Below are 144,179 nucleotides of genomic sequence, written 5' to 3'. Positions count from 1 at the left end.
GATTCCTGACTTAGTCTTTGCCTCTTCAAATCTTCTTGAGGGGCCTTGCTGCTCTCATGCCCAGAGAGTAGATTTCTTATTCCTAAATGGGTTAGTAAAGACTGAAATTTGAATTTGCATAATCATTTGCAAATGTATGTTGCCTCTGAATCCTATGTCCCTTCACCTTTCCACTCGTTTTTGCATAGTCGTTGATATGATTTTGTCATTTTCTCTTCTGATATTGTTTTCCTTTTGACGATCCGTGATTCATGCTGTATGTTGATAGTGAAGACCATTTATTTCACATTATTTAGAAAAACATTACAAATTTACAAATGAGTCTGTCTTTATTAAGAGTGATTCATTCCAGAGTATTGATTTCCCAAATGTAATCAACTGTATAAAGATTGTATCTCCAATTTTGGTATATTAGAGATGAGAGTACACTATTGGGGATTGGTAATTTTGGTATAGATTTTTAGAATTACACTAACCCAGCGTGAAGGCACTTGTTGGGTAATGAAAATTGGGTCTTGTCTTTAGAAAGATTTTCAGTCCTGAAACGCTGGATCAAATGCCAGGAGGCACCCGAATAGCAGTGCTATTGGAGTTCAACAGTATCCCAAGAAGGGGGGTGACTTTATACTTATTGAATAATAACCCGGGCCAGAGGGTATACCTCCTCAGCAAGCAAAGATTTCATAATTCAAAGTAAACAGTGTATTATACTATTAAATCTGGAGTTCTCCCTGTACCACAAATATCAAAGTTTACAGCATTTAACTTGTTTATTTTATGCCATGCATGTTTATTTGGTGTTTTCTTTATTGCAAGCCTGAGATTTTAGGAAGCTTGTGTAATGAAGCAGCAACACATGACAAGTTCTTCCAGTTACATTGCGCGATGTTCACTGCCATGAGCACTCAACAGAGATGGGTTGATGTACAAAATAATCCAGAATTACATTTATTGCCAAACACGACAATATGTTTTAGGTTAAGTCATTCACTGGCCATCCCACCTTCTAAAAGGCACACACTTGTAGGATCTCATTCTCCACCAAGACAGTAAAGCCCTTGAACTTGATTGCTGTACAAACACAAACACACGCATTGCAGAGAAAAAAGGCCTGACTTTTGAGGAAAAAAGGTCCACTGGCACTGTTGTATGTGTTTTGTGTGGACTGGTAAGTGGGTAAATGTGAGAATAAGGGAATGAGTGTATGAATGACCCAAACTTGCCACCAGACACCCAGACTTACCACCACTCACTGACAGACCCTCAAAAAGCTAGACACAAGATTAGGCACACAGTCAATCCAAAACACACGCTCACATTGACATTATCCCCACATGACCAGTAAGACTCCCAGACCTCCAGGTAAACTCAAATGGCTCCTCTGCTCTGTGACATCTGTGGTCTGTGCAGGTAACAGCCGTAGGGCAGGGTAAGGGGGGAATTCAAGGGACAATGTTGAGGGATAATTAATTATTTACTTTATTTTCCCTCTGCATCGTCCCTGGACATCCCCCCTTACCTGGCCCACCACCCCACGGCTGTACCTGCATGGACCGCGGCTGCTCTGTAAGCAGGGTTAGACTGTCCTGTAGGGCAATCAAACAGTGCCGGATGAACGAGCTGACTGGTCAGTGTGTGGGCTGAGTTGATTGTGTTTGTGGTGCTTGGTTTATGGTCTGCTGGGTTGGTGCTACAGTTGACTTCCCTGATATTAAAACAGACATTGCCTGTAGCAAGCCCAAATCAACGCAGCGTTCCATACTGCGTAAAACACAACATTATAAACTGCCACATTTTGCAAATTTTAGCCACTTTTTTAGCTATCTAATTCACTATTGAGGGCCACTTTTGTTTTGGTGCCTGGGCGTATTTTATGTCCCACTCCTACCCTGTCTGTGAGGCTGGTTAGGAAGCAGAGCATTGTCAGCCTTTGGTAAGGTTAGAAAGCATGTCCACCCCCCTTGTAACGACATTTGCCATTTTGTTCCAGAAAAACAGCTTGAGGATGGAGCAGGGAGTGAAGGTTTTGGCATGGGGCACTGCACAGCCCAGCCACAAATGTGCTCTACGACAACTCATCAACTGTGTGGTAATGCTCTATCAAAGCTGCATAAAGGGGTAGATAACAAAGTCTTCTATGTTACTAGCAAATCGTGTGTTTCTTTAGCTAGGCAGTCCAGTCTACCAAATTTACAGAGGTTTGAAAAAGATATACAGTGGAGTAAATCACACTCGAAGAGTTACAATTATGGAAAAAAGAACCTGATTCATCCTGAGAGATCATTTTAATGCACTGTGTTTAATGCACATCTCAGATTTTGAACTTTGTCACCATTGTCAGTATACTGTTGTTAAAATTAGTTTGTCCATCTTGTTTCCAGATATTTTTATTGCTTGTACTATTTGATGAGGTTAATGTACATGAGTATTGGAATGAGTTAAAAAAGGATGAATAACTGAATATCATACATTGTTAATGACTGAAATTTGAATATAATTGTATTTCATTCTGAGCCAAGTTCCTTCCTTTGGCATATGGGTAAGGTTGACTGACAGCAGGGATGTAACACTAATCCTTCCAGCCTCTGTGGTACAGGGGGGCAATCCTGCAGGCAGCCTCCATTAGCCCAAGGCTAATAAATATTTGTGAAATAAGGGAGACTCTGCGCCCCACATCACATTTTCCAGAGGTCCCCAGAACTTGGTGTTATGCCACTGCCTGTCAGTTGAATATGCCACAGACATATGACACTTGCATCCAAAGTATCCTACAACACAACAAATGCTGAAGCTTGTCATGCTAATGGTATTGAATACAAACACATAGGGAGTATGCAGTATTGAAAGCGGTTCATTGCCAGTTGGGTGACACTGTACATATGTTTCCTTATGACTTAAGGCCAAACAGGGTCACTGATGATGGTGAGCTATGTGATAAAGCATACATTACATATTTTATTGGGATAGAGGTGCTACTAACATTTGACATTATGATTATGTTCTGCCTACTTTTCTCTAGTACAGAAGTGGTCACATCCTATCTGTCTGGCACAGGTCATAGGAACAGTCACCCTGTCAATTCAGTACGTCACATCACCTGTACATCATCAAGACTCAGTCCTGGAACTGTACAAGTCTCAGCCAATACAGCACCAGCAGGATCTCTTGCCTACAGAATGCAACTTTACACCGTAAATGTGCAGATCCTGACAACTGACTTAAGAATCTCAGTTGATCTTAATATTCTCTTAAAAGTACTGTGACTACCAAAAATTCGAGAGTAGCAAATATATATATATATATATATATAAACGAGCAATGCGCCAGGCGCTTCAGGAGGGCTACCCATAGCGTATCCAACCATCCAGTCTTTCTTTGCCCCATCAGCTACACAGCTTTCCTCCAGAGTGATAACAAGGAAGTCCGACGCGTTTCGGGGCAGACACGCCCCTTCCTCATGGACTGCTGCAATAAGCACATTCCACCCACCATGATGATTTAAATGCATTTTATTTAAATCGGGCCGCCCTGAGTGGGCGTTGCTCTTCATGACGCTACACAGCATGCTGGTAGCTGTAGTTCGTATGGCGAGTGTAATAGTGTTCCTTCAGTAGGCTGTGCATTATTGTTTTTATAAGTCATCTTGATTCATTACCCTTAGTTTTCAAGGTTGGAGGTAGCTTGTGAGGCTGATGTTCATTAAAATCGATGCGCTGTGCTGAATGAGCAAGGAAGGGTTTCCTCGCTCCAGTCCCCGACTTCAGAGGCTTGAGCGTCTGTCGAGGTGGAGCCCCTCCCACGGTCATGGCAGACCGGAGAAAAATAAACGAGCAATGCGCCAGGCGCTTCAGGAGGGCTACCCATAGCGTATCCAACCATCCAGTCTTTCTTTGCCCCATCAGCTACACAGCTTTCCTCCAGAGTGATAACAAGGAAGTCCGACGCGTTTCGGGGCAGACACGCCCCTTCCTCATGGACTGCTGCAATAAGCACATTCCACCCACCATGATGATTTAAATGCATTTTATTTAAATCGGGCCGCCCTGAGTGGGCGTTGCTCTTCATGACGCTACACAGCATGCTGGTAGCTGTAGTTCGTATGGCGAGTGTAATAGTGTTCCTTCAGTAGGCTGTGCATTATTGTTTTTATAAGTCATCTTGATTCATTACCCTTAGTTTTCAAGGTTGGAGGTAGCTTGTGAGGCTGATGTTCATTAAAATCGATGCGCTGTGCTGAATGAGCAAGGAAGGGTTTCCTCGCTCCAGTCCCCGACTTCAGAGGCTTGAGCGTCTGTCGAGGTGGAGCCCCTCCCACGGTCATAGCAGACCGTAGAAAAATAAACGAGCAATGCGCCAGGCGCTTCAGGAGGGCTACCCATAGCGTATCCAACCATCCAGTCTTTCTTTGCCCCATCAGCTACACAGCTTTCCTCAGAGTGATAACAAGGAAGTCCGACGCGTTTCGGGGCAGACACGCCCCTTCCTCATGGACTGCTGCAATAAGCACATTCCACCCACCATGATGATTTAAATGCATTTTATTTAAATCGGGCCGCCCTGAGTGGGCGTTGCTCTTCATGACGCTACACAGCATGCTGGTAGCTGTAGTTCGTATGGCGAGTGTAATAGTGTTCCTTCAGTAGGCTGTGCATTATTGTTTTTATAAGTCATCTTGATTCATTACCCTTAGTTTTCAAGGTTGGAGGTAGCTTGTGAGGCTGATGTTCATTAAAATCGATGCGCTGTGCTGAATGAGCAAGGAAGGGTTTCCTCGCTCCAGTCCCCGACTTCAGAGGCTTGAGCGTCTGTCGAGGTGGAGCCCCTCCCACGGTCATGGCAGACCGGAGAAAAATAAACGAGCAATGCGCCAGGCGCTTCAGGAGGGCTACCCATAGCGTATCCAACCATCCAGTCTTTCTTTGCCCCATCAGCTACACAGCTTTCCTCCAGAGTGATAACAAGGAAGTCCGACGCGTTTCGGGGCAGACACGCCCCTTCCTCATGGACTGCTGCAATAAGCACATTCCACCCACCATGATGATTTAAATGCATTTTATTTAAATCGGGCCGCCCTGAGTGGGCGTTGCTCTTCATGACGCTACACAGCATGCTGGTAGCTGTAGTTCGTATGGCGAGTGTAATAGTGTTCCTTCAGTAGGCTGTGCATTATTGTTTTTATAAGTCATCTTGATTCATTACCCTTAGTTTTCAAGGTTGGAGGTAGCTTGTGAGGCTGATGTTCATTAAAATCGATGCGCTGTGCTGAATGAGCAAGGAAGGGTTTCCTCGCTCCAGTCCCCGACTTCAGAGGCTTGAACGTCTGTCGAGGTGGAGCCCCTCCCACGGTCATGGCAGACCGGAGAAAAATAAACGAGCAATGCGCCAGGCGCTTCAGGAGGGCTACCCATAGCGTATCCAACCATCCAGTCTTTCTTTGCCCCATCAGCTACACAGCTTTCCTCCAGAGTGATAACAAGGAAGTCCGACGCATTGCTTGTTTATTTTTCTCCGGTCTGCCATGACCGTGGGAGGGGCTCCACCTCGACAGACGCTCAAGCCTCTGAAGTCGGGGACTGGAGCGAGGAAACCCTTCCTTGCTCATTCAGCACAGCGCATCGATTTTAATGAACATCAGCCTCACAAGCTACCTCCAACCTTGAAAACTAAGGGTAATGAATCAAGATGACTTATAAAAACAATAATGCACAGCCTACTGAAGGAACACTATTACACTCGCCATATGAACTACAGCTACCAGCATGCTGTGTAGCGTCATGAAGAGCAACGCCCACTCAGGGCGGCCCGATTTAAATAAAATGCATTTAAATCATCATGGTGGGTGGAATGTGCTTATTGCAGCAGTCCATGAGGAAGGGGCGTGTCTGCCCCGAAACGCGTCGGACTTCCTTGTTATCACTCTGGAGGAAAGCTGTGTAGCTGATGGGGCAAAGAAAGACTGGATGGTTGGATACGCTATGGGTAGCCCTCCTGAAGCGCCTGGCGCATTGCTCGTTTATTTTTCTCCGGTCTGCCATGACCGTGGGAGGGGCTCCACCTCGACAGACGCTCAAGCCTCTGAAGTCGGGGACTGGAGCGAGGAAACCCTTCCTTGCTCATTCAGCACAGCGCATCGATTTTAATGAACATCAGCCTCACAAGCTACCTCCAACCTTGAAAACTAAGGGTAATGAATCAAGATGACTTATAAAAACAATAATGCACAGCCTACTGAAGGAACACTATTACACTCGCCATACGAACTACAGCTACCAGCATGCTGTGTAGCGTCATGAAGAGCAACGCCCACTCAGGGCGGCCCGATTTAAATAAAATGCATTTAAATCATCATGGTGGGTGGAATGTGCTTATTGCAGCAGTCCATGAGGAAGGGGCGTGTCTGCCCCGAAACGCGTCGGACTTCCTTGTTATCACTCTGGAGGAAAGCTGTGTAGCTGATGGGGCAAAGAAAGACTGGATGGTTGGATACGCTATGGGTAGCCCTCCTGAAGCGCCTGGCGCATTGCTCGTTTATTTTTCTCCGGTCTGCCATGACCGTGGGAGGGGCTCTACCTCGACAGACGCTCAAGCCTCTGAAGTCGGGGACTGGAGCGAGGAAACCCTTCCTTGCTCATTCAGCACAGCGCATCGATTTTAATGAACATCAGCCTCACAAGCTACCTCCAACCTTGAAAACTAAGGGTAATGAATCAAGATGACTTATAAAAACAATAATGCACAGCCTACTGAAGGAACACTATTACACTCGCCATACGAACTACAGCTACCAGCATGCTGTGTAGCGTCATGAAGAGCAACGCCCACTCAGGGCGGCCCGATTTAAATAAAATGCATTTAAATCATCATGGTGGGTGGAATGTGCTTATTGCAGCAGTCCATGAGGAAGGGGCGTGTCTGCCCCGAAACGCGTCGGACTTCCTTGTTATCACTCTGGAGGAAAGCTGTGTAGCTGATGGGGCAAAGAAAGACTGGATGGTTGGATACGCTATGGGTAGCCCTCCTGAAGCGCCTGGCGCATTGCTCGTTTATTTTTCTCCGGTCTGCCATGACCGTGGGAGGGGCTCCACCTCGACAGACGCTCAAGCCTCTGAAGTCGGGGACTGGAGCGAGGAAACCCTTCCTTGCTCATTCAGCACAGCGCATCGATTTTAATGAACATCAGCCTCACAAGCTACCTCCAACCTTGAAAACTAAGGGTAATGAATCAAGATGACTTATAAAAACAATAATGCACAGCCTACTGAAGGAACACTATTACACTCGCCATACGAACTACAGCTACCAGCATGCTGTGTAGCGTCATGAAGAGCAACGCCCACTCAGGGCGGCCCGATTTAAATAAAATGCATTTAAATCATCATGGTGGGTGGAATGTGCTTATTGCAGCAGTCCATGAGGAAGGGGCGTGTCTGCCCCGAAACGCGTCGGACTTCCTTGTTATCACTCTGGAGGAAAGCTGTGTAGCTGATGGGGCAAAGAAAGACTGGATGGTTGGATACGCTATGGGTAGCCCTCCTGAAGCGCCTGGCGCATTGCTCGTTTATATATATATATATATATATATATATATATATATATATATATATATATATATATACATATATGAACAGTGCCCCGGGGGTCTCCGCCGGCTAATACCACTATCCCGTGTTTTCGCCGACAGCTGCCCAGGGCGTGATTTGCCAATTACGGTGCCTTCTTACAGGGAGGGTGTCCACGTAGCCGGAGGATGTAAATCCGGAAATTATGATTTCTTGCTCGAACACACAATCCTTTTCAGAAAAGATGAGCGTGGACCCAGGTATTGCACAGAAATGTTATCTTTATTTAGTCAGCTGTGCCACTATGTGTTTCGGGCGCTCCCGCCCTTGATCACAAGGTCGCCAGTAGGTAGTTATTGTTAGGACCTATTTTCCATAGGAAATCCACAACATTCTATTTGGAATAACTTTGGCACCGGTTGATGAATCTTCGTAAACTTTTCCAAACTAATTATCAGCTCTGGTCCGCTCCTATCCTGGGATGATTCGTGAAGCGAGGGTCGAGAAAAAAGGGGGTCCCAAAACGTGTTTTCCCCCGGCAATTTTTCATAGGACCTTTTGACGTAGCTACAGCACCAACTGCTGAACGGATTTACTTCAAATTTGGCAAAGAGGTAGTCCTTAGTTCAGACTCGTGCCTTTTGCTTAAATGGTGTCAATATGTTTGGTAGTTCCTGAGAAAATGACAGTTAAAACCATTTATATATCTATCGCCGAGGAGGTTCCGCGCACACTGAGCGCAGCATGAGCGCACCATGAGCTCACCATAAGTGCACCCTTCCGATCACGCGCTGAATGCTAATTGGCTGTCAAGTGATTGTCAACATTTGAAACCAGGAACTTTTGGCAGCCATTTTGTGCCTCGGTAGAAGCGAGGCTGAAGAAGTCAGTGGAACAAGTGTGCAAAACGTATAAAGGGGACGGGTAGTAATATCCTGATCCTCTAGACCTGTTTAGGGGACCCATAGGGCTTAAAATTCAAAAAACTATCTTTTTAACCCGGCAGGTGCACGCAGGCTGCACGGATACTGCTGTAAAAACAAAATATGTATATAACGGGGCTTCTTTTATAATTAGCCCCCGGGGGACAAATCCCGGGGGCAAATTCAAAAAATGTATGGGGGGCCCAGAGGGGCCCCTTAGCCCTGGGGTCGGCCACCCCCGGGGCTTTACAATAAATGGTTGGGGAGCTACAAGGCCCCCCTGCAAAATTAGTGGTGGGAGACCTCAATGACCCCCCAAGCCCTGGGGACCACCACCCCCCAGGGATTTCTTTATTGTGGGAGGGGGGGCTGCGTGGCCCCCCTCCTGGAGCCCTCGAGGGCCTTGGAGACCGGCACCCCCTCAGGGCCGGCTCCTGCAGTGTTCCGGGGTACCTCCCATAGCAAACTTGATTTGGATTTTGAAAGAGAGAGCAGGGAAATCTGTTCTCTCTTTCAAAATCCAAACCACATTGCTTTTCCACATGGGGAGCTGCATGGTAGCAGCTCTCCATGTGGAAAAGCAATGCCGGCTCCCAAACGCGTAGAAGTTGTGCACCAAACGCACTGGAGTCGTGCATCCAACGCATGCACACCAGGGAGCTGCACTGAGCGCCGCGCTGGGTGCGCGACTTCTAAATTTACTGTAAAATAATAGCGCCTATCAGTAATTTTTAATATCCTCAGGGACCCCATTCCCAGGGGCTCATAAAAAACGTTGGGGACCGTGGGAAGAGCCCCAATGCCCCAACAGTCCCGCCGGCTCCTCGCGTCTTTAGGGATCCGGCATTGCTTTTCCACATGGGGAGCTGCTAACATACATGTGGAAAAGCAATCTGGTTTGAATTTTGAAAGAGAGAACAGATTTCCCTGCTCTCTCTTTCAAAATCCAAACCAAGTTTGCAATGGGAGGGCGGGAGCCCCGAGACTCCCGCCCTCTCATAGCAAACAGCAGTGTCCCGGGGGTGGGCACCCCGGGAAACTGCAGGAGCCGGCCCTGGGGGGTGGCAGTCCCCAGGGCCCTCGAGGGCTCCAGGAGGGGGGCCACGCAGCCCCCCTCCCACAATACAGAAAGCCCCAGGGGATGGTGGTCCCTGGTGCTTGGGGGGGTCGTTGAGGCCCCGACCTTTAATTTTGCAGGGGGGCCTTGGAGCCCCCCGCAACCATTTATTTTATAGCCCCGGGGGTGGCTTTCACTCTTGCACAGCAAACAGCAATGTTGAAAAAATCTTCCGGTAAGATAACAAAGGATTTTGAAGTCCATTTTCGCCGTTTTTGTTGTAGTTTGCTGCGGGTAAAGCTGCGACAATTTTAACGCCGTCTTTGTAAATGTGCCCCTAAGTTTTGTAATGTCGACAATCCTGTCTCCCATTTAAATAGGCACAAAGTATTTATTGAAGTGCATTGTGAATCGTGAAGCAACACTGTTTAATTGTGATCGATAAAGAATTGAAAAAGTTGTGTACTTCTTTTGCTCATAATGTGCATAGGGGCAGATTTACAAGTTCATTGTGTTACTATTGCATCACTTTTAAGATGGGAAAAGTGATGCGAAAGTGGCGCAAGAGGGGCTTGTAAATCTGCTACACAGTGTACTGTTTTACTTTGCTTTCCTCTCTGTCATATAGAGGATCCTGGATAAATATAACAGTTTCTGTACAGTCAGTACCTTTCAACCCTACCCCCAAACTGCTTACTGCCTGTTACCATAGTAACAGTTCATGGAACACTTAAGTGAGCACAGAGGTTAGAAGTTCACCACACAATGTTGCTAATCAAAACAATTACTGTGCTGGAGTTTTAAAAGTTTTCCATAGGAACCGTTAGTTGTAGCTATAGACTCTGGAAAAGAGATGGTAAAGAGTTAGCCTCAGTATTATACTTCTAGTTATAAATATCATTTCTAGTTTTAAATGTTTTCTAAGTATATGATTATCACACTAAATAATAGTGAAATGTTGTCAGAAAAAGAAGACGTATATACTTTAAAAAAAAACTTTTATTAAAACAACAATAAATAACTAGAAACGTAACTTTAAGATAACATTATAATAAATAACTGGAAACATAACTTTAACAAACCAATATAATAAACAAATGTGATATGGACTCCAATGGAAGTATTGTAGGTAATCTGCAAAACAAAAATGAAAATAAGTGTTTAAAATTAGATCGATGTGACTGAAGGAGGTCAAAGATTAAAAGTTAAGGTTATACTAGGCAATATTTGTTAATTTACACGTCTGCAGTGTGCCTGATACATTCCACCTCTCTTATAGGCCCGGGTTCAAGAGGTGTCTGAACGGGAGTGCCTACTTCCTCAGATTTACAGTATGGACCAACAGGTCTTTAAAATGATTCAGAAATTAGATAGAATTAGGTGAGAGATCAAGTCATTATGCAGGACAATATTCTTTGGGGCTTATTTACAAGCCCCTTGCGCCACTTTTGTGTTACTTTTCCCAAGTTAAAAGTGACGCAAAAGTGGAGCAAGGGGCTTTTAAATGAGCCCCTTTATTTCTAACACTTTTAATCGGAGGTATTGTGTATCTAGGAAGCTCTGCTTACCTTCTGTAAACACTCTGGCGAACAGGGTTCACAACTTGAACTCAGCTTTGGTTGTACACTGCAGAATGTATTACATTCAGCCTTGATTTTTTTATCAGCAGAGTGGACAGCAGCGTCCGTAACTCTAAAAGAGGAAGAGAAACGATGTGAGAGAAAGAAAGAGAGAAAAAAAGACATTAAAACTGTGAGAGAGAGAAAGTTATAGATGGAGAAGTTAATACTGGAGAAAATCTTCATAGCTCACCATTTTGGCTCCGTTGTGTGTTCAAGCACGTGCCAGTTTATAGTGCACCCTCTAGTTTAGTCATCTGAAAGGTAGTATAGAGTTAGTAATAGCAGAGTATATACAACTGCACAAGTATATATTTACTTTATGTCTTTGTAAAGACAGGATACTGTATTTCATCAACTTCCACTATAAGGACGTGTCTGTGCGCTGTTTTTCTTCCAAAGTACTATATCCCATGCACTCCTACTGCATAGATGTGAGTTCTCAATACTGCGTACCCAGACTGTTGCACTCCATTGACTCCTAGAGTCCGGAGGTGAGTGCTTTTTCTTGCGCACTCAGGGGCAGATTTAAAAGCTCCTTGCACCACTTTTCCCATGTTAAAAGAGACACAAAAGTGGTGCAAGGGGCTTGTAAATCTGCCCTTCAGACTTTTGTAACCTATCTATTCTCACTGCTCGGAGGTAATTGTACATTCCTACGCAGTGACGCTGCTGCACACTACCCACTCTCTCCGTCCACAGATGACTTGTCGTTGTTTTGGAAACAAGCTTCTTTGCTCACCTTGTGCCATTGGCGTGATTCAAAGAGGGTGCACCATGTGTCGAAGCAGCCTTCTCAGACGTTGTTATGATGGCTACGCATCATCGCAGAATGCACGAACGTTGAGCTTTGGAGGTGTTTGCGGGGGGACGCCAATTTGTGAAACATAACCAGTAAGATACAAAGGAAGTTAACATTGTGTGTCATTTCTTTATCAAAGGAGAGAGGAAGTGAGAGAGAGACAGAAAAGAATATTCGCAGCTCACCTTTCTGTCACCGGTGTGTTTTTCACCACGTGCCGGAACATAATGCACCCTGAAGCTCTACATCTAAAAGATAGTAAAAGAAAGATGTTATGATTGGTAATTGATACTATCTTAATGTGGAGTAGAATTACATTGCCCTTTCACACACCTTCCCTCCCGCATTTAAAAACAACTATTTCTACAGTTCCAACTTGTTTAATAGGCTTCGATTTTTGAAAAATTACTGTAGTAGTAATGTTTTTATCCGGTTGTGAAAGCAAGTGGTGCGAAGTGATACACGTGGTTTCGATCATCACGAGCGTCAGACATTTGACTGATTATAAAAACGTTCCTGCTATTGGAAAAAAATATAAAAATGCAATAGTCAGTCAGTCAATTCCTTTTTTCGGTTTTCATGATCATACAAAAACCATGAAAGTACAGTTTTAAAAACATTACTTAAAAAATGTTAGATTTCATTGTCTATATACAATAAATAGTTTAAAAGATTTCAAGTTCAGTCAATGAAGTATATTACAACAAAAAAGTTGCCAAAGTTGAGAGACCGTGTTTGAAGATGACTAATACATGATTAAAACATGAATGGAGAACATCTTATTCATGCACAGAGTGTACAGCACCAATCTCTATTATAGGTTTTTTTCTATGCCTAACGTAGAGTTTCAGAAATTTGGCAATTTTTTTTGTGATACACTCCGCGTCCAGGAATTACAGAGCGAGGTATGCTTGGGGACATTGTCTCATGCCCCAGATTTTTTGAATAGGATAGGTATTATCCATCTTTTCCTCAACTCTTTAGAAATTTTTTAAAACAAAACCATGTGCATTTATGTTTGAGATGATGCATGGTCGCAGGGGCAGATTGGCAAAGTTTTGGCCCAGTCGTTCATTTTGGGAAAGGTTATCAAATTATGGAATATATTCAGCCTAAACCGTGTCAGGACAAACCTATCATATCCACTCAAATTGAACGTTAGATATGGTTGTATTGTTAAAGTAGTTTGAATCTTTAGGTTATTTTGTACTGAACATTTATTTGCATCAATAGCTAATCTAACCCCCTCCAAATGACTCATGCACTGTTTTTTAAACATTTTCCTTGGAATCTGAGCTATCAATAAAGGATTGAAGTAATAATTTGACAAGCCCGGATCAGATAAAAAAATCACGTACATGAGCCACCCAATCTAGTGTGCATTTTCAAGGCCAAGACAGTCCTTCAGAAGCTCTTTGTTAAATAATGTTTTAGGGGATGACCAGATACGATGCCATAGTGAAACGGGTTGAGCTTTTACTATGTCAGTAATATACAGTATTCCTAATTCTGAGTGGCAGTTAAATGTCGGGGTACCTTGTGGAACTACCAACAAATACCTTAAAAAGGCATTCTCAACTTTCTGGAGTGCATCAACTCCTCCATAACCCCAAACTACAGCCCCGTATATCGCTGTGCTGATACATTTGGCTTGATATATTTGGAGCATCTCCACCGGTGGCCTCTTACCTAACCTCTGCGCAAAGTTAACCAGTGCCGTGGTAGTCCTCATGAAAAGGAATTTCCTGGCTTTTATTGCTTTTCTCCACGAGCCCTTGTCGTCAATTAAAATACCTAAAGAAGGATATGTTGTAGTAGGCTCTAACTTTACATTTTCAATAAAAATGTCCTTCTGTTTCTTTCTCCCTATCCTACATATCATTACAAAGGTTTTTTTGATATTTATTTTTAGATCTAAGTTGGCCATAAAATTGTAGTACCTATTAAGGGCACGTTGCAATCCTAGTGATGTTCGGGCCATAATTCATGCATCGTCTGCATAGAGTAGGGTGGGTATTGGACGCTCTGTAGCAGAGGAAGGTCCTGGCACCCATCCAACATGGCCTGTTCAAGGTGATTTGTATAGAGTGTAAAAAGGAAAGGTGTCAGGACACAATCCTGCTTAACCCCCCTCTCCACTTTGAATAGTACCGTAAGCTCCCCGTCTGCGCCATACCACACCCTGGCCATAGCATTCGCATATAGTTCTCTTAAAGAATTAACTATGGAGATCTCTACACCCATCACGTCTAATGTTCTACAAAATGTAGCGTGACTTACGCAATCGAATGCAGCGGTTAGATGTACATAGGCCATCTATAGCTTCCCCCCTTTGCATTCACATACTTTCCCATTAAAAGAGTCAAGTTAAGGCCTTGCTCCATGGTACCCAGACCTTCGCTGAACCCGAATTGGAAATCAGACAGTACTTTATTATTGTCTACCCATTGCTGTAACCGGTTAAGGACGATACAACCTGCCACTTTGCCCAATGAATCCAGTAAAGAAATAGGGCGGTAGCAGGCCGGGTTTTGTCGATCTCCTTTCTTGAATATTGGGACCAGAATTGATTCTGACCCTGAGTCGATGAGCCCAACTATACAGGTGGCTTCTAGCACTCTTGTCAGTATTGGGGTCCATAGCTCTATATTGTGCTTAAAGAAATCAACTGGGACCCCATCTGGGCCTAGAGCCTTTCCCTCTTTACTGGCCTTTTGGGCCTGCTCGACAACTGTTAAGGTGAATATAAGAGCTATGGGAAAGCTTACAGAGTTAATGTGAGGACTAATGTTAATATTATCTTCTATCACGTGGTTCTCCTCGATGTTAAGACCAAAGATCTGAGAGAAATGTTCCACCCAGTGTTTTTCATCTATGGCAATTTCAATTGTCGGCTTATCCTTGACTGCTATAAGAAGGGGGATTTAACAACTCGCCAAAAGGCAGTGCTGCCCTTAACTTTTATGTAGTTCTACCCAGGTTTCTTTTTTTAGTTCAGCTTTTCTTGATTTTATAGGCAGGTTATATACTTTTCTAAGCTGCCTGATTTCATTTCTATCCCTTTCTTTTTTGTGTAGGGCAAGTTTTAACTCAGCATATGCTTTAGTGCAGTTCTTGTTAAACCATCCATTACTCTTGCCTTTCCTTTGTTATTGTTGGACTCTCAAAGTTTCCTTTATTTCCTTTGTTATTTCCATAAAGCTACTTAGAACCTCGTGGTGTGGGGTTAAGCGATTTAGACATTTCATTATGGAATTTAAGGAATTCTTTACCACCGCTTTTGTAATCTCCAGTGGACCAACTTTATCCTATTTAAGAGAGTACCCAATTATTCTGTCTATTGTCAAGTTTTTTTGCCCGTACCTTCTCTCCGACTTACTTCTGTCGGATTTATGGGGACATGATATTAAAACACTGATTGGAAAATGGTCACTAGTGGCATTATCATGTGTACTAAAATTCAACAGGTAAGACGCATACCTGTTTGATATAAAAATAAAATCCATATTAGTGCTTGATCCTCTGCCATTAAAAACCTGAGTGAATGGGATTGGTGGTGACACTAGATCATTGGCGAAGCCCAATTCCAAAACAAATAACATCTCATTTAGAAAATCGTTGTATGTTGAATGAGGGAAATGAGTTAAATTACTTCTATTCTCGTCAATTAAACCACATGTTAAATTGCTATTTTGTCCACATGGCATTAAATTGAAGTCACCCACCCCCATATAACAAAAACATTTGTGTTGCTCTTATTCAGAATTTCCAGCAGTGCAATACAAATTTCTTTTAAAGTTATGATCATCTGGTCCTTGTGTATGTTGTTATAAAAATTAACCGAAACATACTTGTCTTGTTTATTCATATTCAGTGTTATAATTTGGAAATTGGGTTCTGATTTAGTAAAAATGATTTCCTTAATCCCCAACAGGTTGAAGATATAGACTATCAGTCCCCCCTTGGCCCTCCCAAAAATAGAAGGAATCGCAGGCGTAAAGTAAGTCTTATAGCCCTCAATGTGTGTTGCCATGATGGCCCAAGTCTCTTGTAGACAGAGCACATTAAATTTACCAACAAAATCAATCCATATGTCATTGGTAGTTTTTGATCGTAAGCCCGCTATATTCCAGAATAGGATATTTAAAATAATTTCATTAGAGGTTCCTGCCTGTAGGATCTCAGATACAGTGGACCCAATTTGGAGTTCAACATTCTTCATATTCCTCGATGTTCCCCGTTCTTTCTCCATAATTAAGTATGGCACTAACCCACAGCTAACGGACTCACTTTCTACATGGGGGATCTGGCATTCAGATTGATGGTTCATTTCTATATTTAAAACCAGTAGACTAAAGTTGAGGGTGGTGTCTGAACAGGGTGGAACAGGCGTGGTATGTTCTACCTGGTTCCTGGGATAAGTAGGATGTGACTAAACCAGTGAGTCTATCTCTTCCAGGCCTGAGAGCATAGTGAACCGATTGAAAGTCAGCAGGTTATAACAATAATTTTGCATTGCCTCAACATTTCTGAATTTATCCTCTCTCACAGCCCTTAGAGATGGTGGATAGAAGAAACCCAGGGGTAGTATGTTAATCCCTTCTGTTGATATAGGGTTGTTACCTGCCGTCCACAAGATTTTTTCCACAAGTAAAGGTGCTTTAAACGTTAGGACTACACAATCCCCCGGTAACATTTTCCCATGATTACCAACCCACTGGACCCTCCTCGCCATCTTAAACTCGGTGAAGAGTTGTTCGATTGACCCTACCCTCCTACATAACCAGTGCAATGTTTTGTTTCTTAGCATTTCCCAAGTTTCATTTTCAGATGACCCCAATTTTGGTACATTTGCTAAGATAACTATGTATGGCGTTGCTTCTGGTGGTAAGTCTAAGTGTTGATCTCTTTTAAATTTATCACGGTTGGAGTCTAAGGAAGGTACCCCAGATTGTTGAATCAACTGTTGCATTTGGATGGGATAATTAAACCTAGTGTCTGGGACTTTCTCCATATTACCACCCTTCCTATCCCCATTCTCTATACTATTGACCGGTTGACCAGTCATGTTCTGATGTTGAAGATCTTTTCTAGAAGGTTTAATACATTCTAGGGGATTACTAATACTGGGCACTACGACCTCATTTCTTTGGGTGGAGTGAGAATTTGATATTATCATGCCAGAATTCCTGCTTTGAACATTGTTGCCACTATTCTCCTTCCTGGGGTCAATAGATGTAGATTTTTCGCTACTTCCCTTGTGGGTGTGGTTGGTCAGGTCGGCTTCAATAAGGGATAGTCTTTCATCCATTGGATCTAATGATATTCGTAGGTAAAGATCGAATCTTTCTGCCAAAGCCGTTAGACTCTTTAGGTCATTACCATATGAATCGGTTATTCTATGGGCTTCGTCATTACTCTTCCAGGACCCTTTTCTTGACCCTACTCTTTTCTTCCCTTGCTTACCCTGTATTGTAGCGGTGAGATCTAAGGTCTTAGATGTTTTTTTGTAGGCACCCCCCCTTTCAGACTCGGCAATCAGCAGCAGAAGAAACAACCAGGTAAAGGCGTCCCAGCGCCGCGGGAGCCCCTGCAGAGTTTTAAGGGCCGGGTGAGCGACGCTGCTCCTCCCGCAAGATCGCAATGCTCCCTGGGAAGTGTAGTCCCATGAAGTCCGCGCTCTGTGCTCAGGGGGAGCAAATGGTGGTATAGAGTGTCCAGTGATGGTAGGAGACTCAACCCAGGTCCCAGGCGATATGGCAGCAGGCAGCAGAAGAAACAACCAGGTAAGGGCGTCCCGTGCCATGGGAGCCCCTGCAGAGTTTTAGAGGTCGGTTGAGTGACGCTGCTCCTCTTGCGAGAGCACAATGCCCCCTGGGAAGTGTAGTCCCTGGCAGTCCGCGCTCCGCGCTCGGGGGGAACATCACCGGACACATAAAGTGTCCGGTGATGTTCGGAGACTCAACCCAGGACACAGGCGATATGGCAGCAGGCAGCAGAAGAAACAACCAGGTAAGGGCGTCCTGCAATGCAATAAGATACGGTATATAGGACTGCCTAGGCCTAAATCGCTGCATCGCCTTTTTGTATCCAGTCTGCTGCACCCCATCGACTCCCTCCAATGCGCACCCAGTCCTCATTGCTCACCTTTTCGTGGACAGGACACCTTCTACATCATGCAGTCCCGCTCTGCCACCAAGAAGTCTCACATATGGTGCTGAGTGTTGATATCGCTATGGCTGCAGCAGATTGGATACAAAAAGGCAGCGCAGCGATTTAGGCGTACGCAGTCGTATATACCTTATCTTATTGCATTTGTATTTTTTTTGCAATAGCAGGAAAGTTTTTATGATCAGTCAAATGTCCATCACTTGTGATGCTTGAAAGCAAGTGTATCACTGCGCACCACTTGCTTTCACAACCGGATAAAACACATTACTACTATAGTAATTTTACAAAAAATGAAGCCTATTAAACAAGTTAGAACAGTACAAATATTTGTTTTTTAAATGCGTGAGGGAAGGTGTGCGAAAGGGCAATGTAATTCTACTCCACATTAAGATAGTAACAATCACCAATCATAACATCTTTATTTTACTATCTTTTAGATGTAAAGCTTCAGGGTGAATTATGTCCCGGCACGTGGTGAAAGACACACCAGTGACAGAAAGGTGAGCTGCGAATATTCTTTTCAGTCACTCTTTCACTTCCTCACTCGTTTGATAAAGAAATGACACACAATATTATTAGACCTGGCATCTTTGGTGTGGTTTCCCCTGTCTTTTTGCCTCTACCTCCTGTATTTTTGATGCTGTGCTGTATTTCGTTTTTGCTGGTATAGATGCTTTGGGCACTTTGCCACTGCTGATCAGTGTCAAAGTGAAAGTGCTCCATGAGTAAATTGTTATAGTGGTTGGTTATCCATGATTGGCATATTTGTGTCACCAAGAAGTCCCTAGTAAAGTGCACTGAGTGTGCCAGGGCTGGTGATAACAAATGCTACTAGTGGGCCTGCAGCACTGATTGTGCCACCCACATGAGTAGCCCTAAAATGGTGTCTCAGGCCCACCACCGCAGTGCCTGGGTGCAGTCTGTGAACTGCCAAGTCCTCCTGGTCAGTGTCCCCACTGACCAGGCCTAACCCTTCCCTTTCTGTACACATTGGTCACCCCTATGGAAGGCCCAAGGTACCCCGTTGGGCAGGGTGCAGTGTATGTGAAAGGTAGAGCATGTACTAGTGCAGGTGACATGCTCTGGTAGTGAATTACAGCAATTTTTGTGTTTCACTATTGTAAGGCTATCTTGCCCCATAGGCTATCATGGGGAATGCTGGCTACAGTGGCTACCAGCATATCTTCCCATAGGAGCAAGATAGGACATAAAAGTCTGGTATCCCTGAACTCAGAATTTAATAACACATCTTTTATGAAAGGTTGTTTTTAAATCCTGTGTTTGAGAACAGCACTTTTAGAAAGTTGCTGTTCTCTTATCTGACCTTTCTCTGTGCCTTGGCCTGTTTGTGAATTGACTGTCTGATTTGTGAGTGACAGGGGCTGGGTGGCTTCCAGAGGCTGAGTGGGCCATCCCTGGGCTGAATAGCTCCATCTGCATTTAGAGTGGTGGGAGGGGGTAGCACCTGGGCCTGAATAGGGCTGTGCCTGCCTTCCACAATGCTGGCTCCACCTCCTCCTGGGTGGCTGACGACCCTGCCCCTCTCTCTGAAAGGAAAGGAGAGACCAGGAAAACAAAGTGCTCAAGGAACTCAAGGAACTGGTTCAGACCGGGCTCAGAGCCCTCCTGCACAAAGGGAACAAAGACTTTTAGGGGTATAAGTACAGGACCTCAGATTACAGAAAACTAGATCATCCTGGAATCAAGAAGGAACCTCTGCCAAGGAGAAAGCTGAAACTGAAGAAGGAAGACTGTCCTGCTGTTGCTCTGCTGGACTGATCTGCTGTTGCTTTGCTGCCAAGGAGAGGGGAAGGATTTTGCTTTGTGCTGTGTCTCCTTGCTTGAAGGAATCTCCAAGGGCCTGAGAAGAGCTGGCTCCCTGTTAAGAAGTCCCAGGAACGAAAGAACTTCGCCCCCAGCTTCCCTGAACTCTGCTGAGAGAGTTATGTCCTTCCTGGGGTGCTTGGTCCATGTGTGGTGCCTCTGGAAGTTGTACCTGTGTTGGGGAGCTGAAAACCAAGCTTTAAATGAACTTTCTGCAAAGTTATCACATTGCTCGCTTGCGGAGCGTATCCCCGTCAGTGCGAGGAAATTCCCGCCGCTACGAAGGCCGAGATCATCGCAGCGCCTGTTGCCGCTGCCAGAGTTGTCGCATCCTTCCTTTGTGGGACGCACCAGACCGGTGCAGGAAGAGTATCATCGCTGCGAGTATCGTCGCAGAGCCTGTCGTCAATGGGTGAGATCGTCGCACCGCTTGCTTGCGGACCGCATCACGTCACTGCGAGAGTCATCGCAGAGCCATCGCATCGAGGGGCCGTGAGAGTAGAAGATCGCCGCTGAGCCGTGCATCGTCTCTGCACCGGAGATTGTCACCACCCCAAAGATCTTCACATCGTCCCTTTTGCAAGCCGCTTCCATGAAAACCTGTGCACCGGAATCCACGCAAGATATTGCATCCCTCCCCGTACAGACCGGAGTCACCGCAACACGTCCGCTACATCAAGCGGGGTTGTCGCATCACCTCCCCAGGGTCTCAGGAGTGACGCATCACTTGCTTTTCACCGCTACAGATTTTCGCTTGGAACTTTTTTGCACCTAAAGGTACTGTTGGCAGAAACGTGACGCAACTGTGGATTATTTTAACGCAACCTTAGGAACTCTTTTAAAACCATATTCTTGAACTGTGTATGGTGGATATTTGTGGTTTTGGTCTTGTGTAGTTTAGATTAAAAATACCTTTATTTTTCTAAACTGTTGTGGAGTCAGTATGTGGTGTTTTCACTGTGTTACTCGAAGTGTTGGTACAAATACTTTACACATTGCCTTCGATAAACCTTGCCTGCTCGTGCCAAGCTACTCAGGGGGTGAGCAGAGGTTATCTAAGATTGTTTCCTCCTTATCCTGACTAGAAGCAAGGGTCCCTATTTGGACAGTGGTACCTACCTCTGCCAGCTAGAGACCCCCAGTTCTAACATTGTTGGTCAGAGGTGGGATTTGAATTTGTAATTGTACTAGATCCACAGTGATTGGTGTACATCAATAGTGAGTGCAGACCACTACGCCACCGCATACTACGTTTTTTTTGGTTGTTTCTATTTTTTAGTAACCCTTAAAAAGCATCATGTCTCTGAATGGAAAAGCACCCAGTGTGGGAGTAGCAGAATTGGAGTTTGTTAAAGAATATTTGTATTCCTACAAAGTTATCGAGCTTCAGCAATTCTGTCACAAGTTTAGTGCCCCATTAAAAGCAGGTTCAGAAAGGTTGAGCTGCAGAGAATCTTGAAGGCCTGGTGGGAGGCCCAAGAAGGAAATAATGCAAGTGGAAGGGAGGGGTTTCAGCCCCATTAATTGCCAGTAGGCAGACCAAATTCAAGGGCTGGCAGCAACCCTTCTAGCCGGGGTCCTACCCCAGAAGAGTTAGAAGAAAATCATAAAGTGAGAGACCATGAAATTGAAATCATGAGAATAAAAAATGAAGCAATTGGAGGTAGAAAAAGACAGGGCAGAGGAGGAGAGCAAAAATGCCCGTGCCCTGGAGGAGAAGAAATTGCTTTTGGCTCATGAAGTGAGCATGAGAGAACTGGATATCTAGGCCAAGCAGGTGGATTCCAGTTCAAATGGTGGCAGTGCACAGCCAGTGCCAGGGGGTAAAGTATATATTCCCAAGGATTTAGTTCAGAACTGCAGTAGGAGTGAGGATATTTATGCATGGCTTACTTCCTATGAGATTGAATTAAGAATGAATGGTGTGCCTGAACAGCATTGGGGAGCGGGCCTGTTGAAACATTTTGAGGCTTCTGGGAGGAGTGCTCTAGAGCCCTTAGAGTTAGCAGGTACCATGACCTACCCCAATATGAAGGAGGCCTTATGTCTCAGGTATGGACTTACTCCAGAGCAGTACAGACTGCAGTTTAGGAACTCTAAGAAGAGAGAGTCTGAGACTTGGAAGGTGTGTGTGAATTTGTACTCGCGTGCACTGGAAGGTTGTATGAAGGGCAGCAAAGTACCTGATTATAAGGAGTTGTTGCATTGAATTAGTTGGGAGCACTTGAGTAGTCTTTGTGTTCCAGAGCTGCACCAGCATCTTTTAAACAGCAAAGTGACAGACCCCATTGAGCTTGATAAGGAGGCGGACCGCTGGGCCAGTACCTGGGTCCACAGAGGAATTGTGGGTACCACAGCCAAAGGTGGGCAAGGTCCCCAGCAGAAGAGTGGGGGGGACAAAGGTAACCAGAAGGAATTCTCACAAGGGCCCCAAAATAGGTCCCAGGGAAAGGAGTCCCAACCCCCAAACCCAAACAGCCATGGCCCCCTAGGGTCAGAAAGGATAACAGAGGTCCCCCTACCTTCTATCACTGCAATGAGGTGGGACATGTTATCAATAGGTGCACTAATAAATCTCCAGCACCCACTGGTGCTCCAGCCCCAGGATTAGCAAGTGTAGCTTTGAGAGTGGATTTGATTTCTAATGGGGAGGAGGGACCAGAAGTTATTACCCTTGTCTCTTTAGGAGACCAAGAGATGGTCCAGGAAACCTTCCTGCCCCAGAACACTAAGAAATACGGGCAGAGGGTGAACATCAATGGGAGGGATAGAGGCTCTGAGAGACACAGGAGCCAGCGTGACATCCATGAGGTGTCAGTGGGTGTCTGAAGAGCAGGTATTTCCGAGTGTACTCCTATTCTACACCCAGTAGTGGCAGCTGACAGCTCAGTGCACCTCTGCAAAGTGGCGCGTGTTCCCTTTGAGTGGAGTCGAGTCTCTGGTCTCTTGGAAGTTGTTGTCAGTGAAGCCTTGCCTGTAGACTGTCTGATAGGTACCAACCTGGAGAGTTCTCAGTGGAAGGATGTGGAGCACTAAGCTCATATGTAGATGTTGGGTTTGCCTGCGTGGATCTGCTTGACCACGCGGGCTATAGCAGCCAGTAAGGGTGATTCAGCAGAACTGGAGCCTGAAACAGTGGCCCAGAGACCTGTCAGGAGAGGAAGAGGCAGGGGGCACGGGAAACCCACCCTGGCTGTTCCCACGGCCCAGGAAGGAGCAGAAACTGAGGGGGTGCCCTGGAGCCTACCGGGGAACAGGTGGCCGAACTGGGGAAGCTTCCTGAGCTGACCCATTGGCAGCAAGAAGGTGGGCACTCCAGGGAGGAATTCTGCAAGGCGCAGAAAGAGTGCCCTTCCCTCATTGGTGTGCGGCAGCAGGCTGCAGACCAGCCAGCTGGTGGAGCATTCAAGGACCATCTCATTTACTGGGAAGGTGAATTGCTTTATAGTGAGCCTAAGTTCGCTGAGCCCGGTGCAGCCCGTGTGCTGGTGGTACCCAAGCGCATCAGGAACTTCCTAATGGGTCTGGCTCATGACGTGCCTCTTGCAGGACATCTGGGGCAAGGCAAGACCTTCCAAAGACTTGTCACCCGCTTCTATTGGCCCCAGATGAAGAAGCACGTCGGTACCTTTTGTAGATTTTGCCAATCATGTCACGCCAGTGGCAAGAGCAGAGGGAAGCGCAAGGCACCCCTCCAGCCCTTTCCTGTGGTGAGGACCCCTTTGGAGTGGGGGGGCATAGACATAGTAGGGCCCCTGGACCCCAAGACAGCCTTAGGCAACAGGTTCATCCTGGTCTTGGTGGACCATGCCACCCAGTACCCAGAAGCAGTCCCTCTCAGGACAATCACAGAACCCGTGGTGGGCCGTGCCTTGATGGGGATGTTTTCCTGGGTCGGGTTCCCCAGAGAGGTGGTCTTCGATCGGGGTACCAACTTCATCTCTAGGTACATGAAGTCTCTGTGGGAGGAGTGTGGGGTAACTTATAAGTTCACCACTCCTTACCACCCTCAAGGAAATGGGTTGGTTGAAAGGTTCAACCGCACCCTGAAAGGTATGATTATGGGCCTAGCGGAGCCCATGAGACGGAAGTGGGATGTCTTTTACCATGCCTGTTGTTTGCCTACAGGGAGGTGCCCTAGAAGTCCTTAGGGTTCAGTCCTTTTGAACTCCTGTATGACCACCCTGTTAGAGGACCTCTCACATTGATGAAGGAGGGGTGGGAGAAATCCAGTGGGAAAACACCCCAGGATATGTTCAGCTACGTGCTGGCCTTCTGCAACCAGACACAACGCTTCAGGAAGCTCGCACAGGAGAACCTTGAAGCTAGCCAGGAAGAAATGAAAAGATGGTACGACCAGAATACCACTCTGGTTGAATTTCAACCTGGGCAGAAAGTGTGGGTGATGGCGCCAGTGGAGCCTTGTGCGCTCCAAGACAAGTGGACTAGCCATATGAGGTGGTGGAGCGCAAGAGCAAAGTAACCTACCTGGTTAACTTGAAGACTCCCAGGCAGCCCCTGAGAGTCTTGCACGTGAATCGCCTCAAGCCCCGCTTTGAGAGGTCTGAAGTGACAATGCTCCTGGCTACATTTGCTGGAATGGAGGAGGAAAGTGACCCTCTTCCTGACCTCCTGGCAGCCAAGGAGCATGACGGGTCAGTGGATGGTGTGGTCCTCTCGCCCACCCTGACCCCAAGGCAGCAGAGTGACTGTCGCCAAGTGTTGGGTCAGTTTGCCTCCCTGTTCTCCCTGACCCCAGGAGTCACCAATTGGTGCGATGATGTGGACACTGGAGATAGTTTACCTATGAAACAGAAATTTTGCAGGGTAGCTGACAAGGTCATGGCCAGAATCAAGGAAGAGGTTTCCAAGATGTTGGCGCTAGGGGTGATTGAGCCCTCCAGCAGCCCCTGGGCTAGCCCAGTGGTCTTAGTGCCAAAAGCCGCTGCGCCCAGTGCCACCGCAGAACTCCGGTTTTATGTGGACTACTGTGGGCTCAATGCCGTCACGAAGACTGACGCACACCTCATCCCCAGAGCTGATAAGCTTGTGGATCAGTTGGGAGCTGCCCAGTACCTCAGTATGTTTGATTTAACATCTGGGTACTGGCAGATTGCCTTAACTGAGGGAGCCAAAGAGAGGTCTGCATTTTCAACGCCAGAGGTGCACTTCCAGTTTCAATTTATGCCCTTTAGGTTGAAGAATGCCCCTGTCACCTTCCAGAGACTGGTTAACCAGGTACTGACCGGGCTGGAGGAATTAAGTGCCGCATACCTGGATGACATTGCTGTGTTCAGCTCCTCGTGGGAGGAACACTTGCGACACCTCTGTGAAGTGTTGAAGGCTCTGCAAAAGGCAGGCCTCACTATCAAGGCCAGCGAGTGCCAGATAGGGAAGATCTGTGGTGTATTTGGGACACCAGGTGGGGAGCGGCCAAGGGGGCGCCCCTACAGGCGAACATTGATACCATTCTGGCTTGGGAGCCCCCCAAGACGCACAGAGTGGTGAGAGCCTTTTTAGGTCTCACCGGGTATTACAGAGGATTTGTCAAGGGGTATGGCACCATCGTTGCCCCCTTGACAGAGCTGACTTCGAAGAAGCAGCCCAAGAGAGTGGATTGGACCGAAGCCTGTCAAACTGCTTTTGATGCCCTGAAAACTGCCATGTGTACAGCACTGGTGCTCAAGGCACCTGACTTCTCCAGTGAGTTTATAGTGCAGACAGATGCTTCAGAGTATGGTGTGGGAGCAGTACTCTCACAGATCAACGACGAGGGCTGGGACCAACCTGTAGCTTTCATTAGTAGGAGGCTACTCCCCAGGGAACAGAGTTGGAGTGCAATTGAAAGGGAAGCTTTTGCTGTGGTCTGGGCTCTGAAAAAGCTGCGGTCATACTTGTTTGGAACTCACTTCCGGGTTCAGACAGACCACAGGCCCCTCAGATGGTTGATGCAGATGAGGGTTGAGAACCCAAAACTGTTGAGGTGGTCCATCTCCCTACAGGGAATGGACTTTACGGTGGAAGACCGCCCTGGTACCTAACATGCCAATGCTGATGGTCTGTCCAGATTCTTCCTCCTTAGTGAAGAGAACTCCCAAGAGGGTGGGCAGTTCTCCCCACTTTCAGCTGGAGAGGACCGTGGGCTGATTGGGGACACCCCACGGTCCCCAACAGGGAGGGCCAGCCCCAGGGAATGGGGTCCTTCTGGGCCCTCATCCCGGGCCCAGAAGTGGCCTGAGAGGGGGGCCACGCAGCCCCCCTCCCCGAAAAAACATTTTAAAAAATGAGGCAGAGCCCCTGGGATGGGGTCCCGGGGGATAAAAGAAGCCTCAGGAGGGGGGGCCACACAGCCCCCTCCCCATTTTTAAAAATAAAAAAATAAAAAGTCAGAGGAAAAGCCATGGTGGCTGGGGTGCCTAGGGCAAAAAAATACCGGCATCGCGCTGGAGGCCATGCCCCCTTCATGCAGCACTTTGGAAATGCGCCCCCTGGCACGTTTGCAGAGGGGGAACTAATTCCTCTTGAATACTGGGGGTCCCTTAGGGCCAACTAGCCCACCAGGAACCTCCAGTATGCGCCAGGGGGCTGCGTTGCAGAGTGGTGTTCCGAGGCCATGCCCCTTTTAAAGCTCTCTGCAACACAGCTCTGTGGCACTTAATAGAGGTAGCTGGTGGGCTAGTTGCACCCCAGGCACCCTCAGGATTCAAGGGGAGTTAATCCCCCAACTTAAAACGTGCCACGGGCGCGTTTGCACAGTGGTGAAGGTAGGGGGTGGGGCCTGAGTTCACCTGTGTGCAAACACACCCTGTGGCCCGGTTTAAGTTGGGGAATTAATTCATTGTCAATCCTGAGGGGTCCCTGCGGGCCAACTAGCCCACCAGGTACCTTCAGTAAGTGCCATGGAGCTGTGTTGCAGAGTGTTGTAAAAAGGGGCATGGCCTCGGAACACCTCTCTGCTACGCTGCTCCCTGGCATATACTGGAGGTATCTTGTGGACTAGTTGGCCCCCAGGAACACACAGGATTGAGGAGGAATTAATTCTCCAACTTAAAACACGCCACAGGACGTGTTTGCAGACATGACACCTCAGGCCACGCCCCTTCCTTCATCAGTGTGCAAACGCGCCCGTGATGCGTTTTAAGTTGGAGAATTAATTCTCTTTCAATACTGAGAGTCCCGGAGGGCCAAATAGCACAACAGGTATCTCCAGTATGCGCCAGGAAGCTGCGTTCCAGACAGGTGTTTAGAGGCCACGCCCCTTTTTACACCTCTCTGCAACGCAGCTCTGTGGTGCTTACTGGAGGTACCTAGTGGGCTAGTTTGATCCTAGGGATCCTTAGGATTGAAGGGGACGTAATCTCTCAACGTGGAATGGTGACAGGGCGAGTTTACACAGTGGTGGAGGGAGGGGACGGACCTGACGTGAAGTGTGCAAACACGCCCTGTGGTGCGTTTTTAAGTTGGGGAAAAAATCCAACTTCAAACCTGAGGGACCATGTGGGCCAAGTAGTCCACTGGGTGCCTCCAGGAAGCACCGCTGCGCTGCGTTGCAGAGAGGTGGTGCATGCCATGCCCCTTTTTACATCTCTCTGCTTCGCAGCTCTGTGGCGCTTATTGGATGTACTACGAATTCCGATTTACTCACCTGTTATCAGGAGAGACCTCAGTGTTGCATCTTTGAGCCCAGTACTGATCCTCAAAAGTAATTCTAACCATACTTACCAGTAACTTGAATTTCCTTCCATAGGCTAACATTGACTGGTTTCACTAAAAAAATTCTTCTAAGTGTGGAGTTTTAGAACTTTAAAATATTCACCTAAAATCATCCGAACACCAAATTCCAAATTACACACTTGTTATCTGGAGAGAACCCAGTGCTGCATCTTTTAGCCCAGCACTGACCCTGAAAAGTAATTCTAACCAGACTTACCAGTAATGCCTGTATGACTTAAACGCAGTTTTTCAACCGTTTACAGGAGATGCACCAGTGCTGGATCCAGGATCCATCACTGAGTAAGTAAAAGTAATTATAACACTACTTACTTGCTAAGTGAATTTCCTTCTATAGGGTAACATTGAGTGGTTTTACTTGGAAATTATTCGAAGTGTGGAGTTTTGGAACTCTAAAATATTCTTATAAAATCAGAAGAATTTACTCACCTGTTATCAGGAGAGACCTCAGTGCTGCATATTTGAGCCCAGTACTGATCCTCAAAAGTAATTCTAACCATACTTACCAGTAACTTGAATTTCCTCCCATAGGCTAACATTGACTGGCTTCACTTGGAAATTCTTCTAAGTGTGGAGTTTTGGAACTTTTAAATATTCACCTAAAATCATCCGAACAATGCATTCCGATTTACTCACCTGTTATCAGGAGAGAATCCAGTGCTGCATCTTTTAGCCCAGCACTGAACCTGAAAAGTAATTCTAACCGTACTTACCAGTAACTTGTATTTCCTTCCATAAGACTCCATTGTCTGGTTTTCACCAGAAAAGTTTCTAAGTGTCTATTTTCACAAACTAAAAATATTCCTTAAAAATCGCCTGTATGACTTAAACGCATTCTTTCAACTGTTTACAGGAGATGCACCAGTGCTGGATCCAGGATTCACTACTGAGTAAGAAAATGTAATGATAACACTACTTACCTGCTAAGTGAATTTCCTTCCATAGGGTAACATTGAGTGGTTTTACTTGGAAATTCTTCTAAGTGTGGAGTTTTGGAACTTTTAAATATTCACCTAAAATCATCCGAACAATGAATTCCAAATTACTCACTTGTTATCTGGAGAGAACACAGTGCTGCATATTTTACCCGATTCATAAAGGGGGTGGTGATGGACAGAGCATCTGAATTAAGCAGAACACTCCTACCCAGTCAAAAGATCAGGGCTTGATCCATCACCGTTTTTTAGCTCACTGCACCATCCCAGTTCAGAACCTGGCTACATGCAAATTAGTCTGTCCCTGGCCCAGTGCATCATGGGAACAGGGCAGACCAAACTACCAAGCCAATTCTTTACTGGAAAGAAAACAAGCTTCCGGGGACCGGTTTCTGGCATTACAGCCGTCTTCGGCCCGGCTTGCTTGAATCCTGATGGTGCAGTGAGCAAGGGACTCATGTCTGAGCATACCCTTCCACTCCTATAGTGGCCAAAACGATTCATAAAGGGGGTGGTGATGGACAAGCCCTGATCTTTTGACTGGGTAGGGGTGTTCTGTTAAATTCAGACACTCTGTCCATCACCACCCCCTTTATGAATCGTTTTGGCCACCACAAGTGTGGAAGGGTATGCTCAGATGTGAGTCCCTTGCTCACTGCACCATCAGGATTCAAGCAAGCCGGGCCGAAGACGGCTGTAATGCCAGAAACCGGTCCCCGGAATCTTGTTTTCTTTTCAGTAAAGAATTGGCTTGGTAGTTTGGTCTGCCCTGTTCCCATGATGCACTGGGCCAGGGTCAGACTAATTTGCATGTAGCCAGGTTCTGAGCTGGGATGGTGCCGTGAGCTAAAAAACGGTGATGGATCAAGCCCTGATCTTTTGACTGGGTAGGAGTGTTCTGCTTAATTCAGATACTCTGTCCATCACCACCCCCATTATGAATAGCATCTTTTACCCCAGCACTGACCCTGAAAAGTAATTCTAACCGTACTTACCAGTAACTCCTGTATGACTTAAACGCATTCTTTCAACTGTTTATAGGAGATGCACCAGTGCTGGATCCAGGATTCACTGCTGAGTAAGAAAAAGTAATGATAACACTACTTACCTGCTAAGTGAATTTCTTTCTGTAGGGTAACATTGAGTGGTTTTACTTGGAAATTCTTCTACGTGTGGCGTTTTGGAACTTTAAAATATTCTTATAAAATCAGCAGAACTACGAATTCCGATTTACTCACCTAGTTATCAGGAGAGACCTCAGTGCTGCATCTTTGAGCCCAGTACTGATCCTCAAATGTTATTCAGTAACTTGAATTTCCTTCCATAGGCTAACATTGACTCGTTTCACTTGGAAATTCTTCTAAGTGTGGAGTTTTGGAACTTTTAAATATTCACCTAAAATCATCCGAACAACAAATTCCGATTTACTCACCTGTTATCAGGAGAGAACCCAGTGCTGCATCTTTTAGCCCAGCACTGACCCTGAAAAGTAATTCTAACCGTACTTACCAGTAACTTGTATTTCCTTCCATAAGAATCCATTGCCTGGTTTTCACCAGAAAAGTTTCTAAGTGTCATTTTTCACAAACTAAATATATTCCTTAAACATCGCCTGTATGACTTAAACGCATTCTTTCAACAGTTTACAGGAGATGCACCAGTGCTGGATCCAGGATCCACCACTGAGTAAGAAAAAGTGACGATAGCACTACTTACCTGCTAAAGGAATGTCCTGCTATAGGATAACATTGGTGATTCTATGTGAAAACATTTCTGTGTCAACTTTTAAAATACAATAATATTCCTTAAAAATCACTACTGTAACTAAAACACTTTTACTCAACCGTTTACAGGAGATGTCCAAGGAATTAATGTAGGATCCAGTCCTGTGGTTAGAAAAGTAATCCATAAAGTAACTAATTGCATTTAACTAGAAATTCACATTGAGGTCAATGTTGCATTGTGTTTGAAATTGTGTTGCCCATTGCAACAACTGAAACTACTGTACTTAAAAGTCTATTGCCTATTTGCAAAGTATTTAAACTAAAGTAATTCATTCTGAGAAAGTATATTTTGTAATGTAATGTATAATGTAACTATAATGTAATGTATTAAATAAAATATGTAAAAAGTTTAAAAAATGTAGTAAATCAGTATAAAAAAATATAACAATTAATACATTTAAAAATTGTCATTTACAAAACATTCAAAATTCACTGAAAAAAACCATAGGTTTCAGGCCTGATATAGTTAGGAATTAGCATTTAAAAAAACCTTTGAAATTCACTGAAAAAACCATAGGTTTCAGGCCTGATATAGTTAGGAATTAGCATTTAAAAAACTTAGAAATTCACTGAAAAACCATAGGTTTTAGGGGTGTTATAGTTAGCTGGACATTTCACTTGTACAAAACCATTGAAATTCCTCTGATATAGTTAGTTGTACTAACTATATCTCGCGCGCCCGCAATCCACTGCTGATGATGTCACATATTACATCATTCATGACATGGTCATTGACATCACTGATGAGATATATATATATATATATATATATATATATATATATATATATATATGTAGAAACGCTCCAAAGAGTGCCACAAACTGCAGCACCCTCGCAGAGAAAAACGGACACAAACTCAGGTAGCAAGTGCAGTGTCTTCTATTTTATTGTAATTCTTTCATGTGCAGCGGGAGTGCCCTGGACCGGACGCGTTTCGGCGACCCTGTCGCCTTGTTCACCGGAATACAAAGTGTTTGCCATTGCACACTAAACTTTTTTTTTAAAACGGCAAACCACCAATCACAGCACTTTGTTCTGTACCATGTGACCATTTTGTGAAAATCAATGGAAATGACTAACAGACTATCATACAGCTTGTTGATTTTTCACATATGACAAAGTATTTGTAATATATATTATCTGTGCAAATACAGTTTTGTAATTACAAACGGATATTCATCATCAAAAAACTCGCATGTTCTGACTATTGTATATGCGAATAACATTGTGCGAACACAAATTATAACTGTATAAATACATTAGATTGCATCAAACTATTCAGTGTACTATGAAAACTAAGAGATATTTGTGCACTAAAATTTGTCAAAATGTAGTGCCATAGCCAACAACATCTAAGCCTGTTTCTGCGCATGATGCAATTGTAAGTCGCAATAAAAACAATGGTCACCGAAAGCATACCTATAGTAAAGAGCAATAGTCCCTGTCAACTGTATTTAAAATAAGCATATATTATTGGTCACTGGTTAAAAACAGAACAAAAGTGCTGCAGTGCCTGTAAAGTGCAAAGTGTAAAGTGTGAAACTTCTATGTGCAAAATTCAATCATTGAATATTAAGTTCCCCAGCCGGGGAATCTGGTACGGGAAAGGACAAGCAGATCTTAAGGACCAAAATACATTACAGAGATTGTGCAAACATCATAAACCTGTACAAACGGATAAAGTGACTAATGCATACTGATTACCTGATGTCAGAAAATGTCTTTAAATACATGTATATAGAAAATATAGAAACATTATAGGTCATGTCATAATAAATAACGGGCGTTTAGTAAAATCAGATAAAACCATAAATTCATAATAAATTTATGCTAAAATCCACATTCACAAAACACCAACATTAAACGACCTTAATATCAATAACCATTTCTAACGTATTATAAAAGATTTCATGTATATACATATATCCAATCATCGCAAAGCATATAAAGTCACTTAAACCAATGTCTGAAATATTGTAGTCATAGATAGTAATGCAGGTCTTCACAGATGTTAAGACCTTTAGGACTCTTGGTATCTAATTCTAAAATGTACTTTGTCTCCAACCGCCTGAGGGACTTGTCTCTATCGCCGCCCCTTTTATTAGCTGGCACACTGTCAATTACAAAATAAGTCAAGACATTGAGATTGCCTCCATGCTCTGTCTTGACATGTCTTGCCACTGGATATGATTGGTCTGAATTGACAGTGGCTCTCAGGTGTTGGAGAATGCGAGCCTGAACTGGCAGTTTGGTGCTCCCTACATAACGGAGTCCGCATATGCAAGTTAAAACATAAACTGCAAACTCCGTTCTACAGTTGAAATTGCCTTTGATTCTGATCTCATTTTCATTAAAGGCACTGCGGTATGTTTTAGTATTGGCACCGAATGTACAGGCTCTGCAACTACTACATTTGAAAAAGCCATATTTAGAGGATACCCAGAAGTCTTTATTGATTACCTCTGGGCTATTGATGACTAAATCAGACCTCATAGAGTAAGCTTTGCGGTAGGTGATATCTGGTTTGACGGGCAAGACTTCTTTCAGCACACCGTCAGTCAGAGCTATGGGCCACTGGGAATTCAAGATTTTTCTAATTGCTTGTGACTGTTTGCTATATGTAGTGATGAATCTACATGAGGCTTCCACTGCAAGATTTTCTGCTGAGGTAGATGTACAAGACATCATGGCTCCCCCTTCACTAACAGCTGGGGGGTCTGATTGAAGCAGACTATTTCTATCTATGGAATTAACTTTTAGCAATGCTACATCCAAGATGTGCTTTCTATAGCCTCTAGCTAACAGTCTCTTTTTTGCAATTTCTTGTGACTATGTCCAAGCTTGTTCTGTACTGCACGCGCGCCTTATTCTTAAAAATTCACCGTAAGGTAAGCTGTCGATGGTATGGCGTGGGTGAAAGCTAGTCGCGTGCAGGAGCGTGTTGCCAGCTGTTGGTTTTTGGTATAGACTAGTAGTATTGACCCCTTCCTGTAGTGTGACTTTGATGTCTAAGAAGTTCACCGTGTGTGCACTGATGTCGCTAGTAAAGGCTAAATTAAGCTCATTGTCGTTAATACTGCGGACAAAATCCAAAGCTTGTTCTCTATTGCCTTTCCACACAATGAAAACATCATCAATATATCGCCACATGTGGGCTACATGGACATCATACAGGGCCTTGTGTTGACTTCTGCGGACATGCTCCTCCCACCAGCCTACATGTAAACATGCATAGCTGGGAGAGAAGCATGCCCCCATTGCCACACCACGTTTTTGTCTATAGATCTTGGTGTCAAATAAAAACACATTATTATTGAGACATCGTCTAATCATTTCAACCAACATTTTGTTGTGCTGGTACATGCCAATATTTCTTTGGTCTAGATAGTATTGCACTGCACGTATACCGTCCTCATGTTCTATACAAGTATAAAGTGCAGTGATGTCCAGAGTCATAAACATCATATCCTGTGTCCATTCGATGGTATTGAGTTTTAGTAAAAAGTCTCTTGAATCCTGTAAGTAGGTAGGCAAACTTGTAACAAATTCCTGCAGATAATGGTCGACGTACTTGGACGTATTTTCAAAACAACTATTGATGGCAGAGATGATAGGTCTGCCATGTAGAGGGTCTAGGCCTTTATGTACTTTTGGAATGAGGTAGAATAGGGGCAACACAGGATGTTCTTTGTGTAAAAATGTGAATTCGTCTTTTGTAATTAACCCCTCTCGTTGCCATTGTGATAACATGATTTTATAATCACTACTAATTCTACGCACAGAAGTTCCATCACTGCGCTCATAACAGATGTTATCTTCCAATTGTCTAAAAGCCTCTGCACGATACTTTTCTTTGTCCCAAAGAACAATATTGCCCCCTTTATCCGCATTGTTGATGACAACATTTTTGTTGTCTTTCAGTTTTTTCATTAGTTGAAAATACTCCCTTGTCATTCCACTTGCTTTGGTTTTGGATCTGCAAGAATTTCTGTACAAGTATTTCAATTCGTCATTCACCCTCTCATGAAAAATATCGAGAGCGTCTCGTGGCATAATAGGGACAAATGTCGATGGTGCTTTGAAAGGACTTTTCCCTGGTAGTGAAATATTGATTCCTTCTTCCTGCGCCACATTTTGGGAGCACATAGTGCTACCTAGATCGTCTCTTAATGCTAGAAGTGTTGCCAGGGATGGCATTGTTCCTGCTGCCAAACTTGTACTAGCCTGTGGCACTGGTTGTACATTGGTGGTAGGAATACGACCGTGATTTTTGATGAGAAAGAACTTACGTAATTTAAGTTTTCTAATAAACTTGTATACATTAACACGTGTCTGGACATAATCAAAATTGCTTTCTGGACAGAAACTGAGACCTAATGATAGAAGCTGGGTCTCTGCGGCGTTTAATTCAATGTCTGTTAAATTGATGATAGTCAGGGCGTTGGTTGGCTCATTTAATTGCGCCAGTTCTTCTTTTTCTGATGCCCCCTGCCTCCGCCGCTTTGCGCATTTGCGCCTTTGTTTCCGCCGTCTGTTTTTGGTTTGCCTGGTAATTGACTGGCTCTCGGTCGAAGGGTCTGTAGCCGTTGTTCCCTTATAAAATCCAGTTCCTCTGCGTAGCTGACTGGCCCCAGCAGGGTGAAAGAGGATGTTGATCCCCCCGAACTACCATCTGAGTCACAGTCTTGGCGATGACAAGTTATGCCTGTGTCCGAGTTGATAATTGGACCTCCCTCTGCACCTGTAGGTGTAGATGTATTTTCCTGAACTGCTACTATCTGTCCATTTTATCGTGCAAGGGCTTTTTGTTTTTTAACATTGTCATATTTACGAGAAAAGGTGAAAACTTGACCTCTCTCGTAGTCGTTTTTGTCTCTGGCAAACTTCCAGATTTTCCGTGTTTTTATTGTCTCTTCCTGCTTGTTTTTACGGTCGTACATTTCTTTCATCAATTTATCCACCATGTCCTTGTTGTCATTAGTGGTGAGTTTTTCCAAATCCTCCGTTAGTTTCTGTATCTCTTGTAAGTCTACCTCACGATCCACTTTGGCAAACTTAATTAATAGGCAGACTGACCGCATCGATGCATCTAAGTTATTTTCTGCCCATTGTTTCAACAGCTCGGGGTTTGGATTGTCAAAATTAGGCGCCAGCATTATGCGTAAGCCTCTTGGCAATCGCCCTGCTTCGCGGTACTTGTCAAGTGATTTTATTTCCCACCATTTCATCATTTCACTCCTGTGGTGTTTTTCCAATCGTTTAATTACGTTTCTTACGTCCCCTTGTATGATTGTTGTTACCTCAGCCCAAGTCGGGCGTTCATCCACTGACGGCAAATTTAAAAATAAGTCCTCTGCAGTCCTTTCCCTAATGGCAAATATTTCCTCCATGTCGAGGCACTCCCGCTTGTTGTGTACACAATAAATCAAGCTTTGTGAACCACTTGCTATAAGCGGGTCCCTGTTGACACTGCACGCTACCATATATATATATATTCACTGAAAAAACCATAGGTTTCAGCCACGTTATAGTTAGGAATTAGCATTTAAAAAACCTTAGAAATTCACTGAAAAACCATAGGTTTCACCGATGTTATAGTTAGCTGGACATTTCTCTTATACAAAACCATTGAAATTCCCCCGTTATAGTTAGTTCAGCTAACTATAACTCGCTCACCTGCAATGCACTGCTGATGACGTCACATATTACATCACTCATCGCATGGTCAGTGACATCACTGATGACATCACTGATGACATCACTGATGACATCATCCACTGAATGTGTGTCTTTCTGAAAAATAAATATTTTTATATATGTATATCTAAAGGTCGATGGAAGAATAAATGGGTAAATAAGTGTCTAAATGGATGTTTTTTTTGTAAATTTCATTGTATAACTGACTTATTAAGTGTATCTTAGTGAATACATGTATTAGCGAGTAATGTTTAAATATGTAAATATCTTTATCAGTGTCTCACTTTGTGTATAAGTGGCTGCATGGGTTGGTGAGTAGCTACACGAGTGTCTATATGGGTTATTAGTTGGTTTTTTGAGTATCAGAATGAGTGTCTGTATGGTTTGGTGGCGAGTATTACTTAGGGCACAGATGCATAAATGACTGACTCACTGTCTATATGTGTTTTGAAGACAGCATGTGTGCAGGACTGTACGGGTGGATGAATGTGTGCATCAGTGTGCTAGTGAGTGAATGACTGCCTCAATAGTGTCTTTATGAGTAAGTACATATGTTTTAAACTAGTATATGTGAGTATTGATGTAAATAAGTAAGGATATATGACAGTGACAGATTGAAAAAGTTCCTGTATAAATAAGTATGTGTTTCTATGACTGATTGTTTAAGAGAGTAAGTATGTGTACGTTTCTGTAAAAGTAAGTGTAGTGGTGTGTGTATAGCTGTATATGCAAACAAATGGATGTTTGATAGTTTATTTCCATGTGTGACTATGTGTGTGAGTAACTGTATGGATGAGTATCGGGGTGTAACAGGATTTATAGGTGTATGAGTACATATGATGAGTGAGTACATGTTTAAGTGACTATATAGAACTGTTGGTGGATGAGTGGATGTGTATGTAGATGTTGGAATTACTGAATAGATTGTTGTAACTGGTATTGGTATCTCCATTTTTTTGAAATTTTAGTATCTATTTTTGAATGTTTGAATCAAAGGTTATATTAGGGTGAGAGGAGGACACCCACTCTTTCACAAGAATGATGTCATCAGTGATGTCATCAGTGATGTGATTTGAGATGTCATCAGTGATGTCATCAGTGACGTCATTTGAGATGTCATCAGTGATGTCACTGAATAGAATAGAATAGGGACCCCCTCTCAAATGACTTCAGGTCAGGGAGTAGAGGGGAAGAAATAAACCATAGCAAAAAAGAAACTCCCTCATGACCTATATGTACTTTTACCACAGGAAATGCCTCTAACACATTCAATGGATAATGTCATCAGTGATGTCATCAGTGATGTCATTTGAGATGTCATCAGTGATGTCATGAGTGATGTCACTGACCATGTGATGAGTAATGTAATATGTGACGTCATCAGCGCGCGAGTTATAGTTAGCTGACCTAACTATAACGGGGGAATTTTAATGGTTTTATATGGGAGAAATGTCCAGCTAACTATAACATGGGTGAAACCTATGTTTTTTCAGTGAATTTCTAAGGTGTTTTAAATGCTAATTCCTAACTATAACGTGTCTGAAACCTATGTTTTTTTCAGTGAATATATAAATGCACTGGAAAACTAAACACCCACTTCCTTTACAAGGAAATAGAAAGTTTGCATCTCTGCAACCTCTCTAATTTTTCACCTTAGTCATCTTCCACTCAATCAACACAACAACCACAAATACACAAACCTACTTGCTACCATTCTTGCCTGAGCTTATCAATTATTCTTCTTTAATTCAAATTCAAAGTGCAGGCCCTTTATTCAGCCTTCTTGGTAACTACTACCCGTGAATAGCAGTGGGTAATTTGCACACTTCCGTCCTTTCTTGCGTCTTTTCTATCACACACTGCGACAGGTTTACAAGCCCCTTGCGCCACTTTTGCATCATTTTTCCCACGACCTTGTAAATCTGCCCAACTGTGTGTACTTTATGCACTAGCTTTCTTCCTCAATGTGGTACTAGTTTCTCTTGCTCCCACTGCAGAATCCAACACCCTATCTGTGTAATGACCTGGAAAGCCAAAGATCCACTTCACTGACAATGCAGTGGGTAGTTTGCGTCTCTCCAACCTTTCTTATTTTTCACGTTTTTCATTTTCCACTCAATCTACACATCATCCACACATACACACATCTAATTGCTGCATTCCTTAGCTGTGATTATCAAATATTCTTGTATTTTATATTCATATTCAAAGTGCAAGCCCTTTATGGAGCCTTTTTGTTGTAACTACTGTTCCAAGAATTCTGCTCATACACAGAACTGTGCATAAAGACTTAGGATCTCAGTGGATTACGGTGTGCTAAAACCCACCTTACTATACAAACCCCCTTCCAGACTACGCACTAGAGCAAAAACACCAATGACTAGTCAACCCAGAACATGCGACTTAGATAACATGAATTAAAGTGGATAACAAAAACACTCTTTCAATATAGTCTTACACCAGTCCAAAACAAGATGTAAATAAAGACCAATGCAACTTTGAAATGTTTATTTCTAACGCCATAATCTCATGTACAGTACCTTAGAAAATACAACCAAACATATTATCAGAAACAAGGTTGTCAGCATTGTTACTATTCTATGAAATACAAACGGAAAAAGCATCCTATAATGCTAAAGGTAAACAAATTTAAAATATACCTACATTTCACCCTCCGTACCTAGCAGATTAGTTTATAACTACAGAAAGTCTCACAGGAGTACATGGGCAGACCCATACCTCTGGTACTCAGCAGTAGTGGATCACATTCAGTGCTCCACAAACTATCAAGATACGAATGTTCTCCAACTGTGTGTAACTTTGCCTCCACAATGCATTATGAAACGCGCAAGTATCAGAGGTGGCCACAGCTGCATATGTATTATGGCTTGAATGTGCGAGGATTATTCTGAATAACAGACACAGTATTCAAGATAACATTGATGTTCCATGCTCTCACTGTACACACAAAACTAGCGAGGCAGTTTACAAATCTAGCATACCAAATTATTCTCATATAAAGCAAAATACTCAGCCTTCTCTAAACAATATCACAAGTACGTGTCATGTGCAAAGCAGAGCAGGAAAGCAAAAATAGTGTGTAAGCTTCTATTAAACCCATGCTAACTTAACAGGGTGTGGGTGCAAGGCTCAGCCCCACGGCACCCTTTCTTGATCAAAGCACGTGATATAAACGTGGTCGAATTAGGAACACAGAGTCCAAGCCTAAAAATCAGAGTCAAGTTCACATTTCCAAAAAAAAGTTATTTGCTCTTTGATAGAAAGCAGTAGCTAAATAATAAAGAATACGTAGAAAAATCAAAGAGTCTTAATCCAACAGCGTGTAAGCACAGTATGTAGCAACAGCCTCAAACAGGAAGTCATAGTTCTCATCTGAAAACATTTCAGCCATCCAATTCAATAGTGGGAATGAACATACATGTTCTCAATGACCGGAGACTCTATCACCATCGGAGGAAAACTCGGGTCATCTTCAATGTAACTGCGTGCCAAGAACTCAAGAGCCGCTGCAAAAACATTCCAACGTCCCATTATTCCATGTGTCGCTGCTAAGGCCATAATCCCGCTGCCAGAGCAGAGCACGTCATGAACCACTAAGGGGCTCATCAGCTGGTCATAATCCGCGTTGGGAGACACCGTACTGCAGAGACTCAAATCCAGGGCCCAGTCGAAATCTTAGCTCAGGCAATGGAACACAGGTTGAACACATGTGAAAAAGGAAAATCGAAACGATAATCCTTAAGCTGCACTCAATGTAGCCAAAGACAGCGCTCCGTAATAACTAATCATTCGGTTGCGAAGCAGCAACTACCGGGACATATTGTCGTCTACTGCAGGATGTGCATCCATATTTATGTAAACAAATTAATAAAAGCACACCGGCAACTAATGCGAGTATTAAGCGCAATCCACTAAAGATGCTGGAAAAAATCAAATGAAAAAATCCCAAAAAGACACCAAATATACTTTCTACAGAAGTCACAAGGCCACTGCTTCTAACTTTAAAAAAGTAAGGCAACCCCGTAGTCAAGGACACATTAAAGATACTCTAAATTAACTCCCCAAAATTCAAGAGCACATTTGTATTTAATAAATCATGCACTTCTGTGCGGGTGTTTGCTACATGAAGGACAAATGTTTCTGTACCAGATATAAGAGCGACCTCTTTTTGAGACAATAGCGCTCTTATACGACTCATTTGGTTGACTCTGCTTTCAAGGTCGAAATCGACAGCCAGAAGGAAACATCCAGCTTCCCATGCAGAGGAGTTAACACAACTTTTTTTTAATCAAACCACACTCTCAGTTACCGTAATCATGTAAGCGATGCCTGCTAACATTGCACAACAATCTCTATTATTTCAAAGTAAATAACTCCAGTTTCCAGTAAACTGAACGTTGTTATGATAGCAGGTGTCGGACTACCTTTCAAAACTCAGTCCAAATTAGGTGCATCTTGTATACAAGAGCCATGCAATTGTATGTGTCTACAAATTAAGGAGTGATCTGGTACTATTGTGCAATCCTCGCCACTCACATAGACTTCTTTTCCCTCCCTCAGACACCTAAATGTAAATGGTAATAACCAAGCTTCATGCAGATAAGTGCTCCCTAAACATCCATATCTGCCTATAGCATAGTATTTCATGCAAACCTCAAACTTAACCACGTTAAAAAACAACGTTATGATACTGTGGATAAGCCACACACCTGAATTGGATCTCCAATGAGGGACCACTTCTAACCATTCTCATAGTGCGCCCTGTGCTCTGATTTGACAGTGAGAGAGTGATCGCACCATAGTTTGTACTGCTAATCATTCTCAGCATACGCTACGAATACCCTTTGATGTTACACGTCGCATCAAAGCTTCCGTGTGACGTCATGTACGGCGCACCGTACAAAAATTACGTGAATGTTTTTAATTGTTTAAAAACATATATTCATGTATTTAATGAACATACTAACAGAAGACTTAATCTAGGATAATTATGGAATATTTTTTTTTAAGTTTTAAAAATCATATATTACTTCTATATTGTATGAGTGGAGCTGCGTGCCCCTCCGCCTGGTACCCTAGACTCCACCACGCCAAGACCCGGTTCATAAGCACGCGTGATCGTCACCCTAAAACCATTAGCAGGCATATCGCTTTTCCACACATGCTTTTACAACTAGTATGCATTTACCACAAATGATAAACGCATAATCTTAATAATGTTTTTTTGTTGACCAACACGTGTTGTAATGCCTCTGCCTTACGTCCTTCAAATTAGTTTCTAGGTATACGTGTGACCAAGTCTGATAGGATCGGAGGCCAAGGACAAACACCGTGGTGTCTGTGGCAGGAAATCGCACTGATCATAGAGAAAATATGCGCACGGTAAAATGAAAGTATCAGGTATACTAAAAATAACGGAGGAAAACTACTAAAATGGCAGTTGGACGGAGTATGTAATCAACGTTTGGCGCCTCGACACTACATTTCAAATAAATATACATACAATATGTTTATTAATATATTACAAAAGTATACCACCGGATGACACACATGACCCGGGAAAAGAAAGCGGTAAATTTAATACCTAAAATCATGAGAGGTTTGCTTGGCGAACTTGAAAAAAAAGTGCACTTGCAAAGAAGGCTGCGCATGCGTAGAGAGTACAACTGATGCAGAAAAAAAAACGGAAAGTTTTACATACTGTCCTAGAAATATAGCTCTAAAAATTGCCCCGGAATTTGCCCCCCGAGACCTAATGAATAAAACGGACTTCTAGTTTCTTTTCCATTTTCCACCGCGTACAAGTACCATACGCGTACGCCGTCATTTTTTATTTTGAAAAAAAATAAAAATTGACCCTAAAAATCCATGTACGACCCCCTGAGCAAGCCTAGAGAGTCAGGATATTTCTACCCTGCCCCCTTTCCTTATTTCTCAACTTTGTTTGACACTTTTCTTGTGACTCGCTTCTAGCAATGAACAAAATGGCTGCCAACACTTCCTGGTTTGCAGTGTTCACAGACAGTTGACATCCAATTAGCATGCAGCTCGTGCTCGTAACATACAATATGTTTATTAATATATTACAAAATTATAGCACCGGATGAAACACACCACCCGGGAAAAGAAAGCGGCAAATTTAATACTTAAAATCAGGAGAGGTTTGCTTGGCGAACTTGAAGAAAAAGAAAAAAGAGCACTTGCAAACAAGGCTGCACATGCGTAGAGAGTACAACTGATGAAACAACCTGAAAGTTTTACATACTGTCATAGAAATATAGCTCTAAAAATTGCCCCCCTGGGACCTAATGAACAAAACGGACTTCTAGTTTTTTCCACCTTTTCCACTGCGTATACAAGTACTGCACGAGTACCCCGACACTTTTTATTTTCTTTAAATAAAAATTGAGCCTAAAGATCCATGTACCACCCCCTGACCAAGACTATAGGGTCGGAATGTTTCTACCCTGCCACCTTTCCTTATTTCTCAACTTTGTTATACTGTTTTCTTGTTACTCGGCTCTCGCGACAAACAAGATGGCTGCCAACATTTCCTGGTTTGGAGTATTGACAACCAATCAGCATGCAGCTCCTGCTCGTAATTGTACGTATTTCCGTACGCGTACGCCGAGATTTTATTTATTTTTTTAAATAAAAAAAGAGCCTAAACATCCATGTATGACCCCCCAAGCAAGCGTAAAGGATCAGAATGTTTCTAGCCTGCCCCCTTCCCTTATTTCTCAACTTTGTTTTACTGTTTTCTTGTGACTCGGTTCTACCGGGGCACAAGATGGCCGCCAACACTTCCTGGTTTCGAGTGTTGACAGAGAGTTCACAGCCAATCAGCATGCAGCTCGCGCTCGTAATTGAACGGATCTCCGTCCGCGTGTAGAACTCTGTCTCTAGATATTGCTATGATTTTACTTGTAATTTTCTCAGAAACTACTGAACGGATTTACACCATTTAACAAAAAGCACAATCTTCGAACCGAACTCTACCTCTCTGCCAAATTTGGTGTAATTCCGTTCAGCCGTTCGGGCTGTAGCCCTGGCTAAAGGTCCCTATGGAAAATTGCATGGGGAAAACACGTTTTGGGACCCCCTATTTTCTCAGCCTCCACTTGACGAATCAACCCCAAACTTTCAGGGAAGGAGCGGAACCAAGCAGGCCATTTTCTTGGAGAAATTCACAAAGATTCGGCCACCAAAGCCAAAATTATTCCAAATAGAATGTTGTGGATTTCATATGGAAAGTAGGTCCTAACTATAACTACCTACTGGCGACCGCCAGTAGGTAATATATGTGTATGTATATGTATATATATATATATATATATATATATATATATATATATATTTTCTCCAACGCCAAGTTTGCGCAGAAACCACAGCCACTCACAGTGGCAGGCCCAGACGGGATCGCGACTCCCAAAATCCAAAACAATCATCACACAGGTCAAAGAAACGATGTCCAGGCCACTTTCTCCTTGTCAGCGTGTGTTTATTTCATAAACGCCCAGTCACTCGACGCGTTTCAGAGGGAAACCTCCTTGCTCACGAGTACGAGTGTACGTATTTCCACAGTGTTTATGCAAATCATGTGACACACCCCTTCATCGTGAAGATAGAAAATAGACTCCTGGTTATTGCGATCATTTGCAGAGCTAGAAAGCAGACTGAATACATCTGCATTTCTTCTCAATTGGTATAGAGAGCATGATCACGTTATTCTAGCAACAATAGCTAAACATAAATCAACAATTCGTCATGAATGTGGCAATGTATATTAAAAAATAAATAATATATGGAAACCACCATGTGCTGGTGCGACCTGCATCCAAGCATGCTTTCAGTGGCAAATCATTTGCATACATGATATTATGCATAAAGGTTACAGTATATATTTTGTCTTCTGATAGAAACCAAGATAGCTCAAGCCCCAGTGGGCCTTCCGGTAACACTACTAAGTCCAATGCCCAGTGGGCAAACCAGTCCAACCCCAGTGGGTAAAGTCCACATTCAAACTTATGTGATTGATAAGGAAAAGTATGTTTTTTGAACCCTAACGGGCTTTTTCCGTTTTAAACCCGTTTTGTATCAATATTTTAAAATGTATAGTTTTATCATTCTTCCTAGATCTGTATTTTTATACTGTGATTTATTTATTCTATAGACTTTGATGTTTGCTTTTATGATTATATATATATGATCGAATAAAGCTTGATTTGATTGATTGATAAACTCACTCGTATCTCCACCACGGAGGATTATACTGAAAGGTCTGCCTTAAACTCTTCTTAATGGGCTCACCAAGGACCTGCAGAATAAAGTGAATAAAAAGGAAGAGGTGAGAGACCATTCCAATAATTTGTGACTATTTACATACACTATATCATTATTTAAAAAACAAAGGAGTCGCACTTTCATGCATTAAAATTATTATACTACATTCAGACCGGGACAGCGATCTTGCAGAATAGTCATAGATACATACAGATGTGTGAAATTCATTAACCAATGTGTATTGCTAACGCCTCATCGCAATTGTGCTGCATTGTGCGATATTTGATAATCAATCTAGATTCTAAACGTCTCAACTCTTGGACCCTGTCACCCCCTAGCGCTCTTACGGGAACATTGTCCAGGACACAAAATTAAATGAGACTGTTGTTGCTCTTATTGTGAGTGGCGAAGTGTCTTGCTACCGGATATTGCCTATCCTGGTTCTTGATTGCCCTCAGATGCTCTAGCACCCATTTTTTTGCTTGATGTGTCGTGCTGCCTATATAATACTTATTGCAAGGGCATTTGAGTGCATATACTGCATAGTCCGTGTTGCATGAGTAGTATTTGAGACTTGTGAATGGCTTACATTGTAAGGAAAGATTAACTTCTTTAACATTGCTACTGTATTTACATGCTTTGCACCTGCCACATGTGTAAAACCCCTGTACAGGACTCTTTTTGGTTTCTGAGGGAATCAGAGTATTACATACCATATCTTTTAATAATTTAGGTTTACGATAGGTTATTTGAGGATAGTCTTAAATTCCTTGTGCTAAGTGTTTATCTGTTTTTAGCACATCCCAAAATGTACTCAGGACTTTTCTGACCTCCCAAGATTGCTGCTTGAAGGTTGTTATGAATCGTGCTGTTCCTGTCATTTTAGATTCATCTCGTTAACTTCATCAAGGGCTTTTTACCATTTTTAGTGTATCCTCTTTGTCACACATTGTTATACTTTCGGTTTCAAAGTCCTCTGTTGTGTTTCAATTCTGTTTGGCATGGAGGAGCTCGCCCAAAGGGATGCTGCTAATGAGGCTGCTGGGGTGGCAACTATGTGCATGCAATAAGCTGCTTCCAGCTGCCTCTTTCCTAAAGAGCGCTATAGTCAATGTGTTCTCCCTGACCATCATTTTTAAGTCAAGAAATTCAATTGACTCTTTCTCAATGTGACTGGTGAACAAGAGGTTGAACTAATTGGTATTCAATATGTTGACGAATTCCTTAGATTCTTCTTCACTGCCCTCCCATATACAAAAAATGTAATCTATGTACCGTACCCACGTTTTGACCTTCATTTTATATTGGACAAGGGGTCGGACTACTTGCTCCTCCCACCAGCCCAGGTAAAGACCAGCGAAGCTGGGGGCGAAGGAAGTACCCATTGCGGTTCCAACGGTTTGGTGGTAGATTGGCCCATCAAACAGGAAGAAGTTCTGTGTTAAACAGGTCCTAATCATATCAAGTATCATTTCCATGTGAAACAAAAAAGATACTGATCTGTTTCCCAAAAATTATCTGCATGCTTTGATCCACATTTCATGTGGGACGCTAGTGTGAGGGCTATTGACATCTAATGTCATCAGTAAACAGCCTGAGTGCCAGCTCACTTTGTCTATCTTGCCCAAAAAATCACCTGAGTCTTTAAGGTAGGAGGGGAGTTTCTTTACTAAGGGCTGTAGGTAAAAATCGACATACCTGAAAGTGTTCTCTAAGCAGCTTCCCCTGGAAGAGACAAAAGACCTTCCAGGGGGATTTGTCAGGTTTTTATGGAGCTTGGGGAATAGGTAAAGGGCTGGTATTTTAGGATATTTACACTTCAAGAAGTTGTACTCTTCTAATTCCAGCAACCCTCTATCTTTCCACTCGCCTAACTGTTCCTGGTAGCTGCTGTTACTTACTTCATACAACTGTATGGTGCTCCTTTCATATCTCCTTGTGTCACCCAACTGGGAGAGACCCTCATTGATATACATTTCTTTAGAAAGAACCACAGTGTTTCCCCCCTTGTCTGATTTTTTTATCACAATTTTTTAGGCTCTGTATTGCTGTAACCTGTGCCTGGTTTCAATTCAATAACAACCCCCTTTCTCAAAAACGTCTATTGCTTCATTAGCAATCTGATTTGCATATAGCCATGTCTGAACTGGGGTGACAGAGTGGGCTAAAGAACGGTGATGGATCAAACCCAGATCTTTTGACTGGGTGTGAGTGTTTGATTGGTTCAGATGCTCCGTCCATCACCACCCCCCCTTTGTACCTCATTAGCAATCTGAGGCAGAAAGATTGGCTTGGTCTGTACCCACTATCAAAGTTAAGGTCCAGTCTAATGTTCTCATTGATAAGGTTCAAAAAGTCAGGGTCCCCTTCAAAGTCATGCAGCATATGTAGCATTACAACATCACATTTCTGGATGTTGCTTGGTTCCTCTTGGTTTCCTGTCACCTGTTCTTTAGCTTTGGTTGCAAACCACTTTTTTGGCCTGAGTTTGCGCATAAATTGAAAAAAGTCAATACAGCTTTGGGTGTACTCAAAGTTAGCTGAGGGAGAAAATGAAAGACCAAAAGACAATACCTCAATTTCAGCCTTGTTGAGCTTCCATTTGGAGAGGTTTATGACCATTTTGTAGTCCTTAATTTTGCTTTCTTCTGTCCCCTGGTTCTTGTTCCCACAGGGCTTGTTATTTCTTCTCTTACAGAGGTATTTGACCTGTCGTCGCCTCTGCCTCCTCATCCGCGTCCTCTTTGACCTACGGCGCTGGGCTTGCTCTGTATCGCTAGTCTGCCTTGAGCTACCATGGAGAATTCTTTTAAAATGTGTTCTTTTGGGCCTAGTGTCTTCGGGCTTGTCTCTTGACAGTTGCCGTCAGTTACTGGCATTTCTTCTCCTTGGTCTCCACTCATTGCTGGTTCCGTGGTTCGTGGTTCTGCTCCTGTCGGAGATCTCAGTTTGTTTAGCTCACGTTCAAAGGTGACTGGTTTAGTGCGCAGATGGTCATACTTCTTCGCGAAGGTCAATACCTGTCCCTTCTCGTAGTCCACCAAGTCACGCAAAAACTTACTTTGCTTTTTCTCTCTCATTTTCTTCCTATTTCATATATATATATATATATTACCTACTGGCGGTCGCCAGTAGGTATATATAGTTAGGATTTTTTCTCTATGGGTTTTTTGAAAATTCTATGTCTAATAACTTTGGCGTTTGTGGACGGAATTGGCTGAAATTTTCAGGAAAATGGCACATTTTGTTTCTGAGCAGCCCTTGAAAATTTGGGGGGGGTTCATCCAGTGGGGGCCGAGAAAAAAGGGGGGTCCCAAAACGTGTTTTTAACATTGAGTTTTCCATAGGGCGGTTGGCCTCACTTTTAGCCCGAACGGCTGAATGGATTTGCACGAAACTTGGCAAAATTGTAGGGACTGGTAGCCCGATGTGCCTTTTGTAGGTCTCAATATATGTGCTCCAGTGGATTTTGAGAAATTAACGTTTAAAAAAAGATATATATCTGTAACAGCGGACCGGGCAGCGCACTGGTTCGCGGACTTTTCGCGCAACGGAGCTTTGTGAAGCGAAGCTGATTGGTTCTCCGGCGTCTGTCAACATTCCAAACAGTCCGTAGCGGCCGCCATCTTGTCTCTCGGTAGGATCGAGAGACAAGAGGAGGTCAAAACAAAGGGGGAAATAACTATAAGGGGGCATAGTAGATCCTCGCTGACCCCCTAGGTTTGATGTGGAGGTTTTAAAAGGGCCCCGCGGGGCAAAAAAAAATAATAATAATAATAATTGAACGGCTGAATGGATTTGCATGAAACTTGGCAAAATATTAGGGACTGGTAGCCCGATGTGCCTTTGCTAGGTCTCAATATATGTGCTCCAGTGGATTTTGAGAAATTAACGTTCAAAAAAAGATATATATCTGTAACAGCGCTCCGCTTCGCGTAACGGAGGTTTGCGAAGCTGATTGGTCATTCTGTCACTGGGCTATAGTTGGGCTACATCTGGCTGATATTTGGGCTACATTTGTTTTTTTGTGTGTCTGGCGGCCATCTTTGGGCTACATTGGGCTACATTGGGCTTCATTGGGCTACATTCGGCTAATTAGCAAATAGCTCATCGCAAACTAGGAATGGTAAAGAATCGCTATTTATTCCTTAAAGTTCGCTATTTAGGAAATGCAAATAACTTTGATGATACATATGGCGGTTCATCTCTAACAAGATAAGAAGCATAGGGATACATTTATGATGACTGGCGCATCACCAGGGATGTGTTAGTCATTTTGTGCCGCTGTTCCGTCACCTATGGTGTGCTGCATTTACAATGCGGCGCATCATGGGGCAAAAACAGCACAGATGCGTGATGTATCTGTGCCGTAAAGGTGGCGCATTGCTGGAGTTGTATCGCAAGTGTGATGAAGCTCCAGCAAGGGTCGGGGGTGCCCCTGTCGCAGGGTTTCTGTTCTCACACAGAACTGTGGACAGAGGATTGGAACCTCGGCGAATGCATTGCTGGAGTTGTATCGCAAGTGTGATGAAGCTCCAGCAAGGGTCGGGGGTGCCCCTGTCGCAGGGTTTCTGTTCTCACACAGAACTGTGGACAGAGGATTGGAACCTCGGCGAATTAGGGTGTCCCAAAACTCACGTTAGTAATCAAAAACTCCTTAGCAAGCTAGGTACAGTGTCACATTGGATATAACAAACTCTCAATGTTTAGACAATCCAGAATATGAACTTATAGTACCTCAGGATACGTGGAACTCATGAACAGTCGGTCGTTATAGATTTCTTAGAAACCAGAACATGGAGTTAAGAAGAACAGATGTGTATTTGAAATGTTTATTTACTAATGCCGTCTTCTCAGGCGTAGTACCTTAGATAATAAAAGTACACATATTATCAGTAGCAAAATTACCAGCATAGTTACTAGTACATAAAAAGTGAATGGTGATAGTATGTTAACATGCTGTAAATGAATAAGAGTTAGCAACACTTATAAGCAGCCGCGGGCCGTGGAGGGAGTTACGGTGAGGCAGGGAGGCGGGGAGGGGGAGAAGCAGGGTGGAGAATACAAGTACACATATTATCAGTAGCAAAATTACCAGCATAGTTACTAGTACATAAAAAGCGAATGGTGACAGTATGTTAACATGCTGTAAATGAATAAGAGTTAGCAACACTTATAAGCAGCCGCGGGCCGTGGAGGGAGTTACGGTGGGGCAGGGAGGCGGGGAGGGGGAGGGGCAAGGTAGAGAGGGCTCCACCCTGCTTCTCCCCCTCCCCGCCTCCCTGCCCCATCGTAACTCCCTCCACGGCCCGCGGCTGCTTATATCTCACCCTCCCTAATACACATATTATATTATTTGCTAAGAAGGTCTCTTTGTGTTGGTTTAGGGCGTGCCCATACTTTAGTGTCTTAGATTTGAAGGAATCACATCAGCATACACCAGCTCTCTCTTCATGTGAACCGCATCAACTGTTGTGTATGTGTGTTCGGCAAAGCAATATAAAACCCGCCTCATGCCCAGAATTGGCAGAAGTTGCACTTATGTTATGAGTATGAAGTCGTGGAGATCAGACCTCATAACAATTCTGTATCGTGTTGTTCTTGAAACTTTAGCACTCGCTGTACAGATATAGTTTAACAAGTAAAGCAGATAGTAGACCAATAACATATTATTCTCATGTAAACCACGATGAACTACTAGGTGGAAAGCTAAAGCAACAACTAAGTGTCGTGTGCAGAAGTTGCAAAAAAGGAAAAATGGCGTTTAAACCGGTAATGAGCCCATGCTAACTTAACACGGTGTAAAGATATCCAGGACCTAGATGACACCTCCTCATGATCCGGAAACTAACTGAATAAGATAATAGAAGTGCCATCTCATGAGAGCAGATTGCAAGTTTATATGTGGACGGTCCGCAAGGTAAAGCATTAAAAACTAGGAAAATTTAATGCTAAAGAAAAATAAAACAGCCAAGTACTTTATCGAGTCTTAAGCCAATAGGCAAGGTAAATAATAAAAACTTGACAAATAAGTCAATGAATTGTCAATGAAATGCTAGTACTCAGCATATCAAACATGAAAAAGGTCTATGACATAACTGTGTATGCAAAATAAGCTGCAACAGCCTCCAATAGGAAGTCACCGTCTTCATCCGAAAACAGTTCAGCCATCCAATTTAAAAGCGGAAAAGAACATACGTGCTCTCCCAGCACCGGATCCTCTATCACCATCAGAGGACAGCTCGGTGGGTTTTCAAGAAAGCTCTGTTCCAAGAAAGACTGTGCTGCCGCCAGTAAATTCCAGGGACCAAGTAGTCCATGCATCAATGCCACAGCCATAATCCTTTCGCCAGGACAAACCAACTCGTGAGTAATGATAGGAGTCATCAGCTGATTAAAGTCGACGTCAGGAGAAACCGGTCCGCAGAGACACAAATCAATGGCCCAATCGAAATCACAGGTCAGGCAGTGAAATACAGGCTGGACACAGGTGAAGTAGGAGAACCGAAAAGATAATCCATATGCCGTGCTTAATATCGCCAACGGCATTGTGCCATAATATTCTAGCATGCGATTGCGGAACAGTGTCAGCAGCTGCAGGGTCGGAGGTTGCATAGGAGGGACATCCATATTTAAAAATGTAAAAAAGCACAAGAGCGTCCGCTGGTAATGCAAGTAAAAATGCCAATCTACGAACCAGAGTGCAGAAAATACAATGAAAGGAAGCAGGGATGACTCCAAAGATTTTCTCAAATGAAGTCACGAGACCACTGGTAACAACTTTAAAAAAGTGTGCCAGGGACTTTGTGGAGGATGCGTTAAAGATAGTCGGAAACATGTTGCTGAAATTGAAAGGCAAATCTTAATTGAAAAGGGTGTGCACCTCTGTATGGGTGTTCGCTATGTGAAGTACGAAAGTTTCACGGGCCGAACTCAAGGCCACCTCTCTCTGAGACAAAAGAGCTCTTATTCTTGCCATGCCGTTGAAACGTGTCCCAAGGTTGGTATTTGTGGCCAGATTGAAAACTCCCTATGTTCATGTGTGGGAGGAAATAGAACATTTCTGCAGCAAATAACCCGTTCACTTACTGTTACGATAAAAGGAATACTTTTAATTAACTCAGAACAATCTTCATTATTGAGCATCAAATAACTACCATTTTCCAACAACTTGAACGTGGGGATGATAGCAGGAACTGGCGTGCCTTGCAACACGCAAGCCATATTTGGTCGGTGTTTGTTGCATGAACCGTGTAACTGTATGTGCCTACACATTAGTGAATGATCTGGCGTCTCAGTGCATTCCTCTCCATTCAGATAAACTTCTTGATCATCTTTGAAACATCTGTATGTTTTTGGAAGCGACCAGACCTCATGAAGAAAAGCACTACCTAAAGGTTCATAACGACCTATTGGTATATATTTCATACAATTTGAAAACTTATATAAAGCAAAAGGCAGCGTTATTAAACCGTGGATAAGGCATGTTGCCAAAAAACCCGCAATCCTCTGCTGATGATGTCACTGAGCATGTCATGAATGATGTAATATGTGACATCATCAGCAGTGGATTACGGGTAATGGTATCTCTAGTTTACTCCCTTATAGCTGTGTTTCTTTTAACATAAGTGTCTGTTTCCTTCCCTTATACTTACTGTTTTTGGTTCGCTTCCGGTTCGCGTACCAGCGAGCGAACTAGGAAGCGAACTAAGAGAAATAGAGGTTGGCACAATTCCAAATATTGTACCAATTTTTTAATAACGGGGAGGTAGTTCTGAAAAGAACTTTTTTTTTTATTTTTCTGAACATTTTTTTACTGTTTTTGAATTTTTCGGAACAGTTTTATATTTTTTTGGGTTTTTCTTGGAGGGGGCAATGAAAACGATTCATTGTAAAGGGCTCAACAGGAGCAACAAAACAAAAAAAAGAAGTATTTATTATTTTGGGTGTTTCGGACAAACTTGCATATGATAGTCAATAGCTCTGTTGATCAGAGTGATGCTTTTTTCTCCGTAGGAAATGAATCCATCGCAAAATGCGCAGATGTGTTTTACATCACCAAATCTCATTTGTATATTTGGCACCATCTCCCTGCCCTCTGGTCCCGTTACTTCCGGTACAACAGATCTTCTGGCCATAATAGGGAGATTATCTAGGTCGTTCCGAAACTGTGCAGCACTGTAGTTGTTAGGATGCCACCTAGTCATATGGCGATGCATTGTGTAGTTTCCGAAACTGTATTTTTTGTCGGTCCCTCTGGACAGTCTATCTTGACATATAAGGCAAGTTACGTATCTTGCATTTACTTTTTTCTGACCTTTGGGAATTTTAAAAAATTGCCAAATGAAGTTTTCTTTCCGGTGAGACGTCCTGGGCTGCTCAGGCAAAAACTGCCTCTCTTCGTGCTCGTCCTCCTGTTCCTCTTCTTCTTCTTCTTGTTGAATTAGAACTTGAGCAGGTGGTCCACTCTTCCTTGGATGTGGTGGAGGTGGTGGGGAAGCACCAGCTGAAGCTACTAAAGAAGCCATTGCTCAGTGATCACAAAGGGTCTTTCTCTCACAATGATGAAAGTCAGAGTGAGGAAAGAAGGAGGGATTTTCATCATTTGGGAAAAACAAGAGTTCTCAACCAATCAAAAGTGTTCATTTTAGATTATATGACCTAGTCTTACATCATTAGGAAACCAAAAGTGAAATGAACCAATGAAAAGTGTTATTACCAAGTCACATGACTTGCTGTGTTTACGTTAAGCGCTTTGCAGGGCCTCCCGGTTTGCTTCCAGAAACCTGCGCTTTGCGACTCGCTTCGCGTACCAGTTCGCTAACGTAGCACGTCATATGACGTATCACGCGACAACGTGAAACGTCATGCGGACGGGAGGCGTCACGATGTTGTTTTCTAACGCGGCACTTGCGGTAAAGAAACGTTTACCGGCTCGCGGTCTATTTCGCGGCATCAAGGTCAGCTAACGGGAAGCTTCCCGATTCGCGAAGCGGGAACGAAGAAAAAAAAATATTTAAAAAAAACATTATTCATAAACATATAAAATATATTTTTGGATTTAAAGAAGAATACATTTTACAGCTACAGATATTAGCTGTTAAAAAACCAATGAAATTCACAGAAAAAACCATAGGTTATAGACCATATATAGTTAGGAATTAGCATTTACAAAACCTTGAAAATTCACTGAAAAAACCATAGGTTATAGACCATATATAGTTAGGAATTAGCATTTAGAAAACCTTATTTTACTCACACAAAACCATTGAAATTCCATATATAGTTAGTTGCACTAACTATATATCGCGCACCCGCAATCCACTGCTGATGATGTCACATATTACATCATTACATATTATATATATATGTCTATTCCAAGAAAATGTACAGCAGAACGCCGTACTCCGCTTGGACCCTTCCGCAACAACAGTGGTTCGTGCCGGGCAGCGAGCCCATTAAATCATTCAATCATACTAATGTCCACACAATCCTGGGACAGTATGAGGCACGAACACAAATTGCGTGTTAAAGAAATTTAATCAGCCAAGATAGCAGAAAGCATAAACACACTCGACGCGTTTCGGGGCTCCTCCCCCTTGGTCACGAGTGACCAAGGGGGAGGAGCCCCGAAACGCGTCGAGTGTGTTTATGCTTTCTGCTATCTTGGCTGATTAAATTTCTTTAACACGCAATTTGTGTTCGTGCCTCATACTGTCCCAGGATTGTGTGGACATTAGTATGATTGAATGATATATATATATGTATATATATATATTTATATATATTATCTACTGGCGATAGCCAGTAGCTATATATAGTTAGGAACTAGCTACCATAGGAAATCCGCAACATTCTATTGGGAATAACTTTGGCGCCGGTTGAGGAATTTGCGTGTAATTTTCCAAAATTTTGGTGAGCTCCGCTGCGCTCCTTTCCTGAAAGTTTCGGGGAGATTCGTGAACTGGGGGCTGAGAAAAAAGGGGGGTCCCAAAACGTGTTTTCCCCATGTTAATTTCCATAGGTCGTTCTGACAAGGCTACAGCCCGAACCGCTGAACGGAATTACACCAAACTTGCCAAAATTGTAGGGACTGGTACGCAGAAGTGCCTTTGCTATATTTGGTGAAAATGTCTCCAGTGGTTTTTATGAAAATTAACTTCAAAAACACATATATATCTGGGCGGAGCCTAACCACACATTTCATCGTGAGATCTGATTGGCTGTCAGCACTTCATCCAAGAAGTGTTGGCAGCCATCTTGGGACCAATATACATGATAGCACCTCATTAAAAAGCATTGTAGCTAATAGAGGGTTTTAGGACTTTAGTTACATTATAAATCATTTGTTGATGGTACCATACTCATTTTAGGAATTGTGGTGTGTTCTAAGGTGATTTTACCATGTGAAAAAGCCTTCTGCTGGGATATCATGAATCATGTTTGAAAGAAAACTATTATCTCATGCTTTTCCTTCAGTGGTTTGGAAGGGGATCTATAAGCTAAACTGAAAGCATATTTTCTGTAAATTCACATTATCTTTCTCAGTCATGTGAGAATTAAAGTCTGACATTCTCAGTAAAACATGTACATCCAACAAGGACAGAGACTGTCAGTTGATTCCTTTGTGTTCTACTGCAGCCTCCTAGAGTGTTCTAAAGAACAACTAGAGTGCTAACAGTCCTACTTATTACAAAGGTATGGCACACCTGAAGCCATCTTGATTGGAAAAAAGTGGTAACTCTTAAAATATTTAATTTAAAAAGGAACACAATGAGGGGGTATATTTTGCCATAGAAAGTATGATTAGTGCTGCAGAAAGAAAAATTAGGGCACATTTTGAGTGACTTCCAAATCCTCTTCTATTTCATTAAAAAATTCTGACATGCAGTCTCCCAAGATGGCCACCAGAAACAAAAGAGCCCAAATGTAGCCCACATATCACCCAGTTGTAGCCCAAGTATATCCCAATGACAGAATGTCCCAGAGTGTTCTAAAGAACAACTAGAGCGCTAACAGTCTTACTTATGACAAAATACTATGGCACACCAGAAGCCATCTTGATTGGAATGAAGTGGTAAGTCTGAAAGCATTTAATTTAAAAACGAACAAAATGAGGGGGTTCATTTTGCCATAGAAAGTATGATTAGCAGCAGACTTCCCTGGTGAGCAGTAGCTTTACTACAGTGATCTAATGAGCAACTAGAGTGCTAACATTCAGAATTTATGGCAAATGTGTGACACATCTGAATGCCTTCTTGATGGAACCAAAGTAAACAAGCATTGAAAATGCAATAGATCTCGCCCTCGTTTAAGTTAAATCCATTCTGTTTGTAATGAGGTGGCTTTTTAGCTTTGCTTTTATTAGTGTTTTTAAAACCTTCATGTAAATAACATGCCTATGTATGCATATATGTATATGTATGCATGCATTTATATTTGTATTTATATAGATATGCAGATTATATATGTTTATATATGTATGAATATATATATACACATACATAAATGCATATGCATATATATGCATATATATATATATATGTGTATATGTGTGCGTGTAGAGAGAGGTAGAGAGGTAGAGGTGTAGAGGTAGAGAGGTAGAGAGGTAGAGAGGTAGAGGTAGAGGTAGAGAGGTAGAGACTAGTAGAGAAAGAAGTAGAGAGAGGTAGAGAGGTAAAGAGAAGAGAGTGAGTAATAGAGTAGAGAGTGAGTAGTAGAGAGTAGTAGAGAGCAGTAGAGAGAGTAGCAGAGAGTGAGTAGTAGAGAGTAGTAGAGTGAATAGTAGAGTGAGTAGTAGAGAGTAGTAGAGAGTGAGTAGTAGAGAGTGAGTAGTAGAGAGTAGTATTGAGTAAGTAGTAGAGTGAGTAGTAGAGAGCAGTAGAGAGTGAATAGTAGAGAGTAGTAAAGAGTGAGTAGTAGAGAGTAGTAGAGAGTAGTAGAGAGTGAGTAGCAGAGAGAGAGAATAGTAGAGAGTAGTAGAGAGTGAGTCATAGAGTGAGTAGTAGAGAGTAGTAGAGAGAGAGTAGTAGAGAGTGAGTAGTAGAGAGTAGTAGAGAGAGAGTAGTAGAGAGTGAGTAGTAGAGAGTAGTAGAGAGTGAGTAGTAGAGAATAGTAGAGAGAGTAGTAGAGAGTGAGTAGTAGAAAATAGTAGAGAGTGAGAAGTAGAGAGTGAGTAGTAGAGAGTAGTAGATAGTGAGTAGTAGAGAGAGAGTAGTAAAGAGTGAGTAGTAGAGAGTAGGGAGTAGTAGAGAGTCAGTTGTAGAGTAGTAGAGTAGTAGAGAATGACTAGTAGAGAGTGAGTATTAGAGAGTAGTGGATTAGTACAGAGTAAGTAGTAGAGAGTAGTGGAGAATATTCCCAAAGTTTGGCACAGCACCACTTGCACAATAAGTCCAATCAAAGCATATCACTTAGAGTCCTTATTGAAGCGCTGAATCTTGGTGGATATTCAAATGCTTTTATTTTCCTTAAGTTTATGTACCACAGTCAGCTGACGCGTTTCGTTCTGTACAACAGAACTTCTTCAGGGCGTTCCTATTTCCTTCAAGTTATGTCGGTATCCTGTTGTCATATAACTAGATATTTCTTCCAAATGTTAGACGAGACGTAAGTACATTCTTATTCAAAGTGACTAGGTATCAATTTTACCCACACAATTCGGGCAGACGTGAGTAATTTATAGCATCCTCAAAGTCAGTCTTTCAAAAATTCCAAAGTATAGGACATGATAATCCAAATCCAAATGTTTCTCAAGAAAAGTCATTTTCAATCGTTCGGAATTTCAACGTTTGGGCTGATATGACACAGGGACCCCCAGTATACAAGGGGAATTAGTCCCCCCTCTGAAAACGCGCCAGTGTCCTGCGTTGCAGAGAGGTGCAAAAAGAGGCATAGCCTCATTACACCTCTGTGCAATGCAGCCCCCTGGTGCATACTGGAGGTTCCAGGTGGGCTAGTTGGCCCCCAGGGATCCCCAGTATGCAAGGCGAATTAGTTCCCCCTCTTCAAACATGCATGGGGCTGCGTTGCAGAGAGGTGTAAAAAAGGGTGTGGCCTCATTACACCTCTCTGCAATGCAGCCCCCTGGCGCATACTGGAGGCTCCTGTTGGGCTAGTTGGCCCCAGGGACCCCCAGTATGCAAGGAGAATTAGTTCCCCCTCTGCAAATGCGCCAGGGGGCTGCGATGCAGAGAGGTGTAACAAGGGGCATAGCCTCATTACACCTCTGCAATGCAGCCCCCTGGCGCATACTGGAGGTTCAAGGTGGGCTAGTTGGCCCCCAGGGGCCCCCAGTATGCAAGGGGAATTAGTTCCCCCTCTTCAAACATGCACGGGGGCTGCGTTGCAGCGAGGTGTAAAAAGGGGCGTGGCTTCATTACACTTCTCTGTAATGCAGTCCCCTGGCGCATACTGGAGATTCCTGGTGGGCTTTCAGGTCTTATATAGTTAGAAATTAGCATTAAAAAAAACTTTGAAATTCACTGAAAATAACATAGGTTTCAGGCCTTATATAGTTAGGAATTAGCATTTAATAAACCTTGCAAATTCATTGAAAAAACCATAGGTTTCAGGCCTTATATAGTTAGGAATTAGCATTTAAAAAACCTTTGAAATTCACTGAAAAAACCATAGGTTTCAGGCCTTATATAGTTAGGAATTAGTATTTAAAAAACCTTTAAAATTCACTCAAAAACTATAAGTTTTAGGGGTGGTATAGTTAGCTGGACATTTCACTCATACAAAACCATTGAAATTGCTCCTATATAGTTAGTTGTACTAACTATATTTCGCGCACCCGCAATCCACTGCTGATGATGTCACATATTACATCATTCATGACATGGCCAGTGACATCACTGATGACATCTCCAATGACATCACTGATGACATCACTGATGACATCATCAGTTTAGGTTGTGGCACATTTTTTGTGTGGGATGTCTTCGCCTTTGGACCTTACATGATACTTGATTATGTATAAATTATAAATCGGGGAAACCTGTGATTCGTTATGCCCACTGGGGCGGGACCAGATTGGATTCAACTCGACAACCCAGATAGAACAACTAATCCATGATATGCCGTTCCATGTGTAGTGTAAACTTGCACTGATCACATAGTTATCATGTATTCATCTTGTATTCACATAATGGTACTGTTAGCGCATTGTGCTTATTAATTAGCCCACTTGGGCAAGATGTTTATTGAATGGATATCATAAATCATACATTCAAAACTGTTGATAATGGTATAACAACTGAGTTGATTTTCCAAAGACTAAATAACAGGAACCCCAGGCACAGGCTTTGTAAATCATAAACCAGAATCATTGTATCTACGAATATATGAATGTATTGATGACATTGACTAGGTTAAAATGGCGGCACAGCCACACACTAGTTGTTTTACTTTTAGAAGTGGATTACATCACGGTTTTTAAGTCCTTTGTTTATTTTCAGTAACAAAACAAGTGTATTTAATGTGCAATCTGCAAATGCTTCTTAGCGTGACCAAGACGAAAGTCGAAACGCGTTGCTGTGCAGTTTGATGTACGAATAAATTACCTGCAAATCCATGCGAGGTGTCCGTGAGAATTCTTCCTGAGTGAGGAGGTACTACGTGTAATATTGTACGGGGCTGCCGGTGCCCTGATCACGGACCGCCCTGTGAGACGGCCTCTTTCATTACCGGAACTGCTGTTTCTCATATATATATATATATTCACTGAAAAAACCATAGGTTATAGACCATATATAGTTAGGAATTAGCATTTAAAAAACCTTATTTTACTCACACAAAACCATTGAAATTCCATATATAGTTAGTTGCACTAACTATATATCGCGCACCCGCAATCCACTGCTGATGATGTCACATATTGCATCATTCATGACATGGTCAGTGACATCACTGATGACATCACTGATGACATCTCAAATGACATCACTGATGACATCACTGATGACAACATCCAATGACTGTATGTTTCTGTAAAGTTAAAATATGTCTTACATATTGAAGAATGAGTGGATGTATAAGTGTCTGGACGAAGGATTTAGTAGGTGCATGACTGAATGTATGAGTGAGTGATTAAATGTGTCTCACTGAGTGCATGAGTTAGTGACTAAACTGTCTTAATTTGTGCATCATTATGTCTGTTGTTCTGTAAACTGCTGCATGTGTTGATCAGTAGCTATATGAGTAACTATATGGGTTATTGATTGATTGCCCAAGTATTTGCATGGGAGACTGAGTGTGTGTGTGGCTTGCTGGGAGGTGTGTGACTCTGTGCAGATCAATGTGTACTTGTATCAATGATTGTATAAGAGAGTAAGTATGTGTTAGTATATGTTTGAAAATGTAAGGTGCTCTATGTTTAACTGTATAGATTAGAAAATGGAAGTGTGATTGATTCTTTACAGGACTGACTAGGTGTGTGAGTAACTCCATGGATGAGTGGCAGAGTGTGAGTGTCTGTATAGGTGTATGAGTGCATATGATAGTGTTGTAAAGATGAGTGATTGTATGTATGAATGATTGTATGGGTGAATGAGTGAATGTGTGTGTAGACGTAGGAATCAGTGAGTGCGTATGTAGTAACTAGTATTGGTGTGTCAATGGTTTCAAAAATTATACTCTGTATTTAACACTGGGTGTAACAGAGGTTATATTAAAATGTGAGGAGATGCATTGTATTGTCACATGAATGATATCATCAGTGATGTGGTCATTGATGTCAAATGAGATGTCATCAGTGATGTCATTAGTGATGTCATTTGAGATGTCATCAGTGATGTCATCAGTGATGTCACTGACCATGTCATGAATGATGTAATATGTGACATCATCAGCAGTGGATTGCGGGTGCGCGATATATAGTTAGTGCAACTAACTATATATGGAATTTCAATGGTTTTGTGTGAGTAAAATAAGGTTTTTTAAATGCTAATTCCTAACTATATATGGTCTATAACCTATGGTTTTTTCAGTGAATTTTCAAGGTTTTGTAAATGTTAATTCCTAACCATATATAGTCTATAACCTATGGTTTTTTCAGTGAATTTTCAAGGTTTTGTAAATGCTAATTCCTAACTATATATGGTCTATAACCTATGGTTTTTTCAGTGAATTTCAATGTTTTTTTAATAGCAAATATCAAAAGCTTTAAAATGTCAAGTACGTGGTAGGTAAAAACATTTTCGTGTTTATGCACGCTGATGTGCTTTGAACGCTGCCCCCCCCCTCTTTTCTTTTAGGAGTGCAGATAGTGAAGGGTAGGTAACGCAGGCCTTTGCCCCCGTTGTAATCCGTCGTGCCTGCTTCCCTCTCCATTTGATTGATTGTTATCCAAGCATTTACTGTTTTGGAATTGGTTATCTTTGGTTCATTCTCTATTTACAAACAAGCACAGAGTCGCAATACTCTGTTTAGTCTTTGCAGATAGTGAAGGATAGGTAACGCAGGCTTTAGCCCCAGTTGTAATCCGTTGTGCCTATTTTTATCCCTCATTTGATTGATTGTTTGGCCGAACATTGATCGTTCAGAATTGGTTCTCTTTGGGTGATTCTCTATTCACAAATAAGCACAGAGTCGCAATACTCTGTTTAGTCTTTGCGGATAGTGAAGGATAGGTAGTGCAGACTTTTGTCCCCTTTGTAACCCGTCATGCCTATCTCTGCCCCGTTTGTTGGTAGTTGGTACAGCCCGGACCGTTTATTAGAGGTAGATCATCCGACTCCACCGGAGGACACCCCTAATAAAAAGGACATATATATAAAATGCGGACTAGCCGCTGTATCGTGCAAGCAAACTATAACATCAAAATCGTTAGAAAAAACAAAAGGAATCAAGCAAAATCAGTAGGCCACTTATGGGATCTCTTTTTGACCTTGCTAAAATAGAAACATTAGGAACAACCCCTCATGAGAAATATGAAACTAGTGAGAGGAACCGAGCTCGACGCCATGATGGCTGCAAGACAGCTCGGCTCCGCCGCCCACCCCGCCCAAAATAACAACAAACCCTATGCAAATATTATAAATATATACAACACACCAGCAAAGTAACAGGGTAAAACGTTTTATTAAATAACTATTTACATGGCAGCCTGCTGCAACAACGATCCAAATGCATGACGCTGTTCCTGTCCCTCCTTCCTTAAAGTTGCAATGTTGGGCTACTTTGGGCTACTTTCTAGTAGGATGTGGGCTTTAGAAAGTCTACAAAGGCCATCAGCCGGCGAGGTAGCGGCCTAGGGGGGGAGGACCGTTGTGCAAATAGCCCGGGGGCGACACCACGCGCCAAGGCTCGTCCCCAATACACCCAGAGATGATGTCCAGCAAGTTGTGTGGGGGGATGCCTTGCTGATGTCGCCACCCCCCCCCACCTTCTTGTTGCCTGATCCAGCCAGCTCAATCGATCGAGCATGAGACTCTTAAACCCAGGGTCGTAGGCCCGGCCATCTTAGTGATGTGTAATGCATGCCGCCGTTCCCGGGATTTCTCCCCGACTACTCTGCGGCCTACGAGATGGAGAGGCCGGGGCGTTGACTAGGCGGGGCCTCCGGCCGCAACCACAGCGCCAACGATCGCTGCTGACAGAGGGGAGCCTTGCCGGTGAGAGCCACTGATCTGAAGAACCGCTGCCTGCGGTGCCTCCCTGAGCCGCTTGACGGAGGCCCCCGAGGGGCGGTGTGGTGGCGCGGACTCAGAGGGGGCGCTTGGCTCCTGCCCCCTCCCCAAGTCTTGTTGCCCTGGTGTGGCCTGAGATCGCCCCAACATAGGCGGCCGGCTCCCGGGGTCCGGCGGGACTTTTAGCCTTTTGGTGACTCTTCCATTCTGGACCCTGTCCCACAATCCGTTTGACCTGGGTACACGTCCTGCGGTGCCCTCGCAATGCGGCCTAGTCCCTGAATGTGTGCGGGGAGACGGTGTTGATTGGATCAAGATGGCGGCTGGTGCCCTTCTTCATGGCTCACGTCCGGACCGGGCGACTGTTCCAGGCCCCCGAGGGGCGGTGTGGTGGCGCGGACTCGGAGGGGGCGCTTGGCTCCTGCCCCCTCCCCAAGTCTTGTTGCCCTGGTGTGGCCTGAGATGGCCCCCGACATAGGCGGCCAGCTCCCGGGGTCCGGCGGGACTTTTAGGCTTTTAGGTGACTCTTCCATTCTGGACCTTGTCCCACAATCCGTTTGACCTGAAGACACGTCCTGCGGTGCCCTCGCAATGCAGCCTGGTCTCTGAATGTGTGCGGGGGGACGGTATTGATTGGATCAAGATGGCGGCTTGACACAAAGCTGACTCAAGTGTTGCTGCTGATGCTATGCAGACAAAAACTGGTTTTCAGTTTGTACATTCGTCAGGATTTTTCCATCCAAGGCTGGTTGAGAGTTTGTAGAACGATGGCTTCAGATTTTCAACATACTACTCTTCAACATTCTTCATAAATGTAAGAATGTGAGACTCACTAGGAGAACGGCCGTTTATCTTTCCTTTCAAAATGCTGCCAACAATATTTTCGGAATGGAAGACACCATCTTGTAGCATAAAGGGCTGCGTCAAGGGTGGTATTGCCCAGAATGTCTTGTTTTCAAGTGCTCGTAATGACGAAGCCAGGACTGTGGCAAAGCGTCCAAAATCTACAAAAAACACCACTGCCAACTCTTCAATAACTTCCATCACCCAGCACCGCATTTCCAAAGAAACAGCATAGCAAGCTTTCGTGGCCTTTAGAGTTTTCGGAAGCACTTTCCCAAGACCATCACTGCAGCCATTACAATCCAACAGAGGAACTTTTTCCAAGATCGGCATATTAACAGGGCTGCTGGTGTAATCGGGGCTCTTGCAGCCATTCAACTTAATTGAGGCTTTCACAATGACAGACCACCCACTGAACTTCGTGCCATGACATTTACTTATAACATTCTGCTGGGTATTCGCCGAACTGAAGTCTACAAATGCAAAGCATTTCATTCCGCTTTGACATTTCTTGACATGTAGTGGGTTGAAGTCTTTAAAGAGGTCCACAATTTGCTCCTCAGTCACATCACTTGAAAGATTCCCCAAGCCAGGCAGGTCCCACACCACTTGAAAGGACCTGCCTGGCCTCGACCAAAATGGCGCCAGTATGGGAGCGACTTGCAACTCCTTATGACGTTCTAGTTACTTAGCCTTGACGTTATGGGGGATGTATGCGGTCTTTGTGCACATGGCGGGCGGGGAAGGGTACTGACTGGGCATACGGACAACCCTATTGATGTCGGTTTTTCATTATTGATTATTGTATTATTAAAGCTTCGAAGTAATGTTACCCATGATACTCGCCCATGGTGTACGTATGGATGATTTTATTGTAACTGATCCTGTTATACTTTCAATTATAAAATCAACCTTCACTGATCCTGCAACCGTTTGTCACGTTTATTTTTTTCAATTAAATGGCTCGCTTGTTGCATACTCCTATACCCCTGGCTTTTGACCCTTTCCTACGCGCGGTCTGTACTACCGCCCTCGGGCGATCTATGTAATGAACAGACTACCATTGCCGAGACACAAGGGACTGCATCTCAGAGAGATAAGTCAAGTACGTGGTAGATAAAAACATTTTCGTGTTTATGCACTCTGATGTGCTTTGAGCGCTGCCCCCCCCTCTTTTCTTTTTCTGCAGGTTACATTGGAATTTCAGCTGAAGTATGGAGAAGACCTAAACCGCACCGTGTTCTACGCGAGGAAAAATAGGCTAGATCTGTGAGAAGGTACATTATATGTAGGAGCTATCTCTGGGAGCGTGAAAGATTGTGTGGTATGAATGTGCGCATGGGCCCTGATTTGTACGGTTTGAATGCGTATGTGTGGCGCACGACTGGGTCAATAAAAGAATGCTTTTTGTATGACTGAGGCGTTGATCGAACGGTTAATGGAATGAGAAGAATAAGCCCGAACATGGTATCCGCATGTGAAGGACGAAAAATAATTTAGCACTTTCCTTACTTAGGAACGACTCTCTCTGGAGCTAGTGAATGGGAGAGTAGCCTACACCAGAAACTTGAAGGGTTATATCAGTACGACGAACCCGACCCCAACCGATATCCCAAATGTACACCCAAAATAATGCGCACCAGTAAGTCAATTTATGTGCTGACTAAATAAGAGAAGTTAGCTTGGCTCCGCCGCCCACCCCGCCCAAAATAACGACAAACCCTATGCAAATATTATAAATATATACAACACACCAGCAAAGTAACAGGGTAAAACGTTTTATTAAATAACTATTTACATGGCAGCCTGCTGCAACATCGATCCAAATGCATGACGCTGTTCCTGTCCCTCCTTCCTTAAAGTAGCAATGTTGGGCTACTCTGCGGCCTACGAGATGGAGAGGCCGGGGCCTTGACTAGGCGGGGCCTCCGGCCGCAACCACAGCGCCAACAATCGCTGCTGACGGAGGGGAGCCTTGCCGGTGAGAGCCACTGATCTGAAGAACCGCTGCCTGCGGTGCCTCCCTGAGCCGCTTGACGGAGGCCCCAGAGGGGCGGTGTGGTAGCGCGGACTCGGAGGGGGTACTTGGCTCCTGCCCCCTCCCCAAATCTTGTTGCCCTGGTGTGGCCTGAGATCGCCCCCGACATAGGCGGCCGGCTCCCGGGGTCCGGCGGGACTTTTAGCCTTTTGGTGACTCTTCCATTCTGGACCCTGTCCCACAATCCGTTTGACCTGGGGACGGTAAACACACATTACAACGCATTTTTTACAACGCACTACCATTACAACGGAACTTTTACAACGCAAATACTATTACAACGCATTTATTTACAACGCATGTTTTTACAACGCAGGTACTTTTACAACGCATACCATTACAACGTAAGTATAGGTAAGTATATAATTATATTTAAAATGTTATATGTTAGGTTTTTTTTAAAGGGGTATTTTTAGGGTTCAGGGTCATTTTTGGGTTTTTGGGTAAAGGGGTATTTTTAGGGTTTAGGGTCAGTTTTGGGTTTTTGGGTAAAGGGGTATTTTTAGGGTTCAGGGTCAGTTTTGGGTTTTTGGGTAAAGGGGTATTTTTAGGGTTCAGGGTCAGTTTTGGGTTTTTGGGTAAAGGGGTATTTTTAGGGTTCAGGGTCAGTTTTCAGTTTTTGGGTAAAGGGGTATTTTTAGGGTTCAGGGTCAGTTTTCAGTTTTTGGGTAAAGGGGTATTTTTAGGGTTCAGGGTCAGTTTTCAGTTTTTGGGTAAAGGGGTATTTTTAGGGTTCAGGGTCAGTTTTCAGTTTTTGGGTAAAGGGGTATTTTTAGGGTTCAGGGTCAGTTTTCAGTTTTTGGGTAAAGGGGTATTTTTAGGGTTCAGGGTCAGTTTTCAGTTTTTGGGTAAAGGGGTATTTTTTGGGTTCAAGGTCAGTTTTGGGTTTTTGGGTAAAGGGGTATTTTTAGGGTTCAGGGTCAGTTTTGGGAATTTTAGATAAAGGGGTACAAGAAAAAAATAAAATAAAAATAAATATAAATTAAATTAATTAAATAAAATTAAATTAAATTAAATACAATTACATTAAATAAAAATAATTTAAAATAATATACAATTAAAAAAATTATATATACTTACCAATACTTACGTTGTAATGGTATGCGTTGTAAAGGTACCTGCGTTGTAAAAAAATGCGTTGTAAATACATGCGTTGTAATAGTATTTGCGTTGTAAAAGTCCCGTTGTAACGGTAGGCGTTGTAAAAGTATGCGTTTTAACGTCATATATCCCCTGGGGACACGTCCTGCGGTGCCCTCGCAATGCGGCCTGGTCCCTGAATGTGTGCGGGGGGACGGTGTTGATTGGATCAAGATGGCGGCTGGTGCCCTTCTTCATGGCTCACGTCCGGACCGGGCGACTGTTCCAGGCCCCCGAGGGGCGGTGTGGTGGCGCGGACTCGGAGGGGGCGCTTGGCTCCTGCCCCCTCCCCAAGTCTTGTTGCCCTGGTGTGGCCTGAGATCGCCCCCGACATAGGCGGCCGGCTCCCGGGGTCCGGCGGGACTTTTAGCCTTTTGGTGACTCTTCCATTCTGGACCTTGTCCCACAATCCGTTTGACCTGAAGACACGTCCTGCGGTGCCCTCGCAATGCGGCCTGTTCCCTGAATGTGTGCCCGGGGGACGGTATTGATTGGATCAAGATGGCGGCTTGACACAAAGCTGACTCAAGTGTTGCTGCTGATGCTATGCAGACAAAAACTGGTTTTCAGTTTGTACATTCTTCAGGATTTTTCCATCCAAGACAGGTTGAGAGTTTGTAGAACGATGGCTTCAGATTTTCAACATACTACTCTTCAACATTCTTCATAAATGTAAGAATGTGAGACTCACTAGGAGAACGGCCGTTTATCTTTCCTTTCAAAATGCTGCCAACAATATTTTCTGAATGGAAGACACCATCTTGTAGCATAAAGGGCTGCGTCAAGGGTGGTATTGCCCAGAATGTCTTGTTTTCAAGTGCTCGTAATGACGAAGCCAGGACTGTGGCAGAGCGTCCAAAATCTACAAAAAACACCACTGCCAACTCTTCAATAACTTCCATCACCCAGCACCGCATTTCCAAAGAAACAGCATAGCAAGCTTTCGTGGCCTTTAGAGTTTTCGGAAGCAGTTTCCCAAGACCATCACTGCAGCCATTACAACCCAACAGAGGAACTTTTTCCAAGATCGGCATATTAACAGGGCTGCTGGTGTAATCGGGGCTCTTGCAGCCATTCAACTTAATTGAGGCTTTCACAATGACAGACCGCCCACTGAACTTCGTGCCATGACATTTACTTATAACATTCTGCTGGGTCTTCGCCGAACTGAAGTCTACAAATGCAAAGCATTTCATTCCGCTTTGACATTTCTTGACATGTAGTGGGTTGAAGTCTTTAAAGAGGTCCACAATTTGCTCCGCAGTCACATCACTTGAAAGATTCCCCAAGCCAGGCAGGTCCCACACCACTTGAAAGGACCTGCCTGGCCCCGACCAAAATGGCGCCAGTATGGGAGCGACTTGCAACTCCTTATGATGTTCTAGTTACTTAGCCTTGACGTTATGGGGGATGTATGCAGTCTTTGTGCACATGGCGGGCGGGGAAGGGTACTGACTGAGCATACGGACAACCCTATTGATGTCGGTTTTTCATTATTGATTATTGTATTATTAAAGCTTCGAAGTAATGTTACCCATGATACTCGCCCATGGTGTGCGTATGGACGATTTTATTGTAACTGATCCTGTTATACTTTCAATTATAAAATCAACCTTCACTGATCCTGCAACCGTTTGTCACGTTTAGTTTTTTCAATTAAATGGCTCGCTTGTTACATACTCCTATACCCCTGGCTTTTGACCCTTTCCTACGCGCGGTCTGTACTACCGCCCTCGGGCGATCTATGTAATGAACAGACTACCATTGCCGAGACACAAGGGACTGCATCTCAGAGAGATAAATCAAGTACGTGGTAGGTAAAAACATTTTCGTGTTTATACACGCTGATGTGCTTTGAACGCTGCCCCCCCCTCTTTTCTTTTTCTGCAGGTTACATTGGAATTTCAGCTGAAGTATGGAGAAGACCTAAACTGCACCGTGTTCAACGCGAGGAAAAATAGGCTAGCTCTGTGAGACGTTACATTATATGTAGGAGCTATCTCTGGGAGCGTGAAAGATTGTATGGTATGAATGTGCGCATGGGCCCTGATTTGTACGGTATGAATGCTTTTTGTATGACTGAGGCGTTGATTGAACGGTTAATGGAATGAGAAAAATAAGCCCGAACATACTATCCGCATGTGAAGGACGAAAAAGAATATAGCACTTTCCTTACTTAGGAACGACTCTCTCTGGAGCTAGTGAATGGGACAGTAGCCTACACCAGAAACTTGAAGGGTAATTTCAGTACGACGAACCCGACCCCAACCAATATCCCAAATGTACACCCAAAATAATGCGCACCAGTAAGTCAATTTATGTGCTGACTAAATAAGAGAAGTTAAGAGTACCCCGGGTTGGGGTTCATCCAAGATCCCCCTCAGCCCAGAAATTAGGGATATTGTTATGTTTTAGGTTTACCCCTTCTTCTTCCACCCTCGTAGAAAAGTCAGAATTGTACCATCGCACGTCCGACTGACACCCCTCCTTTACATCAGCTTGGATCATCATTTTCTAGATGTGGGAAGGCCCCACCGTGAGTATAAGCTCGACTGGACTAGTGTCCGACTAACTAAAAAAGGAGTAAGTGTTTTCGAAAACGAGGTTACCAACAAAAATTGTCTACTATTAGGAAGGAAGGAGAACAAAGAGCTCGACCCCCAAATGAATGAATTGGAATACTGAGAATACACAACGCGCAAGAAAAAGTCCTTTTGCCCAAAATAGCTCTGTGTTTTGTCTTAGGTTTCCGTACTTGATGTATGTAATGTCGCACCCTGTCTGGTATTTGTGTGTACGTAAACTATGAATTTATGTTTTCCCTCAGCTTGTGTTTTATACGTGAAACCGACCCGTACTGTTCTATATGTGTGTGCACTGAATAACCTATTATTATACACGTTTTTCTCTCTCTCTCTTTATGTTGTACGTGTACTAATAGCCTATTTGGTGCGCACGACGCTCTCTCCCTCTGAGGGCTCCCTTGCTCCCTTTTGAATAAATGACGACACTGTACCTCGCCGGTACAGGTATAATTGGCTTTAGACACGACAGTGTTTGAACAAATTGATAGAAACAAAACGATCGTATTTTGCCATATTACTACCTCTCCTTTCTGTAAAATGTTGGAACTTAATTGGCTGAGAAAGAAAGGACAGGTAAGACGACTGATGTCCCCTAATCTGACCCTTAAAAGGGAACTATATGTCAGTGTTTTTTTGTTTTAAAGCCTTAGTAACACCACCCTCATCATTTAGATTACCACCGCCCATTGCACAAAAGCGTACCGGGCGCTCCCCACGCATAAAAAACAATTTATTTATTTTTTTGCCCCGCGGGGCCCTTTTAAAGCCTCCACATCAAACCTAGGGGGTCAGGGAGGATCTACTATGCCCCCTTATGGCCATTTCCCCCTTTGTTTTGGCCTCCTCTTGTCTCTCGATCCTACCGAGAGACAAGATGGCGGCCGCTCCGGACTGTTTAGAATGTTGACAGACACCGGAGAGCCAATCAGCTTCGCTTCGCGAAGTTCCGTTACGCGTCAAGTACGCGAACCGGAGCGCTACCCGGAGCGCTGTTACAGATATATATATTTTTTTGAACGTTAATTTATCAAAATCCACTGGAGCACATATATTGAGACCTAGCAAAGGCACATCGGGCTAAGAGTCCCTACAATTTAGCCAAGTTTCATGCAAATCCATTCAGCCGTTCGGGCTAAAAGTGAGGCCAACCGCCCTATGGAAATGAACATGGGAAAAACGCGTTTTGGGACCCCCCTTTTTTCTCGGCCCCCCCTTGACGAACCCCCCAAAATTTTCAGGGGCTGCTCAGAAACAAAATGTTCCATTTTCCTGAAAATTTCAGCCAATTCCGTCCACAAACGCCAAAGTTATTAGACATAGAATTTTCAAAACTCCTATAGAGAAAAAATCCTAACTATATATACCTACTGGCGACCGCCAGTAGGTAATATATATATATATATTCACTGAAAAAACCATAGGTTATAGACCATATATAGTTAGGAATTAGCATTTACAAAACCTTGAAAATTCACTGAAAAAACCATAGGTTATAGACCATATATAGTTAGGAATTAGCATTTAAAAAACCTTATTTTACTCACACAAAACCATTGAAATTCCATATATAGTTAGTTGCACTAACTATATATCGCGCACCTGCAATCCACTGCTGATCATGTCACATATTACATCATTCATGACATGGTCAGTGACATCACTGATGACATCACTGATGACATCTCAAATGACGTTAATTCGAACTTTCAACAGTACAGTAATCAATAACACATCAGAACTTAATATCAATAGGGATGTCGAAATATTCAATCAATTCTCGTCCCCGCCCGCCATGTGCTTCAAAACTGCATACGTATCTCGTGATTTCAAGGTTCTGCAACCAGTACACAACAAGGAGTCCCATTTATTCCGGCGCCATTTTGGGCGAGGACGGGCAGGTCCAGGATATAGTCAAAATGTCTCTACCAACCATCGACTATGATGATGTTCATATGCTGTATTTATTAGAGTAACACTCATCTGCCCACATGAAATTAATTTACCACAATCTAAACATGTCATTTTAATCTTTCCAAAGTTCTTCTAAATATTTGGGACCGTTTCCCTTGCCTCTGAAGCTCTCAGTGCCACTTCTTTGATGAATGTACTAGCAGGTCAGGGGTTCTCCTCCAAATCTCTCTTTTATGCAGCACTATAATTAATTGGTGCCACCTCTCCATATGACGATGCATGGTATAGTTACCACAACTATATATTTTTTCGGTTCCTCTGGAGAGTTCATCGTGGCAGATGAAGCGTGTAACATACCGGGCATTTACCTTTTTTTGCATGTACAGGAAAGGAAAAAAAATCGAGCGTTCGAGTTCTTAGGTGTCCCAGGGCCATTTTAGTGGACCAGGCCCAAATCCAAAGAACAGCTATCTCACAGGCTAATGGGGCGACCCACGCCGAGTTTCAGCATTGTAGGATGACCACACAAGTACAGCAACTTGCTAGACATCACCTCGGTGCCATCCGGATCTCGGCGCCCCACTGCAGATGAAGTGCCTCTCAACTATGAAACCACCAGAAAACGCTTGAGTCAGCTTTGTGTGAAGCCGCCATTTTGATTCAATCAATAGCGTCCCCCTGCACACATTCAGGGACCTGGTCGTGTCTTCAGGTCAAACGAATTTGGGACAAGATGCAGAAAGGAAAAGGAAAAAAGTTCCGCCGGACCCCGGGAGGTGGCCGCCTATGTCATGGGCGATCTTAGGCCACACCAGGGCAATAGTGAAGCTGCAGCAGGTGCAAATAAGCTTCAGACAGTGTTACAAGCGCTGCTCAGAACTCTCAACTATGACACCACCTCGGTGCCATCCGGATCTTGGCGCCTTGTGCTGGTTCCGGCCTATTCACACATCGGTCCGCTACTGACGCCACCTCACAGGCCAACGGGGCACCCCACGCCGACTTTCGGCGCAGCATTGTAGGATGGCCACACCAGTGCGGCAAATTGCTGGACACCACCTCGGTGCCATCCAGATCTCGGCGCGTTGTGCTGCCTTCGGCCTATTCGCCACAAGTGCGCACGCAACTCAGCTGCATAGCGAGTGAAACACCAAGGGGCGCCCCACTGCAGCCGAGGAACCTCCATCTTGGGGGCGACGCACAGCATCACATTGCTTTCCAATGCAGTCAGATCCTCAAACAGCCCCCACTGACTGACGCGAACTCACAGGCCAACGGGGCGCCCCACGCCGACTTTCGGCGCAGCATTGTAGGATGGCCACACCAGTGCGGCAAGTTGCTGGACACCACCTCGGTGCCATCCGGATCTTGGCGCGTTGTGCTGCCTTTGGCCCCATTCGCACATCAGTCCGCTACTGACGCCATCTCACAGGCTAATGGGGCGCCCCACGCCGACTTTCAGCATTGTAGGATGACCACACCAGTACAGCAACTTGCTGGACATCACCTCGGTGCCATCCGGATCTCGGCGCCCCACTGCAGATGAAGTGCCTCTCAACTATGAAACCACCACTGTGACATCCGGATCTTGGCGCGTTGTGCTGCCTTCGGCCTATTCGCACATCGGTCCGCTACTGACGCCATCTCACAGGCTAATGGGGCGACCCACGCCGAGTTTCAGCATTGTAGGATGACCACACCAACTTGCTAGACATCACCTCGGTGCCATCCGAATCTTGGCATCTCAACGCCTAGTGGTATCTTCCATACAGAAAATATTGTTACGCTACCTTTGGCCCCATTCGCACATCAGTCCGCAACTTAGACATCACCTCGGTGCCATCCGGATCTTGGCATCTCAGCGCCTTGTGGTGTCTTCTCGTCAGAAAATATTGTTGCGCTGCCTTTGGCCCCATTCGCACATCAGTCCGCTACTGACACCATCTCACAGGCCAACAGGGCGCCCCACGCCGACTTTCAGCATTGTAGGATGGCCACACCAGTGCGGCAACTTACTAGACACCACCTCGGTGCCATCCGGATCTTGGCGCGTTGTGCTGCCTTCGGCCTATTCGCACATCGGTCCGCTACTGACGCAAACTCACAGGCCAACGGGGCGCCCCACGCCGACTTTCAACATTGTAGGATGGCCACACCAGTGCTGCAACTTGCTGGACACCACCTCGGTGCCATCCGGATCTTGGCGCGTTGTGCTGCCTTCGGCCTATTCGCACATCGGTCCGCTACTGACGCCGCCTCACGTGCCAACGTATTTTCTCCGCATTTTATACCCTATGCCGCATAACAGGTCATGTGACTTGTTTATAAAACTTTTCATTGGTTCATTTTACTTTTGGTTTCCTAATGATGGAAGGCTTGATCATATGACCTAAAAACAACACTTTTCATTGGATGAAAACTTTTTTTTTTTCCAAACGATGAAAGCCCCACCTTGTTTCTGGATGTTTCAGACTGAAGCTGGCGTCAGCATGAGAGCACCACCATCTCGTAGCTCCGTCGTAGTCATTCCGCGAGCAATCATGGCAGCCGCTCCCCACCAGAAGCCTGCAGGAGTCGGGGCCCCCAAAACTTTTGATGAATTCTCAAGGCGGAGGGGACGCTTTCGAGAATGGGGTCCAAGACCTAGCAGACAAGCGTCCGATTTCCAAGGTGTCCCAGGGCCATTTCAGTGGACCAGGCCCAAAAAGGAAAGAGCCTGCCGCCATTTTGAGAGTCCTGTGACAGCCGCCTATCGCTGCACCGCAAGAGTGGGCGCAACTCAGCTGAATTGCGGCTTTTGACACAGTGGACCAAAAACGGACGGAATGGCAACTGAAACGGTAAAGGGGCGCCCCACTACAACAGATGACACTCCACCTGGAGAGGCCCGTTCACGCCGCCTCCCCCGGGGCGCCCCACGCCGTTATTCGGAGCAGCATTGTAGGATACCAAAACCAGTGCGGCAACTTACTGGACATCACCTTGGTGCCATCGTTCTGCTGCCTTGGAACTATTCGCACAACAGTTTGCTACTGAAGACCCACCCCCCGCGACGCCCCACGCCGTTATTTGCTGGGTGGCAACTTACTAGACATCACTTTCGTGTCATCTAGATTTCAGCGCGTTCTGCTGCCTTGGAACTATTCGCACAACAGTTTGCTACTGATGACCCGCCCCACGCCGGAAATCTGGACGTTGTGCTGCGTTGGGACTATTCGCACAGCCGACCGCTACTTCGTTGTTTTTCCCTAAAAATGTTTATATGTTATTACTATTTTTGTTTTCTTGTATATATTTATAAATTATTAAAGTTTTATAATCTTACTACTTTGTCGGAGTGCTATATATTTTTAATGTGACACATAATTGTAAAAACTTTGATGTACAAAGAGTCATCCCTGGAATCTTCCGCTTCACGCTCGGTCCCCTCCCCAATCACAATACAGGATGGTTTTCAGATAATAGCAACGCTTCTGCTGTGACGGATCTCATCGAGTGTGGGCCTTGATCTACTATAACTCCTTTGAAGAGGGGTGAATCTTTACAGCTGTGGCCATAAACTACATCTGCAGGGCTAGCTGATACCCTAGGACCAGCCTGGACAATCGGACACAGAGGAAAAGGAGTGTCAGAGGGTGCAGTAGTGAATAGGGCGAAAGGGAGGTGTCGGGCGGGCACAGGGTGTGATTCTCAGGAAAGAGCAGCGCAGATGGGGGGAGGTTTATTACCCATGCATAAGACAGAGAGCGGGGGTGACCACTGCCTGGGGGAGATGCTTGCGAGGGTGGGGAGCCATGCTAAGGATCGACAGCGTGCACAGAGTGGGTCTGGTCAAGGCATCTAAAATGGCTGCCGTGCACGACAAAAGTGTGGCATTTGAAAAAAGACAAGATGGCGCAGACAATGTTTTTCAACACTTCCTGATTTCCTTCGAATCGAACGTTAACAGACGTTGGGGCATATTACCAAAGTTAAGCGATATTTATCCCTAACGATGCATTGCAAAGATTTTTTTACCGTCAGAAATTATCGCAGATAAACCTTACTATTATCAAAGTTTATCGCAAATACGATAAAAACCGACCGCAATGCATTAATATCGCTGAAAACTCAGCGATATTCATGCATTACCGAGCTAATCCTCTTAGCCATGTTATCCACCTCCCATAGGATAACATGGCTAAGAACTGCTCAGGGCAGCTGTTACTTTTTGGAGATATTCGCGCTTATCTCGAATATTTCCAAAAGTTGATAATAGGAGATAGCGATGTTAGCGACTGTTTCCAGTCGCTAACATCTTGGCATGCCCACTTTGCATGTCATTAGTGATAAATATCACTCACATGCAAAGTGGGGCCCAAGATGGTCGCTATCTCCTACTAGCCGTCGCTAACTGGTGTTAGCAACAGCTAGGTAATACAGATATAATTTTATCTCCGCGAAGCGGAGCGCTGTTACAGATATATATCTTGTTTTTGAACGTTAATTTCTCAAAATGCACTGAAGCACATATATTGAGACCTAGCAAAGGCACATCGGGCTACCAGTCCCTAATATTTTACCAAGTTTCGTGCAAATCCATTCAGCCGTTCGATTATTATTATTATTTATTTTTTTTGCCCCGCGGGGCCCTTTTAAAACCTCCACATCAAACCTAGGGGATCAGCGAGGATCTACTATGCCCCCTTATGGTCATTTGCCCCTTCGCTTTGGCCTCCTCTTGTCTCTCGATCCTACCGAGAGACAAGATGGCGGCCGCTACGGACTGTTTGGAATGTTTACAGACACCGGAGAGCCAATCAGCTTCGCTTCGCAAAGCTCCGTAACGCGAAAAGTACGCGAAGCGGTGCGCTGTTACAGATATATATCTTTTTTTGAACGTTAATTTCTCAAAATCCACTGAAGCACATATATTGAGACCTAGCAAAGGCACATCGGGCTACCAGTCCCTACAATTTTGCCAAGTTTCGTGCAAATCCATTCAGCCGTAAGATTATTATTATACCGAGAGACAAGATGGCGGCCGCTACGGACTGTTTGGAATGTTTACAGACACCGGAGAGCCAATCAGCTTCGCTTCGCAAAGCTCCGTAACGCGAAAAGTACGCGAAGCGGTGCGCTGTTACAGATATATATCTTTTTTTGAACGTTAATTTCTCAAAATCCACTGAAGCACATATATTGAGACCTAGCAAAGGCACATCGGGCTACCAGTCCCTACAATTTTGCCAAGTTTCGTGCAAATCCATTCAGCCGTAAGATTATTATTATAATTTTTTTTTTTTGCCCCGCGGGGCCCTTTTAAAACCTCCACATCAAACCTAGGGGGTGAGCGACAATGTACTATGCCCCCTTATGGTCATTTGCCCCTTCGCTTTGGCCTCCTCTTGTCTCTCGATCCTACCGAGAGACAAGATGGCGGCCGCTACGGACTGTTTGGAATGTTGACAGACGCCGGAGAACCAATCAGCTTCGCTTCACAAAGCTCCGTTGCGCGAAAAGTACGCGTCCTAGGCCGCTGCCCGGTCCGCGCTTACAGATATATATCTTTTTTTAAACGTTAATTTCTCAAAATCCACTGGAGCACATATATTGAGACCTACAAAAGGCACATCGGGCTACCAGTCCCTACAATTTTGCCAAGTTTCGTGCAAATCCATTCAGCCGTTCGGGCTAAAAGTGAGGCCAACCGCCCTATGGAAATTAACATGGGAAAAACGCGTTTTGGGACCCCCTTTTTTCTCGGCCCCCCCTTGACGAACCCCCCCCAAATTTTCAAAGGCTGCTCAGAAACAAAATGTGCCATTTTCCTGAAAATTTCAGCCAATTCCGTCCACAAACGGCAAAGTTATTAGACATAGAATTTTCAAAAATCCCATAGAGAAAAAATCCTAACTATATATACCTACTGGCGACCGCCAGTAGGTAATATATATATATATATATATATCCAAGCTCAACAATTTCCCTTTTCTCCTTCAGGAAAGAAAAAGCACTCACGAGGATTCTGTAGCTCAGCAGCAGTTTATTTAGGACAAACGCGTTTCGGATTTACATCCTTCGTCAGTGTCGTAATCTCTAAACAAAATACTGGCGGCCATATTTTATTAAAACATTACATGTCACGTGTCAACGGTGGGAATGAAGGACGGACTTGGCGTCCCAGTGATTAGTATGGGCGCCATTTTAGCACAGTATATATTGGCTAACTCTGCAAGATTTCACAACAACACCCGGTTTAAAATACCATTTTGATACCAAGGTTATGTTACATTTCAACATCATCGAAAATCATCAATTTTAATGCTATTCATTGAATTATAATTTCGCCGTGGATCGGCAATGCAGCCTTCTTGCTAAAAAGGCTGCTAGTCCTATATTGCCCACTAAGAATTATGCCGTGTATCGGCTTTAAGTGACATGTTAAAAAAGCGAAATGGTTGCAGACAATGTTTCACAAATCATTCTCATATGTCACAGTACTTCACTTATTCAAATGAACAGCCAACTCTTCCCCACCGTTCAGCCCTTTAGGTATTTTAGTTCCCAAATCGATAATATAACGGGACTCCAGCCTCCTCAATCTGAGCAAACGATCTCCACCTCTAATATTTGGTGGTAAATAGTCCAAACAATAATACTGCAACAGGTCCCTATTGCTATTATGTTGTACTGAGAAGTGTCGTGCTACTGGATAGCTAAAATCCTTATTTTTGATAGCACGCATGTGCTCTAATACCCTCAATTTTACCATATTGATGGTGCTACAGAATCCTCGTGAGTGCTTTTTCTTTCCTGAAGGAGAAAAGGGAAATTGTTGAGCTTGGATTTATATCGCGGTACGCCACCGCGTTTTTGCACCCGACCACGAAGTGCCCCGCCCATGGCGTTTGGAGGAGCTAGATGTTAATAGCGGAGGCACCGCTCTAATCTGGATCCAGGGAAGGACTGAATCTTTTCGGCGGAAAGGAACACAAAGACGACCAAGGCGAGCCGCAAGAAATACGGTAAGCCGAATGGTGTGTACTAACCCCTGAAGGAATCCAGTGACAGAGTGGGTCGAGAGGCTCTAGTCTCGCAGCAGTTGTTTGAAAATCGGTTACGTCCTCCGGGCTCGGAGAGAACGTGCCGAATAACTAAAACGCACTAACCATGTACAGTGAAAATGAAAGAAATGAGGCGGCTGCCAATATGTTCAAGAAAAAAGGTACAATAGACCGCACGAATACAAAAGCGAACGTTGCAGACAATGTCTCTAAGGATTTAGTGACACAATTCAACAAACTGGAGAAATTATGTGAACGTGAGGTGCGAAAGTGGTGGGAGGCCACCTCCCTACAAAACTATATAGAGGTATCTAGAGTTCCTAGGGGGTTGAGAATTTATACGGTCCCGGCGTACCAGAACCCAGACCCGAAACTCTTAGAAGCATGGGCAACTCACACGGCAGCGTCCTGTAAAGGAATGTTGGAAATGTTGGTCCAGTTTGCCTGGAGTGATCGTGAGGCAGCTCTAAAAGAGATTGAACTCCTTGAGGAGCAACTAAAGAAAAATACCGATTTTACAACTATGGGGAAACTAAGAGATGGGATGAAAAACAGATTAGCGAAATACGAAACTAAGATTCGCCAACGCAAAGAAGAAAAGTTTGACCGTGATGAGAGAGATTACGCTCTGGGTCGTATTCTCACATTTTCTAAAAAATATGACCAACCTCGCAAAGAAATGGCAAAAAACAAGAATGCCCCAAAAAGAGGGACAACACGAGTGGAAACCTCCGAATCGGAGTTGACAGATGCAGATCAGTCAGGAGATGAGATACCAGGAACCTCATCAGATATTGAGGAAACTCCTTTTCAGCAGGAATTTCAGCTAATGCAACAGACATGGCTGCGAAGGGGAAAGACCAGACCCCCAGAAAAACAAGAAGAACAAGGCGAGGGGGCAGGAAGAGGAAGAGGTCGAGGAAAAACACCCCAACCAACGACCAGAGTTACAAGAAGCCGGAGAGGCAATCGATGGTAGAGACTGATGATAACCTAACCATTGTTAACCTAACTAATAAAGTGCTGACAAAAACCAAAGAATCAGTACTGAAGTTAGGGTTAACTTTCTGCCCACAAACAAGTTTCGAGTTCACGCAGACCAAAATAGACTTGTTTAAATTTACTCGCGGACTTAAACTTCATAAATTTTTCAAATTGCGACCCACTACAAAGGAAGCAAAACTTCTAAAATCACAGAAACAAGACATGGATCTGTTGCTAATAAATGATCTAATGACTTTGGAAATTTTGGAAAACCTGCGCAGGGATGAGGATCCGACTCAATTAGACACTGAGGAAACTTTGAGTCAGAGGATAAGAACTGTGGGAATAGATCAAGATGCACCCACTAGCGGACTAAAATCCCCCTCCCAATTTTTTCCTATAATGCCACATGATGCCATCGACACCTTTACAGAAGCAGTCACAAAGGACCTACTGAAATTAAAGATGTCATCTAAGTCGACCAGAAATTATAAAAATGAAAATCTGAACAAAGACCAAAAAAAAGCATTGAAAACTTTGAAAGGAGACAAAGACATTATATACAAACCTTCAGATAAGGGAGGAAATATAGTCCTCTTGACACGAAAGTACTACGAAGAAGAAGCGTACAGACAATTGAAAAACTCAGATTGCTATGAGATCTGCACACAAATGACTTACCAAGAAAGCATTCGAAAGTTTCATGCTCTAATTAAACTATGGCACGATAAACAGATGCTGGATGGTGATGAATATTTGTTTTTAAGCACTCCTGAGCCCACCCTACCCACTTTCTACCACCTACCCAAGATTCACAAAAATGAGAGGGAACCACCGGGTAGACCCATAGTGTCTTCACTGGGTAGTCTGACTGAAAATCTCTCCAAATTCCTTGACCATTTTTTGTTTGATGCCGTGGTAAAACTAAAATCTTATGTACGAGACACCACCGATTTTATTTGTCACATTGAACAAATCACATGGCAACCAACTTATTGTATGATGGTACTCGACATAACGAGTTTGTATACCTGCATTAATCATACTATAGGCCTGACAGCCATTAAATACTTCCTAGATAAGAAATCTATGAGATTTGCCACTCACAACTCTATGTTGTTGGAATTTATAGAATTTTGTCTGTACAACAACATATTTACCTTTAATGGGGATTTGTTTAGACAAACATCAGGGACCGCGATGGGCACCTGCTTCGCCCCCAGCTACGCGAACTTGTTCGTGGGCTGGTGGGAGGAGCAGGTGGCCTGGTCGAGGGTGAACCAAGAATGGACCAACAAGACAGTGGCATGGTACAGATACATTGATGATCTGTTTTTAATCTGGGATGGTACCGTGGCCGAGGCAGATGAGTATATAGGAATTTTGAATGATAATGAAGTCAATCTTCAATTTTCTAGAGAAATTAGTACAACTGCAGTTAACTATCTAGATTTGAAACTAACTGTCAAAGATGGGAAGATTAATACCTCCTTGTAAAGAAAGCCCACAGCTGGGAACAGTATTCTGCACACGGACAGTGGACACCCTCAAAAACTCAAAGACAGTATCCCTTATGGGGAGTTTTTGAGGTTAAAAAGAAACTGTTCGGGTGAGGAAGACTTCAATAAAGCTCTGAAGGGCAGTATAGAACGTTTCCAGGCTAGAGGCTATCAGACGACACTGTTAGAGAGTACCCGTAGAAAGGTCCTAAGTCTCAATAGAGAAGACTTGTTGAAGAAAAAAGAAAAGACTACTAAAGACACAGGAAAGTTCAGAATGATCACTACCTTTTCTAATGAGTCCCACACTATTAGGAATATTCTGAGAAGAAACTGGCACATATTAAAAACGGATGCCGTTATAGCTACAGATATTCCTACTCATCCCCTAGTGACTTTCAGGAAAGCCCGTTCCCTCAAAGATAACTTGGTTTCCAGTCACCTAGAGAAATCCTCACCTAAAACCCAAAACACCCTCAAAGAAATGAAAGGATTTTCCCCCTGCGGGAAATGCAAAGCTTGTGTAGCAAGTAAAAGAGTGAGATCATATAAGATAGAGGGCATGAAACAAAACAAACAGATTAACAAATTCATGACCTGCCAAACCAGCTTTGCATTGTATTGCCTTGTGTGCCCCTGCGGACTGAGATACGTGGGGAGCACCATCAATATGGTAAAATTGAGGGTATTAGAGCACATGCGTGCTATCAAAAATAAGGATTTTAGCTATCCAGTAGCACGACACTTCTCAGTACAACATAATAGCAATAGGGACCTGTTGCAGTATTATTGTTTGGACTATTTACCACCAAATATTAGAGGTGGAGATCGTTTGCTCAGATTGAGGAGGCTGGAGTCCCGTTATATTATCGATTTGGGAACTAAAATACCTAAAGGGCTGAACGGTGGGGAAGAGTTGGCTGTTCATTTGAATAAGTGAAGTACTGTGACATATGAGAATGATTTGTGAAACATTGTCTGCAACCATTTCGCTTTTTTAACATGTCACTTAAAGCCGATACACGGCATAATTCTTAGTGGGCAATATAGGACTAGCAGCCTTTTTAGCAAGAAGGCTGCATTGCCGATCCACGGCGAAATTATAATTCAATGAATAGCATTAAAATTGATGATTTTCGATGATGTTGAAATGTAACATAACCTTGGTATCAAAATGGTATTTTAAACCGGGTGTTGTTGTGAAATCTTGCAGAGTTAGCCAATATATACTGTGCTAAAATGGCGCCCATACTAATCACTGGGACGCCAAGTCCGTCCTTCATTCCCACCGTTGACACGTGACATGTAATGTTTTAATAAAATATGGCCGCCAGTATTTTGTTTAGAGATTACGACACTGACGAAGGATGTAAATCCGAAACGCGTTTGTCCTAAATAAACTGCTGCTGAGCTACAGAATCCTCGTGAGTGCTTTTTCTTTCCTGAAGGAGAAAAGGGAAATTGTTGAGCTTGGATTTATATCGCGGTACGCCACCGCGTTTTTGCACCCGACCACGAAGTGCCCCGCCCATGGCATTTGGAGGAGCTAGATATATATATATATATATATATAAAATATAAATCTTACCTTATTAACCCACAAACCCATACCCACCCTAGAAATACCCTAGCCACACAAAAAAACAATCCCACCCTAAAAATACCCTTGCTGCCCAAAAATCCATACCTACCCTCAACTCTAAAAATACCATTGCCATCCAATAGCCCACCGGTAAGCCTTAAAATACACTTGCTACCCAAAAACCCACAATAAACCTTAGAAATTCCCTTGCCACCCATAGATAGATAGAGATAGATAGATAGATAGATAGATAGAATAGATAGATAGATAGATAGATAGATAGATAGATAGATAGATAGATAGATAGATAGATAGATAGATAGATAGATATATGTTATTTTGCTGTCCATTTGTAAAGCACACATCCACCAGATGGTCTCTTGGCGTTCGGTTACCAGTCAACTTCAACCTCCCCTTAGTAATAAGCCTGTCTAAAAAGTAGTGTTTTCAGGAGTTTCCTAAATGTGGTAAGGTCCAATGAGGCCCTAAGGTCCAAAAGCAGGCTCTTCCATTCAAGGGGACGATAACGGCAAACCTACCCCAGCCGATCCTTTGTTTTTTCCAGGGCGGATTAGTCAAAGGAACAAGTTACTAAATCTTAAAGCTCTGGTATTTCATAATCCTAGACTTCACAAAAGCAGCGTAATTCAGGTACAGGGACTTAAAAACCATGCAACATGCTTTAAACATTGATCTCTGTACACCTGGCACCCAATGAGGGTCCATCATTGCCCATGACATGCGACAAGAGGTAGATAATGGCAACACACAAGTCTTGGTGTTATTGGACCTGTCTGCAGCCTTTGATATCATAGACCATATTATTTTGATTGACCGGATCAGGACTGCAGGCCTCCGAGACTCAGCATTGAACTGTCCTCTCCTTTTTGAGGGACAGATCTCAATCAGTCAGGTTACCTCCTTACTTGTCTACAGAGGTGCAACTGAATTGCAGTGTTCCTCAAGGTTCTTTGCTGTTCCCCCATCTTTTTAACATCTACATTTGCCCTCTAATTAATGCCCTCAAATATAAAGAAATCAGCATCTTTAAGTATACAGACAACATGCAACTATTATTTACGATACAGTAAAGTATATATATTTATAAATACACGTATGTGAGCAAGTGGATGTATGTGTTTGAGATTGTGTATTTCTGTGAGTGGCTGTTTGGGTCAGTGAGTGGATGTGTGAGTGTTTATTTTGGCTGTGAATGGGAGTGTGAGTGGTGCTATGGGTCTGTTAGTGGGTGTGTGGTTGCCTGTGTGGAGCTATGAGTAGGTGTGTGGATTTGCATGTGTGGGTCTATGAGTAGGTGTGTGAGTGCCTGTGTGGTTCTGAGACTAGGTTTGTGAGTGGCACTGTGGGTCTGAGACCGGGTATGTGAGTGGCTGTGTTGGTTTGTGAGTGGCTGTGTGAATGTCTGTGTGTGTCTGTGAGTAAGTGTGTGAGTAGCTATGTGTGTCTGTGAGTGGATGTGTGAGTAGCACTATGGATTTTGGGCATTTCCATGCTTAGGGTATTTAAATGGGAGAAACCTGGGCTTTGCTCTCACCAGAAGATGACAAGAAAGGAACCATTCATCACAGTCACTAGGGACCAGATTGTGCTCCATTAGATTAATGATGCATTCACCTCCATTAAGGATTTCAGATTGTTTTTAATGTGGAATATGAGAGAAAACACATTTGATTTGCCTTTGTCATGTCCAAGAAGTTATGAACGTGTGTGCTTTACAGAAGTGGAGCTTCCACTGGGGCACCTGCTGTGCTAATATTTGCAAGTGCTTCCCATTGAGGTTTAATTTCTGTGAAATGCACACCTGGGCAAAACTGGAACCACATTTTTTCCCCTGAAAATGTCTACCCAACTGGAGTACTTTCGTCCGAGTAATTAGTAAGTGCTACTTCATGCGGCTTATGCATATTCTGCACTACAGATTCGTAATAGACCACAGAGTAATGTTTCCATTGAACTTGTGTGCATGTAATTTTGGTAATATGATTGTTCCTCGATCGTCTTCATCCACAGTTCTGTAACCACAAGAATCCACATTCTGAACGACAGCCAGAATACAACGAGGTGAATCTTCTTTGTTTGGTGGAGATGTCCTCTTATTCCTCTGTATCAATATGTCACCAAAATTGGCTGGAAACATGCCTTTCTTAAGCTGTTCATCAATGTGTGTAAAGGCAGGAAGACTTTGCACAGTGCTATGGAATACAGAGACGGGGACCCCTGGGGCCTGGCAACAGTTGAATGAGGGAGGGGGGCTGTGCACCCCCCTCCCTGGGCCGATTAAGGCCCCGGGGACCCCATTCCTCCGGAGATGGGCCTTGTTATATTGGGCGGCCTAGAGCCCACCCAGGGTATCCAGTCTGCACCGTTGGAGACAGCGGAGAGCCTGAATGCCCCTCTATCCCTGTCGACTCCTTGCCTCCAGCTGGAACCGGGATTGCTCCTACACACAGGAAGCTGCTAAACATGGAACTCCCTCTGTGTGGGAACAATTCTTTCATCTGTTTCCCTGCCTGCATGACAATGGGTAAGGAAATAGGTGAAAACTCGGAACCAGCTAGTGGGAGCGGATTGAGAGCTCCCACTTGCTGGGAGTAGAGTTATTATTTGCTCACAGCTCCCGCCAAATCAGAGCAAAAAGCTATGTCCAAGGGATGTGCACCCCAGGACATAGGGGTGTGGTCCTCAGGGACAATGCTGCTCTCGAGGAAGGGGGCCTGACTGCTCCCTCCTTCTGTGTTCACAGGTTGTCTCCTTGTGGCCTTGAAGGGGGGTCATACAGCCCCCCTCCCTCTTTTTTAAAAAGTAGTTGGTACAGGGAGGTAGTGGTCCCCAGAGCCGGGGTCTGCACGGACCTCCTCTTTAATGTTTATTTAAACCCCAGGGAGGTGGTGGGCCTCAGGGCCCAGGGCCTCTACATTTTTTAATAATAGGCCTGGGAGGTGGGGGCCATTAGACCCAGGGGGCTCCACACGCTGCCCCCCATTCACTGTTCATATTAGTACTGGTGAGGGGCATAAATAGGCTCTTGGAGGGGGGGTCCTGTGCGGCCCTTCCCATTTCATTTATATAAAAATCTGCATGCCCCTGGGACCTGGCCCATCCGGGGTAACATTAAAAACAAGTATGGGAGACAGTGCTTTTTTTTTTGCAATGTTGCCACTCATTCGCCGATCTACCTGTGATTTTCAAGCAAAATTGCAAAAAATAAAAAAAGTTTAAACCCCAGTGGTGTCCCTGGGGGACCACACCTAGAGGGTCTGGGTATTCCTACTCTGTCCCCTTTTCTTTCTTTTTAAAGTTTTTTGTGGAACTGAAGATTAGTGCCAAGACAGCTGCCAAAACTTCCTAGTTGAAGTGCTGGCAGCCAATCGTATTTGAGCATGGGTTCTGTCAAATACACTGAGGCTCCGCACCCCTAGATATACAAATGTGTTTTTCATCTAATTTCTCTAAAACTAATGAACGGATTTACACCAAATTGCAAACAGAACGCTTTCTAGACCAAGAGCTGGCTTTCTACCAAATTTGGTGTAATTCCATCCAGCCGTTTGGGCTGCAGTCGTATTTAAAATCGCTATGGTAATTTAGCTGAAGAAAATGCATTTTGAGCCCTCCCCCTTTTTTATGCCCTGCCTTGACGGACCACCCCAAAACTTTCCAGACAGCAGCTGAATTGAGCGTCAGATTTTGGGAGGAAATTTTAAGAAGATTTGTCAAACGACATGAAAGATATAGGCAACTCAAAAAAAACATTCCTATGTAAACTAGTTCCTAACTATTACTACCTACTACTGATATATAATACACTTACCTGTGAAATACTCACATTTTCATTGAAAATGCATACATGGTAAAGCGATATTTGCAGTAAAAGAAGACATGGTAAAGACGAATGCATTGTAATTGACATGGTGTAAAGGTATTGTTTGGTTCAGGTCACGTTGTAAAGGCTACTTTCCCCTGGACCTACAAGAAAATGAGACAGAAGTCTAGTATGACAAAGCAGGGTCTTTCAGCAACCAGACAGAGGATTCATAAAAATTGTGATCTGATCCTATTTGATCCCTTTCAAAGGTGCAACATAGTGACCCATTGCTTGGACAGGTCTTTCACACAGGTTTTGACACTGTTGTTCCAACCGAAGAAGCAGTCGCCCTCACCCTGCTCCTAGAGGAGTTATAACTACTCATTTAGGGCGACCTGTCTATCAAAGTGGTCTATTGTGTGGCTCCTGGAAGTTATTTCAGACCTCATTAATAAAGGCTAAGTATCGGCGGGGCAGCCGCTGGAGACCTAATGCAAATTAAACTCCAGGAACTTCAGACAGGATAAATGTAACTTTCTAAAAGTTACTTTTCGTTAACACTTACTAAAAATCCAACTTCACAATTGAATTGGATTTTAATAACAATTAGAAATAGTGGTTTAATTATTTTTCTTTCTACTCTCAAACCCAAGATAGCAGTGATTATATTTTAATCTGTACTATGGTTTTCTGTATAGAACTGACAGGTCTGCCACAGTGTAAATAGCTCTTGATGCCTTGTCACTGTAGGGACATGGTGACATACATTTTCTATGTGTTACGCTTTAAAAATACCATTCACCCTACCTTGTAGGTTACAAGATCTACATAGGGGTTACTTTTTCATATTTAAAAGGGGGGTCTTTTTCAAAAAAAGGTTATTTTAACAGGTTGAATTGTAGGTTTTAAACTGCAGCAGTCAGGTTACAAGGGGATGCCTGAAGCAATTTTTGAAGGCACACTGTGGATCACATAATTGTGCTACAGTGCACAAGTGACATGTAACCTCCATGCTTTAGGTGCATTTTCTAGACCATATAGTAAGGACTTGTAGGCAAGTTAAATGTGTCAATTAGGAATAAGCCCATTTAACCATGTTTAAATGGGAAACACAGGCACTTGCTTATAGGGTATGGTATACAGAGTTTTAAAAAACTGCAAAATTATTTGCAGAACAAGGCAACAAAATCTGGATTGACCATGCAGAAAACAAAGATTTCTGGCACCATCTGACATTTTTTTCCAGAAAAGGAAGGCCAAGTAGCAAGAACGGAACTGGTGAAGCCACAGATTGTGGTAACATCTCGGGCACAAGTGTATTAGCCCAGCATTTATCATATTAGTTTATGACCTGAGAAGTAATACCTGCACTATAAAAGGGCCACTGGAACGAAAACAACCAAATTGTGCAACAGGGTTTACTAAATTATGTAGCGTAAGGCGGTGTAGTAATACTTTATTATTTTGTCATTTCTTTTTTAAACATGTTAAAATTGTTTTGAAACAAGTTTAATCTCATTAGTGTCAGTTTAAAATACAACTGCAGCAATAAGCATCTTACAGGTGGGCATTAAACCTTTATGAATGGCCCTCCGCTGTGCAGCAACATGTCACTGAATTTTAGTAACGTTTGATCTGTTTCAAGTCTGTCCATTTCAAGCTACAGGTAAGAGTGGTGGAGCAGGGGAGAGTCAACAGACGACAGGATTGGGAAAACAAAATAAATAAATAATACCACTTTACTTACACTCACTACATCGCTAGCGCAAATCAAATGGTTTTATTTATTTAATTTTCGCTATCTCGTCGTATGTCGACTCCCCTCCACCCTGCCCCTTAGCTCTTGCCTGTACTGACTGTGCCTGTAGTTTACTGCTTGTGTATGGGGTTTTGGGTGAGTCATGGGGCTATCTTGGGAGGGCCTGGTTTGCCCTCTATAACCAGGCCTGCTCCACACCATTGGAGAAATCTCCCTTTGTATGGAGGCGGTTAGTTTTACATTTTTCAATAATAAATTCTGACTTTTAAGTTTGATTATGAAAAATATAAAACTTTGGAAAGGTTTGACGGAGGTCTACGGGGTTTGACGGAGCAGTCGTCAAACTTTTACAATTACAGGAACCATTGTGATGGGGGTTCCTGTCAATGTTAAGAGTTGTCCGCAGAGCAGGGGACAACTCTACATTTGGTGGTGGGCAGAGGCCTTTGCGATGGCGGGCGCAATATCTTTTGCCATCCAGAGGGAATACCTACTGCCTCAACTAAACCCAAAGTTGAATACAAGTATGAATGATCTTCAATTGAATGAGAAAAAAAGCCTTGCGTGAGCCCTTGGGGATTATGGGTCGACCAAACAAATAGAACAAGTGTAGATGACTTCCCGTCAACATCTACTACCCTACAGATAAGGCCAAAAGACAACTCGGCCAGATTGGAGACAATACAAGAAACTACCAGGCATGATGCTAATAGCACTAAAGGCTTATCAAGCAACAATGACCCGGACCTAAAATCTGATCCACAACCTGAAAGAAAACTCTGTCTCTACCCAGACAAATGTTGTGAAATGAATAATAAGTCAAAGCCTACTACTCTAGAATATCAACACTTATCCATTCAAAACAAGAAAAAAATAAAAAAGTTAAATAAATCAAATAAAGGTAAAAGCAATAACGAAGGGTCCATTATGCACTGGCTCCTGCTGGAAAAAGGAATATCATGTGGATATTAACGCCTCCCAAAAATCAAATCTACATAACAAAACCCAAGGTACACAACTTTATGGTATAATTATAAGCGAAAAGACCACTTCACATGCTCTTGAACATCCTACAGAACAGCAATGTATAAAGTCGGATACTCAATTTGATAATGCACACAGATTTCAAGTCGATGTTTTAAGCCATGAACAAAAGGAACACCGGAAATTAATATAGATCGGACCCTAGTGACTGAAATGGACAACCCAAATAAGAGCAGTACCCACCAAGGAAGACCCAAATCAAGTAAAATAAATTAACGTGATACCACATTAACAACAGCTTATAAGGAGCCTTCATTCCAAGAAGACAAAAGACCTATAGTAGCCCTAAATATAAATAATAGGGATAAGAATTCTATTCAAATGAGTACTGACGACCTATTACTGCCCTACTACAAGCACAGGAGCAATGTACATCCGTAGGCAATAAGTTCTTACCTACTCCGGGAAGATCTGGATATCCGGGGGAAACCAACTCCAAACTTCATAGGGGCTCCAGAAGCCCAGGAAGCAACACCTCTACAAAAATCTCTCACTGAAGAACAGACAAAAGATCTAGAAAATCTAAAAATACTGTTGTACCCCGAATACATCTAGCAGGAGAAGTGGGACATCCTTAATAGAGGAAACCTCCTAAGGCTTTGCGCAAATATCATGGGCTTAGAAAATATAAAAACAACGGAACTCAATAGTGTTGCTTTCTCTGCTCCAGGGCCAAGCGATATAAATGAGACAACAGAGATAACTTTCACTATTTCAGCCATGGCTTATGCCCTAAGGGGAAAAAAAGCAATTAGATATTTGGGGTATAAAAATCAAGACCCGTTTACCACAAAATATCCAGTGATTCTGATAAAGAGCGCTGAATGCAATGCAGGGTATTCAAGAACTAAATGACCAGGAAAGAATGAACAGAAAGGGTTCCACCCACCCAGAAACAGGGTCTATCCTGCATGGCCCCAAAGGTGGACCAAGAATAAATCTGAGTAGCGATAGATCAATTCAAACATCAACATGCGCAGAAGGGGGCAAACAGCTCTGTTTGACTATGGAGAATATCAGCAAAGATTGGTCCTGGCTATCTCGACCCTAAACCCCAGTCCCTAACAATGTGATGTCTTCCTCTAAAAAGCAAAATTCTGCCCTTAATCTGCTCTTGGAATATCAGGGGCCTCACGGACAACGAAGACAAAAGGGGCGCAATACAATGTCTCCAGAGCTACGACAACATGGCTGTCCAGAAAACATAGGCCCTGTCCTTATCTTCCTGGCTGGATTATACAGTTTATGAATCGCATGCCATAGCATCACAAGTAGGTGGGCATCCCTCGGGTGGAGTAGCTATCTATGTTAAAATCAATCTGGCCATACAGTTATCATTGATAAGTGAGGGAAACAGAGACTACGTTTTCATGAAAACAAAGTGGCAACAAATAATCTAGCCAGCTCAGACTGATAAAACCATGATTCCTGGCTGCATTTACCTCCACCCTTCTAAGTGTACACGAGAAGCAACCCTAAGCAGAATGTTACCAGCAATAAGTAAGCTTCGCTCCCAGTGCCCAGATGACTAATGGATGTTAATGGGAGACTTTAATGCTAACTTAATGGTCTCTGATCTAAATTCCTCTCAAGTAGTCCTGCATGATTCCACCTGGGGTATCCCAGATATAATCGGCCAGCTCGAATGGAAAGATTATCATGGCCTCAAACTCTCAGCCTCCCTTAATCATTTGGGTCTCCGTATCCTAAATGGTAGAGCGTCCGCTGACTCCCCTGCAGCTTACACCCATTTTTCAAACTATAGATTGGCTACATTGGACTATATCTGGATATCGATCGCCCATTTCCATGTAATTCAGGATTTTTTGGTAACACCCACCGTGGCAAGTGACACACGATAATTTCCTGTGGCATTATAGCCCTGCAATCTCACGACCTTGAATCAAACCCATCAGCGAGGAGGAAAAATGTGAACTAATGAATAAAATTAAGGGGATAACAGAGCACCAAAAAACCCTACTTAGAAGTGAAATCTTTGCTGAACAAAACAACCCATGATAACACCAAACCATTCTAAAGCAACACATGGGAACTCCTTTTGGAAGACACAAGGGATAAAATAACAACACCGTCAACTCAAGATCCAATATTGCTTTACATGGATTTCTTCATAAAATGTAAAACTTAATTTCCCATAATGCATCATGTTTGCAATATATTCATTTCTCTCCCAATGCATTTCGGCATCAAATGCCTTCATCAGGGGAATATATCTGTAAGTAATACAATCATGGTTCTGATTAATAATTGGGATTCTCTACCTTAAGTACAACCTCCACCATAATGGTTAATCTGTGACTGTTTGTGTTTACAAACTCAACCCAATTGAAATTCAAAACTCCGATATAAAAATAACGTTGAAGTGTGAGCTGCGAGCCGATTGTGTGAAGCTGTAAATAAGGTGTTGACTCAAACGTCTGTCAGTGACTGTTAAACGCGATAAGTGCATGCACTTATGGGAGTTTTGAATTTCAATTGCGCTGTCACTGCAGTAGCAGAGGTGCAACTTACTCATTTGATGTACACCCCCGAGTGGGGGGTGATTCTCAGGAGCACGGTAAAATAGCAAACCCACAGAAATCCAGAAGTGCCCGACTAACAACCTTTTTGAAACTCAAGATCCACCCAACTCCCCAGAATAAATAATTGTCTCACGAAAAAAAAGTTGCTAATGCAATCAGACTACTAAATACAGACTTTTATTGTGTAGTTAATTAAAACCATTACAAAAATAAAAAGTACATCATATAAAATTGGTCAATATGCGTGCGAGATTCAAATTTAAAAACATTGATAAAATATATGTTACATGTTTGGGAAATTTATACTGAACTACATTATCTGATATTGTGTTAGTTCTATACAGAGAATGCCCTTTTTTCACAAAATTAGTCTCAATTTAGGTAAATCCCTTAACTAGTGAAAAACGGCAAGTGCAACTCTACTTATCTCAAAATTGAGGAAAGTGTGGTTCAATCTACTGCATGTTTATCGGAGACTTTCGACAGGGAGAGGATGGCAATACGGCTTCTTGGATGATTGCAGTTACAGAATTCTTATTAGTTCTCTATGCTACAACGTGAACTTCTTACATGGTTGCAGATACAGAGTTCTTATAGGTTCTTTATGTAACACGAGTTCAGGATTTATAACGGCTCTTTGCTGTGACACCTCTTTTGTTTTCGAACTTCAAAACAAACTTAACTGATCTGCAGATTAAGGGGCCGATTAGGATGGCGGACGGACTTGCGTCCGTCCGCCATCCCAGAGGTGGAGGGACCGTCCGCATGGGCTGCGGCTGTCCCTCCGTGCAAATTAGGATGTGACCGCCACCCTGGCGGTCACATCCTGGATATTTAACATTGCGGCGGGTGCTGCTTCAAGCAGCACCCGCCGCAATATTAAAAGTGCATGTTTAACATTTACATGCACAAAGCGGCAGGCACCGTGCGGTGCCTGCCGCTTTGTGCATGTAAATGCTGGGGGGTACCATAGGTACCCCCCATGTGCACCCCCCACCCGCCTACACCCTGGGGGCCCGCAACGGGCCCCCAAAATCAAAAGTACACATGCTTTTCCATGGCGGAAAAACCGCCGCGGAAAAGCATGTTTACAAATGTTTCCTCATTTGGCTGGCGGTGTCTGATAGACACTGCCAGACAAATGAGAGCTTTTCCGCCGCGGTTGTAATCCGACCGCGGCGGAAAAGCAGCGGACAGAAACCAAGACCCACCAGCCATCGTAATGCGGCGGTGGGTCTTTGGTGACTCTGCAGAGGATTTTCCGCTTCCTCCGGGCCGGAGGTGGCTTTCGCCGGCCCGGAGGAGGCGGAAAATCCTCCATCCTAATCGGCCCCTAATTGTGGGTCTGTTGAGCACAGGACTTGTATAATAGCTGAGCGGCACGTGCGTATTCCATGTTCGTTGTACTTCGCCTTTAACCAGTGCCGACGTTCCATGCAATCATTAAAACATACTTTAAATAAGCTTCTGCGTAAAGCTACAAAGGAGGTATTGAGACACAAATCCTTTAAAGTCACGTATAAAGATATCCGGCGTGAATATAGAAAAGCGAGATTTTCTTACACAACAATGATGGAAGAAAACCATTGGAGTAAAGCTCATGAGATCATAAAATCATGAGACAAGAAGCGCTTTTCTGGAACAGGATGAATAAATGCTGTAGGCTCTCTTGGTACCCTACAACCACAAATATTTCACCTACAATTTGGAAAACTGTATCGAAGTACTCTATGTGGAGACATTCAGTTATAATGGCACAACTCCTCTTATGAGGTACATTAACAACAAGTATTTGAGTTCGGAGTTGCAGGTTCACTCTGACGGCTGAAAAGAAATTACATTGGGTGAAGTCCTGCATTTTATTAAAAAAATGCGCTCTGGAGGGGCATCAGGCCCCAATGGAATCCCCCCCATGGTTTTCAAAGGGATGGCGTATAAGTGGGCAAAAATATTGACGCCTCATATTCAGAAGTTTAGGTTGGGAAGAAGTATCCCAGAGTAGTGGAGGGGATCCCTCCTTGTTCCAATACATAAAAAAGGCTAAAGATCCACCCCAGAAAACTATAGAATGATTGGGATCCTAGATGTGGACGGGAAGTTCTATGCTAGCATTCTGCTACAAGAGCAGATGGCTTGGGTTGAAAAGTGCAAAGTGATCCCCTATATGCAAACAGGGTTCCAAAAGGGTTCACATATTGAAGACAACTTGATTTGCATTTCCAACCTGATTGAAACAACACTGGCAAAAAAAGGCAGGGCCCTGTACCTTGCTTACATTGATTTTCAAACTGCCTTTGATACTGTTTCTCGTCAGCGATTACGGATGAAACTAGAAAATTGGGGCACTGATAACACACACTTAACAGCACTGATAGCCCTATATTCGGACACCTGGGTTAAGATCAGAGTTACAACCACTTATTCTAGCACCAAAAATTCATACTAATAAGGGCTTAAGCAAGGATGTCTATTGGCCCCAATGCTTTTTAATCTATACCCGGGTGATTTGCGGGAACGGTTGGCTGTAGCGCAAGCATTTCCCCCTAAAATAGATGTAATCAAAAACCAATCACTCCAATATGTTAGTCTATAGTGGCTTTTAACGGTACTATCTCTATGATGTAGAGAGAACAATTTAAAACTGAATACCGCAAAAACAAAAGGCAATGATAATATTGCGACAATTAAAAAGGAAGGTTGCATGGAACATCGAAGGTAAACCCATCAAGATTGTAACTACTTATAAGTATTTAGGTATGTGGATCGATCACAAGTACGGCCCTCTGCCCACATTACTGCAATGCAAGGTACAGCTCAATTTTTGGAAGGCATTTTTTGTAGAGCAAGGAAAGCCATGAGCTCCCCCGACCTTACTCCCTTAATTCGAATAATGCAGGCAAAGTTTTTACCATCAGTAGCCCATGGTGCAATAGCCTTCAAAGATAAGATGACAACATGGCTGGATAAAGCACAGTTGGCCTGTTTTCGTAAAGTTTTTTTCTTGCCCACTGCCACTGCTCATGCTCAAAATTCATCCTTTTTCCCCCAAAAATGGATCTCGAAGGTGAGATTTATTGCATATTGTTTAAAGGCTCAACAAGCTCGGAAAAACACCTTGAAACAACATATCTGGACAATGATAAATACCTAAGGGTCCACATGGTGTGACTATCTAACCTACTGTGTTGAGGTATTGGATGCAAAGGAAATATGGTCAGCCTCCTTATCCACACCAGCGGCCTCATGACTTTTAATAAAACAGGCGAGGTTACTGTTTGCCGACTGTTATATGTGAACATTAAACAATGTAACTCATGGAAGCTGGGCCTCGACACTCTACGTCAGTGTGACTTTGCCATATTATCTGTCCTCTCCTTTAAAACCAATTTTGAAGCGACAACTAATGAGTGTGCGGTTTGGATTGATCCCACTGTTGGCATACAAATATGGGAAAGGGTATAAAGAGTCTGTAGTTACCAAGTGCTGAGCTTGCGGAGCAGCAGAGGAATCACTAATTCACATATTGTGCATTGTGCGAAACTGCGTCTACTGAGAGTATACTGGCTCCGTCCAATTTGGAGTATTTTAAATATAAGAACATGTCACGCCACCTTAGTTGAGTGCATGAAAGGTGAATCAGCGCAGCTGGCGGCCTGGTTTCTGAAATAAGGGCTTCTCTGGTCTCCCCTATCGTACAGAACTTCAACTTGTAAAGCTGGGCCATGTTAAGTACTCCTTTAAAGTTTTTTTAATGTTTATAGTAACCAAGACGGTGTTTTCATTTTCTTAACTTTTCCCTAATTGATTGAACAACCTGTTTTTTTTATCTTGTACAATAAGGGAACCACATTTTATATTTTATATTTATATGTGATTTCATTGCAATGATTTTAATTAATTGTGCAAAAAACGATCTACCTTCTGCCTGCTGTACTCAAAATCATCACGTAGTCCTTTCTATTTCTATTTCTATTGGTCCAAATTTATATGAATATTCCCTGAAATTGTATGTGCGTTTTAGACATTTTGGGGCCAATTCATAAAGTCATGAAAGAATACTTTAAAAAGTACTATAGAAATACGCCCCATAGTGGTTTTGGCATTTTAAATGGGGAAAAAACTAACAGTGTTTTCATTTAGTAATATATATATTACAGCTCCATGACACATCAAGTGTAATTTGTAAAATGTAAAAAAATGAATTAAGCAAAATACAGGGGAAATCAACAATATCCTGTTCGTATCAGTGCATGTATACAGCAGTAGGCTCGCCATGTACAGAAAATAGGCCAAGAAACTAAAATAAAAGAGTCCCCAAATCAGTAAATTAGACCCACGTTTGCAATACAAAGCTGTTTTGAACATGTAATGACAAACTCTACAAGTGGTCTGCAAGGTTTGGGCGACTGCATCCGTTTCTGCTTGCTCAGGCAATGTTTGTGATAATACGAGAGGAAAAATTGGGCCCACCAGACGATAAAGCAGACTCACAAACAGCCATAAAACCGGCCCACACACTGGCGTCGGCCCTCCAAGCACTGTCTTGCTGCCTTGGAGGTCAGTCCGACTCTGCTAACACCACAGTCTGCTTTTCCATGTCAAGGTTGTGAAGTTGGAAGTGGAGGGCCCTAGGCCCGCATGTTAGGAGCAGCAATGACGGACGCAGACACCAGATGAGGGTAGTAGGAATGGCCTCGAGCACGTGCGCTCGGCCCCTTTTATTGCCAAAGGTCTGAGCCTTAATAATCAGAGGCCTGTCTGTTGTTTATTTTTAATGACATAGTGGACTGTTTTGCTCCATATTAAGATTATCTAATGAGTTCCCAGAAAATGAAAGCACCCACATATTGTGTTCCACGAAAGTGCATTGTGCTTGAAAGGAGCGCTTAGATGTTCTTTAAGGAACAGAGCTCTAACACCAGCAGCACTACTGAAACCGACATCACCGCAAACACCTCATAATGACGCCCCAGCGCGTGCCAAGAATGCTCTTAAAAGCACATAATGCATGACCAGTCTGTTTTGTACCAGGCCTGTGTGTGACCACTTGCGTTTAGCAACCTTGCTGGTACATTTGTCGGGTGGACTGGCGAGGCGACCATTCGCTGCTGCACAAAATCAAAGAGGCGGGGCCTGAGGATGAGGTGGCGGGCAGTACTTCCGGTTCAGACCAGACGTCTGAACTACAGACAGGGGCTTGGTATCATCCTTTTGAAGTTTTTACATTTGATGGGCCGGATTAAGGGGAAATCCGCGCTCCATTTCAAACGACCCGAAAAAATCCCACCAACAAGGACCGCATTGATGAGATATTAGTGCCTGGTGAGCAGAAGTGGATTTACCGAAACCTTGATTAGTCTTTTCTCAGTGTCCTTGGTGCACAAGCAAGACGTGAAAAGTACCAAATCCCCCTTTTTATTGGTCTGATGCAATAACAGTAAGCTTTTCAGAAAGTGTTAATTAAAAGCTTAAGGCCCCATTCATGTCACTTGTTCCATGTTCTTTCCTTGCGCCCTTTCTTCTTTTTCAGCCTATTTCAATGGCGAAAGTGCTCCGGATGATAAGTTCGTTATCAAACGACTCTGATTTTTATTATTTACTTGCGCAATACAAATCCCAATTTGGCATGCACGCTTCCACCTCGGCACTATTAGTTCTGCAGATCAAACAGCCCGGGCTTTCAGAAATACAATCGTGATGTAGTTCTCTGAAATTAGCCCACAGTATGCGAGGTCATTATATCGGATTTATTAACTTCAATAAAATCCATAATTCACAATCTTTTATCAATTCAGTGATTTTACAGCTCTTGGGGGTTTCGAAGAAAGCTAATGAGAACTTTAGCATATGATGAAAGCAATGGAAGGTCTGCTTAACTTACGACTATGTTCTGCACTGCGAGTTCCCATTATAACTGCTACACGTTCACACTAAAATTAGCATATGGGTCAGTACGATGAACATAGTGTGGCATTTCCAGACAGGGAAATGGGCAACCGACCAGGGCAGCCTATCCAAGATGTCCATTCTTGCCGTCTACTCTTGGTACACACAGGGGCGTAGCTTCCATTGATACCTCAGGTGCAGTGGTACTGGGACCCACTGAACTCTGATTATTGAAGTATTCCGCAATTCAGATACCAGTCAGGAGGGGGCATTGTCCTTCCTTGCCCTAGGGCCCATGAAACACTGTTTACACTGCTGGTTACACAGAACCAACATGATTGTTACCGCGTGTACACCAAAGGCCTTATTGAATTAAAAAGATGTTTTTGATGAGAAACGTCTAGTGAGAAGTTGCTCACTGTCAGCAAAAACATTGCACATGTTTAGTTATTGATATTTTAGTATATTTGAAAGTATTCACTCTTACTGAATGCAATTCTTATATATCGCAAACCATTTGTTCGATTTTTGGCACCTATTACAGGAGTTAATTTTTACCTAACTAAAGCGCCATCCATCTATCGACCTCAGAAGAACAAACAGCTATGTGGAAACGGCGGAGCTAGAATCTAAGACCACTTTAGACAGAGATATTGGTAAGAGATGCTACAGTCCACTGAGCTATGTTACTGTTGACTGTTTTAGTATCTTATCATGGGAGGTTCGACAGCCATTGTTAATCCTCAAGACCTGGCCACATATACTCCAGGCAAAGCCTTCCAGGTGAGGTACAGAGCAGCAAACAACCATGGGCTGGATGTAACAATATTAGGAATAGCAATTACCTATTTGTGATTTTTTGTGAATTCCAATTAGGTCATCAATATTTCTAATGTATGAAACTCACAGAGCCAGATGTACGACCATTTTTAGCGGGCGCAAATGGAAAATCAGGCCGTTTACGATCACCAAATAGGGTTGTAGCATGTACAAACCCTATTTTACGAGTCGGTAACCTAAAATAGGGTTTGCGAACTGCTCTTAGTAAGGGACGTGCCAAGAGTGTCTCGTCCTAATAGTGAGACTCAGGGTGGTGTATGAGAAAATCAGAAATAAAAATTTACCCAACCTGGACACTGGCTAGGTGCACTGAACATTTCACTCAATTGAAAATCACTGGCTGTTGTGAGAGCCAAGTAATTTCTCTGTTCCATACAGTAAATTGTCCATCTTGCTTGAAATAGTAGAATACCCTGACACAAGGATCCAAGCCAGCATGTAGATGAATTAAACAGTTAGAAAAGCGTGAATATCTGGATAATCAGTCCCTAAGGTGAACTTCATTTTCTGAAAGTATTAAAGATTCCAATGGTTCGGAAGTTTGTAAATACTCTATATACATCAAAAGTTAGAGTGAACAAGACTCTGAGGTAAGGTAAGCTTCACAGCACAGTTTATTAAGTGTAGCTCAACCACCTCAGGCAGAGCTCAGTCCATGTCTCAAACCAACTGTCACAACGTTCAACACTCAGTACGGAACCCCGCGCAGTGAGATTCCGAACCGAGCTAACATTCTAGTACACCATACAGTAATAGTTACTACATGGGTCTTCTCTTAAATACAACAAAACATGCGCAAAACCCAGGCTAAAGAAAAGTAAAACAGGAAGATAACAAAAAAGAGATCAGACAACGGGTAATTAAACAGTACAGTAAACCTCCCATAAGATAAGCCAACAATTCCCCAAAAGACATCAGTCCCTGAAACGGAGAGGAACATTCCTCCCCCAAGAACTATGTCTCATGCTCATCTGATCCGTTTGTCAATGTATCTTTCCACCATCCACACTGTGATCCCCACAGCCTTCTTCAACATTGCCGGACTTAACTAACAAGCACTTGTTCCACCATTGGCCATTCTCAAGTTTTTCAGAACCACCATTTACTTTCACAACCTTGATGGTGGTCCAAATTTAGAACCAACCTTCCTTACGTGAGCAGGTTTTCTTTACAAAAACAAAATTTCCCATGACCACCTCAATCTCTTTGACATTTTTCCTTGAATCAAAGTATTTCTTTTGCTTCTCCTGTGTCAGGGTCACACAACTCCTCACACTCTCATCACACCACTCTACACCGGGAAACGTCGTTTACAACGGGGTGTTTACACCGCACAACCTTTTCCACGCAGCTATTACAACGCAAGTCGTTACTACGACTTGCGCTGGATGGCGCTGTGGGATAAGGAATGTTGTAATTTTATATTCCAACACCTTCCCTACTGTTACGGGGACTGGTGTTGGAATATAAAATTATAAAATTCCTAAATCCGCGCCCTCCAACGCAAGTCGTTGTAACGACTTGCGTTGTAAAATCTGCGATGTCAAGTACCGCGATCTAAAAGATCGCGTTGTACTGACATACATCCCTCTACACCGTTGACCCATTTATTCATCCAACTAGGACAGAAACTGGTTGTGGCACTGTGACCACATAACAGTTCAAAAGGTGACACACGAGTGGTTGCATGAGGAGTAGTACGATAGAACCAAAGCAGGGCCTTGATGGCATTGGCTACCACACAGTTGTTTACAAATGCCCACTGTATACATTCCCCCAAAACCTTTTTCATTCGTTCTACCAACCCATTGGTTTGAGGGTGGTACAGTGAGCTTGTCAGATGTTCAATCCCACTGGTTTGTAAAACATTTCAACCTCACTAGAGACAGATTGTGTCACATTGTCTGTCACAAGTGTTTCTGGAAAACCCGCCTTCAGGAAAACGTCTTTCAAAAATTCAACAACCGTCTTTGAGGTCAACTCTCTCACAAACACCCAAACCTTACCTATGGCCATTTAGTACAGTAATCCATCATGACCACGGAAAACCTTGAAGATGCGTCAAGCATGTAAAAAGGTCCAACAATGTCAAGCCTTAACTTCACCGAAGATGCAGACAGCAGCTCAATGGGAGAAAGGGGTGTAGTGCTCAATTTCACAGATTTATTACAGCAAGAACAGATGACACACTCTTTGACCATATCATCCTCCTCCCTATCCATAGAAGGCCACCAAAAGGACAGCCTGACCCTTTTTTTAGTCATGGTCACTCCCAAATGCCCCTCAGGGGCATGTAGAATGATGCCAGCTCTCAAACTCACAGGAGGGACCAATTTGTCAGTTCTCATTAATAAACCATCCTTAATGGAAAAGTTATCCGCCACTTGAACATACGTCTTGAATTCAAATCTAAGGTTTCTCTCCCTAGGCCAACCCATCTCCACATATCTCATAATAGGTAGCAGGGAGAAATCATTGCTTAGAGCTTGACATCACTCATTCTCAGAGATCGCACATGACTGCGGAAGATCAACAGCCGCAACAAGGAATTCTTCCTTGTCTTCCTCGCTAACATCCGTGTCATGCTCAACAGTCACAGATGAATGTGAAAGGTAGCCTGCACAACTGTTCTTACTATCAGGAATGTGTTCTGGCACAAATTCAAACTACAATAATTTAGAGGATAAGCGAGCGATACGTGGAGTGAAACCTCCAACATTCTTCCCACTCAAAATGAAAATCAGAGGCTTGTGATCCATTTGAAGATGAAATTTCCTGCACCATACATAGTTGTGAAACTTCATCACAGCCCACCAACAGGCTAATAACAATTTTTCGATGACAGAGTACTTTTTCTGTCCCTGACAGCACTCTCGAGGCAAATTCAATGGTTCTCGCCTCCCAACCTTTAGTTTGACTTAACACAGCTCCAATCCCGACATTGCTTGCATCCATAGTTAAAGTGCATTGAAGTTCAGGATCATGAAATGAAATGAAATGAAATGAAAAATTGCATTTGTATAGCGCATAACTGCCCTGGGGCCTCGCAGCGCCTAAACATAGCTCATAGTGTTTTAACACCTTGGGTGAGGTAAGCTGTTGCTTTACCCAATCAAACACCTCTTTGCATTCAGTATTCTATTCAAACACAATCCCCTTCATAAACATCTGGGACAGACGTTTCAACTTGGTGGCAAAATCCTGTACAAAACGTGAATACAATTTCACAGACCTAAGAAAGATTTGAGAGTAGCCTTATCTGAGGGAACCTTGGTCTGAGAAATGGAATGCACCTGGCCCGACTTCGAGAGAACACATTGGCTGGTAAACAAATGCCCCAAATTTTCAACTTCCTTGGTGAGGAAAACACACTTGTCTCTCTGCAACACCACGCCATTGGACTGAAATCTAGATAAGGCTTCTTGAAGAGTGGCATCAAGGGTAGTCCTATCTGGAGCAAAGACTAAAATATCATCCTGGAAAACAGACCGATGCTGCAGACGCAAGGCCAAATGGCATACAAACATATTCGTAGGTACCAAAGGGAGAAATGAAAGCGGTAAGATGCCTAGACTCCTGGGCCAACTCAACCTGGTAGTATGCAGAGGCTAAGTCTAATTTGGAGAAGACCCTGGCATCCTTCAACCCAGCCAATAGTTTGTTGATGTTGGGGAGTGGTTGGGAATCTACTGAAATCGAAGTGAAGGTCAACGCAAACTCTCAACTCCCCACTCTGTTTGCAGGCAAACACCAAGGGAGATAGCCACAAGGACAAATCAATAGGTTCAATTATGCCCTTGCACATCTTGCCTAATACTGAAAGGGATGTTTCCCAGCGTGTGCTTAACAGGCTTAGCCCCATCTTTCAGAATGATTCTGTGCTGGAAATCCTTGACTCTCCCTAACTCACCTGAAAACACATTGGGAAATGTGTTAATTACACTCTCCAAATCCAAATTGTCCCTCACCACCAGTACTTGTTCACTGCCTGGTCCCAGGCTTGAGCACCATCCCAAATAACCCCTGGTGGAACAAGCCTAATATGTTCAAACTCTTATTTGCAACGAACACCTTCCCTGCAATCTTCCTACCCCTAAACTCCATAATGTCTTTAATGCACCCAAATAAATTGATTTCACATCCTTCATAGGAGACAGCCTTGCAATCAGGGGGTAAGAGTGGTCTGGTAGGCCAAGTATTATCGTAAAGCTCTTGTGTGATCATGGAGATGTGTGCACCATAATCTACCTACAGTTTCAAAATGTTATCTCCATCCAAAGCATCTACATACAGATCTAAACATAACTCAGGATTTCCCACTTTGATTTCCTCACTGTGCACCACCATGATCATGTCCCTGAGATCTTTGCTAATGGTTTTGTCACCTTCGCCAACCAGATTATCATCCATGACACATTTGACTGAGGACAACTGTTTACCTTTGCTGGACTGACAAACCTTAGCAAAATTACCAGATCTATTACTGATTCTGCAGTTCACAAACTTTGCTGGGCACTTACCACCCTTCACATGTGTCTTGTACCCACATCTGAAACAAATGCTTTGTTGAGAAAAAAATGAATTTTGTCTGTCAACAGAACCAGGACGTGACTTGTCAACTGGTTTGCTATATCTAGCCTCCTTTACATCCTTCACTTTGACCACCAAGATAGGTTCACTGTTCTGGTTTCTAGTTCTTTAGCTGACAGCTGAGAAGCTTCAATGCACTTGGCCATTTTAATATTATCCTCCAATGTCAGGTTGCCCATCGACAACAGCTTCTGCTTGATCATCTTATCAGTACAATGACAAATGAATTGGGCTCTAACCAATTGGTCTGCACATTTTTCAAATTGACACTCAGAAATTAAACTTTTCAATGCCGTTATGTAGGCATAGACATCTTCACTAGCATTATGAGCTCGTAGGAAAAACGTATGGCGCAACATGACCAAACTTGGTTGGGCATCAAACCTGGCTTGAAGTCTTTTTACAGTGATAATTATCAAGGATATACTGTCCTTCAACAACCAGCGCAGGCAAATGTTTCAAAATGGCCCTGCCTTCATACCCTAATGAAGAACCAGAAGATATTTCTTCCTCTCAGCCCAGATGCGAATAGCACAAATTGCTCCTAGATATGTTTAAAACTCATCAAACCATTGTTTCCACTGGATTGGTGGTTCACAAGTTGTTTCTAAAAATCAGGCTTGGGTGCAACTGCTTGCATGTTTCCACAAGATAGTTTCTAAAACTGTGTGTAGGACCACTTAAACTGACATACTTTAACCAGAAGGTTATAGGAATAGTGACTTGCTGATGTACAGGCTAATGCACAAACAGTGAGCAGTGTGAGGGAACTACCTACCCCTCACATGCCTGCGTAGAGCTGTATAAGTAAAAGAAAATCTTACACACCTTGAAACAAATGCCCCCTTCACAAGGATAAGATGAATAAAATGTAAACCCACAAGAAATGCTGTTACTCAAAATGGGGTTAGAATGTTACCCAGCCAAAAAGAACAATGAGCTTAGAGAGAAAAAAATATCAGGAGGCAACAGTGACAATGAAGACAACAACCTTACATGTCAGGCACTGAGCAGGTAACTGTCATAAAAGAAATCTCAATCCTTGAAGTTGCGCCTTTAGCAACAGCGCACTTACCATACCTGCAGAGCGGAGCACACTATTGTAACCTTGTGACCCAGATCTCTCAGTAGTGCACGGTTCCGGGGCTGAGAAAAGTGTGTAGAGCTCCTCCGAAACAAGCACTGGAGAGCAGAACTTCCCTGGTGTTCTGCGAGTGAAAGGTAGGTGCTGTGTGAAGAGAAACCGACGAGATGCACCTGATCGCAGAACCTCCGTGACATGGAATCTGACGCCATAGTGCTCTGCCGAGGACTGGAACGCAAAGGATACACTGCGTTGGACCGCAAATGGGATGATAAGGAAATTTGTGATAGGTTGCATTCTCCATCACACTGTCGTCACGTTGTAACACACCGTCATCACACTGTCGTAGTGGTAGGTAAAATACACTTGCGTTTCACCACTGACATTTGTATTCACCAGAAAGAAATGCTCTGCCCATAGCTTTGTACATTTTCTCAATGCAAGCGTAAAGCTCAGCGCGTCACCCGGAAAACTGGAACCACCTCTGTCAAGACCAGATGTCGTCGAAGTGACTCAGGTGGAAACTGGTAACAATGTTGAAAACAGAGTGAACTCACTGGCAAAGCCCACAGGACCGTGTAGGTGGATCCCATCCACAAAACGTTTAGTGAACAAGTCGCTGAGGCAAGGTAAGCTTCACAGCACGGTTCAATAGGTGTAGCTGAAAGTCCTCAGGCAGAGCTCAGTCCACATCTCAAACCTACTGCCACAACGTTCAACTCTAAGCACGGACCCCCACACAGTGAGATTCTGAACCAAACTAACATTTTAGTACAGCATACAGTAATAGTTACTACACTAATCAAATGGGTGCTTCAGGAAGATGAAACCCACATTATGAAGGCCAGACTAGCCATGATAGATTTTCTCCTCTGTTATACTGAGAATACCATGGAATTTGAAACACTTTAGATCTGGGATCTTGGGTAAATAATGGGAGTATGCCCATTGAAGGCTAGAACAGAAGCCCATTCTTTGTTACCACCCCCTTTTTGAAATATTTTGGCCACCACAAGAGTGGAAGGGTATGCTCAGACATGAGTCCCTTGCTCACTGCACCATCAGGATTCAAGCAAGCCGGGCCGAAGACGGCTGTAATGCCAGAAACCGGTCCCCGGAAGCTTGTTTCCTTTCCAGTGAAGAATTGGCTTGGTAGTTTGGTCTGCCCGGTTCCCATGATGCACTGGGCCAGGGACAGACTAATTTGCATATAGCCAGGTTCTGAACTGGGATGGTGCAGTGAGCTAAAAAACGGTGATGGATCAAGCCCTGATCTGTTGACTGGGTAGGAGTGTTCTGATTAACTCAGATACTCTGTCCATCACCTCCCCCTTTTTGAAATATTTTGGCCACCACAAGAGTGGAAGGGTATGCTCAGACATGAGTCCCTTGCTCACTGCACCATCAGGATTCAAGCAAGCCGGGCCGAAGACGGCTGTAATGCCAGAAACCGGTCCCCGGAAGCTTGTTTCCTTTCCAGTGAACAATTGGCTTGGTAGTTTGGTCTTCCCTGTTCCCATGATGCACTGGGCCAGGGACAGACTAATTTGCATATAGCCAGGTTCTGAATTGGGATGGTGCAGTGAGCTAAAAAACGGTGATGGATCAAGCCCTGATCTGTTGACTGGGTAGGAGTGTTCTGATTAACTCAGATACTCTGTCCATCACCACCCCCTTTTTGAAATATTTTGGCCACCACAAGAGTGGAAGGGTATGCTCAGACATGAGTCCCTTGCTCACTGCACCATCAGGATTCAAGCAAGCCGGGCCGAAGACGGCTGTAATGCCAGAAACCGGTCCCCGGAAGCTTGTTTCCTTTCCAGTGAAGAATTGGCTTGGTAGTTTGGTCTGCCCTGTTCCCATGATGCACTGGGCCAGGGACAGACTAATTTGCATATAGCCAGGTTCTGAACTGGGATGGTGCAGTGAGCTAAAAAACGGTGATGGATCAAGCCCTGATCTGTTGACTGGGTAGGAGTGTTCTGATTAACTCAGATACTCTGTCCATCACCACCCCCTTTTTGAAATATTTTGGCCACCACAAGAGTGGAAGGGTATGCTCAGACATGAGTCCCTTGCTCACTGCACCATCAGGATTCAAGCAAGCCGGGCCGAAGACGGCTGTAATGCCAGAAACCGGTCCCCGGAAGCTTGTTTCCTTTCCAGTGAAGAATTGGCTTGGTAGTTTGGTCTGCCCTGTTCCCATGATGCACTGGGCCAGGGACAGACTAATTTGCATATAGCCAGGTTCTGAACTGGGATGGTGCAGTGAGCTAAAAAACTGTGATGGATCAAGCCCTGATCTGTTGACTGGGTAGGAGTGTTCTGATTAACTCAGATACTCTGTCCATCACCACCCCCTTTTTGAAATATTTTGGCCACCACAAGAGTGGAAGGGTATGCTCAGACATGAGTCCCTTGCTCACTGCACCATCAGGATTCAAGCAAGCCGGGCCGAAGACGGCTGTAATGCCAGAAACCGGTCCCCGGAAGCTTGTTTCATTTCCAGTGAAGAATTGGCTTGGTAGTTTGGTCTGCCCTGTTCCCATGATGCACTGGGCCAGGGACAGACTAATTTGCATATAGCCAGGTTCTGAACTGGGATGGTGCAGTGAGCTAAAAAACGGCGATGGATCAAGCCCTGATCTGTTGACTGGGTAGGAGTGTTCTGATTAACTCAGATACTCTGTCCATCACCACCCCCTTTTTGAAATATTTTGGCCACCACAAGAGTGGAAGGGTATGCTCAGACATGAGTCTCTTGCTCACTGCACCATCAGGATTCAAGCAAGCCGGGCCGAAGACGGCTGTAATGCCAGAAACCGGTCCCCGGAAGCTTGTTTCCTTTCCAGTGAAGAATTGGCTTGGTAGTTTGGTCTGCCCTGTTCCCATGATGCACTGGGCCAGGGACAGACTAATTTGCATATAGCCAGGTTCTGAACTGGGATGGTGCAGTGAGCTAAAAAACGGTGATGGGTCAAGCCCTGATCTGTTGACTGGGTAGGAGTGTTCTGATTAACTCAGATACTCTGTCCATCACCACCCCCTTTTTGAAACATTCTTTGTTACAAGCAGATAGACTATGCTGGTCTCCATATTTCAATCCACTGCACTAATCTTGTTCTTTCTCTTAATCTACTTGTGGGCTCTATAACCATAAGGCGAGCAGAAGACAGGGGTGGAACAAAAGTGTGCGTTTTGTGATTGACATCTGACATCATGTCTCCAAAGCCACTAATCTAAATTGGTAACTCAAAAAGAAACACAGATCTGAGCTTCAGGCCAAATGTATGATCTCATTTTGCCATTTACTAAAACAAACATTTGAATTAACAATGAGGCAACATTTCAATCAGATAGACAATGGGTCTACCACAGAAGATTTCTTATTTTCAGTGCAGCATACAAGCTGACTGAAAAATGTGAATGTGAGAGGAGGGGAACAGTCGGAACACTGAGGTCTGAACCACGAATGTTCCGAATCTGCAAGCACTACTACCCATGCCATAACCATGCATATGCCTTGTGAGTGGTTAAGGCAATATGCAGTAGGGCTTGCGGATTGATGACAGCAGGAAGAGATAACAGTGAGGTAAGTGGGGCGTGGTGGTCAGGGTATTTTGGTTTGCTGGGGGGCCTAGGTTGATTTGTGGGCTTGGTTGGGGTTATTTAATGTGGGGCTGGGAGTTGGGTTGGGGTACTTTTGTGGCCTGGGGTTGAGAATGTTTTGTGGGCTGGGGTAGGTTGGTGTTGTTTTGATTGGGACTGGGGGTGGGTCGGGGTGCTTTTGTAGGCTGGGAGATTGGAATTGTTTTATGTGCTGCGGTGGGTCAGAGTTATTTAATGTCGGGGTGGGTCAGAAGACTTTTGTGGGCTGGCATGGGATGGGGTTATTTTGTGGCCTGGGAGGTGGGTCTGGAATGCTTTGTGGGCTGGGGGTGGGTTGGGAATGTTTTGTAGGCTGTGGGTGGGTTAGGAATTTGTGTAGGCTGGGTGGTAGGTTAGAGGTAGTGTAGCTACATACGGATGGAAGCAGGAAGAGATCTGCAGTGAGGTGAGTGGGGCTGGGGTACTTTTGTGGGCTGGGGAGTCGATCAGAGGGTAGTTTTGTGGCCTGGGGGGTCAGGTAGTTTTCTGGTCTGGGGTTGGGTTGGGGCTAGTTTTCTGGGCTGGGAGAATCAGGGGTAGTCTTAGGGGCTGGGGGTTTGGAGATAGTTTTTAGGGCTGGGGTTTGGAGGTAGCTTTGGTAGTTTTCAGGGCTGGGAGATTATGGTTAGTTTAGAGGGCTGGGGTTGGAGCTAGTTTTCAGGGCTAGGTGGAGTTCGGCAAGTTTTCAGGGTGGGGGGTCAGAGGTGGTTTTCAGGTCTTTGTTGAAGGGGTAATTTTCAGGGCTGGGATCAGAGTAGTTTTTAGGGATGGGGGAGTGTTGAAGTAGTTTTTTAAAATTGGGGGTTAGGGTATTAGGGCTCTGAGCAGGGCAGGAGGAGGGAGATGGGAATTCAGGGTTGATTTTAGGGCTTAGGGGAGGGTGGGGCAGTTTTTAGGGTTGGGTCAAGGCTGGCCAGCATCAAGTTAAAGGACAGGGTTAAGGGACAGGGTTTTAGGCATTAGGTTAGGGGAGGCCACAGAATGGAGTTTGGGAGGGGGTTGGGGTATTTGCACCTCAGGGTTGGAGGGGATAGGGGGAGTTTGTACCCTAGGGTGGTGGGGAGGGGGGTGGCGACCTTAGCCATGCATTCCCCTTTCCCATGAAAATTCATGTTAAAGTCATGCGTGGTAAAGAAATGCATATTTAAGATGCAGTCGTTATTCAGATCACGTGGTTTAGGAATGCGGTTTGTGGAACTCATTGTTCCATCATACAACTGTGAGAGGATGATACATTCTGCACCATAGTCACAACTGGAGGATGCTATTCAGACAGGAGGCTGCCCTCTACTAATACAATTAACTTATAATAAGTATTTATTCCTATTCTGGCAGATACATTGCTAACCTACTGCATGGACAGATCAAAAAAGCCTTCTATAGTATGATCTATAAGAGGGAAGCATAGACATTCGGTTCTTATAGAAAAATTGGCGCATTATTCAAAATTTCCTAATTAAAAAAAACAGGGGGAGCAACATAAAAAATACTTATTTTCTCACAGTGATGCAAAAAAAATGGTGTGTTTAATATAGAATAAAATATGACATCTAACTGGTCAGTGTGCTGTATGTAGCAGTAGGAATTTCATGTTTCCACCTAGTCTCTTTAACATCCTACCTTCTGTAATCATTTTCAACAAGACTCCGTACACCATTCTTTTATTCTACTCAGCACCTCATGTTTTAGATCCTAATACTGCAATATACGTCTCTTCTATGCTGCTCTCTGCTGGTCTTTAGTGTTAGTTGTATATGAAATACTATATAAAATAAAACATAATAGAGAAAACATAGCTTCAACAGTTGGAGTGAATGAAAGTAGGAAAGCATATCAAAGGACATACCTCTGTCACACATTCAATGGATGAATCCTTGTGATGACAAGACTGCTGTTCCTTGAGGTCCTGCAGGGTGGAATATTGGCCAACTGAAGTGAGGTGACAGGAAGGTGTACATATTTGCATGTGTGTAACAGTGTGTATGTGTGTGTGTAAGCGTGAAGAGGGGCATATATTTGCATGTGTGTTTGTGTCTCACTAGAAGTATGTCAGACAGAGATGTAAAGTGTGAGGGATGGTGTGTGAATGTGTTATTCAAAAATGAAATGTGAGTAGGAAAGCACATGTGGCGGAAGCCCAAAAAACATTGTGAAGCAACCAATTCAATGTTCAGCAGCACCTCAGGGCTTCTTTAGCAGTGAACTAAGGGTTACTGAGAATCAAACAAAGGAATTTTGAGAAGCATTCAATGATGTAATAGAGCAGATCCTGGAAATTTAATAGAAAATATGGATGTTTCTAAATAATAATTTAACAATAGCATGATTATCGGTATATCGAAGATGAAAATATTGAGGGTAAGTATAACTGTTTTATATATTAATATCGCAGTTTGAAGTATTGATTACCTAACTATTGTGGTGTCTAATATTTTTGTGTGTATTGTTTTCATTTTCTTAATGTTACATTTATAGTAAAAATAATACATTTCTGATTAAACGTCCAACTTTCAAATGTTTTTTTTTCTGTTTGCTTGGTGTTTATAAGGGTATTGAATGTGTGGCGTTTTAAAAAATATATATTTATTTGTAATGTTTTGTTATGTTATTATTTAATGTTATCATTTTTTTTAATTATAATTTATTTATTGTATGAGTTAATTATAAGTTCTATTGTTTTGTTCCATGCTGTAACTTTTACCCATGACTAGGACAGACAGTGGTTTAAAATAAAAAGTGAAGATAATTCTCTGGTTTAAATACATTTTCTAAAAAAAAGTTTACATTATTTTCTCAGTTAAATCTTTGATTTTCTGAAAGGAAACCATACAATTTATTATTAATAAACAAGAAGAGTAATTATATTACTATTTTATATAAATATACTTTTTAATCCAATCAATTTAAAAAACAAAACAAGTATTTTTATATGGTTTTTAATTCTACCTTTACAGTTCAATTATTTTTAACTCATTTGTTAATACGTTTAAAAAGCATGAAAGATGAGATTTTAGAATTTTAAATGTAATTTTTTTTATTTTTATTAGAAAAATAAAATACCTGGTCGTAACAGAGAATAAATACATTTCATCCAAACATATGTCTTAAGTTAAAAAGCAGTTATAGCTTAGATAAACTTCAGTTTGTAACACCAGTTCCATAGAGAATAGAAAACAAAGAAAGGCAAATGCATCATTTACAAATATATACAGAATTATATACTGGGTGTTATCCAGTCCATGATTGCTCTCCAAATATTCTGCCCCCACTCCCTCATCACTCTACCTCTACGTTTATAAAGGGCGTATTCGATATTATAGATTCCCAAAAGCCCTGCCAGCCACATCTGATAAGAGGGGGGTGATACGTCCTTCCACCCAGCGGCTAGCAGCATCCAGAAGACCGCTACTGATATAAATATAAAAGCTTTATTTTCCTTGATAAGGCCCAAGCTGCTATCAGCTCCAATTACCATTAGGGTAGGGAATAGGTCGATCTTAAAACCTAGCAGACACTCCCAGAATTTTTCTATCTCCCCCTTAATGACAGTTAGCTTATCACAATAATAAAACATATGTAAAAGGTCAGCTGGGCCTTCCAAGCATCTAGGGCATTTGTCATCCCCTCTTTTCCCCCAATCAAACAGTTTAGCAGGGGTGAAATACAATTAAAGAGTGTTTTATAGTGTTGGGCTTTTAGGTTTGAGGACCGCAATACTTTATTTGATAACTGCAGGGATTTGTATAGGTCCGCATCCGGGTCATCCAATTTGAGAACCCAGGACTTTTCATTCTTTTCTAGGTCATCATGCAAGCTAGCATTCAAATTGCCATAGATCATTTTAATTTTAGTTCCGCCCCTCAACAAATAGTCTATAATACTAATCTGGCCTCCTGGAATAATCCGGAGCCTGATGTTCTTCAATAAACCGGAAATTTATAAGTACTTGAAGGTCTGATTTGCTGGAATCCCGAATTTCTGCTGTATTACCAAGAAGCTCAAGAGATTATCAGCTTCATAAATATCTCCTATTTTTTTAATCCCCTGTTGTTCCCACAGTGCCCCCATGCTATAATAACTAATCTGAGGAAACTATGCTAGAGTTCCACAGGGGAGTATAATAGTTGATTTTAGGAATTTCCAGAGCTTTTTGAATTTTTGACAAAATTTCCCAGACACTCTTACCCACCTTATAGCGCGTCTTCTTATATTATCGCCTATTATTTCTGCGTAACAGAAGACCGAGTGCTTCTTTACCCAGCAACAATTCATATATAGATGGTATATCCTGGTTATGGTATTGAGTGCCAAACGTTTTGTCGCTGGTTCGAATAGAATCGCCATCTGGCTCAGCAGACAGGCTCATTGATAAAATCTGATATTCGGCATCGCCAGCCCACCCCTTGATTGGGGAAGTGACAAAAATTTCCCCGAACATCTAATTTTGCCATATTGCCAAACAAAGTTTATGAATATTGACTCAATTGTTTTTAACATAATGTCATCGATCAAATAGGGAATTGAGCGTAAAAGATATTTTAAGTATTTTAGGAAGCATAGTAATTTTAAGTACGTTTACTCTCCCTATAATAGAAAGATGGAGAACATAAATTCTCCTAAGCTCTGTGTTTATTGTTTTTACCAATGGATTAAAATTAACTTTTACAGTATCCGTGCTCACAGAGCTAACCCTAATTCCTAAATAGACTGGTGACTCCTGGTATCTTTGATCTGCCTTAAAGATGTTATTTGTGCAGATTATCTGCGTTTTACTTTCATTGAGAAGATACCCTGAGCCCCGTCCAAACTCCTTTGCTATACCAGCAATTGCTACCATGGCTTCCTCTGGTTCTGGCGTAATAGTAGCCAGATCATCTGCATAGGCTAGCAACTTTGTTTCATAGCCATTACAAACCACTGGTTTAATTTCTACACAATCTAATAGATATCGTACCAACGGATCAATATACATCGCAAAAAGAATGGGTGTGCAGGGACACCCCTGCCGTGTCCCTCTTGAAATGCAGAATAGATCTGAAGAGCCTCTCATTAATTGGATCCTTGCTTTTGGCTCGGAATACATTGCCCTAATTGCTCTCGTAGTTTTTGGGCCAAAACCCCTTCGGCCCAATATCCCCAACAAATACTTCCACGCAACACGATCAAAGGCCTTTTCGGCATCAAGGAGGATCATGGCCATCGGTCCCCCCGTGACAGCATGGACATCGAACAATGAGATTGCACGTCTAATATGATCCGTTGTCCCACGACCTGGAATAAATCCATGCTGCCACGGAGAGACCAGACTACCAATGACCCCCCCAGCCTCTTGGCCAAGACCTTCGCGTATAACTTGGTGTCCGAATTTATGAGGGATATTGGGTGGTAAGAGCCAGGTTTCTTTTTAGGTTTGCCCTTTTTATGAAATACGATGATATTAGTCTCGTCCCATGAGGGTGGAACCTTACCCAAAAATACAATGCCATTAAATAAGTTTAACAAGATGGGAGCAATTTCCTTCTGCAGGGTTTTATACACTTCAAGAGGGATTTTATCTGGTCCTGAGGCCTTCCCTGGCGCCAGCTCCTGGAGTGCCTCTATCAGTTCTTTGGCATTTATATCTTTATCGAGCCGTATTGTTTCCATCGCTGTCAACTGGGGGCCATCGTCCCTAAATTCGAGATCTGAGCGATCGGATTGTATCTCTTCAGTATATAACTTCTGATAAAAGTTTCTAAAAACCCTCAAAAGATCTTCTGGCTCTGTATAGTTCTGAGCGCCCTCTTCTATATCAGTAATTATATTTCTATTGAAGCCCTGTCTTATTTTCAGCGCTGAAAGTTTCCCTGCCTGTTCCCCTGTCTCATAAAGTCTACCCCTATAAGTCTGATAATCATCCGCCGCTTTTTGTGCTATCACCTTACATAGCTCCGCTTTTATAGCCATAATCTTCTGCCAACTCTCCGAAGCGTCATTTCCCTGAATAATATCTTCAATGTGGCATTCTTCACTCTCCACCAACTGAGCAGTTAATCTCTCATTATCCTGGCGCTCTTTTTTCTTAAGACTAGCAGCGAAACTTATAGTTTCCCCTCTGAGGGTAGCTTTAAATGCATCCCAGGCACTATTTCTGCTAGCACTGTACCGGTTCATGTCAAAATTTTCTATTGTCCATCTCCTTAGATGCTCAATGAATAATGGATTAGCTAAGAGCCTTTTTTCAAAAGACCAATTAGAATGAGTCCTAGAAGGAGTGCCTGTATCATACTGCAAGATAAGTGCATTGTGATCAGTCAGAAGCTTAGGTAGTTTTTTTATCGCAACCCTGTTTAACTCCGTAGATGTTATAAAAAAATAATCCAGTTTAGTGTATGTTTTATACGGACAGGAAAAATAGGTATAGCCCTCTTTATTTGGCTCCTTATTTCCCCAGACATCCATCAGCCCATGTGATTTCAACAGCAAGCTTAAAGCCCGATATACCTTGGGTTTGCGGCCACCATAAATCGTATTATTCGTTAAATCAGCAGAGATATTCAAATCTCCGCATAAAATTATTGGTGTTGGCCAGTTTGCTAACTCTAACTCCATCAAATTAAGGCCATCAGGATCGTCTAAGTTTGAGCCATAAATTGTGCAGACTATACCTCCTGTTTCCAATTCCACCAGAGCCCATCTCCCTAGCTTATCTGACATCTGACGTCTAGCTTTCACTCCATTGGATTTAGCCAATATTGCTACACCTCTGATCATTGAAGTCTGTGTAGAACAGGTCAAAAGATCATATCCCCTAAGATTGAGTAGATGTTTTTTAGACCAGGGAAGATGGGTCTCTTGGAGGCATATTACATCCATTTGATTTGACCTAACAAAAAACCCAAAAATGTTGCCTCTTCCTCCAGTCGTTCAAGCCCACTATATTGATTGTGCAGATTTTAAGCATCTGTCAGTTCTAGTTCATTTCCTGGTATTTTTTTACCAATATATATCATAGTTATCTCTAAATCATAGATATAGATAAAGACTTCTCTGTTTGACTGACATACCAGGAATTTTTCCTTTTTTCCCCCTTTTTTTGTTCCCCCTTCCCTCCCTTTCCCCCAAGCCCCCCTCCCCTCACAATCCCCACAACACACCCCACCCACCCCTACAGTCCCTACTATGTTGAGGCACCCCGACCTTGGTCTGGGCATGTGATGCGCACAACAGCAGCAAGCTAAGAGCACATAAGTTCCTTCCTTTTTTTTTTGATTCTCGAGCCCCCTAAACCCCGATCTAACCAATATTTCATAGTAAACAAATCAGCCACCACCCAGGCCCAACTACTCACCCACCTACTTACCCCCAACCCTGTATCCCTCCAATACCTATAGCCCTACCTACCCTAAGAAAGTAAAAAACATGAAATAAGATATAGGTTCTCAGCCAACCCTCCCCCCCATTCCAGACCACCCTTGAGATTCCCCCTGAGACTCAGGATATTTTCAACATGACCCTTTCAACTTATACTATTCATATGTATTTACAGTCTCTAAATAGTCCTTCGCTTTAATCTCTGATGAGAAATAATGTGTCCGTCCATTATGAACCCCTTTAAGTTGAGCCGGGTTGATGAGGTAAACTTGAAAAATTTTATCCTGAAAAGGTTTTATTAGTTGCCTCAGTCTCCAGCATCTCTCCACTGTAATTTTTGATTTTTTTTATGAAGCAATTGCTTTGTAGGGTTTGAGTTTTATTATTTATAATAACCTTAAATATATGCTCCTAGCTTGGTGTTTATTGGACTGAAATTCTGATTACAATGAACTATATTTAGAATTTTACTTAAGCTAGAATAATAAATCAGCCCCCTCCCAAAATGTGAGTCCTTTCTCTATTGTTACTTGGATTGGACCAAAGACTGGGCTGCAATGAATTTTGCATTGAGTTGCTATAATCTTATGTAATTTTGCATAATTTGTATTACATATGTTATGCCAAGTTTCCTAAATGATGTTATCGCACCATATGGGAGGACAGGAAGAATGTGAACCAACCAAAATGAATTAATGTGAGCAGCACTTGTTTGAGCACTTGTTTGCAGTACTTGTGTGTTTTGAACCATATTATTTAGTGTGAAATGTATCCTTGCATCCAAAATGAACACAAGGACATATTTGGTTCTACTGTAAAATGGCATACACACCACCTGTATTCATTTTATCTAAAGTTAGTTGTATTGCAGTTAGAATAGCAAACCTGCTCCCCAACAAATTATGTATTTTTCTCAATGTTTGTTAGATTGGAGTTAACATTTTAAATCAGACTCCCTCATCTTGTATGTATGTGAATCTGACCCCCAACTATTTGCATGTACACCAATGTTAGATGAATTGGAGTAAGAAAGGTAAATCTGACACCTCAGCAACATGCATTTTCTCCAATTTCAGTAGGACTGGAGTTAGACGATTAAATCTTAAAACCGAATAGTATAGGCCCCTTGTCCAATATTAGTTGGAATGAACTTAGGGCCAGATGTACAAAGCATTGTTTTGGTCATAAACATTCAAATAAGCAGAATCGGGCCGTTTGCGATGAAAAAATGTTCTTCCAAATGTGCAAAATGTGATTTGGTAACTTGTTACAGAATCACATTATGCATTTGTGATTCGGTATTTGAACAGAAAATGTTTAGGGCATCCCTTCCAAATACTGAATCGGTATGGTATATAGTACTCTTTTGCAACCGAATTCCAGTCATAAAACAGTAATATTTGCCACCAGTTATAACTGGTGATAACCCATTCCCAAAGGGGAAAGGGTCATCAAGGATCCCCTTCCCCTTTGAGTATGTTGTTAAAAATATTTATTTATGACCACTGCCTGCTCTTAAAAATCTGAAAATTCAAGTTTTCATTTTTTTCTATTAAATGCATTCCTTTGCACTTTAAGGAATGAAGATTGCATTAAAAAAAAAGGTTGCTTTATTAAAAAGCAATCACAGACATGGTGATCTGCTGACTTCAGAAAGCCACCTTCACTGTGACTGCTGTGATTCCTAATGGGTCGCAAACTGCCTCACCTTACCTCAGCTCATTATTATTCATGAGCTGGAGCACGTCTTCTGATTCCGCTGAGAAAGAAAAAGCTTAACTGTAGAAAAAAGCTGAAATCATTTCTGACCTGATGTGTAATCCCCAAGTTGGAAGCTTGAAAACCCCTTGAAAGGTAATTAAAGGAAGAGAATAAAAGAGCAGTACTAAATACCCCGTAAGAGGGTAGTGCAAATCTATTTAGCTTTGCAAGTTGTCATTCTAAGGGTAGTTTGTGATTTATTTAAAATTGGCCAAAACACTGTTAGCTAACAATATATGTTATCTTTTTAAGTTGGGAAATGGTTATACTTTTTGTTAAAACAAGCGTATCAAAGGAAAGCCAAGGTTTTTAATATTGAGTTTACAATTGGCATACTTCTAGTTCAAGAGTCCAACTATTCAAATCCCTTTTTATGAATGTATTTTGAAGACAGAAGTCAGTATTCTGTAAATTGGAAAAAGGATAAGTAGGAACATATTTTATGAAATCCTCAAGAGACATGATTCTTTGGTAAGAATCCCTGATGAGACTAATAATGGTTAGTGTCAAAAATAACTATATCAGCAAAGGATAAATGTTAATGTTTCGGGCATTTATCCAGAGGTTTGGAAACACGCATTTCTAGTCCCTATTATGAAAAAAGCTAATGCGGATCCAGAGACCCCGGGAAACTATAGGCCGATTTCCCTTCTCCCTGTCCCGGCCAAGATCTTGGAAAAGCTGGCCCATCAACAACTTGCCAGCTTTATAGAGTCCAAGGGTCTTCTTCATGATTCCCAGCATGGATTTCGCTTGGGCTATAGCACAGAGTCGGCTCTGATTGAAATGGCGGATTCTGTGCGATGGACACTTGATCAGGGTTCGAGGGCGGTGTTAGTGCTGCTGGATTTGTCAGCAGCATTTGACACCGTCTCTCACCGAATCCTGCTGAAACGATTGAAATCCGTTGGAATCCAGGCTACGGTTCTCAACTGGATTACCTCATTCCTCTCTGACCGTAAACAACAGGTTCACACTCCCCCTTATACCTCCTCAGTTAGGTCACTCAAATGGGGTGTCCCTCAAGGCTCCTCATTGAGTCCGCTCCTGTTCAATGTTTACCTTACCCCTCTTGTCGAAATGATTTCACAGTCGGGCATTAAAATAACATCATATGCTGACGATATCCAGCTCCTTTTCTCATATGATTAGCCTTCTTCCTTCACTTTCGACCCCCTAAAGTCTTGCCTTAGGAGTATTGCGAAATGGATGGATCTTAATTTTCTCAGAGTCAACGCTGGAAAAACCAAGGTCCTGTTCTTTAACCAACCTTCTCCCTTAAACTCCAATATCTGGTGGCCGCAAGATCTGAGCCAGGCCCCTCTTCCTAAGGACTCGGTTAGAAACCTGGGGGTCAGATGGGACAATCGTTTGTCCTTTGTTAATCAGGTACAAACAGTCTCCGCTGCTTGTTTCTGCAAAATAAAAATTTAAAAAAGGCTCATAATACTAACTACCCAGCAATAACCACAAAACCATAGTCCATGCGCTCATAACTTCGCATCTTGACTATGCTAATGGACTCTATCTGGGTTTGACAGGTAGACTGTGCCATAGACTCCAGATAGTGCAAAATGCCGCGGCCCGCTTTGTCGGTGGCATTCCACTTAGACAACATATCTCCCCATACCTGCGCAAACTGCACTGGCTCCCCATCTCCAAAAGAATTGAGTTCAAAGCCATGACCCTTGCCTATCGGACCACCAAGGGCAAAGTACCAGCCCATCTGAGGTCGAGTCTCAACCCATACAGTAATTGCAGAGTTCTCCGCTCTAACACCAAACTGTTACTAATCACTCCTAGATTTAAAAAAGCACGATCTGGAGGTAAAACCTTTGAAGTGTGTGCCACCCAGCGCTGGAACAAACTTCCACCTCACTTCCGCATGATTCAGTCGGAACTTGAATTCCGCAGATCCCTTAAAACCTTTCTTTCTGTTTGTAAGTTTCCGTTTTGGACCAACTCTGCTCAATTAGCGCCGGGACACCCCGTTGGGGTAGCTGCGCGCTTTATAAAATACACAAATAAATAAATAAATAAATGTTGTTGTTTGTCTAAAACTAGAAGTACTGTGAACCAAAGGTAAGAAGTATTTGCTGCCTAAGTGAACTGTATTAAAGAAGTTTAGAGTATCCAGACAAGACGTCATCTCTCCAGTCTCTTTTCTCGCTCCCCACCCATATTCTCCTGCCCGGCTGCATGCATCATCTGATGAATGGGAAGATTGGTGGGGGCAGCACGGAAGGGTAGTTGTGGGATTTATGTCACTCCCAGAGTAGCCCTGAGAAATCCAGGTTTATTGACCCTGAAATGTAATACAGGTTTATAGTTTCATGACAAAAAAAAATATATTTATATATTTACATGAAGATACTATGTAACAGATGTTTTAGCCAAACATATGTATGTATATATATTTATATATATATATATATATATATATATATATATATATATATATATATATATATATATATATATATATATATATATATATTCACTGAAAAAACCATAGGTTTCACACCAGTTATAGTTAGCTGGAAATTTTACTCGCATAAAACCATTGAAATTCCCACGTTATAGTTAGTTGGACTCACTATAACTTGCGCGTGCAATGCACTGCTGATGACGTCACATATTACATCACTCATGACATGGTCAGTGACATCACTCATGACATCACTCATGACACCATCCAGTGAATGTGTGTCTTTTTTTTCAGAACAAAATGTTATTGTTTTATTGAAAGAGTGCAAAGAAAGGGCGCAGCTCTCCGGGCACCGGGGAAACTGTGAGCATATGAGCAACAATTATAGATAGGCAATCCATACAATAATGTAGAGCAGAGTAACAACCCCGAGTCCCCCCCCTCCCAAACTCCCACCAGCTCCCCCAACCCGGGTCCCACCTTAACCCTCTGCACAGGGTCAACTTAGTCCGAAACATAATCCATGTAAGCAATATTCCGTGTATACTCCTTTTCACCCTGGATCTAAACACACATGTCCTGCATCAACATCTAATTGCACCGGCGGTTCCAGCCACAGTCCTCTGTAGTCTGCCCATCTCTTCCATATTTTATAATGTTTTCTGGGGCATCCCCTAGCCTCGAAGACAGGGCGTTCCAGTCCCATATAGAAATCAAGGCCCTTCTTCCATACTCCTACCAGGGGAGCCCTGGGGTCTTTCCAGGCTCAAGCCACATCTCTCTTGACTACCGTGAGGCCGAGCAGCAGCAGATGCCGTTTATAAATATTGCCCCCCACTTGCTCCATGACATGAAGAAGGCCCAGCTGCGGTGAGCGGGGAAGCTCCCAACCTAACACCTCAGACAGGCAATTCCACACCCCAGTCCAGAACCTCATCAGCACATCACATGCCCATACCGTATGCATAAATGTACCCACCTCTCGACCACACCTCAGGCAATCAGGGGACGCAATCAAACCAGCCCTCCATAACCGTTCCCTAGTATAGTAAGCTCTGTGTAGGTACTTGAATTGAATAAACCGCAGACGTACAGCAATAGCCGCCCCCCTTGGGGCCTCAAGAGCTTCCCTCCTATCTTCCTCCTCTAGCTCACCTATATCACCCTCCCATTTGGTCTCCAGTTTGTCTAGAGAAGTGGAGCAATGTGTGATAAGCGTCTGGTAAATGCGGGAAATTTTCTTGCTTTCCAGTTCCCCATAAACACCTTAGCCTCCAAGGTGCTCAACTCAGGCAATCAGTCCAGGCCGTCCAAGGCGGGCGATATGGCGTGCCGGAACTGCAAGTATTGAAAGAACTGGGTTCGGGGCATGTCATATTCTTCTCTCAGCTCTTAAAACGATTTAAGGGTCGTGCCTTTCATGACATGGCCCAACGCCGATATCCCAATTGCATCCCAACCACGGAATCCCTGCAAGGGCGCCAGCGCCGGGAACCGGCCATTCTGCCACAATGGGGTTTCCTCCGTCAGTCTGTTCCACCATCCCATACGGTGTAGCGCCTGACGCCATATCCGAAAGACCACCTGAGTAACAACTAGAAGCCTCTTTCTCTTAGCCGCCAAATACAGTAGGGTGTGCAACGTATCCAGATCCATCATATATCGTTCAAGGGCGTACGCTGGGTCGCCCCGGTCCCCATACCACCATTCGTTCAGTATCAGCAGGTGGGACGCCTGATAGTAGGACAGAACATCCAACGTCACCAAGCCCCCACAGTATGTGGAGAGGAAACATGTACGGAGCGCCACTCTCACCGCTCCTCCGGCCCAGAGGAATTGACCCAGCACCGAATCAACCTGTTTGAACCACTGCAGTGAGATAGGATAGGGGTGGTTTTGTATTTGGTATAGAATACGCAGGAGAGCCACCATCTTGAATATGGCCGAGCGGCCATAGATGTTCAGGGGCATACGGGACCATGTTTTCATGTCAGATCGGACGCGGTCCCAGACCGGCACAACATTACGCGACCAGGAGACCCCAGGCAAGTCCGTCAGGAATACGCCCAAGTATTTAAGGCCTCCGACCGCCTCCTGCGACGCCGAAGCCCAGGACCCCAGCTCCATGCGCTCTCCCAATGTCCACAGCGTGGATTTATGCAAGTTCAAATGGAGGCCTGACACTTCTCCAAATATACGCATTATTTCAAGAACCCTCGGCCCTGACCTATTCAGATCTGTGAGAAAGAAGAGGACATCGTCGGCATAGAGCGCGATTCTATCAGATGGACCAGCTTCCCACTCGATGCCTCGCATTTGTGCGTCTATTCGTATCCACGCCGCCAGTGGCACCATGGCAAGGGCAAACAGATACGGCGACAGGGGGCATCCCTGTCGGGTTCCCCGGCCTATAGAGAAGGGGGCAGATACCGCCCCAGCCACTCTCACCGACGCTGTTAGATCCGTGTAGAGTAAATGCAGATAAGATAAAAACTGGGGTCCGAGGTTCAGGCGGGACAGGAGCGCACGGAGGTAGACCCAGCTTAACGAGTCAAAGGCCCTATCTATGTCGGCCAGCAGGAGAGCCGCTCGGACCGCCTCCACCACCACCTGTGCGCGTCTGATATTGTGTCTTGTCGCCCTGTGTGGCATAAACCCGGACTGATCCTGGTGGACAAGGTCCGTGATGTAGGGGAGGAGGCGATTGGCCAGTGCCTTCACTAATATTTTCGCCTCAACATTCAGAAGTGATATTGGCCTATAGGATTCGTGGTGTTCAGGGGGTCTCCCTGGTTTACAAAAGACCACTATTTCCGCATGTCGCCAGTCCGCCGGCAATCGGCCATCCTCCCTAGCCGCCTCTAGTGCCCTCTTATAGTGCGCCCCTAACTGAAGGTGAAATTTCCGAAAGAATTCACATGGGAACCCATTGGGTCCGGGGGCCTTACCAGCATTTAGCTTACCGAGGGCTGTGCCCAGCTCCTCAGCTGACAGTGGGAGTTCAAGATGATTACATCCCTTGTCTGAAATTGCCCGCAGCGGGAGGTCCGCAAGGAATTTGTCAATGTCTTCCGCCGGGAGAGTCTCCCGGGGGGCATATTGGGCCACATAGTATCGTGCGAAGCTGTTCGCTAGGTCTGTCGGGCCGACATGGATTCCCCTGCCTCATCTCGAAGTCCCGGTAGGGACTGCGTCTGAAAGGTGCCCTGGCAAAGCCTATACAGCATTGTGCTGGACTTATCGCTCTACTGGTATATTCTGCTCTGTGTCGCTTGCCATAGCTGTCGGGCCTCATCGAGGAGCAGGGAGGCGTGTGTCTGCTGTGTCAGGAGCAACTGTCCGACGTCCCCAGCATCCCCCGCCTCACGGCATCTCTCCTCCAGGTCTCGGACCCGACCCGCCGCCTCCTCTATATCTTCCCTGCGTGTCCTACGGGCTGCCGCACACCAGGCAATATCCACTCCGCGAAGCGTGGGTTTTAGAGCCTCCCAACGGACCATGTCGTCAGTGTCTGACCTGTTATTATACTCCCAATAATGAGCTATTGCCTCCCTCATATGCGTCTGATAGCTGTCTTGTTGCAGGTGCCATGTGGAGAGGCGCCACCTAAACGGCTGCCGCCTCCCATCTAAATGTAAGTCCACCGTAGTTGGGGAGTGGTCCGACAAACCGCGCGGCAATATGGACGTTGAGTGTACCCTCCCAATCCAGGGGCGGGGGACAAACAAGTAATCTATTCTGGAGTAGGATTTATGTATTGCAGAGACGTATGTATATTTATGATTGTGGAAGTGTTGCTAGCGCCATGTGTCCACCCAGCCCATCCCTCTCACCATGTCACCTAATTTAGTGGGTGTGTCCACTAGGAGTGCACTCCCTGGCCTATGGCGGTCCATTCGCCCATTCATTACATCGTTCCAGTCGCCGCCCACCACAGCCATCACATCAGGGATCTCAGTCCATATGTCAAACAGCCTTTCTACGAGGGACCCTTGCAGTTGGGGCGGGGCATACACACTACCAAAGACTACCGGTTCACCACCTATCATTCCTTTAACAAAGATAAATCTGCCCTGCGCATCAACCCATTGCCTCTCGTGAACATAGGACAATCTGCAATGTATCAAGACTGCAACCCCCCTAGATCCCCTCACAAACCCAGCGTGGTACACCTGCTGGTAGCCGTAGCGCTGCAAGCTAAGGGTTTTAGTGCCCAGGAGATGTGTCTCCTGTAAAAGGAGGATATCTGCCTTCTCTTTCTTCCCTAGCCGCAGGACTGCGCCCCGCTTTATTTTATCGAGCACTCCCCTTACGTTCCAGCTCACAACGCGCAATGACGCCTGCGGGAGGCCTGTCCTGGGTGCGCTAACCGCCATCTATAGGCAGGAAGCTAAGTGACCTGGGTGTCAGAGACCGTATACACAAACCAAATGGCACTAGGACTGGAACGAACACTGTGCTGTTGAAAACTACCCTTACCCCTACAACCCCCCCTCCCCTAACTCCCAAAGCAACCCCCCACCCCCAACATACCCCCCACCCCATACCGCAGAAAACATTGAAGTACCTGTCGCGGTCGGATCGGAGCCAGGCCCCCAACTGGGGGACCTGGGCCTCTCCCACCAATGGATCCCTAGCTTACCACCCATAACAGTGCCTCTCGCTACCTACAGGCGTGAGGACTGCAGGGTCCGAGCCCACGCAGGGCTCCCTCAGTAATTCAGTATGAAACAGTACACATGGTCCAGTTACGAGGGTCCACCAGTATGCTCGCTCTCAGCCGGGGCTGAGGTTCCACTCTTCTGTGTCATGGGCGCCGCAGCCCCACCGACCCCCGAGCTGCAGGATTGTGATCGGCGCTGAGATCGGGGCCTTCGAGATCCCTGCTGGCGCTGTCTCTGTGAAGTTTGCTGCACCCCTTCACTCAGGGACGAGTCGGAGTACCGACCCGGGGGGGTATGAGCCCCCATCCGCACCGTCTCATCTGTCCATCTGAAAACATCTTCCGGAGAGTCAAAGAAAAACGTCCGCGACTGAAACACCACACAAAGACGTGCTGGAAACATCAGAGCATACTGTAGCTTAAGTTCTCTCAGTCGGGCCTTGGCTGCCTGGAATGACTGGCGCTGCTGTTGGACCAGGCGTGTGTAGTCTGGGAACACCAGGATCCGGTTATTATCGAACATGAGGGGCTCCTTCGCTCTGGCCTGCTTCAGGATGGCATCTCGGTCAAAGTAATTCAAGAGTCTCGCAATGACTGGACGGGGTCGGGCCCCAGTCGGTGGCTTCTGCACAAACACCCTGTGGGCCCGTTCAATGATGAAGCAGCGGTAGAGAGCGTCCGGATGCATCCAGCCCTCAATCCATTGCGTAAGGAAGCGCTCCATGCCCCCCGATTCACACCCCTCCGGAAAGCCCACGAAACGCAGGTTGTTTCGACGGGCCCGCCCTTCCGCATCCTCCACTCGCGACACCAGGCCTTTCTGGGTACTTTCCAGCTTCGCCACCTTCTGCTTGAGGGACACCACGTCATCTTCCACTCCCGACACCCGCTCCTTGACCTCCGTTATACGGACACCGCGTTCCGCAGGTCTTGCCGCAGCAGCATCACATCTGACCCAACCGCGCCAATCTTGACATCAAGCATGTCTCTGGATTGGGTTATGGTGGCCAGCAGCGTCGCATTATCAGGCGGGCCCTCCTGTGAATTGCCGGTAGCGCCACTCACCGCCCCGGGGCCCGTGAACTTATCGATGGGCCCGTGTGTGGTAGGGCCATTGCCCCCCTTACCCCTGGTCATGGCGATGCGAGCCACCCACTGCAGGAGGCCGGCAGCCGCCGGGGCCGAGTCGATGTCCAGTGGAGCAAGAGCTGTAGGGACAGAGCCGTAGGCAATGGGCACTGGTCAGAGTCAGTGCGCCCCACGCCACCAGGATCCGGTCGTCACTCAGGCCGAGCCCCCTCCAGCTGCCACACAGGCCCTCCGGACATCCAGCCGGTTATCGCCACTCCACCGCCCACGCGCGGCCCGGGCCAGCCGCCGACTCTCCGGAGGGGGAATGGAGGACCCAACACCACCACACCAGCAGTCCAATGCGCCGTTCAAGATATGGGTCGGGGCCCCGGAACATCAGACTCGGGCCCGGTCGTTGATGAATGTAGAAGTGCGGGGGCGGCAATCAGCGTCCACCCCACAAAGCTACCCTAAGGCCAGTCGCGGCTCCACAGGGGACAGGCCACAACCAACGGGCCCAACGTGGCTGCCAACCACGCCTCGGGCGACTCTTCCACTGTCCTTCTTCCCCCCACGCCTCCTCGCTCCCCACGCGGTCTGACCCGACCGCCGATCACCCGGTGAGCAGAGGGAGGGGGGGTAGATGTCACAAAGGGAACGGGGACTCTGCCGGCGGGCTAGATGAAGCTCCACACGCCCCCCGACTGCCGCTTCCACCAAGATTTTGTCCCGGGCAGTGGGGCACCCAGCAGTCAAACCCCCCCAAAAGTGGTCTGGGGCACTCCCCCCGACGTCTCCTCACCGGGGGTCCTCAGCCATCGTCGTCTTCAGGCCCCTCTACGCCGTCTCCAGTCCCGGTTCTGGCCGGAGAGACTCCTCTGAGCCGAGGCCCACCACTATCGGCCACGCCGCTCCGGGGACTCCAAAATCGAGGTCCCGGCTTCCTAGGCTCCCACTAGGCCACAGTACGCCAAGTCCGCCATCTCCGTCCATAGGCACCGCAGCAGCACCGGACCGATGCTGCCGGTTTCTAACACAAGGATATCCCCTCAAGGACCGCTGTAACGTCCGAGGGAGCAGGATAATTGTCGGATCGGTGCTGGGCTGGACGGAGCTATCTAGCACACGTCCGCCATGATGGCCTGCTTACGAATGTGTGTCTTTTTAAAAAATAAATATGTGTTATATATGTATATGTAAAAGTTGATGGAAGAATAAATGTTTAAATAAGTGTTTACATGGATGTTTTAAAAAAAAATTGATTGGTTAACTGGTTTATTAAGTGTATCTTAGTGAATACATATATTAGAGAGTAATGTTTAAATATTTAAATATATGTATTAGTGTTTCACTTTGTGTATAAGTGGCTGCATGGGTTGGTGAGTAGCTACATGTGTATGTATATGGGTTATTAGATGTTTTTCTTAGTATCAGAATGAGTGTTTGTATGGTTTGGTGGGGGTATTACTTAGCACATAGATGCATGAATGACTGACTCTCTCTTTGTATGTGTTTTGAAGACAGCATATGTGCAGGACTGTATGGGTGGATGAGTGTGTATATGTGTGTGTTAGTGAGTGAATGACTGTCTCACTAGTGTCTTTATCAGTAACTACATATGTTTTAATCTAGTATATGTGAATATTGATGTATATAAGTGAGTATATGTGAGAGTGAGGGATTGTAAGAGTTCCTGTTTAAATAAGTATGTGTTTCTATAAGTGATTGTTTGAGAGAGTAAGTATGTGTAAGTTTCCTTAGAAGTAAAGTGGTATTGTGTGTATAGCTGTATATGCAAATAAATGGATGTTTAATAGTTTATTTGCATGTGTGAGTATGTGTGAGAGTATCTTTTGGATGACTGTCGGTGTGTAACAGAATGTACAGGTGTATCACTACATATGATGAGTGAGTATATGTATGAGTGACTATATAGAACTGTTGGTGAATGAGTGGATGTGTATATAGATGGTGGAATTATTGAATTGGTTGTTGTAACTGGTATGGGTATCTCCATTTTTTTGAAAATTTTAGTTTCTATTTTTGAATATGTGTTTCAAGGGTTACATTACAGTGAAAGGAGGTCTGTCACTCTGTCACAAGGATGGTGTCATCAGTGATGTCATGAGTGATGTCACTGACCATGTCATGAGTGATGTAATATGTGACGTCATCAGCAGTGCATTGCACACGCAAGTTATAGTGAGTCCAACTAACTATAACGTGGGAATTTCAATGGTTTTATGCGAGTAAAATTTCCAGCTAACTATAACTGGTGTGAAACCTATGGTTTTTTCAGTGAATTTCATAGGTTTTTTAAATGCTAATTCCTAACTATAACTGGTGTGAAACCTATGTTTTTTTCAGTGAATTTCATAGGTTTTGTAAATGCAAATTCCTAACTATATATAGGGCCTCAACCCTATGTTTTTTTCAGTGAAATTCAAAGGTTTTTTAATAGCAAATCTCTATAGGTATGAAATGTAATATTTTTTTTAATTAATTTTATATTGTATATTTATGTAATACTATTTTTCTTATTTATATTTTTACCTTTTTTTTTGCCTTGGTGCGCTCACGGTGCGCGTACCGGTGAGCGTCCCGTTAGCGCTATTGCCGCAAACGAAAACATCATCGTGACATATCGCGTAGCCGCGTGATGCGTCTTATGACGCACGGCGTAAGTGCACCCGGAAGCGTCCGAGCGCATACGATCGCGCAACGTAAGCGCCGCGTAGCGTAAGCGCGTCGGATCATGTGACCTGAAAATAACACTTTTCATTGGTTCAGAACACTTTTGGTTTCCAAATGATGAAAGACCGGGTCATGTGACCTGAAAATAACACTTTTCATTGGTTCAGAACAGTTTTGTTTTCCAAATGATGAAAGCCCCCACCTTTTTTCCTCATTCTCACTTTGTTTTTTGAGTGAGGAAGCCTGTTTTCATTCATTAAGAAATGGCTACAGTAGCAGCAGCAGCAGGTGCATCTGCACCACCACCACCACCACCACCACAAGGACCACCACAACAACACATTGGTGGAGAAGAAGAGGAGGAGGAGGAGGAGGAGGAGGAGGAGGAGGAGAGGAGTTTCCTGCCTGAAGACAATCCCCCTTACAAACCGAGAGAGCACGTTGTGTGGGAGTTTTTTAAATTCCCAAGAGGCCATAAGAAAGTCAATGCAGCAAAAGTGACTTGTCTGATTTGTGGCACTGAACTTTCCAGGGGGAACCCTACAAAAAAATATTCTTTTGGTAATTACACCATGATTCGCCACATGCAACGCAGGCATCCTAACAACTATTCTGCGGCACAGGTGAGAGAACTGTCCAGAAACCTTCCCCAATCTTCTTCCAGAACCTCAACAAGCAAAGAACCCACTCCATCGGGTCCAGAGACAAGGGAGATGGTCCCAAACATTCAAACCAAGTTTGGTGGATACAAAATTTTTGTATATTTTGTGGAAAAACAATTACCTATGGTGAGCAAAGTATTACACTCATCAACCATGCTGGTGATAACCACAAGTGCCCAAAGAAACCTTAATTTTTTCCTGATTTTTTTTTGCTCCAGTTGAGCCGTTTACAATTCCCTGTTTTTTGTTTCTCCCCATAAAAAATACAAAAAAAATATAAAATTGTTCATAAAAGCCAAAAAAAGTAAAAAATGTTCAAAAAAACAATAACAAAATATAAAACAACAAAAAGAATAAAAAAAACAGTTCTTTTTTAGAACTACCTCCAATTTATAAAAAAAAAACTACATTTTAAAAAAAACTCTGTCATTCTTTTTTCTCCAGGGTACGCGCACCGGTACGCGTACCGGGGCGCGCACCCAAAAAAAATTACAAAAAATAAAGAAGGAGTCAGCATGAGGGAAGGACACAGAGAGAGTGATGTTAAGAGAAAAAGAGCTAGAGGGAGCAACACAGAGGGACTGTTTATTACATAGTAAGACAGAGAGAAGGTGTAATAGGGTGTAAGTGAGAAAAGGAAAATGAATAAGGGAGCGAAAGAAGGGAAGAGAGAGGAAGAAGACTAAAGCAGAGGTACTGGGAGAATGTGAGTGGGTGTTGAAAGTAAAGGGAAGGACAGTAAAGGATGGGGAATGAGGGGTAGTGACGGAACCGGAGTAAAGGAACAGCGGTGAGGGAGGGTGAGAAAAGAGAAGTGAGTATAAGTAAAGAGGGGTGAAAGAGGGTGGATAAAAGTAAATAAGGGTAAGACATGGGGAGAGAAAGGAGAGAGAGAGTAAAGGAAGGAGTGACTGAAAGGGACTGAGTGAAGCAGCAAAGAAAGGTAAGTGAGGGAGTGTGGGTGAGTTGTAGGGAGTGAGCATGACGAAAGAGTAGTGACAGAGTGAGGGGACAGAGTCAGTGAGGGTAAGAGAGACAGAGTGAGGGAACTGGAGTGAGGAACTGTGAGGAGAGACGGACTGAGAGAAGGAGTGAGAGGAGTGGAGTAAGTGAGTAAGGGAAAGGGAATGAGTGAGGAAGCGAAGGAAGGGAACAGAGGGTAAGGGAAGTAAACCAGGGGGACTGAAAGAAGTTGAATGTGGTAGGAGAGTGAAGGAAAGAGGAGTAAACATGTAGGATAAGAATAAGTGAGGGAAGCAGAGTAAGGAAACAGGAGTGAGGTACGGTGAGAGAATAGTAGTGAGGTTAAAGCAAAGGGTGGTGACAAACTACATTTTTTTAGTCACACTTACCATATAATTAATGTACATTTAATCACATGTTTTTACTACACTTTGTATCTGTGAAAGAGAGAAGAAAAAATAAGTTAGAATTAGTAAAATATATATTTTAAAATAGAAGAGACAGGTCAGCAGTTTAAAAAACATAAAAGTGTACTAAGAAATAAAGTAAGAGTGAAGGACACAGAAAGGGAAATAAACTAATGTAGAAGGACAAAAAGAGGGAAAAAGAAATAGAAGGAGAGCAAATTACTAAGAGTAAGGCAGATACATTCAGTGACAGAGAGGAAGAGAAGAAGAGAGAAATGAACTGAAGGTAAGAAAGATACAAAAGAATGTGAGTTAGTAAAACTAAATCAGGAAAGAGGAGTAAGTAAAAAAGGAATGACTGAGAGGGAAAGGAGTCTGATTGAGGATACATTTACAAGAATGAGGAATGGAAGATGACTGAGAGTGAGTGAAGGGGAGTCACAGAGTAAAGGGATGAAGGGATAGATGATAATATAGAAGGATTGAGGGAAAAGGAGTGAGGAAGTTAGTAGACAGAGGGACTAAGGGAAGGACTGAGTGAAGTGGAGTGCAATGAGTGAGGAAAGGAAAATGAGTAAGGGAGGAAAAGAAGGAAAGATAGGGGAAGAGGACTAAAGCAGTGGTACTGAGAGAATGTGATTCGGTGATGAAAGTAAAGAGAAGGACACTGAAAGATAGGAAATGAGGGGTTGTAATGGAACCGGACTAAAAGAAATGGGGTGAAGAACGATGAGAGAGGAGCAGTGAAGTTGTTGTAAGAGAAATGATAGAAGGTATATAAACACAAGTGAGCATAACACAAGGAGAGTGAGGGACTGAGGACATAGAGGTAGTGAACGTAAAATAGAGAGAAGAGGTCAAAAGAAAGGAGCAAAGAAAGATAAGTGAGTGAGAGTGGGTGATTTATAGTGACAGAGTGCGACAAAAGAGGTGAGTGAGTAAAGAGGAATTACTAAAAGAGCAAAGGAGGAAAAGACGGAAAAAGGAAGTAAAGCAGAGAGACTGAAAGCTGAAAAGTGGTGCAAGGGAGAGAGGGGATGCAGATAGTTGAAATGGAAATGAGGGGTTGTGAAAGAAGTGGAGTAAACAAATGGGGGTGAATGAGAGAAAGGCAGTGTGAGTAAGTAAAGAGAGCTGAAAGAGAGTGGAAAAAGGAAAGTGAGTGTAAGACAATGGGAATACAATATAAATTACACAATACAAACTATAGAATAATCTGTACAACATGTTAGATAGTTTATTTTTGCTGTTCTCAGAACATTTTGAATTTCACTAAAAACAGTGAGTTCAAACTATTCATCATATAACAGAGGGAAAAAAACACAATCTAAAAGATTGTGTTTAAAAAAACATATAAACTTACAAATCACATATGTACATTAATCTTTGATTTACTTACTTTTCCTTTAGGCCAAATAGTACATCATGAAGGTCCTTTTCATTGGAAAGTACTCTGCTGTTCTCTAAAACTTCCATTTCATCGACTTTCTATAAGAAAAGCTCCAAGAACATCTGAAATATTTTTCAATGTTTTCATTTCCTCCTTGTGTTCAGTCATGACTCTTTGCTCAATCCTTCACTTTTCCTTAAGGCCAAATAGTGTCAGATGTATCAGTATGTTTTCAAATTACTCAAAACAAACTCTGAAATTACCGTTTTCCCGACGTTCTGAAAGAAAAGTTCATAGAACATTTTCACAATGTTTAAATATTCATATTTCCATCTCTGGCTCACTCATATTCAACATTTCCTATAATACTGATATCACTTACTATGAGATCCACTTACAGTACCTATATGACAACTCAATTCTTTATATTATCTTGATCACTTTTACTCTGAATATAATTTTAAACAGTAAACTAACTTTTATTAACTGCTCCCGTCTTCATAGGCCAATTACCTTCACTTAAATTTTGCTTCTAAAAACACTAGGTATGAATTTTTTAAGTCAAAAGGCAAACGTTGTTTGAAAGTCAAATGAGTATCATTACACAGCTGCCACCCTTTTTGACATTTTAAATAGCATGTGTAATGCCCTGATGTTGTTTAAGGACTATCATGATAAATAATAGCTACAGTTGCAAAGGTTCTTCCTGAAATTGAGAAACTGAGAAGCCACGAAATTTTTAATAGAAGTTGTCAATTTAGTTCCATCAGGTCTACATCGTTGCAACATTAAAATGACATACTGACCATAAGTTTGTATAAATAATGTGGACAGCATTGCACATTTACATTGGGTACACACCATATTGTGATCAGCGTCTTTAACTAGATTATTAAAAGACACTGATTTGCAGTCTGGTAAAGTCAAATATATAAATCTTTCAGTGTCTATTCTAGTACTACTTGATAAACTACAATTGTCACAGTCATGCTGCCATTGATAAGAAAGGACAAATAGATTTTCTACATCTACACCTTCATCTTCCAATACACCAAACATATACATTAAAAATTCCTGACAATCCTGCTGAATATTCTGTGAAAATTGATTTTGACCAGAACATATGTCTAAACGATTTTGAATTTCTGAAACACTTTCTATTTTTGCTCTATCACTGCTACATTTCTCAAACACAGGATTCAATAAACAGCAGAATGTTTGATCCCGATTTTCAACAATCTGTTCTTGTAAATTTTGAAGAAACAAAACAACATTAACCACTACATTAGCATAGCAGTTGACACCAGAACTGTTTTCAAACTGAAATCCAACAACATCTTCAACAGAATCCTTTTCCTTCTGCTTACAATTACAGTTTCATCTACTTTTTGTCTTTTTGCTACTTCCTCACTGCAATTATTCTCATTTCTTCTTTTTCGGCCTACCACACGTTTTTCAAACAGAGGATATTGAGGCAAATGTGGAGCATACTCTCTCCTTAACCTATTGTATTCTTTAACACAATCTAGATCTGCACAAATCTTTGTCTCATCACACTCAACCAAGTACAATCCTGATAAAGTTCTGACTCATGATAATGCCACATATGCCATACCCTCTTTAAACACAGAACTTCCAAGCACTATCTACACTTAAACCTTGAGATTTATGAATTGTCACCGCATATGCCAAACAAACAGGAAACTGTGTTCGGCAAACATATAAGTCTTTTACAAGCAAAAATCTAGCAGAACAATGACTGATTTGTTGTACTTCCTCAATGCCATCAAATTTAATTTTTAAAAATTCAATTCCATCTCTATTACTGTAATTCAGAAATTCAACAACATGACCCATTGATCCATTTACCATACCTCTATCAACATTTAAATTCCTTCTCAAAATGATACGACAATTTAAACACACATTCAGAGTCTTTTCAAAACCAGCAGTTTTAGATATACTCTTCTCTAATGAATCCAATTTTGATTTCAAATTTTCTGACAAAATAATTGTTGCTCCCATATGCTCTATTTTATCTATAGCTTCCAGTTTCACAATCTCTTCATTTTCTAACTTTAACATTTTGTTGTTGAAGATGGAACATTCTTGCAGAGTTGGCATCAAACATATCCCAGATTTGTTCTCAGTAATTTTCTTAAAAATATTCTCTGGAAGAATGTTTTCATTTGGATACAAATTTGAAATTAATCGTGCATGTAATGCTTCTTTCCCATGCTCACTTACTTTTCCGATTTTTACATCTTGTAGAATATTTTTATAATCTTCATCCTTTGCCTGTCGCATATTTTGAAGTAGTTCTGCATATTTGAAATTTAACCATATATTAACGTTTCCAATGCTTCCTAGGCACTTCCTGGTATCTTCATGCGTGAGCATTTTAAACACTGGTTGTCCTTTCACTGGAGTCAACTGCAGTAGATCTCCAAAAACAATAATGTGTTTCCCTCCAAATAACACATCATACTCTGTTCTAAGGATTTCTTGCATTCTCAAATGCACAAAAGCAAGCATTAGATTTGAGACCATGCTTACTTCATCAATGATAAGAAGTTTCATTTTCTTCAGGACTCTGGAAACTTCAGAACAAGCATCTCCAGATAGCTTGTGGTATTGCAATTTATTATCATGCTCAACTGGTAGCATCAGTAAACGATGTAAAGTAATCCCGTTAATGTTATGTGCTGCCAGCCCAGTTGGAGCGGTAACAACACAAGACAGCGGTGATTCAGTCCTTTTTTGCAGATAAGTTTCAATTGCTTTAATCAGAAAACTTTTTCCAGTTCCCGCTTCTCCACTCATGTACAGTCGGACAGGCTTAAATGATGTACATGAGCACTCTTTTTTCTCATGACTGAATCCATGTTCAACCTGTTCTGTGACTTCGTCATATATCTGTTTCTGCTCAAGGTTTAGTTATTTCACCAAATCTTCTAAGTTAACTACATCATCTTGAGCGTGTTCCATAGCTCTTTCCACCTCATCCATGGCAGTGGCAGCTTCATTTTGGATAATTGGTCCTCCTAGTGGATCCTGACTCAATGAAGTAGAACTCTGACTGTCTTGAGAACTGTCTCTAGCAATCTCTACAGCAATTGTGGCTTCTTGCTCTATTTCTTCGTTCAACATTTGCAGATAATTTGGAAAAACAGGACATTCTATGGTATCCTGCATTAAAAGAATCTTCGTAACAGAGAAAATCTCCAAGTAGTTCCTCTTCTGTACGCCATGGCTTAAAGAGTTGCAAAAGAGCTAAATAGTAAAATTCCCTTTTCTCTGGATTTTCGCAACTCAATTTTCGATGATTAATCAAATGGCCTTTTCTCTGCTTCACTAGACATCCTTCACACCCAATGACAGCATAAATTCCATTATTGATATCTTCTCTGATGTTCCTCTTATAAATATAGTTTTGCAGAACTTCATACAAACAACTGTTCTCAAGATGACTACTTCTATTTGGATAGTATGTATCCAACATGTTTGTCTTCAAAATATCTGTACTGTTTGGTTCTTTCTCCACCAAATACTCAATTTCTTGTACAGATTTCAAAACTCGGTTTCGTGTTGCAGCATGACCTAGACTCGCCCAAAATAATTTTTCTAGATTTGGCATAGAGATTTGCTGATGATAACCGATCAGAACATTCATATGCTCCAATTTCTCGATGCGACAACATCTTCAGACTGAAACTGTATCATTTTTTACTTATACTCTTTTCATGTGAAATGTCCTCCCACATTTCCTTCAGTTCTGTCTTTTCTTTTTTTGTGATGTAAGACGTCACATATCGAGCCACAGCAATAGAGTTGTAAGCAACGAACTGAATATCCATGTTAGCATTCCACATGGACAAAATCACTGGGTTGTAGTCGTTGATGTACTTGGACTCTTAGTTTCTTTTTAAATTGGATGTATTTTTGGGTGATTTCCTCGTCACAGTATGTCGCAGAGAAAACATCAAATTATTTACTCTTCCTTTAGAAATCACTGGTCGTGGAAACCCGAAACGACATTTTGTGTAGAACTTGTCCTTGTTTCTGAATTTTTGACGACAGTACTTTCCACAACGATGGGATTGAAAGCGTAAAACTTGTTGCCTTAAACTGTTTTCTTCGGTAGTTTTCGGAACAGCACATGTTGAATACTCTTCAATGAAACTCATCACTGTGTCATCCAAATCTGTTCCAAATTTGGGTGCATCTTTAATCCATAACAACATATGTATGTGAGGAGCACCTCTCGCTTGATACTCCTTTCTCCAAAAGAAATCCAAAACCTCTCCAAGGGGAGGATTTTTTTTGTTGGTAATGAAAGACATCATAGCTTCAATCTATGATTGAAATATCTGCATACATTCACTGGATCCAAAGAACACAGTTCTCCAGGTGTTTTGAATTCTATATTTTGTATGTTTGCATTTGCCTCTCGTACAAATTGAAGTAAGTCGTCCCATGCATACTCAGCACAGCTAAGAGTTAGGAACCATGTAGGAGTTCCTAAGTTTCTTAGCATACATTTCAATTCCCCATGACGACGGTACCAATACTCGTTTGTACCACGCTGACATACCATGAGATTGATTAGATGAGATTCCAAAATATTGTCTTGCAGATTGACTTTCTCCATAAAGTCCCTCACCGAAACATTTTGCAGATGTGCTCCACTTTTCAGTATATGGTTTACTGCATAAGAAAGCCCAGACAAGTCACTTTCATACAGTAGATGAAACAAATATGGAATGCATTGACGAAACCTTGGCTCTTCAGCATATAATCTTAAAGTCCGGTATTCAGATGCAGGAATTTGAACTGGTCGATCGTCATATCGTCCACCTCGACCTGTTGGAAATAAATGTGGAAAACAACAAGCTTCCAAACTTTCTTCCCATACACTAATGGGACTTCCTTTTGCTGCTTTCATTTGAAACAAGTCAATTGCATTCCCCATTACATCTTTGGAATGCAAAGGATGAACAGTATAATGTTCATATATTTCTTCACTTCTAGACACATCAACTTTTTCAATTTGGCCGGCTGAACAATCACTGTCTTCTTCTGCAGCTGTTTCCTCTGCTCCAACACATACATGTTTGTAGTACTCATTGTTTTTGACCAAATACAACGTTGCCTTTTTGACTTTCCTAACATCCACTAAATCTTGCCAGATTTTCTTACTCTTTGTCGGAACCCCATTAACTAGAATAACCAGAGGTTCCTCTTCCACTTTCTCTACATCAATTGTATCAATATTTTTCTTGAAATCTAGAGGCAAATAAACGCCTCTTCCCTTTAATCCTCTCTGTAGATCTGAAGGAGGCAATTTCCCTATCTTAGGCTCCATGCGAACAATAGCCTGAAAAGGATGGACACATTGAATCAAAATAGATTCATATGTATTTAAATCCATCAATTCAGGAGGAATGTCTACCATCTCAAGATTATTATGAACAGCTCTAGCAGGCATTCTGTTTTCATTTAATTTATTATAACAATATTTACAAATACGCTGATCAGAACTCAAATCAGAAGAATTCTCCACCAACAAATAAGTTGCAAAATTCTTCCATTCACTATTATTTTCCATTTCACTTTCTGCATATAAATCAACTAACCTAGTCTGAATCTTATAATGAGTCCGTCGACAACACACACAAGTAAAATTAGGCCTTTCACTTGATTTCACCTTAAACTTGGTAATTTCCTGGTCAAACTTTTCTGTACTTGAAATCTGTACATTGTCTTCCACATTACCTTCTATTACTGTGTCAATTTCTACACTGTCCTCTTTTTCACCAAAATAACAAATCTCAATTTCTTCACAAATCTTCTTCACATCTAATTCAGTTCCATGCAAAAGAGCACTGTTTAATTGTTTAAGCTTAAGTGCTGGACTTTTTGCATAATACAACCTTCTCACTAATTTCCTCATTTTGTTATGATGCACTGCTAACATCCTAAAATGATGAAAAACACTCTGACATACTTTTCGAGAAAGACAAGCCAGTGAATGCCCTTGCAAACCTGTGTTTTCACTCACTCTGCAAGGATCTAAGTCTTGCAACATCTTCATTTTCTGTTTTAGACTTTTCTTACTATATGTACGTAAGAAATGACGAAGCAAATCGATTAAATCCTGTCGCACACTGCAAATACTACTACACTTCCAAGTGTACACTGGACCCTTAGTACGTCTCCCTAAAACTTCATCAGTTAACACCTCTTCTGCATCTCTAGACACAAGTTTCTCTTTTTCAATCGGACAACCGTCTTTCACCTCATATGCTCGACCACTGGTGTCAACTGCATACACCTAATCATTCTCCTGGAAGTAACTCTCCTCATTAAAAAATGGCTCACAACTTGAACTTTGCATCCATTCTCCAGAAAAAACTTTACAAAAATTAGTCCGATTAATTACTCTTTTGCATCTACTGTTTGATTTGAAAACATCAATCGTCTTGTTAAGAAGTGTGGCTCACTGGTTAGAGGAGGCAGACCTGGAAGCAGAGGTCAGCCCGGGACCAGGGTTCAGTTCCCGGCTCGGCGGGGTCTTGAGTCCTAAAATGTCCATGGACTCAACAATTCTCGCCCCGGTGCCTACTCGATTCATGGGTTCACACTCTGCGACCCTGGGCAATAGCTTGCTTAATCTCCACAATGGCCCCTCGCGGCGGGATGCCTGGCTTTCACCTTGCGGATACCCTGCCGGGGTTATCTCACAGGGGAATACCAGGACGGGTTCCCTAAGCAAGCGCTTAGAAACCGCTTGGTGATTTGCGCTATATAAATCCCTGTACATTTACATTTACATTTACAAGTGTCCTAATTCTATTGATGACTAAAATAAATATTTTTTTCTTAACTTCAAAAGCCTGATCAACAATCTTCTCTACACTTTTCTTTTTCTTATAAAAAGCAGCTCTCTGTTTACCTTAATATTTTTTAACAAATTTAAAACCACCCTATTGCGAAACATTCATTTACGAATGTCCCTAAATTGGTTTTGCCTTCTATTCCTATACATATTATTCTCTCCTGCTCCAGGAGTCACATTTTTGGGGGGCCTCTCCTTCCTCTTCAAATTTGCTCTCTCCTTCTGTATATTCACATTCTCATCAACATTTTATTTTTATCTACATATGTTCCGAAAGAAAGACTTAGTTGTCTTACCAGGAACTTTTTTCCTGTTTTTTGAAGTATTTGTTTAGAGTGCTTTAATTCCATTGTTGTTTTTGATTTTTTCCGCTCGGCATCTTTTCTTCTCCTCTGCCTTGAGGGCATCTTTCCTTACTATTGAAATCTTGATTTCAATCTGTGTTAAAGAAAAAAAGAACACATTATATACCACTATTACCAAACAACAAAGCAATGACAATAAGCAAACAATATAAACACTAGTTTACAACATATCTAAGTTTATATCACAGCAACTATGTAACTTGGAGTAAGACAGAGAAAAAGAGCTAGAGGAACTAACACAAAAAGACAGAGAGAGTCAGACAAAGAAACAGGCAGAGGGAGTAAAACATAGAGTAAGACAGAAAGAGTGTATAATATGTTGTAAGACAGAAAAAGGATGTAATAGGGAGAGGGAGTCAGTCAAAGAAAGGGACAAAGGGAGTAAGTCAGAAAAAGGATGTAACAGGGTGTAAGAGAGAGAGAGGGTGTAAAACGATGTAAGACAGAGAGAGGGTGTTAGAAGATGAGAGAATGTAAAAGAGACTATAAAAAAGAGAGAGGCTGTAAAAGGTAGAGAGAGAGAGTACGTTTGAGAGAGGGTGTAAGAGGAAGTAAATCAGAGAGAGGATGTAACAAGGAGTAATGAGAGAGAGGGAATAAATCAGAGACAGGGTGTAAGAGAAAGTAAGTCAAAGAGAAAGTGTAAGAGAGTGTAACACAGAGTCAGGATGTAAAAAGGAAAAAGTCAGAGAGAGGGTGTTAGAAGGGGACTGATAGAAAAATAGAGTAAGTCAGGAAGAGAATATAAGAGAGACTTATACATTCTTGATAACACTTGGTAAAGAAACCTTGGTGCATAAAGGAATTGTATTTTATAAATGAGCGAGGTTTCAGTAGTGTAATGAAATGCTTATACATATGACCTTTTCTATGTTTTTTAAATGTTATTCTAAAAAAAGATTTCGGGCACATGAAATGGTTTTACATTATTGATCAGGATTAGATAGTATCTACATGATTTAAAAAATATATTAGCACATTTCACAATCATGTCACCTGTGTTTTCTCAGATTAGTAAGTACATTGTGAACATGATGTGAGGCCTGTCCAGGGGTGCAGAGGAGGTAAGACCTGTGTCGAAGAGTGCATTGGACAGTACTCACCTCCTCTGACCCTTGAACAAGCCTCACCTCCTCTGTGCACCCTGGACAGGCCTCAATGTATTGGGTATAATTGATGGTAACAGGATGCAGATAAGGTGAGGCCTAACCAGGAGTGCAGATGAGGTGAGGCCTGTCCAGGGGAGCAGAGGAGGTGAGGCCTGTGCCCAAGAGTACAGTGGACAGGACTTTATAAAGCCTCTCCCCCACTGCACTCTTAGACACAGGCCTCACCTCCTCAGCAACCTTCACAATCATGTCAGGTGTGTTTCCTCATATTATGAATCAGATTGTGTTTTTTTATTGTTGCTTTCTGTTATTTTTTTGTTAATGCTTGGTAAAACATTTCTGCTGCATAGAGGAATTGTATTTTGTAAAAAAATGAGGTTTCAGTAGTGAAATGGAATGCTTGTACATATGACCTGTGCTCAGTTTTTTTTAATGTTAATATAAAAACGATTAAAGGGCAAATGAATGGCTTTAGCATTTTTCAGAAGGATTAGAAAGTGTCTGCATGATTAAATAAATATACCTGCACTTTTCACAAACATGTCAGCTGTGTTTTCTAAGATTAGGAAGCAGATTAAGCTTTTTTATTCTTCCTTTGTGTCATATTTCTTGATAATACTTGGTAAAGAAAAAGAGACGCGTGTCCTGGGGAGCAGAGGTGGTGAGGCCTGTGTCTAAGAGTGCAGTGGGCTGGACTTCACGAAGCCTCTACCCCACTGCACTCTTAGACACAGGCCTCACCTCGTTTGCACCCCTGGACAGGCCTCTCTCCCACTACACTCTTGAACACAGGCCTCACCTCCTCTGTACCCCTGGACAATCCTCACCTCATCTGCAACCCTGAACAGACCTCACCTCATCTGCATCCCTAGACAGGCCTCACCTCATCTGCACCCTGTTACCATCAATTATACCCAATACATTGAGGCCTGTCCAGGGGGCACAGAGGAGGTGAGTCTTGTCCAAGGGTCAGAGGAGGTGAGTCCTCTCCACTGCACTCATGGACACAGGCCTCACCTCCTTTGCACCCCTGGACAGGCCTCTCTCCCACTATACTCTTGAACACAGGCCTCACCTCCTCTGCACCCCTGGACAAACCTCACCTCATCTGCAACCCTGAACAGACCTCACCTCATCTACACCCCTGGACACGCCTCACCTCATCTGCACCCTGTTACCATCAATTATACCCAATACATTGAGGCCTGTCCAGGGGGCACAGAGGAGGTGAGTCTTGTCCAAGGGTCAGAGGAGGTGAGTCCTCTCCACTGCACTCATGGACACAGGCCTCACCTCCTTTGCACCCCTGGACAGGCCTCTCTCCCATTATACTCTTGAACACAGGCCTCACCTCCTCTGCACCCCTGGACAAACCTCACCTCATCTGCAACGCTGAACAGACCTCACCTCATCTACACCCCTGGACACGCCTCACCTCATCTGCACCCTGTTACCATCAATTATACCCAATACATTGAGGCCTGTCCAGGGGGCACAGAGGAGGTGAGTCTTGTCCAAGGGTCAGAGGAGGTGAGTCCTCTCCACTGCACTCATGGACACAGGCCTCACCTCCTTTGCACCCCTGGACATGCCTCACCTCATCTGCACAATCTACTTCCTAATCTGAGGAAACACAGGTGACATGATTGTAAAAGGTTCAAATATATTTATTTAATCTTGCAGACACTATTTATTCCTTCTCAAAAATGTAAAAGCCATTCATTTGCTCCAGAATTGTGTTTCCAATAACATTTACGAAACAGAGCGCAGGTCATATGTACAAGCATTCCATTTCACTACTGAAACCTCACTATTTTTCAAAATACAATTCTTCTATCTAGGAAATGTTGATACCAAACATTATCATTAAACTTAACAAAAAGCAAGAAGAAAAAAGCTCAATCTGCTCCCTAATGTAGAGTAACACAAGTGACATGATTGTGAAAACTGCAAATATATTTATTTAATCATGCACACACTATTTATTCCTAGTCAAAAAGGCAAAAGCTATTCATTTGCCCAAAAATCGTTTTTCAAATAAGATTTAAGAAACAGAGCACAGGTCCTATGTACAAGCATTCCATTTCACTACTGAAACCTCACTATTTTACAAAATACATTTCCTCTCTCTTGCAAACATTGATACCAAGCATTATCGAAAACCATGACACAATTCAACAAGAAAAAAGCTCAATCTGCTTCCTAATCTGAAGTAACACAGGTGACATCATTGTGAAAGCTTCAAATATATTTATTTAATCATGCAGACACTATTTATTCCTTCTCAAAAATGTAAAAGCCATTCATTTGCCCCAAAATCGTTTTTTAAATAACATTTAATAAACAGTGCGCAGATCCTATGTACAAGCATTCAATTTCACTAGTGAAATATTACTATTTTACAATATACAATTCCTCTATCTTGCAAATGTTGATACCAAGCTTTATCAAAAAACAATGACACAAACCAACAAGAAAGAAGCTCAATCTGCTTCCTAATCTGAGGTAACACAGGTGACATGATTGTGATAGGTTCAAATATATTTATTTAATCATGCAGACACTATTTATTCCTTCTCAAAAATGTAAAAGCCATTCATTTGCCCCAAAATGGTTTTTTAAATAACATGTTAGAAGCAGACCGCAGGTCCTACGTGCAAGGATTCAATTTCACTACTGAAACCTTACTATTTCACAAAATACAATTCCTCTATCTTGCAAATGTAGATACCAAGCATTATCAAAAAACATGACACAAACCAACAAGAAAGAAGCTCCATGTGCTTCCTAAACTGAGATAACACAGGTGACATCATTGTGAAAGGTTCAAATATATTTCTTTAATCATCAAATCTTTTTTCACATCACATTTAAGAAACACAGCACAGGTCCTATGTACAAGGATTCCATGTCACTACTGAAACTTCACAATTTTACAAAATACAATTCCTCTATGCAGCAAAAACTTTTTACCAAGCATTATCAAAAAAACATGACACAAAGCAACATTAAAAAAACCACATTTTGCTTCCAAATCTTCTCCATAGAGTATACAAGTCTCTATCTATATTAAATTAATCATTACTCACCTTTACAAATGCTTTGGGAGATTGAGAACAGTGTCAGACACACACACCAATATTTCTTTAGCAGAGCAAAAGGTATGCACTCCAGGTACTGCAACCATGAATGGCACAGAAAACCTCTAATACTACACACATATCCCTCATGTTAACCAATTAAAACTCTTCCCTCTCTATTTTCAAACCAACACCCTTCCCCCCTCAGCCCTTTCTACCTGTTACCATAGCAACTCCCTCCTCACGGAACTCTCAGGTTTAAAAGTTTATTCTACAATGTTGCAAATGAACTCAGCAAGGATGTTTGACCTCTCAATACATCAGCTTATCCGGTGCAATGTTTCTTTAAATGACTTTTTCTTAACCATTCAAATTACTTCTTTCACAGAACAGAACCATGCACCCTAACTTTCAGTTTTCAACTATCTGAATCGACCAATCATTGCTTGTGATTCAAGAGCACTGAAACTCCAGTTTTTTTTTTGCAAACTCCTACTGTTCCAACTGCCAATTCATTTCCACACTTCATCTGACTGCACCAGAACCTCCTCTCACCATGTATTCTGTCTGGATTATTGGACATAGCTACATCCACTGGGCTCAAAGGTATGCAGCTATCAGAAATTTTCACAACCTTGATTTACCAAATGTAGACATCAAGTGGATTGGCCAAAGAGGATTGAGATGTCATCAATTGATACCATTGTTGAAAACCTTTTACCATCTGCCACACCCTGACCTCATAATTTTGCACTGTGGTGGAAATGACCTAGGCACTTTGACTGGGGTAGGTCTGGAAATGCTTTTAAAGGACACCTTTGGGCAATTGATGACACTTTTTCCACAAACTGCCTTGGTATATTCCAATATATGCCAAAGACAGAAATGGAAGTGGCCCAACCAATTTTGTCCACAATTTGAGAAAGCACTGAAACATGTGAATAAATCTGTTTCTGCTTACATGAGAGACTATGGAATGGGTTCAATATACAACAATAACTTGCGTTACAACATGCAAGATATCTACAGAGGAGATGGTGTGCAATTCTCAGATGAGGGGAATAGAATATTTAAAAAAACAATTTTTTTGGGGCCTATATGGGCCTCCTAAGCCCCCCTCTGAAAACCTAGGGGGTCAGGGGGTGTCTACCGTGCCCCCTTATACCCATTCCCAACGTTGTTTATCCTCCATATTGTGTCTTAATTCTACCGAAACACAAGATGGAGGACTCTCGTTGCGCTGCCGGTGCGCGTACCGGGGCGCGCACCGGTAAGCGCCCCCAAAGATTTTTGTAAGTCAATTTACTTAAAAACGACTGGAAAAACTTTCAGCAAATAAAGAATAGGTCCTACTACATAACAGTCCCTACCATTTTCCCAAATTTGGTGGAATTCCATTGAGCCATTTGGGCTGTAGCCCTGTCTAAATATCCTGAGGTAAATTACATGACAAAAACACATATAAAATGTTAGGATTTACAACCAATTAAAATGTTACTTTAATTTTCTACTTTTATGTGCTGCCATTTGATTGGTTATGTACATGAATATATATGAAAAATGAGAGGGAAACACGGCCATTTTGACTAGAACTACCTCAGGTACATTTATACAGGATATTCTCAGAAAACTTCAACAGCTTTCTGTAAGGTAAGTTGTTAATTTGTAAGGGGAACTATGTTGTGCACTTTAAGTTAATTTGGAAAAACGTTTTCTGATACTTATTTACTGTCCCTCTGCTATAGTTATAGATTGAGATAGGCTTCTCTGTTATAGTTATGGATTGAGTTAAGCTTCTCTGATATAATTATGAATTTACTTAGGCTTCATCACATGCACTTTTTTATATTTCTACTTCCTGCCTGAAACCATACACTGCCCAAAGATAACTTCCATGTTAAAAACTCAGAAGTACCTGTCTGAACTTAAACCCAACAGTGCCCTAACTCTACTGATATAGTTATTTTTTATGCAATTTACAGCAAGAAATTGGAAGGAAAACAAGACAAAATTAATATTTCTTTCGAAATTGTTGTTGAGAACAATCCTGAGGAAGATATTGATGACTTGGACTTTACCGATCAGTCTCTGGACCAAGAATTACTTGACTGTGTTGAAGCAATAGAATCATGGAATCAAAATGAGGAGATTCCAGAAGATCTAATGTTGGAAGTTCTTTTAAATTTTAAAAAATCAGGACAATAAATTTATATTTAATAATTAAAAATTGTTCGAGACATTATTCATTTTTATATGTAATTCATGAAATAGTACCAAAATGATTATAATATAAAGTGAGACTTATAGTATACTGTGCAACTTTTTTGTGTTACATAGTAATTTTGGTCATAGTTACTTCCTTTCTCCCACTATATTATCTCCAATGTGAATTTGACATCTCTTTTTCATCTCCTGCCTCCATGTTGTTTCTGCTTTCCTGACAGACT

Source organism: Lissotriton helveticus, chromosome 12 (assembly GCF_964261635.1).
Source record: "Lissotriton helveticus chromosome 12, aLisHel1.1, whole genome shotgun sequence".
Lineage (NCBI taxonomy): Eukaryota > Metazoa > Chordata > Amphibia > Caudata > Salamandridae > Lissotriton > Lissotriton helveticus.
Note: the sequence above shows the minus strand (reverse complement) of the source record.